The sequence below is a fragment of the Lissotriton helveticus genome, chromosome 12 (assembly GCF_964261635.1).
Source record: "Lissotriton helveticus chromosome 12, aLisHel1.1, whole genome shotgun sequence".
In the NCBI taxonomy this organism is placed as follows: Eukaryota; Metazoa; Chordata; class Amphibia; order Caudata; family Salamandridae; genus Lissotriton; species Lissotriton helveticus.
Window position 1 is genome coordinate 438,466,551 of NC_136073.1, and position 144,179 is coordinate 438,610,729.

Below are 144,179 nucleotides of genomic sequence, written 5' to 3' on the forward strand. Positions count from 1 at the left end.
CAGCGTGATGGCGTTCACGTTGCAGGGAATTCATTGGCTGAGAAAGCCACAGCGGTAGCAACTGAATCGGCTTCCGTAGCTAGAAAAAAGCGTGCAGTAAAATACATTGACGGTGAAACAATGCTGGCGGTGAAAACGTCATCAAAATGCGACTGCTCAGCGTTACCGATCAGTTACCCACTCAAATATACATACATAATCGATGCGAACTCCGTTCCTTTTGCTCGAATCCCTGGAGTGGGGGATAGAGTAATTCCAAACAAGGACAGGAGAACTTTGTTAATAGCAGACGCACATATGGGCGAGGGTCTCAGACACCTCAAACTAAAAGATTCTCTGGAAGAACTACAATCAGTGTACTGGTGGCCAGGCATGAGCCTGCATCATCACATCTTTGTAAAATAATGCCCGGGCTGCAACAGAGATCGCAGCGGCGAGAGGAACGGGGTAATACCATGGCGTTTCACTCAATAAGGGCTAAACAATAATCAGTGAAACAAGTGTAAATAATGCGTCCCATTAACAAATAAAGACTAGTTTCCACTTATAAATGTAGACCCCAGCACTCGGCTGACGTCGGCACTGTTATACAAGATTTGCGAGTCTAAATGGCATATACGCTAGGAGCATGCTACGTTTGACCAATGTGTTCACTTTAGCCCTCAAGCTTGTGGGAAAGCACGGCCAAATGAGCATAGCGAAGCGGGATTCTTCTCACTTCCTTCCTGAGGGATACGGGACGGTGTAAAGAAAAAACAAAGACATAAAGCAATCTATAACAGCAAAGGTATTAGGTTCGGGAGCTGGGTGGGTCAAACATCTAATAAGTGTCCAACGTAGTCTAAACAACTTGCCAAGAAATTCTCTGAGGGGATTCAGTCCGTACGAATTACTGTTTGGAACTAGGATGCTAGTCTTAGATCTTGACAGTCAGACTTCAGTGGTAAAAGAAAAAAGCTTTGATATCAAAGATCGTTTGGCTATTTTACAGGACTTAAACGAAACAAGAAAAGACCTGAGCAACATAAAGTTGAAACAGCAGCCAACAACCACTGACGAACCACCACCTGTCCCAGCAAGACCTGTCTGGATTCCAAAAGTCGGGGATCTAGTCAGAGAAAAGATCGCGGTAAAGAAGGAATTTGGGCCTTCTTACAGAAAAGCAGTTCCTGTCTTGTCCATCAACGGGACAAGATCAGTTGTACTACCGCCGCTTGCTGGTAAAAAGGAGAACCGAGTTGTATCCATCAACCTGGTAAAACCACAATCATGTGGCCGATAACAAACAGTAGGCCAAGTGGACTCCCGGTAAGTAGTAGAACACCAAGGTTTGCTACAAGTACAGAGGTGCTAACTAAAAGGCTAATCACATTCGAAACGCCTACAGAACAACGACAAGGACTATGCAACAATGCAATGGAACTCACACCTCTGAAAACCCAAATAAAAACATTTAGTAGAGACACACCAACCTACAATGAAGTAACAAATGAATATGCTGAAGCTGCAAGAAACAGTAATCCTGAAGCAATTGGAACAATAGACAGAACGGCATCCGGCTACTTCATCAATTTAAAGATTCTTCTGAAGATCTAAGTGAATCAAAGACACAGCCATCAACAAAAACTTTTAAAGATAAAGCTAAGGAACTTTTGAAACAGCTGAAAGAAACCTATCTGATTTCTCCGTGGATTGAATTTTGGGTGTCATTTGGTGTATTTATCCTGATACTTTGGCTCATCATGATACTATGTTTGGGACGCTTCATTGAGGGAAAATATGCTAAAATGGACACAGCAAGCCAGAAAATCAACTTGATCCTCAAGCCACACACGTCTTCACACGTCAAGAAAAGAGAACTTTCTTCAGTCAATTTCACAGCCAATCCTATACCGGGTGGGGTAGCATGGGACAATACTGACTATGAAATTTATGGTCCGGTAGAGATCCTCAAATATCCACACCAAATCAAGATCTCGTTGAGTGACTTTGTAAAACCAAACTCATTTGCTGATGATTGGGACTTTGAAAGTATTAATAACATGATGTCTGATCTAGTGATGTCTGCTAAATTTACCAAACATGATTATTTGCAGGGTTCATCTAATTATGATAGTATGTACTGCTACAACCACTATGGTAACCATTTTTTACATAAATCAGCACAACCTAGAAATGTTTTAAATTATAATCAATGGGAACATTGTGCAACCCCTCCAAAAGGAAGCTCAAGAACCTTTTATGACAAATATTCATACTTTTCAGGGTTCAATACAAGTAATGCTGAAACATTTTATTTCAAATTGTCAAATAAGACAGGAACAAAAACCATGCTTACAAACACGAAATTGATATATTCGGACTCATTTTTTGAACAAATGAATACATTTGGTTTTGATTATTGGGACAAAAATGTTGAAGTAAAAAGTGTTTGGGGTACAAAAGAATGGCAAGTACAAGGTATAGAATCATTGTTTAGAGCCTGCATGATCCCAGAACAAATTATATTCTTGAATGAAACTATTCAACAAACTACCTGTCTTGGATTAGCCAAAATCAAAGACTTGAATAAACCGTCTATTCCAAAACCAACAATGAACAGCAATAACTCTGCAGATGAAGAGATAGACGTAAACTATGTATTAAACCAAAACAGAACAAATCCTGATTGGAAACAATGGTTGATCTGGCCAACAGATACTAATAACTGTCAAGACAGATTCCTGAACAAAACACAGGGGTTCAAATTGACCAGGCCAGACCCTAGATATTCCCAAAGACAACACCCAGGGATAATCACCACCTACAGTGTGGGCAAACTGTGCCTTCAATGGCTAAAAACTTCCACACTGACAGAAATTAAGCAACACCTAACTTTACTTACTGATGGTGCTGACTTGCGTGATTTCATTATGGGACCACGCAAACAGCGTCAAAAACGCTTCATAGCAGCCTCTATATATGCAGCTTACAACGAGGCCTGGAAGATAACTCAAATTGAGACAGCAGAAAGTATACGGGAAATTGACCGTATTAATTTGGAAAAATCGCTTTCTGTAGTGGACAATGGGTTAATGACTCTGTCCTCCAGAATCTTTTCATTGGACAGCATTGTGTCATCAGCAATCGACATAATATCGCAAGACTTACTGTTATTACAACACGGTCAGTCTCAATTGCGTTCTATTGTACAGCTTGGCTGGACGTTACAAAATCTGCGTTCAGGCTATGTGCCTTGGCGTTTAATCAACACAACGTCACTATTCACTATCTTTAACCTTACTGATAAACAGATCAGTATGGCACAAAAGGGTGCTGATTATACAATCCTGAGCATTGAGAAACTCGAGAGATTACCATTGACAATGTCAGAATGACCTGTCATTGAATGGATAATACATGGGATAATTAATATTCCGATATCTACTTTCAGGTTTCAATACTGCCAAAAATATATACAGGCTGGCAGTTACGAAAAATTGGGAAAAGGGTACATTAAGACAACATGGAACTTGCCCTATTCACATGCATGTGTCAGTAATAAAGGACAGAAAGTGTTTCTTAGTGGCAATAATTGTGCGATGTCACTAAGCGGTACACTTCTGTGTAATGGAATTAGTTTGCATGGAGCCTGTGAAGGGAACTCAAATAACCTTTCATGTCAGCAGCTAGGCACACCTGCAACAGAGATAGAACCATTCTTTAAAAGACTCTATAACGGGAGTTACATTCTAATTGTGGATCGCAGATGTTGTAGTCTACTGCCCGGGGTTCCTTATCTCGTTAGTACGACTGCGAAGGTCATGTGCTGTGGACGCTTATTGTTCCCCAGCTCATTTCCAGACAGGGAGGCAAGGGCATGGCCTCACTTGAAAATTACTTCTATTCGAGTTGATACTTTAAGCAGAATGGAAACAGTGCTTCTTCAGACGCCGACCAGGCTCACGCCATCAAAAGAAACGTATGATCTCCTAGTCGCAAGGACGACTGCAGAGATTCACTCATTGTTATCAACTAATTCCCCCATACATTTCGCAGAAATCCTGAATGAAATCTTAAATATTTCTGATACCAGTGGAGTCTCAAATGTATTTAAGACAGTATTTTCAATGGCATTAACACCATTCAAAGCCATACTGGGTATTTTTCCAGACTTCGTCCATTCGATTTTTGGAGGAGTTCCCCTCATTTTGGGACTAATTGCAGGAATCCTATTCTTAGTCCTTATATTTCGTTATGGCAAACCATGTCACAGACAAAACACCTGCGACAAGGGAAGAAACAATCCGAGCCATTGGATACCGGGACCGGATATCAAAAATCCTGGGACTAACCCGGCTTAGAGACCTGAACATGACTTGGTTTCTTTCATTTCGACCGATATGGCAAAGATGTGTTTTACCTGTATTAAGGTGCATGCTGTGCGGAGAAGAATGCGTGTTGGACAGCTGTCTGACGCTACAATCGGATGCGCCAATGGATGCAGAAACATTGTTGGGTCCGGTAAAGGCTCATACATTGTGCTGCCCTCAACGGCTGCCAATCCTGATGACGGCATTCGTGGAAACTTCACCACTACGATTAAGGGGTAGTGAAGATCAAGATGAAAGCAGCATCGATCAGGTACAACCTTCTGTCAGCAATACTAATCAAAACGTCAATGGAGACAATCATGCACATGAATGCATGGTTACATCCTTTTCCGAATTAGTGGAACTATCACAGGAAGCTGTTGACAGCTTTTTCAGCAGTCTCAACGATATGATGTTCTCACCAGAGCAGAAATAATGACTCTTGAACAAGCTAGCACACGGCGTTCCCGACACCTTGAATTTGGCCTTCAACTTTAATAATAAAGTAGCAAGATCGACTTTTCCTCCAGTTCACGGACAGCAATTTTTTAGCAGCCCCAAAATATTTTTGTTAGATTTTACGGGACACTTTTTTTCTGCTTAAAGTAAGAACTATTCTTAGAGAACTAATTTCTATTTTTAGAAACTTCATAGACATTAGCTGCCCGCTGGTATGTTTATAAATATTTTTGAACTGTGATGAAGTGGTCTCAAACTTTTCTTCTGTATTAAGAGCCATTTCATGTGTAATTCTAATATTCAATTACTAATAATGTATACATATGCGTGATTATTTTAGCATTATTCTACTGCTTGAGTGCATATAGTACATATGACTATTTTTTTCCCCGTATGTTACATAATTTCAAAATGCATTATGTGTATTTTGGGGTGGTAAGGTATACACGATACTCTACGGTATGTTTTACTATGCCTAGATTCGTAAATATGGCCATAGTTAGCGTGGAGTGGGTGTGATGTATTCCTATAGGTTCTGTATCGATCCCCCTATTCCTGACCCTATTCTGGTTAACGAGTTAACTAGCATCCATCCCATGATGCAGAAACCGTTATCTGATTACGCCAGACCACGGCACAGGAGCGCGTTATCTGATTAGGTCATAACGCTTGCCATCTAATTAGTCAAGCAATATTCCTCCAGCCCCTGATAAGGCATACGGAGTTCTCAAAACAAATCAAACCTATGACAACCTGGGAAAAACCCTGCGGCCATTGTTTTGATTTCACCGAGAACTTCAGTAAAAGAATGCGCTAACGACCAGCTCGTATGACATCCTTATTGACGTATCTATGTCCATCCTTACGTCAATCTCGGCACCTTACAGGTATAAATATTACCGATATTGCCTTAAGCAAACACACGCGGTGGTGACGAGATCGGAGCAGCGAGACTTCCCGAAGCCCAGCAGAGAGCAAAGCCCACTAGCTGCCCCGCCTTCCTGACGTGCTGAGAACGAGACGCTGCCTTTCTCCTGGCGAGAAATCCAGCTCCGGCGCTTCCGAGCAGCCCTTGCAGGCAGCTTGGAATATCGAGACCTCAGACGAGAGATACCATCCCTCAATCATCCTAGATTCAAGGTACGGAACTGAATAAACCCCTTGCAGAGAATTCTTGAATCAGTCACTTGGCAAAACAAACTTAACTTAAACTACTACTTTCTATCCCCGCCCACGTATTAGGCTTAGGTCAGGTACACCGGGGTAGGCGTGGTTAGAAGCACCAGTTGAGTACGATTAGTTAAATGTATATGTGTATGTATCTATTTTATCCATTTTAAACCACCATATGGCTTAGAAACCATATAAATGTTTTTACAGTATTATTTTATACTTCTGCTTTTATTGTATGCACTTTACTTAACCATAAGTATTGCAATAATATCGATTCATTTCTCTTGTACGAGAAAAGAGACTGATCAATAAATAACATCTTTTATTGAACACGCCCGTCTCTTCCTTTTCTCTACAATCTGGTGAAACTAAGAATGCACGTACTGACTGAGTAAAATAAGTTGTCTTTTGTTTTCACACGACTCTAGAGATACACTCTTGATTAGGGGAGAGCAAAGTTGTCATGTTCTATGGTTGTCAGAAACTAAATCCCTTCTTGTCTATCCAGGGAGGTTCATCTCCTCCTTGTCTATTCGAGAAAGTTTCTAGTGAACTCTGAGCTAGCTGGCAAACCCAAAACTTTAAGTCTAATATCGACAGTAGAAGACCTAGTTAACGTCTGGTCTAGGTCTATACTATTGGAGGTATTATTCCAATGCGCAGAGCCTATTGGGATAATAGGAACTACACTACAAGAACACACATTATTTAAAGCAAGTGCAATTTTTCTTTGGTTAGTGGGTCCCTTAATTGAAGCCCCTGACCATAACTGCACAGGAGGGCCAGAGATAGTAACACCACCCATCAGGCTAACAGATAAGGCACAGTGTGGGCAAGAGATCCCCGTCACTTTGTCTAGATTAAAAGGGTAACACCCCTCAGCAATACCTTCTGAGTGTAGCTCCAATAATTGAACTTGAGAATACAGCAGAGTAAGTTGGGCCATTTTATCTGCCTCCAAATTGGCAACATCCATGGCACCAGGCACTGTTCGGGCACAGCTGGGCAGGGAAGGGAGCGGACGTGCGCAGACGGGATTGCCTTCCAGCAGCGCGTCTTATGCGCGCATCGGCTGCGCAAATATGCATAAACTCCAGCATCTAAAGAGGCAAAGATTAGTCGGGAAGAAACACGGTCATAAAACTGGGGGGGAAAAATTACATGAAGTCCAGCAACTCCTGCCTACTAGTGTAGGCTCCCCTTCATAGTAGGTATACTAGTAAGTCAAATATAAACTAAAGCAACTGTGACAAAAACCAACATATAAACTAATTAAAACAGTCTAAATGTACCCAGCAGGTACAGCTAGTATGGTGCTTTTAGCATAAGGCCAGACAACTCCACAATGCGGAACATCCACAGGACAAGGAAAGCTACGATTAGGGAATGTGTTACCCAAGCGTGGAATTCAGAGAATAGTGAGGGGGAGACCCAACCCCAACAGGGCTGCTCCCAGCAGTAAGTTAAGGTGTATTGATGTTCAAAATAGCGAAGAAAAAATAGACTACAAAAATATCGACTCCCATACCTAAAAAGGTAAGTACAAAGATATTTAATCAAAAATATAGATGTAAGAAATATAAATGTAAAAAAATATTGATTTAAGTATACATAAAATAAAATAATATATATTGAATATATTATATATTAACAAAATACATTACATTTAAACATAATATAACAAGTAAACTTAATATAAAAAGACAAACACAGAAACATAGTTTATATATACATATATTTACTTACAATTATTATTAAACTATTATCTTTAAATTATTTTAAAACTTTAAAATTATATGAAAATAATATATAAATCAGTAATTTAAAATATTTAAAAACATTCTATAATAAACTAAAACATTAAACTAATAAAACATATTTAAACTTAAATTTCTCAATACAATCAGTGCAACAGTATGGAAAGTGTTAGATAGAAAAATAATTAAATTTACTATTCCAACTCCAGTGAGTGCAACAGTAGGGAAAGTGTTGGATAGCAGAGGGGTAAAATTTACTTTTTCCACTCCAGGGAGAGCAACAGTAGGGAAAGTGTTGGATAGCGGAGAGGAAATAATTACTATTCCCACTCCAAAGAATTCAACAGAAGGGAAAGTGTTGGATAGCAGAGGAGTAAAAATTACTATTCCCACTCTAAAGAGTGGAACAGTAGAGAAAGTGTTGGCTAGCGAAGGGGTAAAATTATTATTCTCACTCCAGTAAGTGCAATAGCAGGGAAAGTCCTGGATAACAGAGAGGTCAAAATAAATATTCCCTCTCCAGTGAGTGCAACATTAAGGAAATTGTTGGATAGCGAATAGACAAAAATTACTATTCACACTCAAACAGTTAAAATAAAAAATAAAAAAACAATAAAAATTATAGAAAATCATAAAAATAAATAAACAATATTTAGAAATGAAAAATCAAATACAATAAAAGAAAAAATATTATAATAGTAATTACATACATAAAACCTACAAATAATATACAATATAAAATAATAAATACATTTATAAAAAGAATTCTTTTAAACCAGAAAATATTTACAAACAAATAAATTAATAACACATACATGTATTTATTATTCCCTACCCTATAACACTACACCAATAACAAAACACTTCAACATTTTTGATTGATTTCCCCCAAAATTAACATAATTAATAATCCATTAAAAAAATTACTAATAAAAAAACTAATAAACATTAATTAACTACACACACTTTAACACTATGATATCCACAACACACACCTAAATTAAACTCTAAAATAATAAAACACAATTAAAAGTTATTTATAAATTGAAAACTATTACTATTAACAAATAATAATAAAGTAATTCAAATGTATTTAATACCCACCTTTTACCCATGTAAAAGTAAAACAACAGACAAAAAATAAACAATTACCCAAAATACAATATAAATAATTAATATTAGTTACCAACTATATAATAATTAATTAAATACAAATTACTTCCCACCTCTACTCCTATAAACACACACCTCAATTAATAACACAATTACCATAATGAATTACCAATTCATTCATTAAAATTAACATCCAATTATTACTTCATCAATTAAAAATAAATTACTCCTACCCTTAACACCTATAAACACCACAACACACACCTAAAATTAATTATACTCAATCAATCAATCATTTGTAAAGCGCACTACATACCCGCAAGGGTCTCAAGGCGCTGGAAGGGGCCACAACTGATCGAACAGCCAGGTCTTGAGCATCCTCTTGAAGGTCAGTAGGTCTTGGGTCTGTCGTAGGCTCAGTGGGAGGGTGTTTCATGTCTTGGCGGCGAGGTGGGAGAAGGATCTCCCACCAGTGGTTCTTCAGATGCGCGGGACGGTGGCGAGTGAGAGGTCGGTGGAGCGTAGCTGGCGGTTGGGGATGTAGAAGGAGAGCCGTCTGTTGAGGTAGGCTGAGCCAGTCTTGTGGAGTGCCTTGTGTGCATGGGTGAGGAGCTTGAAGGATATCCCCTTGTTGACGGGGAGCCAGTGCAGGTTTCTCAGGTGGTGGGGTGATGTGGTCGTGGCATGGTACGTTGAGGATCAGTTGTGCCGAGGCGTTTTGGATGCGTTGTAGTCGTTTGATGAGCTTGGTCGGGGCTCCCGCATAGAGGGTGTTTCCGTAGTCGAGTCTGCTGCTGACGAGGGCCTGGGTGACTGTCTTTCTTGTATCTGTCGCGATCCATCTGTAGATCTTGCGGAGCATGCGGAGGGTGTTGAAGCAGGAGGAGGAGACGGCGTTGACTTGCTTGGTCATTGAGAGCGTTGTGTCGAGGATGATTCCCAGGTTGCGTGCATCGTCGGTGGGTGCCGGGGCTGCCCCCAGTGCCGTCGGCCACCAGGAGTTGTCCCAGGCTGAAGGGTTGGAACCGAGGAAGAGGACCTCCGTCTTGTCTGAGTTCAGCTTCCGATGGCTGGTCTTCATCCAGTCGGCGACGGCCTTCATTCCTTCATGGAGGTTGGCTTTGGCTGTGATGGGGTCCTTGGTAAGGGAGAGGATCAGCTGAGTGTTGTCGGCGTAGGAGATTATGTTGAGGTCGTGCTGTTGGGCTACATGTGCAAGCGGGGCCATGTAAATGTTGAACAGCGTCGGGCTGAGGGAGGATCCCTGGGGTACGCCGCAGATTATCTCGGAGGCTTTAGAACTGAATGGTGGGAGACAGACGCAATGGGTTCTGCCGGAGAGGAAGGAGATCCAGAGCCTTGTCTCGGATCCCTGCGGCGTGGAGGCGTGTGTGCGTAGTGTGCAGTGGCAGACGGTGTCAAAGGCGGCAGAGAGGTCTAGGAGGATGAGTGCTGCGGTCTCGCCATTGTCCAGCAGGGTCCTGATGTCGTCGGTGGCGGCAATGAGGGCAGTCTCTGTGCTGTGGTTGCTGAGGAACCCTGACTGGGAAGGGTCCAGGATTCCGTTTTCTTCAAGGTATCGGGTTAGCTGTCTGTTGATGGTTTACTCAGCCTTCCATTATTTGTCCATCCAACATCCTCCTCTTCCATAATAACACAAATGCACAACACATAAACTGCACTGCATTTTAACCATTGCAACAAACCAGTCTAAGACAAACACTCTTACCTCTACTTCATCCCCTCCTACAGACAACATACATTCGACTCATAAACACATCACCACCCCCTGTACCTTACAACTTCCACTCACAAACAATACTATACAAACAAATCCATCTCGTGAAATAAATACAGCAACACCTTTTTCACTACTTCTAAAAAAAACATATCACGCACACCAGCACAACAAAATCTCCCAAGCGCAACACCTCATAATACATATATCACAAAATTTAAGCATACACCCACCTTTCAAACTACACAAGGGAACAAACTCCAATGCCAAGCTTTCTCTTGTCCACCACACCTAACACACATATGGCAGCACAGTAACTCTCTTCCAACCGCCTCTCAACCATTGAACAATTTAAAACTTTACTACATGACCCACATGCTGCACCACCACCCCTGACTCATAGATCTTCTGCCCTAAACACATGCAAACAATATAAGCAACGTGCCACACCTAACAACTTTGCTTCTCCATGTCTACTGCACAACAATGTTACACCACAAAAACAACCCAGCATACCAACTCCCTCTCAAACACCATCTTCACCACCTACACACGCAGACCCATCAAAATGCCTTCTTAGCCTGCTGGACGAGGACCACATTACAGAACAGCTACATGATTGCTATCCTGATACCAGCATTAAAAACACACCTGGACAAACCCACACAATACTGATCACTCTTCTACAAAACAAAGTCTCACTGTCACCAAAGCACATTCTCTAAACTGTCTACTAATAAATTCTTGCTCTCTAAAAACAAAAATCACCTCTATGACCTTCTCACTGATGCAAAATCAGACATTGTACTCATACCTGAATCATGGTTAGGGGATGATATGGCTCCAGTCCTGAATAAAGCCATTCCTCAAGGCTATCAAACGATCACCCAAAATCGTATAGGTAAAAATGGAGGTAGCCTGGCTGTTGTGTTCAGGCAAACATTACATATCACTAAAGTGTTACACAGAGGCACACTACTTGAATAACAACAAATTTAATGTGAAACTTACCATCAATAGCTCCAAACAGGAAATCGCATATCTGGATCTTAGGCTATATATAGTTGGAGACACTATACAAAGCAACATTTTCAGAAAGTCTACATCATGCAACAGTGTGCTCCATGCCACTAGCTGTCATCCTAAATCTACCATCTCAGCAATACCATTTGGCAAAACGGTAAGAGCACGCCGTAATTTTAGTCAAGATCACAATTTCAAGAAAAATGTGGAAAAGATAAGGCGAGACTTTAGTGATAGAGGCTATGACACAAACTGTCTGAAGAAAGCTGAAGGGAAAATATATAAACTAGACAGAAAACTGACTCTTGGCACTAGGAATCATAAAACGGACACCACACATCAAACACAGGTGGCTTTCATAACGGAATACAATGTCTATAGTGGCCACTTTTTAAACATCTTGAGAAAAAAACTGGCATCTACTTTTGTTCAACACTTTACCTTCAGATATTGTTCCCAGAAAACCTAGGATCACGTATCGTAAAGGGAAAAGTATAAAAGACATGCTTTGCCCAAGCTATGTCAGAGAACCAAAGATCAGTCCACAGATGTGGTTACCAGAGAAACCGCAGGGCTTTTTTATCTGTGGAAATTGCTGTGTATGCAGTATAGGTGTTTATAAATTAACCTATTTTCATTATAACAACTCAAGAGAATTAAAATTCACATATTTTATAAACTGCAACACAACATTTACTTTTTATCTGATTAGATGTGCATGTGGGAAAATATACATTGGGAGCAGTGTACGAAGTCTGAAAACCCATATACAAAAGCATGTAAGAGGTATCAGAAATAGAGAGGTATCCTGTCACTCAACATATACACGCCACCCATTCTGATGACACAAGAATTACATTTCATGCTAAAGATCATGTACGAGGCAGTGACAAAGGTGGCGATAAGGTCACCTATTAGAGACAGATGGAGGCGAGATGGATATGTCGCCTCCGAGCTGTATCCCTGGTCTCAACATTAATAATGAATTTCCTCACTTTCTATAAGATATCTCATGTTTAATCTATAAGACTGACCTTTTTGATGTGGGTATGATATGTATTTGATACATGAATATTAATATTAACTCTCTGAGTCAACTTTTGACTCTGACCCTGATTAAGTTTGTTCAACTTTCTGTATTCCCAATGAGGATTCAACACTGATATATGATGCCCTTAGAGATATATCTCCTTGTCTTACCATCAATAATGAACTTTGCCCCTTTCTATAAGACATCTTCATGCCAATTCAAGACTGACATGTCTTGGTGGGAACATGAGATATATTTGATGTGTGATTATCAATAACTATTCTCTAAATCAACCTCTCTCCACTTTGGCTCTGATTGAACTAGTTTAGAATCTGACAATGAGAGCAGGTAATATTTTGAACATCTTGCTCTCCTAGTGAAGCTTTAACTCTGATTTATGACATCATATAGCAAAGAATGGCAATATGGGATATATGTATTGTTATTTACCCTTGTCACTACAATGCTTTTGACTTATGTCTAAGGTTCAAATTTTTCATGAACCTAATGCATCAGCTTCGATATAGCCTTGAAGCAGGGATTTTTCCTGTCCATATTGGAGTTGATTATTTAATATTGTCTTTGACCTTACTTGTGTCTTTGGCCATTGAGTGCGTACATATTATTTTCACGTTCATGATGAAGGCTTGTATTGATTTAATAAAATCATATAATTTTTGCAAGCAGTACCATCGGAAACGGATGCCAAGCCAAGCGGTAATGCATATTTAGGGATACAACTGTCAATGCGACTTCTTTTAATTGAGCGCAACACGTCTGAAACTTTCTGTTTTTTAGTTAACAATTCATTTTGCTTTAAACTTTTCTTTGTGATTGCGATTGCAAAATCCAAACTGCAGTACTATAAGAATTTAATGGCTACATGCTTCTTTACTTGACTTTTTGATATTACAATATTGCACACATTTTTGATATTAGGACTGTTCTGTTTGAAATTGGATGCTGCTCTAGGATGGCGCCCGTTGCTGAGTGATGTTATTTTCTCTGTCATATTGCCTCTAATGCATCCTTTTTCTGTTTTAAGGTCACATTTTGAAGATTAACGCCTTTACAGTTGGCCTAGGACTATGACCTAAAATTCATTTGCGGTCGTTTGTTTATGAAAGTCTCCTTTGTCTTTTCAACCTTAATAATAACCCCTATTCTAAACACTAAAAGATGGTGTGACCTCTTGACATCTTGTCCCGTATGCAATTGGGAGATGTTGAGACCCCCATGTTACAATCCCAACTTGATTCAGTCGTGTGTGATTAGAGACGGTATTTATACCGGGCTTTTAGTGGTGCTCGGTTCTTTCTTCTTGAACCAAACACCAGAACCACACTTTTGGGAAAATATATTTCCTGTCAGTAGTATTTTTCACTTGAGCTCTTTGAGCTTGAATTTTCGAATTATAAACTCAAGAATATCTTTTTGGTGATTTTTCTGACTTTACATAATGAAATGTTAGATGTTATTTTGCAATATTTCCTGGTGCTCTATGAATTAACATGCACGTACTAGCGTTGCCTCAATATGGCGGGCTAAAGGACATAGGGGCAGATTTATGAAGGCCTTGCGCCGCCGGTGCGTCACTTTTTCCCATGTTAAAAATGACGCACCGGCGGCGCAAGGCCTTCATAAATCTGCCCCATAGTACTCAGTATGAGTGCGAGTCGGCTTTATAATGGTGCTTGTGAATGTGTTTCAACAGTTTTCTACATACTGCGCACTAAATTCCATTACATTTCCAGTGTCATCTTGATCGCATAAAAGATGATTTTTCACATTGTTCCCTAAAACACTTTTTACACAGATATTCTTACCTTACATAAAAATATACAACATATGCAAAAGTAGTGTGCCCGAGTTTAAAAACATGGTATTTCTACATAGTCTTTCATTTTTTGCACCTTTCATGGATTGGTATTTAGGAATACTTGGAACTTGATGGTTCAGTGTCCTAACATGTTGTGTGTATCTCTCATGAAATGTCATCAATATAATTGTGTACATAACATTCCCAGTCACTGTAGGGATGTGCAGGCCATACAGTGGGTTTTACTGCTTTTTATAAATTAAGTACCAATAGAATGCTTTTATTTGAAATGACATTGTAGCAAATCTTCTGTCTGACCTTCTTTACAGACTTACTCATCTTACAACCTTCCTCGCTTTTTCAAAGTTAAACATTAAGAACTTGTGGAACAAGTTTTTTACCAGCTAAGGTATGCTAAAATAGTTCAGCATTACAATGCCCTTTAGACTATTCCTCTATCTTGTATTTAGTCTCTTTCCAGATTAGTGTTAGCTTTTCTTCTCAATAGAGTATTTTTCCCAAATGTGTGGGGTCATTGATAATTTATTTGACCGTTGAATTATTCTTTATCAATTCTCCTCATAAAGGGTGCAAATATGTACATAATACGTACTAAGAAGCTTTAACAAGAATCAGTCATCACTGTATAATAGTGTGAACAGGGTATCTCTCTAGAATTTAAATGAATAAGCATGTCAACAAAAAATAGATTTGTTAATAAATTTATGGAGAGTGTTATAAACTATGTCTGGTTCAATGTACACTGTAATATTAGGTTTTTAACATGGGTGTAGATTGTAAATAGGTGTGTTTTTATGTATACTTCAACGCTGAAGAATTCCCAAGAGGGACACAACAGGTCGGCTGTTAGATGTGGATTGTGATTTTAAAGAACTTCCACTGAATAGAAGAATAAAGAATGAAACTAACTTATTTTTCCAGCAAAGATGCCTAACAACGTGAAGATACCACTTTATCCTGATGTGTGATGGACTATGGGCACTAATATCCATTTATAAAGTTTTGGATTTGTTTAGTTGAGTGCAGAGTCTTTTTGTTTAAACATATCACTAAAGTTGACAACATCTCAATTGAGAATTGTGAGGCTCTTCTAACCAGATGCAGTCCTACACTGTCTTCCTCCTGTAACTTCCTGCTCCTTTACAGACCTCCACCTAACAAGGCGATGTTTCCCAGACACACTTCTTGACACAGTTTCAAACCTGATAACAATACACTCAAATCTATGCATTCTGGGTGACCTCAACATTTGGTTTGACAATCCCAGTATGCCCCATCCAAAAACAATAATCACTAGCATAGATGCACTGAACCTGCATCAGATTGTCCACAAACCCACACACATTTCTAGACATATCCTAGATGTCATTGTTTCTAATACCGAACTAGTTAACTTTCAAACTATAACTCCAGTCTCATGTTCAGATCACCATTTGCTTGCTTTCCAACATAAAACAACAATAAGCGACTCACCTAAATCTACCCTAACATGCATCCACATATCGACTGTGGAACAAACTCAATTTGGAACACTTAGAAGCACAACTAACATCCAGTACAGATCTTAAAACAATAAATACTGTTAAACTATATGAGTGGCTACTGGAAACTGTTGACATCCTGATACCACTCAAAACCACACAACAGAACAAAAGAAAAAACACCTTGGAGAAATTTAGATATAAAAGACATAAAACAACAAATAAGAAAGCTGTAACGTACTTGGCTCAAAACAAACACTGAGCAAAACAAATTTCACCTACAGAAAATTAACAGATTATACAAGTCAGCTATCAATAAAGCTAAGAAAAAGGTACTATTCAGGCAGAATTAAAAATGCTAAATGTGCACATAAAGAACTCTATAAAATACTCAATAACTTTGTAAACCAAATTGCCTAGAATGAACTCATTCCGTTACATAAGATTTCACAGACAAACTGGCAAATCATTACATGGACAAAGCAGACACGTTGGACTCATACTTAAAACAGAGGCAAAGCACCAGCACTAACCCTTTTATAAAACAACAATCCAAGAATACTCTAACCCAGCCTCTGTTCCTTCCAACACATCTCACACAATGAATTTATGGACTGGGTCAAAGCAAGCAGGCCTGCTGGCAGCCCTTCTGACCTGTGTCCACCCATAACTTTCAAGACAATTTTTTTACCAACCTCTGCTGCCACTCCAGTAAGAAGAATCGTCCTTGATTCCTTAACTACAGGAATATTTCCAGAAGAACTCATAAAGCCTTCACTGAAGAAAACAAACTTGGACCCTCTGAACCCTGACAACTACAGACGATTGCAAATGGACCTTTCGTGGGCAAACTGATAGAAAGAGCAGCGTTCAACCAGATGTCACAATTCATTGAAGAGAATGTCATACTTTCAGACTTCCAAACAGGATTCTGTCCGGGAAGAGGCACAGAATCTGCCTCCTTGCCATCTGGGATGACGTAAAGAACACAGTTGACCACAACGAGATGACTGCATTACTCCTCTTGGACCTCTCTGCTGCCTTTGACACGGTTGATCATGACACTCTGAAAGAAAAGACTCTATGAAGCCGACATACAGGGAACTGCTCTAGACTGGATTGCGTCCTACCTTCGAAACAGAACTAATGTCATCCATACCCCACCTTTCACATGAAAACCATACTCCACAAAAGCAAGGGTCCCTCAAGGCTCTATCATCTCGCCCATGCTTTTCAACATCTAAATGAAGTCATTACCAGTACTGATCAATAAATTTCACCTCATGTGCTATAACTGTGCAGATGACACACAAATTCTCCTTCCAATGGAATACCCGTGGATCAGTGGGTCAGTGGATGACTTGGCGCCTTCTCAAATTGAATGCTTCCAAAACGGAAACACTCAAGTGTGGTGATTGGAAACATTATGATCCACATGCCACCTGGCCTGATGAACTGGGATCACCACCTAAAGTATCGAAGGAAGTAAGAATCCTCGAAATGACCATGGACTCCAAGCTATCGATGAATGCCCAAGTGGACAAAATGATTCAGAAAAGGGGGTGGTGATGAACAGAGTGTCTGAATTAAGCAGACCACTCTTACCCAGTCCAAAGATCAGGGCTTGATCCATCACCGTTATTTAGCTCACTGCCCCATCCCAGCTCAGAACCTGGCTATATGCAAATTAGTCTGTCCCTGGCCCAGTGCATCATGGGAACATGGCAGACCAAACTACCAAGCCAATTCTTCACCAGAAAGGAGACAAGCTTCCGGGGACCGGTTTCTGCCATTTCAGGCGTCGTCGGCCCGGCTTGCTTGAATCCTGATGGAGCAGTGAGCAAGGGACTCATGTCTGAGTATACCCTTCCACGCTTATGGTGGACAAAATGATTCAGAAAAGGGGGTGGTGATGAACAGAGTGTCTGAATTAAGCAGACCACTCTTACCCAGTCCAAAGATCAGGGCTTGATCCATCACCGTTATTTAGCTCACTGCCCCATCCCAGCTCAGAACCTGGCTATATGCAAATTAGTCTGTCCCTGGCCCAGTGCATCATGGGAACAGGGCAGACCAAACTACCAAGCCAATTCTTCACCAGAAAGGAGACAAGCTTCCGGGGACCGGTTTCTGCCATTTCAGGCGTCGTCGGCCCGGCTTGCTTGAATCCTGATGGAGCAGTGAGCAAGGGACTCATGTCTGAGTATACCCTTCCACGCTTATGGTGGACAAAATGATTCAGAAAAGGGGGTGGTGATGAACAGAGTGTCTGAATTAAGCAGACCACTCTTACCCAGTCCAAAGATCAGGGCTTGATCCATCACCGTTATTTAGCTCACTGCCCCATCCCAGCTCAGAACCTGGCTATATGCAAATTAGTCTGTCCCTGGCCCAGTGCATCATGGGAACAGGGCAGACCAAACTACCAAGCCAATTCTTCACCAGAAAGGAGACAAGCTTCCGGGGACCAGTTTCTGCCATTTCAGGCGTCGTCGGCCCGGCTTGCTTGAATCCTGATGGAGCAGTGAGCAAGGGACTCATGTCTGAGTATACCCTTCCACGCTTATGGTGGACAAAATGATTCAGAAAAGGGGGTGGTGATGAACAGAGTGTCTGAATTAAGCAGACCACTCTTACCCAGTCCAAAGATCAGGGCTTGATCCATCACCGTTATTTAGCTCACTGCCCCATCCCAGCTCAGAACCTGGCTATATGCAAATTAGTCTGTCCCTGGCCCAGTGCATCATGGGAACAGGGCAGACCAAACTACCCAGCCAATTCTTCACCAGAAAGGAGACAAGCTTCCGGGGACCGGTTTCTGCCATTTCAGGCGTCGTCGGCCCGGCTTGCTTGAATCCTGATGGAGCAGTGAGCAAGGGACTCCTGTCTGAGTATACCCTTCCACGCTTATGGTGGACAAAATGATTCAGAAAAGGGGGTGGTGATGAACAGAGTGTCTGAATTAAGCAGACCACTCTTACCCAGTCCAAAGATCAGGGCTTGATCCATCACCGTTATTTAGCTCACTGCCCCATCCCATCTCAGAACCTGGCTATATGCAAATTAGTCTGTCCCTGGCCCAGTGCATCATGGGAACAGGGCAGACCAAACTACCAAGCCAATTCTTCACCAGAAAGGAGACAAGCTTCCGGGGACCGGTTTCTGCCATTTCAGGCATCGTCGGCCCGGCTTGCTTGAATCCTGATGAAGCAGTGAGCAAGGGACTCATGTCTGAGTATACCCTTCCACGCTTATGGTGGACAAAATGATTCAGAAAAGTGGGTGGTGATGAACAGAGTGTCTGAATTAAGCAGACCACTCTTACCCAGTCCAAAGATCAGGGCTTGATCCATCACCGTTATTTAGCTCACTGCCCCATCCCAGCTCAGAACCTGGCTATATGCAAATTAGTCTGTCCCTGGCCCAGTGCATCATGGGAACAGGGCAGACCAAACTACCAAGCCAATTCTTCACCAAAAAGGAGAGAAGCTTCAGGGGACCGGTTTCTGCCATTTCAGGCGTCGTCGGCCCGGCTTGCTTGAATCCTGATGGAGCAGTGAGCAAGGGACTCATGTCTGAGTATACCCTTCCACGCTTATGGTGGACAAAATGATTCAGAAAAGGGGGTGGTGATGAACAGAGTGTCTGAATTAAGCAGACGACTCTTCCAGTCCAAAGATCAGGGCTTGATCCATCACCGGTATTTAGCTCACTGCTCCATCCCAGCTCAGAACCTGGCTATATGCAAATTAGTCTGTCCCTGGCCCAGTGCATCATGGGAACAGGGCAGACCAAACTACCAAGCCAATTCTTCACCAGAAAGGAGACAAGCTTCCGGGGACCGGTTTCTGCCATTTCAGGCTTCGTCGGCCCGGCTTGCTTGAATCCTGATGGAGCAGTGAGCAAGGGACTCATGTCTGAGTATACCCTTCCACGCTTATGGTGGACAAAATGATTCAGAAAAGGGGGTGGTGATGAACAGAGTGTCTGAATTAAGCAGACCACTCTTACCCAGTCCAAAGATCAGGGCTTGATCCATCACCGTTATTTAGCTCACTGCCCCATCCCAGATCAGAACCTGGCTATATGCAAATTAGTCTGTCCCTGGCCCAGTGCATCATGGGAACAGGGCAGAACAAACTACCAAGCCAATTCTTCACCAGAAAGGAGACAAGCTTCCGGGGACCGGTTTCTGCCATTTCAGGCGTCGTCGGCCCGGCTTGCTTGAATCCTGATGGAGCAGTGAGCAAGGGACTCATGTCTGAGTATACCCTTCCACGCTAATGGTGGACAAAATGATTCAAAAAAGGGGGTGGTGATGAACAGAGTGTCTGAATTAAGCAGACCACTCTTACCCAGTCCAAAGATCAGGGCTTGATCCATCACCGTTATTTAGCTCACTGCCCCATCCCAGCTCAGAACCTGGCTATATGCAAATGAGTCTGTCCCTGGCCCAGTGCATCATGGGAACAGGGCAGACCAAACTACCAAGCCAATTCTTCACCAGAAAGGAGACAAGCTTCCGGGGACCGGTTTCTGCCATTTCAGGCGTCGTCGGCCCGGCTTGCTTGAATCCTGATGGAGCAGTGAGCAAGGGACTCATGTCTGAGTATACCCTTCCACGCTTATGGTGGACAAAATGATTCAGAAAAGGGGGTGGTGATGAACAGAGTGTCTGAATTAAGCAGACCACTCTTACCCAGTCCAAAGATCAGGGCTTGATCCATCACCGTTATTTAGCTCACTGCCCCATCCCAGCTCAGAACCTGGCTATATGCAAATTAGTCTGTCCCTGGCCCAGTGCATCATGGGAACAGGGCAGACCAAACTACCAAGCCAATTCTTCACCAGAAAGGAGACAAGCTTCCGGGGACCGGTTTCTGCCATTTCAGGCGTCGTCGGCCCGGCTTGCTTGAATCCTGATGGAGCAGTGAGCAAGGGACTCATGTCTGAGTATACCCTTACACGCTTATGGTGGACAAAATGATTCAGAAAAGGGGGTGGTGATGAACAGAGTGTCTGAATTAAGCAGACCACTCTTACCCAGTCCAAAGATCAGGGCTTGATCCATCACCGTTATTTAGCTCACTGCCCCATCCCAGCTCAGAACCTGGCTATATGCAAATTAGTCTGTCCCTGGCCCAGTGCATCATGGGAACAGGGCAGACCAAACTACCAAGCCAATTCTTCACCAGAAAGGAGAAAAGCTTCCGGGGACCGCTTTCTGCCATTTCAGGCGTCGTCGGCCCAGCTTGCTTGAATCCTGATGGAGCAGTGAGCAAGGGACTCATGTCTGAGTATACCCTTCCACGCTTATGGTGGACAAAATGATTCAGAAAAGGGGGTGGTGATGAACAGAGTGTCTGAATTAAGCAGACCACTCTTACCCAGTCCAAAGATCAGGGCTTGATCCATCACCGTTATTTAGCTCACTGCCCCATCCCAGCTGAGAACCTGGCTATATGCAAATTAGTCTGTCCCTGGCCCAGTGCATCATGGGAACAGGGCAGACCAAACTACCAAGCCAATTCTTCACCAGAAAGGAGACAAGCTTCCGGGGACCGGTTTCTGCCATTTCAGGCGTCGTCGGCCCGGCTTGCTTGAATCCTGATGGAGCAGTGAGCAAGGGGCTCATGTCTGAGTATACCCTTACACGCTTATGGTGGACAAAATGATTCAGAAAAGGGGGTGGTGATGAACAGAGTGTCTGAATTAAGCAGACCACTCTTACCCAGTCCAAAGATCAGGGCTTGATCCATCACCGTTATTTAGCTCACTGCCCCATCCCAGCTCAGAACCTGGCTATATGCAAATTAGTCTGTCCCTGGCCCAGTGCATCATGGGAACAGGGCAGACCAAACTACCAAGCCAATTCTTCACCAGAATGGAGAAAAGCTTCCGGGGACCGGTTTCTGCCATTTCAGGCATCGTCGGCCCGGCTTGCTTGAATCCTGATGGAGCAGTGAGCAAGGGACTCATGTCTGAGTATACCCTTCCACGCTTATGGTGGAAAAAATGATTCAGAAAAGGGGGTGGTGATGAACAGAGTGTCTGAATTAAGCAGACCACTCTTACCCAGTCCAAAGATCAGGGCTTGATCCATCACCGTTATTTAGCTCACTGCCCCATCCCAGCTCAGAACCTGGCTATATGCAAATTAGTCTGTCCCTGCCCCAGTGCATCATGGGAACAGGGCAGACCAAACTACCAAGCCAATTCTTCACCAGAAAGGAGACAAGCTTCCGGGGCCGGGCCGACGACGCCTGAAATGGCAGAAACCGGTCCCCGGAAGCTTGTTTCCTTCCCAGTACAAGAATTGGCTTGGTAGTTTGGTTTGCCCTGTTCCCATCATGCACTGGGACAGGAACAGACTAATTTGCATATAGCCAAGTTCTGAGCTGGGATGGTGCAGTGAGCTAAAAAACGGTGATGGATCAAGCCCTGATCTTTGGACTGGGTAAGAGTGGTCTGCTTAATTCAGGCACTCTGTTCATCACCACCCCCCTTTTCTGAATCATTTTGTCCACCATAAGCGTGGAAGGGTATACTCAGATGTGAGTCCCTTGCTCATTGCACCATCAGGATTCAAGCAAACCGGGCCGACGACGCCTGAAATGGCAGAAACCGGTCCCCGGAAGCTTGTTTCCTTCCCAGTACAAGAATTGGCTTGGTAGTTTGGTTTGCCCTGTACCCATCATGCACTGGGACAGGAACAGACTAATTTGCATATAGCCAAGTTCTGAGCTGGGATGGTGCAGTGAGCTAAAAAACGGTGATGGATCAAGCCCTGATCTTTGGACTGGGTAAGAGTGGTCTGCTTAATTCAGGCACTCTGTTCATCACCACCCCCCTTTTCTGAATCATTTTGTCCACCATAAGCGTGGAAGGGTATACTCAGATGTGAGTCCCTTGCTCATTGCACCATCAGGATTCAAGCAAGCCGGGCCGACGACGCCTGAAATGGCAGAAACTGGTCCCCGGAAGCTTGTTTCCTTCCCAGTACAAGAATTGGCTTGGTAGTTTGGTTTGCCCTGTTCCCATCATGCACTGGGACAGGAACAGACTAATTTGCATATAGCCAAGTTCTGAGCTGGGATGGTGCAGTGAGCTAAAAAACGGTGATGGATCAAGCCCTGATCTTTGGACTGGGTAAGAGTGGTCTGCTTAATTCAGGCACTCTGTTCATCACCACCCCCCTTTTCTGAATCATTTTGTCCACCATAAGCGTGGAAGGGTATACTCAGATGTGAGTCCCTTGCTCATTGCACCATCAGGATTCAAGCAAGCCGGGCCGACGACGCTTGAAATGGCAGAAACCGGTCCCCGGAAGCTTGTTTCCTTCCCAGTACAAGAATTGGCTTGGTAGTTTGGTTTGCCCTGTTCCCATCATGCACTGGGACAGGAACAGACTAATTTGCATATAGCCAAGTTCTGAGCTGGGATGGTGCAGTGAGCTAAAAAACGGTGATGGATCAAGCCCTGATCTTTGGACTGGGTAAGAGTGGTCTGCTTAATTCAGGCACTCTGTTCATCACCACCCCCCTTTTCTGAATCAAGTGGACAAACTAGCAAGATCAAGCTTTGTCACTATAAAAACTCTGTGACAAATCTTCCCCCACTTGGAATTTACACACAAGGTCCAAGCTACCATCTCCCTTGTTCTGTCCAAACTCGATTACGCCAATTGCCTCTACCACGAATCACCTTTAACGACCATAAAAAGACTACAACAGATTCGGAACTCGGCTGCCAGACTACTCTTGCATATTAAACCGCAAGACCAAATATCACCTGCCTTGAAAGCCCTGCATTAGTTAACGGTTGCTAGAAGAGACGCGTTCAAGCTGCTTTGTATCACCCATTTAGCGATACATAGAATGGGACCACTCTTCATCAGGAAAAAATTCACCAAACACATTCAACAAAGGAACCTCTGCTATAGAGTGGCACCTCACCTCACAATTCCAAGTCACAAGAAAACAACCATGGGTGGCACATCCTTCCCTGTTCAAGCAGCCAAACTATGGAACTCTTTACCTCCCAACATAAGATCCATGGACAAGCACCTTATCTTTATAAAACTACTCAAGAATTGACTCTTCCCCAGATAAGCACAATACCTAAACAGAAATATACAGCATAGCCCTCTGTATATAAGCATTTATTTGTACCTATCTTTGTGTATTGGTTTGTATACACATTTATAATAATTGTTGTTAAAAAATAAATCACACTTTTAGGTACAACAACACTTGAAAACCAGAGTTTATCTAATGCATCCTTAATACACATATACTTACTTCCTTTATGCATCTATATACCTTTCATATACTTGGATCTATGTATTTATTACTTTTCTCATAAAAAAGCATATTCAGTGCACTACCCAATTTCTCATCCTATACTTCTATCAATATACTTTCCATGTACTTATGGATCTATATATTTATCACTTTCTTCTAATTCAGCATATCAAATGCACTACCCTATTTCTTACCGTATACCTCTCTCAATATATCTTCTACCCCAAATTTCTGACTCATCTCAAACTTCTTTCTACTATTCTTTCTAATGCACTACCCTATTTCTCACCCTATGCCTTTGTCAATATATCCTGTCATCCACTCTCTCATTTATCCCAAACCCCATACCACTACTAAGATCCCCAAAATAACTCTTTCTAGATTCTCCCCTACTCTACCCCTCTTTGCATCATCTGACATCTCCTTTACTATACCTATCCCCCAAAACAAGCCTATATAAACTCTTCCCTCTGACTCTTCCACTCCACATCCCTTTTTACTCATCCCAAGCCTCCTCCTACTGCTATGACTTCTAAAGCAAAAAAATCAACAAAAAGTCAAAATCCTTCACTCTTCTATCCCTCCACTTTTCGTTTCAAACACAATAACAGAATAACATGTCCACTTCCCAAATTTCATATTTCACTATACTAATTCACCACTAATACTTTATGGGTTCCAGAGTAGCTTCAGTGCCTCATCTGGGGTAGCAAGCACTATATAATTGCAAACCTTTTTCCTTCTTCTATCCCTCTGCTACCCTTCTCTATCTAAATAACTGAATAACATATCCACCACTCAAATTACTTTCATATTTCACTATACTAATTTTCAACACTAATCCTTTATAGGTTCTGGAGTACTGTGCCACTCGCAAAAAAAGAGCTTCAACACCCCATCAGGGGTAACAAGCGCTATATAAATGTAAACCACTTTCCCTCTTTTATACCGCCGCTTCTCTATCCAAATAACTGAATAACATATCCACCACTCAAATTACTTTCATATTTCTCTATACTTTTTTTCAATACTAATCCTTTATGGGTTCTGGAGTAGCGTGCTACTCGCCAAAAAAGCGCTTTAACACCCCATCAGGGGTAACAAGCGGTATATAAATGCAAATCTTTTTCCCTCTTCTATCCCTCACCTATGCTTCACACTCCAAATAACTGACTAATATCCCCCACTCAAATGACTTTCATATTTCATTACAATAATACACCACTAATCCTTTATGGGTTTCTGGAGTAGCGTGCTCCTCGTCAAAAAAGCGCTTTATCACCCCATCAGGGGTAACACACGATATATAAATACAAACGTTTTTTTCCCTCTTCTATCCTTCCGCTATCCTACTGAATCCAAATAACTGACAAACCTATCCACCACTCAAGTTACTTTCATATTTCACTATACTAATTCAACACTAATCCTTTATGGATTCCGGAGTAGAGTGCTACTTGCCAAAAAAGCAATTTAAGGCCTCATTAGGGGTAGTAAGCGCTACATAAATGCAATTACAATACAATACAATACAATAATTAATTACCAATTAATTAATTGAAATTCATTAGCAACCAATTATTAATTAATTAATAATAAATTACTTTACACATTTAACACTATAACATCTCAATTATTAATAAATAAAAAATAATCGATACATTTTATAAAATTAAATTACTTCCCACCCTATTCCCCTATAAACCCACAAACCGCTACAGAACTTAAAACTCGAAATTAAAATTTAAAAAAAAATTAACTACTGGCAATTTAACACATATATTAAAAATAGAAACAATTCTTACACAAAAAACATACAACACATACATATAAAATATATGCTAAAATACATAAAAGAAACAAACAATATTTTTAACAAGGTATATTGTTGCAAATGATATTAAACACCGATATTTTTATAATCAATTTTACTTACCTTAAGTCGATATTCCTGACCACGATGTTCTTGCTGTCGATTTTTCTGACCCACAATATTTGCAACTCGATATCTGTGCAACTCGATATTTGTGATTCGATATTCTGTCTCTGCAGCGTGTCACAGATGGCTAAAGATGAAGTTCAACGTTTGGAAATTTTGAATTGGAAAAAGCTAAAAGATGCCACAGAAAATAAAGCTAAATGTATATGAAGACTATTTATCCTTTGAATCTATCTCCTGAAGAATCCTTCAGATGGGATAATAGGAAAGGTGAGGTTCTCCACTAGTCACATGAGCGAAAAATTAAACGTGTCTATTTTTATGTGTGGCATTATTGAGCACAGGCATGGAAAAGGAGGATGCATTGTAAAATTAGAGTGAGAGATTTAATTCACACATGCTTCCTGAATGAAACATTGTTTCTGGGCTTGCTAGTTTGGTGAATAAAATTCTTAAGGAAAGCAGTATGCAGGAGATGCACTACCTGAGACACTGACTATATGATGGTTAGGGATGCTGTAAAACAGGAACTAAGTAAAGAAAGTAAAATAAGGCAAGATGTTTAAAATCTAAGGACCTCACAGAAATACAACTAATATGAAACTTAAAAGTACAAAAGGACAGTTATATAAAAAAAAGGTGTTGTAATTGAGGCAACTTACGTTTAAAGAAAGAAAAGAGGGTGCAAAGCCAAGTAAGATTGGGAAGGATGTTGGGAAGGGTGGGATTTAACAGAGAGAGGGAATAAGAAGGTAAGGTGAATATGCGAGATCAAACATGGGGGCAAGGGCGCAACAGGGACAAGTGAGAAAGAGGTAGTAAAGTGACAGATATTGGACAGGAAGGGATTAAGTCTGGAGAAGGGACTAAAATGGAAGGAAGGTGAAAGAGGAACTGCTTATACATATCTGCTGCTGTCAACTGGTGGTGGATACTGCTTGCACTCTCAACAACACGAAAATTGCTTGGAAAAACTAGTGACAATGCTCCTACATATATGCCAAACTTAAGTCCAGGAAACAAAAGTAAAAGGTTCAAATAATTCCAATCAGTTTAGTAGTTTACAATAGTTCTATATAGGTCATGCAGCCTTTTTAAAATGCTATCTTGCAACAGTTTATCGAAGTTGATTTTATGAACCATGCATAGGAGAATCATGCACCTGATGTTTTCACTGAGCTACTTACGGTTTGAGGAGCTGTACTGAGTATTCGGCTACACTTATTGTACAAAACACACCAACCAATGACTGGGCCGAAGTCCATTTGGAGAATTTCCAAGATCTGTAGTTTTGGAACACCCAGGGGGATTGCACAAATTCTTCTCTGCTCCAAGTGGCCGTGGAAATAGCAGGAAAGCAGAGAATGAACCGCATCTGCCATGTTGGTATAGGAGGGAGTGACTATTTGTGTCTAGAATATCTCTGGAGTCAAATAAGAACATTTAAAATGGGATGGCACCTGTGTCACATCATACCGGTATTCCATTCTGCATCCCTCTCTTAATACTAAAACATAGCTACTGACATGTATATTCAATTCTACTCTGTGTTTACATAACTACCTTACCTTGTATTCTGACACTTTGAAGCTACTGCTAGATGTTAGATACACACCCACGCTCTTTGCCTGTAGGTCTAATGTGACCTAATGCAGATTCTTCTAACAAAACAACATATATTTTTAATTAATCATTTAGCATCAAACAACCCTTCACTGTGGCAGATTCCTACTGCAACACGTCGGGTTACTTACCCCCTCCCTCGTTTTTCCTGTCATTAAAAATGCTTTTCTAATGTACTACATTTGACAAGCTGAATATCTCATAACAAATACAAAATTACCCGGCATTTGTAAAATACATAATTGAGCATTTTAGAAAGTCTAATACCAGCTAGTAATATAGTAGATTAAAGACATGAAAAATACATAAATCAAATGGAAACATATCAATTATACATCTCTGAAAAAGTGCTCAGACCACAGAGTTAATGAGTTAATCAAGCACATTAAAATTCTAATCAATCACTGACTTTCTGACTTTTAATTAATAATTCAAAGTACTATTTATGCAAACCTTTCTTCCTATATTCTCATAATTGAAGCAATATTCGTGTTATCCATGCAATATTTAAAAAACAGATGCAGTCAAACGTAAAGGTAGGTCTCGTCCAGCCGTACATTTTCTTCTGAAATCTCAAAGGCACGTGTAACGAATTAACATTGATAAAAGAAGTAAACTGAGACAGGAAGAATATGACTTGCAAGTTTAATTAGTAAACCCTATTAAGTAATGGCTTGAAAATTAGACTAACGGTCGGTTTTACAATATGTAGTTAAGGAAAGTCTCCATACTTTTATAGAAAGTGGAATTCTATATTAGAAAACTCTGCGCTGTTGGAGAGTCATCTGAATTTATATATTTATTTTCAATTTTCATATCCCAAAGCTCCAACCCGGTCGTAGTGATATAGTGGAGGAAAATACAGTACAGTTGGGTAAATACAAACTAGTGGGTGATGGCAAAGTCGAAGCACTTTAATCAAAGAAAGATTTTATTGAACATTCAGAAAGGAAAGTTCTAAGCAGTTGCACTAGCATACTTATTGGCACGAAAAACTTAAGGTGTAGATAAGATTGAAACATTATGCTTCCAAGAGCCAATTTAAAATACTAATATACCACTGTCTGTTATACCAGCTGGCATGTAGGGCAGCTTCCACGGACCTCCACTTTTGTTTGTATTGGGCACATCACTGCGATGTGCCCCAGCTATGGTTCAGGTCTCTGCTTACATTCGGACGTAGAACATTTTTTGAAGAAAAACTACAGCGAAAGTAAAGTTGAGCTGAGCATGGCAACTGGCGGTGTCCGAGGAGGAGGAGTCCTCATGGGGGGTCCACTTGACGAAGTTCCAGTAAAGATTTCTACATTCAGACCTAGTCTCTTTTTTGGAAGTTGAAACTCTCCAGTGGCAAACAGCTGCAGGCTGTTGCCAACGAGGGCTCCACAAGGCCAGATACCCCTTCTACAACGAGCCACTGAACAGGATTTGCTGCTTTGAAGAAGAACATAGTGGGAGCTACCTGAAGTCAAGCTGATCAGTGATGCACATTGGGCGGATTGGTGAGAAGTTAGGTCCCCATCTTCTCAGTTCTCAGGGCACTTTTTGGCTGAGAATTGTTGAAGTCCCAAGTTTTGGTTTTAGGCTTTTAGGGCACTTTTAACTCCACTTCCAAGGGTACAGAAGTGGGTGGGCACCACTTGGAGGGTAGTATTCACTTCCTGCAGGTTCCAGGTGCAGGTTTCAAGTTTGTGGAGCTTTGTGTGCCCTTGCAGCTCAGAATAGGAGGCCAGATAATTAGCCCTTGGACTCACTCTGGTAGTACTGTGTATGAGCAACAGTCAGTACTTCAGCAGCAGCAGCAGGGCAGTCCTTTGCAGTACAAAGCAGACCTCTAGCAGCAGGGTAGTCCTCTGGAATGCAGGGTAGGGCTTATGAGTGTCCTTCAGAGGTCCAGGAGTGAAATAAAGAGTGGGTCTGAGGGTCTTATTTTTATACTTGGTGCCAGCTTTGATGTGAAAGAAACTTCTTGAGTTGCCCCCCTACAGATGGCACTTGAAATTCCTTCCTCTCTGCCCAGGCTCCAAGGCGTCTGAGGTGACAAAAGGAAGGCTAGTGGGAAGACTTGCCAACAATTAGCCCCCCCCCTTGTCGTACTGTCTGGGGGAATAGACAGGTCAACTATCATGTTAATCACAATCATGTGACCAAGGACACATGCTGCAGACACCAAATGGTTAGGGCAAAAAAATAACCACTTTCTGAAAGTGGAGTTTTCTGAATTTTGACCTAAAATCTGACTTTCCCATTAAAGAGGGTTGTTAATTACAATTATTTTAAGACCAAGCATGGCATTTCTACCAATTCCAAAACAGTTCATTGCAGTGGTTTTCTCTTCAATCTTGGTTTCTCCATGCACCAACTGGATTGGGGGCTAGATCTTGCTGTGTTGCTGTTTGAGGGGCTCAGGGATTCAGCACAGGAAGTGATCCAATTGTTGAAATTCCTGATAACTTTAGGGGTGCTGTCCCTGTGTTTGGGCTAGTGGATTATAAAAGCGGTGTTCTAGTGCTTGCCAGTGATGTTGTTCCAGTTTTGACAGTCTTGTTTGGTGGTGGTATGTGTGTATTGGGCTGGGAAGAGGATGCTGAACTTGATGAGGGTGTGGTCTGTCCAGGAGACTGGTGGTTGCTTGTCAACACTGATGTTGTTGAAGCTGATGAAAATAGGAGTTTTCTGTTGAAATGGGTAAGTCCATTCAATTCTGGTGGTTGACAAAAAGCGGCATTACCATTCTGTCTACACCGATAACCTCAGAGGAATGTTGCACATTTTCCAGCCACAAAAACCTCACCAACAAGGAAATGCTCACTGTTATACCTGTTAGTCTTAGGATGTTCTGCTCCCAAACGTTTTGCCTACTCCCCTCCTGTTTGCTGAAATTTGTTTTTGTTAGCTTTAGGACTATGTGCACTATACCACTGCTCAGCAGTGTTAAAATACTTATGCTCACTCCTTAAAACATGGTATATTGGTCTACACCCAACTGGCTCATTTTATTTACTTGGATGACCCTAGTAAAATGGTGCTACATGTAGCCAGGGCCTGCAAATTAAATGCTACTAGGGAATCTGCAACGCTTATCAGGCCACCCACTTATGTAGCCTTTTAAACATGGTTCAGACGTGTCATTGCAGCCTGTGCATTCAATTTTAAACTGCCATTTCAACCTGGCAAAATAAACCTTTTGCCAGGCTGAAACCTTCCTTTTTAATGCATATGAGTCTTCCCTAGGGCAGGCCCTAAACATCCCACAGGGCAGGGTGGATTTTATTTACGAAGTTGGCCATGTACATTTAATCTTTACTTGTCCTGGTACTGAAAAACTATTTTAATTTGCTTTTCACTACTGAAAGACCTACCTCTCCCGTAGATAACATTGGGTTACCTTATTACATTTAATAAGTGATAATTTTAAATTGGGAGCAAGTAGGGAAGCTGTGTTTAGTTTCTAAATAATTGTTGGCTAAAACCCCCTTAAAGGTAAAGTTGGCTTTTTAATCACAATTCTGAAATTACAATTTTCATTAAGTTGGTATTTTCTTGTCCCAACCATTTGCTACCTGCAGCCTGTATCCGAGTCACTTGGCTAGGTGTGGCTGGTCGTGGTCTTTCTGTATTATTCCCATACAGTAAGACAAAGGGGACTAGATGTGTCAGGATGGGCCATCTCTGGCACGATGAGGGGGAGAAGCTTCCAGCTACCCCACTTGCATATCACAAAGACTATGCTTCAGCACACTCACAGAAGGTTTCACACTAGTTTTTTTATGTCAACAGAGAAGACGAGGCCATGGCAGGGAGGTAGGAAATTCAAGACACCTCTGTACACGAAGGACTCTAGAAGCTTCGCCCATTTCAAAGCGGGCACCAGGTATATGTAATGGACCCTCAGACCCAAATCTTCAAATCTCTTCTGGACCTGGGGAGCCACATCTTGGGCATCAGGGATGTACACCACCAAAAACCGTCTGGGCTCAGATAGGTCCACTTGCAGGCCCAGGCCGGAACAGTTGCAGGCACAGGCAGGGCCAGATGCAGCAGGTCAGCTGGACAGTTGCAGGAACGCCTCAAAAGCTTCTTGTGCCCCTGCAGCTCAGAGCAGGTGGTGACCCTTTGAGTCATTCTGGTTAGCCTGGGATGAAGGGAGCAGGCCCAACTTTCCATCTCAGAGAGCAGGGTAGACCTCAAGCAGCAGGGCAGTCTTCTGAGGTAAAAGCAGGCCTCAAGAAGCAGGTCATCCTTCTGGGGAATAAGGCATCCCTTATTGTATTGTCCAGAGATCCGGGATTGTACTCAGGAGATCCAATATCTATGCCTGTGCCACCCTTTGAAGTGATGGAAACTTCTAGTCCACCCACCACATCTGGTTCTGGAAATGTCCTTAAGTTCCCTTTCTTCACCTGCCCAGGTTCTAAGATAAGGCAGGCCTCACAGTAGTGAAAAATAATTGGGCATTGTTTCATTACCAGGACAAGTACAACTTAAAACCATATGTCCTATCCTTTGAATGTAATGCAGCCTGCCCTATGGGCTGTTATTGGCCTATCACAGGGGTGACTTATATGTATTACAAAAGGGAGGTTTAGACCTTGTAAAAGTTTTATTTTGCCAGGTCAGATTGGCAGTTTAAAACTGCACATAGGCAGCAATGGCAGGCCTGAGATATGTTTGTAAAGGGCTACTTAAGTGGGTGGCACAATAAGTGCTGGAGGTCCACCAGCAGTATTTACTTTACAGGCCCTGGGTACATGTAGTACTATTTTACTAGGAACGTATAAGTAAGTTATATGTTTCAACTGGGTGGTTAGCAGTGGTAAAGTGCACAAAGTCTTAATGCCAACAAAATGAAATTCAGAAAATAGGAAGAGAGAAGGCAAATAGTTTGGAGGTGACCCTGAAGAGAGGGCCAAATCAAACAATGTCCCAAAGAGGAAAAGTCAGGAAGAAAGATTACATTTTAATTCTACAATCTCAGGGTGGGGACAAGCTAGAGCGATTGTGAAAGCTCTATTTTTTGCACTCATCAAAAGCCCAAACAACTGATGAAATCGAATAGTTACTAAATATTGAGGAAAAATACCTTTTTAGAAAGTTACCTTTTCCCTCCCTGACACTCCTGAGGTTAATTGACAGTCCTTCAATCTTTCACCCAGCTGGTGAATGGCCCAGAATGAGGTTTGAAAATTGCTTCCAGAGCAGACACAAAGGCATGGATGAAGGGAGTTCTGTTGTGAAAACCTAATATACTTCAAAGGGGCCTCCTCATCAAAAGTAGTTGTCAGATGACACATGGACAGGCCCCTTCTTTTGTCTTCCAAGGCAGAAAGGCACCAAACCCAATGGGGAGAGAGCTGCTTCCAGAATTGGTTTTTAGAGACCACAACTCTGGGTGGGCACACCGGCTCCGCACAATGGGAGGGGGATTTCACTATTTTGAATTTAGATATTAGGAGCACTGTGGGATTGTTTCCACTTGGCAGACAGGAACTGCTGCAAAAGTAGTTAGGGTTACCCTTGGGAACATTTACCCCATTGGTTAGGGAGGGTCAGGAATCATCCCCACTCACAAGCACGAATCTGGCATCCGCTTGCATCCTCCTAAGAAAGTGCATAGGAGAACCAGACCTGCTGTCTGTGGAAACCTGTAGGATAGAACCAACTTTCTCTTAGACCCAGGACAAAGATGTGGTACCCATAGTCAGTTGGCTGGTCTCTTGTTTGGCTACAGGGCCAGCAAAAGCTACAGGACGGCCTTCCCTGCAATTCCCAGTAGACCAGTACCAACTTGACTTGACCTGAAACTTGCTATTGACCTCTGTTGGGGTGAATCCTGACAAGCAAGTGTTGACCCTGAGGTTCTGGTACCCTTGACTGAGTCTGGATGGACTTCTTTTACCACCCCTGAAATCCAGGGACCTAAAGACCTCTTCAAGACAGGAACCAACCTGCCAAGACGCCCAAGGTGCATTGTCGCTACGCTGAAGAAACGGGTGTCTTCCACTCAGAGTTTTGCCAAGGCAGCCACTCCAATTCAGCGGGACCATGGAAAGAACATATCTGGCCTTGTGGAGCCCTTGTTGCATAGAACCCACAGCCTTGACCCCCTCGACGATTCCAAAGTTCGAAAAAGAGACTATGTCTAAATGTAGACATTTTGACCTGGTGAAGGTGCCAAAGTATCTGACCGGCAAAAGGACTTTCCTGGGACAGAAATTCAAATTTTGTCATTCAAAGCTTTTTTCTTGTCTCACTCAACGACTTCACCAGGACCTTATCCAACAGCTATGTGATGTCGTGGAGCTCGACTCAGAAACATCATGCTGCCTTGTTCTGCTGAAGGATTCGACTTCCATTTTTTAGACTAAGCCCTAGGGAAACCTTCTAACCTAGTCAGACCCTGTTGGCGTATCTGACCCATGTTGATTGCATTTGCCATGAAATCACGCCTAGGTGCAGAACTACCATAACAAGTTGACCCATTTTGGTGCTTGGTGTTTTTTAGTGCTGTTTTTCACTTTAAACTTAAAAAAAAAAATTTCTCTGGTTTCCCTGTTTGTTATTTTGGTGCCATGTTATTTATAAAAAAATTACTCTGTTTTCTTAATTTGTTTTGGGATTTTTATTTCTTGTTGTTTTGACTTTTTTCTGTTTTTGCAGTGCATAAATACTTTACATATTGCCCTGATTTAAGCCTGTGTACACTTTGTCACAGCTACCAAGGGATTGGAATCAGGTTTATTTAGTGACTATAGAGGTTCACTCTGACAAAGTTTGTGACCATTCCTTGAGGTGATTAGTCAGCCACTCCAAATAATAATCCAGTTTGTCTCATACAGCCATACATTGAAATCCACATTCTACACTGATCACCCCAGTAGAATAAAACCTTACTGGATAAGGACATGGAGATTCCAAACTGTGATAAATAGAGATGTGTGTGTGGTTGAAAGCACATGACAACATGTTCATTAGTATGTCAGCGAGGGGTCCTGTGATGATGTCAGTGTTCAATAACCCTGTTAGTGCTTTTTCAGGTATATATCATTTATATAGGAGGCTTAAATTGATCCATTAATAATGTGTACCCATTTCTACACTTTGCTCTGTGGTGATCACTTCAGGCCCATATTTAAACCCAGTTGTAAGCGCTGCATGACAGATAGCAGCTTCACAGATCTCTCCTTTAAAAGGCAGCAACTTTCTGAAAAATGTCATTACATATTTTCACTTTTTTTCTTTTACTGCAGAAAGCTAACCAGTATTTCATTGTTTTCAAAAACATTTCCCTTTGAAAAAAGAATAGTTTCCTACAAAAATGAATGAAGTCGAGCATATAATATTGAAATATGTAATAATGGTTAACAAAATTGCTATGGTTCAATAAAGTTTCGGAATCATTTACAGATCACTGGGCCTTCGGCTTTTCTAGTTTATTGTGACACACACCTATGCACACAGACACACACTCTTTTGCTGCTACTAGGGTCTCTGGTTCGTATATTCTTTCATATATTTAAAGCCCAGGGCTGGTCAGGCATGTTGGAGTCCCTTACATACTTGTAAATGTAATATTTGCAGCCAAATTTATAGAGCAGATTGATATCTTGTGACCTAAGATTATGGTTTACTTATGTGATTCATATCCCATATCCCTTTCGATATCTGAGACTATTCATAGTATTATGCTTCTCAGCCTTGAAAGTGTGACATTGACAATGTACACATTTTATTACGTCCTCTCCTTTAAGTAAAAAGACATATATATATATATTCACCCAGATGAGGAGTAATGAATTTGCGTCAGCTGAAATAATTCTGCCAAAACTGTGATAGGAAAAGCTCATGTCATTTTTAAATACAGCTATTAACCAGGAGAAACCAAGTACAAATGGACACGTCACTCAGCCTCCTTAGACGTTAAATAAACGAAATTTGTAAATGCTAATTCATTCTAAACTGAAGCCTGAGCCCAAAATCCAATTACAATAATAAACCACTTTCTGATGCAAAATGCTGCATCAAAATGCATTTGTTTCAATGCCACATTTTAATGTGTTGTGTCAGATAGAACATGAAACAATATTAATCTATCCTACATAAATAATTTCCTTCAATTATCAGCAAAGAGCAGCAAGACACATATTTTCAGGTTGATTGAATCTTAATTTCAAAATTCTGAAATTAATAATTTATCAAGGCAAGCCACTTCCTATTTTTCTTGCGAAAGAGTGAATGTTAAAGGCTTTTTTTCTCCTGAGATAAAAAATATATAAAGAAAATTAGAGTCAGAGTCGAGAAACGTTTATGACCGCGGGAATTTTACAATTAAGGAGTCACATAGGGAAAAAAGCTTTGAATGCAATGTGAGATGCCTGGATTCATCAGTGGGCACAGGAGATTGACAATCTATTATGAATGGCTCACATCACAGATAAATATTTCAATGCAAATAAATAAAGGATGCTGAGTGTTTTCTCTTCCGAATGACTTTTCACAGATCACTGACCACACTAGTTGTGGGATTCCTTTGTGTCCTAGACTCCTGTCCAAAGGTAGTGGTCCCCAGTGACCTGGAGTGCGGGAAACAACCAGGTTACACTGTGCTTCAATTTAGTGGTACAAAGAACCAATTAATCAGCTACCTTCTAAGAGAACGTAAAACGACTGTTTGGCTGCTTGTTTCGTCTTCTTTACAGTAATTACTGTAGAACGCACAGTTCTTTCCAAATCTAATGGCTTCTTGTAAAATGAACAAATCCATTATTGTCTATTGCCTACAAGTCTCAGATAAAATAAAATGCTATCTCCATGTATTTTGCTACAGTTATGCTTCCAGCGTCCGAGTATGCTTCTGTATGACATAGGTTTTTATGATTCGCTTTGAAATTTTTCGAAAAGGCCTTATTTATTTTTTTGTTTTAGGAATTTAGCAGACACTCATAAGGGAAATATGTGTTACAAGCTCACACATACAGATAATTGTATTTACCAGACAGCCTTTCAGATGTAAATGAAAAACGTTCATTGAACATGAGCATGGTTTCGCACTCACTGGGCAGATTCACATAAGAGACCACCGGAAGTGGTAACATAGATGAAGAGCCAGCTCAGCAATGTTTTAGCACTCTACACAGTAATTAATGGTTGGTTGTCACTGAAACGTGGAAGGAAAATGCTGCATTTGCCTGGAAATATAGCAGTATTTGTTGAGATCTCCAAAATAAACAACAGAAAACATCAACCTAAAAAAATACACATCACCACTACAACAAATGTCAACATAACAAGTTTGCATAAACATTCTTGTCACACATTACTAGCTCCAGGAATCAGCTTTCAGATTACACTAGTGTGAACAAAACACTACCTTATTTACCACCAAAGTCAGGTAATAGCGCAAGTCTAAAATGCTTTGGATTCCACCCATAGGGCTACATTTAGAGCTTGGTGATAGGAGGCAGTTGTCTCCAGTTCTTGCCTAGCTAAAAAGAATCACTGACTGCGTAAACTCCAGCATGTCATCATGAGGTTCTCATGTTATGTTTGAGAATAGTACATGCTAAGTGATCTTCAAAACAGAAGGCACAGAGTAAAAGAGGTAGAGACGTACTGTTGTGCCCCACCAGGTCTAGATTGGAGGTTACCTGTTGCACCCCAACACCGGGCATCCGAGAGTCTCAAAATTAACATGTAGCAGGCAGGTGAGGCACAAGAATACAAACAAACTCAGGAATGTGTACCAACTAATAAAACTTTGATAATCTGCGGCATTAACCCACCATCATTGCTCCTCTGATATTTGAGGATTCTAGGCATTACCACAGACCTCTTGTTCGTGCTCAAACAAGCTAGACGGATCCGGGGATTCCCATATACGAGAGTGAGCTACGTGGCAACAGTGGTGAAGCAAGGTCAGGTGGTCAGGTGGTACCCGGGGCGGAAAACTTCTTGTCACCCCGCTACAATGAAATTATTAAAATAACGAAAAATATAATACTTAAGGCTTTGCCGTTCAATTTTTTTCTTTGGGCAAGCAAGAGGAAGAAAAAGTGGTTAAATTAATTGGTGCAAACATAAAAAAAACTAATTTTATTCTATCATTCTACAATATTGTTGGTTGAAAGCACAATGTTCTTATCCACTCTAAAGTAATATAGTCAGATCCTAAAGTGTTTATACTCAAGCTAGCACTATAAATGGCACCAGTACTTACTCAGAATAGACTGTGCATAGTGATGTGGCAATTTTCCACTAATGACCACACAGAATAGAACCTAATTTATTCTGAGTGTGTGATCAGTTTGCGTTTACATGCTACTTTGGCTATACATTGCTTACAAATTCATGACCGCTTACTGGTTACATAATTAGAGGACTGCCTGTCAGGATGGAAAACAAAACAAGGGTCAGGGATCACATCTCAGCTGCTGCGCAGATGTGTTGTGTAACTCTACATTCTGCACAGGTACATTCACGTCACCTTATCCTCCTGGCGAAATGGACACTTCAGGTCAAACAACACCTAACACCACCCATTAACAACATGACCTTGTAGAAATGAGATGATCTATTTTTAAGCAATTGAGATAGCGAATTACCGTGTTACTTGCTGCCAGCTCGTGGACAGATTAAATATCGCGACACTTCTGAAAAGTGTACTAAACCTTCTTTACAAGCATGAAATGTTACCTGCTTCTCACATCCATTAAAATCTGGGTGGTTCTTCTATCATATTAATGAGTATTTGAAAAATCCCGATGAGTCATGTGAAATATATAATGAGGCTTAGTAAATATTTCAGAATAATTGTTGTACTTGTGGAAATGCAAATATAATTTGCATTTGTATTTGATACTTTGTGCTACACATACACCAAGCGCTTAGGATTATCAGGTTATCTAGGTCAAGAGCTGAGAGCGCCGTCTATGTATTGATACCACACAATTACTGCAAAAGGCATGAAAAAAGGGAGTTTAGGCATATGAGATGTGTCTAGCCGGCACAATTGTTGTGCTTCCACTCTTGTCTTCCAGTTTTGATATATGATGTATTTTATTAATGTGAACGTCTACTGACTGGATGGAAACATAAAAGAAGTGATGTAATGGGCCAGCATCAAGGGCAAAATGGAAAACAACTCTAGCTTTTGTGAAAAATCTGGTTTAATTCAAGAATGAGCCTAATGCCTGCGCTTCTCTGGAGGCATCGATAACCCCATTGCTGCGGTTCTTAAATCTGTGAAATGATTTTGAGGGCACCGATTACAAATTTCTATTAATTTTTATTGCAACTTCACAACAATTATCTAGTGTGTTCAAATTTATCAACTAAGAGGAGGGTGAGAAACTGGGTTACTGACTACTAGGGTGTGAGCCCTGGTCAAGAAGAAACCACAATCTGTATCCGGGTAAGGCACAAGGAAACCCCAAATGAACCTCTGCTCAACCCCATGGTAGCTTGGCACAGAAGTAGCCAGGCTTACCTTGGAGGCAATTTGTAAAGTATTTACGCAACACAACAAACGGTAATAAAGTCAAAACAACATACAAAAAGGATCCCAAACTAAATTAGAAAAATTGTGTTTTCTTTAATAAATAAAACAACAAAAATTCAATTAGTAGAGCCGGAGATATTCAATTTTAACCCCTTGGGCGCGGCCGCGATTCTGCGCCTGTGCGGTGTTTTTCGAAGTGGGCGGGTTCATGACGGCCCCCAGCCGTCATCAGCACACGCTCAAGGCGGTGCATGACGGACGGGGGCCGTCATCAGCACTGAAGGGGTTAAAGAATTAAGAGAAGTAGAGCCAAAAAGCACACATTGCTAACTGTGGATATCTGTTAGGTCCAAACTGGAAAAGTCACAAGTTCAGGTTGACCACAATAGAGTGCAGGCCAACTACATAGATCCAGTTAGATCCACTAAACAAAGTACCCTAAATCCTATTTTGCGGGTGTTGCTCAGATCTGTGTCGAAGATGCATCCCACAGCTGAAGCGATATGTTGGTTACAGGATGCAGTGAGGCTGCAAGGCGAGGGCCTGCATCATCATCGAGGATCCAGTAGATGGAGCTTGTGACGCAAAGTTCAGAGTCGAGGATGATATATGTAGTCGGGATGATGCATCGGTTCCAAAGAGCTGCGAGGCTGTTATGGGGAGTCCATCATCGAGGCTTCCATCAGCAAGGGATGCAAGGGCCTGTGGCAAGAATGCATCATGCAGTTGGGCAATGCAGCGGTTACGAAGAGCTATTATATGATGTAGCTCTTTGCAATGGTTCCAATCCATGTAGCAGCAGAGACAAGTCAGTTCTGGGTGTGGTTGCACAGCAGATGAGATTTGTCAGTTCTGCCAGATTCACAGATCTGGCAGGGTAACTTAAGCCCACTTGCAGGGTTCATGACAGATATGGCACCCCTTGGCAGGGTAGACTCACAAATGGCAGAGTCCAGGTACACCTGCAAGGTTGCTGGAAGCCTGTTATGTCCCTGAGGCTTCAGATCAGGAGGCCAGCCAACTAGACATTGGAAGCACTCTGGGTTCTGAGTTCAAGAGAGGCAGGTCCAGTACTCCCCACCCTGGAAAGAGTTCAGAAGGGCAGCAGTTCCTTCAGAGCAGCAGTCCAGCAGATCGTCAGGCCTTGTAGCAGCCCAGCAGTCCTTCTTCCTGGCAGAGTCCTACAGGTCCTGAGGTATACTGAAGATTTGGTGTCTGAGGTCCAGAATTTATACTCAGTTGTGCATTTGAAGTGGGGGGGTGCTTCTTGAGACTTGCCATTGAAGTGCACAGTTGGCCCTGCTGCCTGAGCCTGGCTCCATACTAACTACAAGGGGGTGTGTATTGCTTTGTGTGGAGACTGGACACAGCCTCTTCAAGTGTAAGTGGGGCCCGGCCCTACTCCTCTCTCCCATCCTGCCAGTGATGGCCCATCAAGTCACATCTGAACTTTATTTTGTGTGTGGCTGTTTAGGAGGAATACACAAAAGCTAACTATCACCTACACCCAGTCATGTGACCCAGATACAGGCTACAGGCACCATTGGCTAAAGCAAGATAAAGCCAACTTTCTAATAGTTGCATTTTCAGATCTGCAGTGTAAAATCTAATTTCACTATCAGTTCCGATTTTAAATTGCGATTCCAGAGACACCGAACATGAATGGGTTACCAGGTCCCATTGGGAAATTACACTTACAAAATTTGATAAGGTACTTCCAGTGTTATTCTACAGGAGAGGTAGGCCTCTATGAATTTAAGAGTTTTTCACTACCAGGACATGGACAACTTAAAAGTACATGTCCAGCTTTTTAAATACACTGCAGCCTGCACTTAGTGCTCTTTCAGGCCTACCTTAGGGGTGGCTTGTATACATTGAAAAGGAAAACTTGGACCTGGAAAAAGGTTTACTTTTCAGGTCAAAATGGCAGTCTAGAACTCCACACACACTTTGGCAGCCCTGAGACATTTTTAAAGTGCTACTTAAGTGGGTGGCACAATCAGGGCTGCAGACCCACTGGCAGCATTTAATTTACAGGCCTTGGGCACAGCCAGTGCCACTTTACCAAGAACTTACAAGTAAAGAAAATTTGCCAATTGTGTTTGAGCACATCTAACATGTTTGAAAGAGAGAGCACAAACACTTTAGCACTGATAAGCAGTTGTAAAGTGTGCTGAGTGCTAGGCCCAGCAAAACGTAAGTCAGCAAAACAGGAGGTCTAACGGCAAAACATTAGGAGGAAAATATGCCAAGATTTCCAGATCTAATAAGGAGTTAAACCATTCTATCCCATACCAATGGCAACAGTTGTTTCATCAATCTAATCTCTTGTTCAGGGTGTATGCATCCTTAAAGTTGTTAATTCAATATATGTCTCTTAATTGCAAGTTAATATTAGTCAATTCAGGTTTTTTGGCTCATTTGCTGGTATGATAGTCTATTTTTTATCATTGTAAAACACCAAAGTGTAACTTTCCTCTGTTACGTGCTTGAGGGTCCTTCTATTGAGGTTATTGAGTATTTCTGAAGTCATGTCTTGTTGATTTAATTGGTGCAGTTTAAATGATAGTAAAAGCTGAGACTAACTGGTTAAACAGATCTTTAATAGGGTTACCAGAAATTATGATACTTTGCTTTAGCTCATTTAATGACATTGCCTAAAACAGTTGGGGCAGAAATACCCCCACAGAAGGGGTGTTGGTGAGAAAAATTTCACGTTTTCTGATTTTTCATTCAGCAAATAAGTGAAACGTTCTTTGTTTCATTTTGCAATAATTGTGGTGGAATAATTTTTTTTTCGTTTTTTGTGGAATGATACCAAACAAATTGATATTAAAGGTGCGTCCTGTCAAAATCACTCCAAAAACATGAATACCACTTCTCTAATTAGATCAGGTATTTAATTGTGTTGTATTATAATTGCAAGTATATAGCACCTCATACCAATAACAATGATCTGAAGGGTAATAGGTAGCACACTACACAGCTAGGGAGCGTTTTGTACCATGTGTGATTGGCCAGATTGCTCAGAAACGACTTGAGTCACTGCACCTAGGCATATAATGGAGGGAATACTTATGAGGGATACATTAAATTTTTGTTGTGCCTGTTTGAGTGGGTGTCTTCTGAGTCTTCCCAGATAGGGGCATGCACATGTTAAAGAAAGCCATGGTAAATGCTCTAAACTGTTCATCTAAATGGAAATGAAGAGTGACACATGGGCGTACACGGAATCATCATAAATGATCTATAGAGCCAACTGAGATTGATGAGCATTAACCCACAGGCGTGCACAGGAGAAAGATAGCAATAGTAATTGGTCTTCAAAGACTAGCTATGAAGAACAGATGAGTCACACTAACACTCATCGGTAACAGCCAGGGCCCACACTTTCAATGGAGCAAGTAGGTCCAAAAACAAAAGGATACAGACAGAAGAGGCTAACAAATGTGACGAGTCACAAATCATGAATATTGTAGTGCAATATCTAGCTCATACAGTAACATTGAGCCTTTTGTGATCCAAAAATAGCAATGCCCGGCATATTTTAGTCTTTGTTTCCTAGGGTTCAACCAAGAGTGACGGGTTAGTTAACAGAATAAATCATTACAGACAGCTAGGATAACTCTCTGTAGAGTGCACCCAAGAGTCCACCCAAGAGCCATGGAGGAACAGTCAACAGCATACACTGATAATAGGCAGCTAGGGTACATGTTCTACAGGGTTCAACCATGAGCATCAGAGGAGCAGGAAACAGCATGGGCTGATTTCAGGCAGTCAAGGTCTACCTAGGAGTTACATGGTGTGATTGACAGTGTGCAACCGGTGCTCCAAATGAATGTCACTAGTAGTAGGATAATGCAATAAAAGTTATCTCATAAGAAGGTTGAACAAGGAGAAAGAGGGGAGAATTTGGATGTGAAAGGGAAGTGAAGGAACAGAGGTTTTGTTCAGCAAAACCCTAACAGTAGGAAAGTTGCCCCTGGAAGGTCCCCTTAAACCCCCCTGCAGTTTGTCAGGAAGTTCAGTTGGAATGCTTTATGGAAAGAGGTTAAGAGGAGTCTGCAACAGGAAGGAGAAGAGTAACAACCTCCATAGGGGATGAGTATATGGTGGGAGATTCAAAGTCAAGGCCTTGGAAATATGGTCCACTGCTGTAAGTCAGGAATGGAGGATGTGTGGTTTTGAAAAAACAGCTTCATTAACCAGTGCATCAACATACAATAAAACAAAAAAACACTGTGCATAATTTAAGTAATTGCACTGTATATATATCAGCATATATTGGTATTTAAGTGGCGCAGATCTAACTGCGAAGCAACGTAACACTACACATTAGATGGGGGTCGAGACACAAATATATTTTACGCACATTTAGGCACAGGAAGATTTAGTGATATTCCCAGAATCACACAATGCTAAGTCTAGCACTTAGGCCAGGATTTGAAAGACAGCGGCTCAAACAGTTAAGCTACATTTCCTTCTATTCATGTAGAAACCTTGTAGATTAAACCATTCTCTCATTATGGAAAAATCTGGGAGAGTGTTCCGCTCTTGAAGGGATCCTTGATGGTGGCACCTTACTTTGTATCCAGGATTCCCTCCAATTTCCAGTATTCTACAAAACATTAGCATGCAGCTCGTGGTCGGCAGGGTGCGCGGATCCTGCGCGGCCATAGATATATATGTGATTTTAATTGTGATTTTCTCAGAAACTACTGAACGGATTTACACCATGTAGGCAATAGGCATGACTCTGAACTAAGATCTACCTCTTTGCCAAATTTGATGTAATTCCGTTCAGCAGTTTGGGCTGCAGCTGTGACTAAAGATTCCTATGGGAAATTGCATGTGGAAAACACATTTTGGAACCCCCTGCGACCTGTTATATAAGACAGTTCAAGCGATATGACCAAGCCGCACTGGCCAAAGTCCAAGATGAGGAACTATGTGCTTTTCAAGGCACAGGGGAGAGCACATATAGACTGCTCTGGTAGGGCGCCCTGAAATTGAATAATAGTGTGTGCCATTTTTGCCACATTGAGGTGTGAACAAAAGGCAATTATGTGTTTAGAGGAATGGCTGACGTTATCTTGAGAAGGGTGAAGACAAGTTTGTGTTTAAATAGAGGAGTGGCATTACGAAAAAGGAAGAATGGAGGTATGTTATTTTATCATATGTTATGTTGAGGTATGGTGTCATATTGTGTGGTATATTTTAATATATAACAGTATCTTGCATGGTTATATTTAAAGGTCATATTCTATTTAGGATATAATAGTTTATATTATGCTATGTTATCGGATGTTATGTGAGGTGTGGCAAGCTTGTATGGCAAGGCTTTGCATAGAAAGCAAGAGCGAGAAGAACAGATTGGAAGCACAGATAGGATGACACAGATTAGAATGCCCAGGGATGAAGACTGAGATGCAAAGTCACATTAACAAAGCTGCACGAGCGGGGGCACAGGTGTGAAGCGGCAGATGGGAAGGCATAGTAAGAATACACAAATGATACAGTAAAGGCAAAGAAGGAGAATAAATAGGTGATAAGGCAGAGGTAAGAAGGAGCAAAGGCGCAGATGAGATGGTACAGGTAACTCCTACTTCAACTACTGCTGTTACTACTAATACTACTACCATTATTACTAAAAACAACGTGTTTTAAACCCACTACCTTACCTTGCTGTTTTTCCATTAGGCAGTTTTACCACCTGTTATGAGTTCTTCAACTCTGAATGAGGGATAACATTTAATCAGTTGTACTGTACTCAAAATCCATGCATTGTCACTCGTTCTGACCTGCGCTGTTCAGATGAATTCAGGGAGTATTAACATTTTGTACAATTTAGGATGTATATCCAACATCATGTTTCCTTCACCTCTCAGAATGAGGGGCTTCATGTTCAGGAAGTACTTACACGAATACCATTCATTTGTTCAGGATGTACAACTTGTGGAATTCCACAAACAGAAATATGATGCATATGTACATTAGTACTTGTAACCTGTTATAAATTGGGGTTATTGGTGGAGAAGGATGAAACCCTACTCAAGCAACAACCACAATCCTTGTCAGGGTGTACTACAAAAAGTAATTAAATTAACTTGTGCCTAATCCTGTGATAGCTTGGCACTAAAGCAGTCAGGCTTAACTTAGAGACAATGCGTTATGTATTTATGCAACACTCAATCAGTAACAAAGAGAACCACAACGCAAGAAAAATCCCACACCAATCTAGAAGAATAGAGTACATATCAATTAGTATAATTATAGCAGAATGACAAAAACCTGATCAATATAACTGCAGATATGCAATTTCAAAGTCTTAGGTAAAAGTGACCAATGGGGTTATCTGGTCATGTTGGACCCGGACAAAGTCACTAGTTTAAGCTGACTGTGATGGAGCATGGGTGGGGTACAGGACTGAATGTGGCCCACTGGCATTGTTGCTAGTTGTACTTGGACTAAAATGCAAAGTCCTGTGTCGCACTGCGTCAAGTTGCGTCAGTTCCAATGGGGCTGCTGATTAGAAGCTGCAAGATTCTGCAATGATTATGACCCGGTAAAATTACGTCAAGGAGGTTCAAACATTGACACTGTAGTAGTGTACAGTACTGTTTATGAAATGCAGGAGCCTGCAACTCTGTGTTAGAGTTTAGATCAAACAACTGTGCATCCTCCACAGTCACTATTCATGAATAAATTGTATAGCACTTTTTGCTCACTCACTTCACTTTCAATGCACTATTGCATCATTTGGGAACACCTCTCTAATTTTGAATGTATATGTTAACAGAGTTTAAAATTCGTCTTCATAGGATTCTAAATGTTGAGTAATAAAATCAAATATATTTTTTCCAGTAAAACCAATCTGCTGCTGATTATTCACTAGGTTTCGGTGGAAGTTGAGGTCATACTTCTCCCTTCAGGGACCATTGTTTCTTATATTACTGCACTACCCAGGTCCCAGGGTTACTGGATTGCCCTTTGTTCCATGAATATATCAGTTCAGATAAGACTGCCAATCAGGAGCTGCAAGGTGCTACAGTGGGAGGTATTTGGTTGGGTAGCATCAAGTTGCGTCATGCTGCATAGTTTCTGAGGAAACCCACAGTTGGGCCCTGTATCTCAGAACAGGAGGCCAGTCAGCGAGCCCTACAGGAGGCCAGCCAGCTAGTCTTTCTGGATTCAAGGAACAGATTCAGTCTCGCTTCCTCAGGGAGCAGTGCAGTCCGTTTTGCAGCAGGGTAAAGGACAGTCCTTCCAGCAGCAGGGCAGTGGAACGGTCCTTCTTCTGAGTCTGCCACAGTTCCAGAAGTGAGCTGAAGAGTTGGTCTGAGGGTCCAATATTTATACCAGGTGCCAGAATAGAAGTGGGAGAAACTTCTAGATTTCCTCCACATCTGGTTCTGGAATTTCGTTACTTCCCCTGCCCTGGCTCTGAAGAGTATGGGGTGGCATTAGACAACTGTTATAAATGGAGTCTCTTGTTGACAGAGTAATACACCTTGTCCAAGTAGGGACCACCACTCTAGTTAGGGTAAGATAGATACACACTAAAAGATAACCTGTACTTACCCTCTAGTAGCTTGGTATGGGGGTTTCTAGACATAATATCGAATTCAAAATATAGAATAGTCATAATAACGAAATCAAAATATAGAATGGACAAAATATAGTGGTGAAAAATATCGAATTGAAGGTAAGTAATATAATATTGATTTTGTAAAATATAGAAATTCAAAATATCGAAGTATATAATACAGGTATTAAAATATATCATTTTGTTAAAAATATCGATTTTTTTAAAGTGTTTTGTATGTTAGTATATGTGCGAAAAGTGTATATTATTTTTGCAATTTATTTTAAGTAATGAATTTTATGTTATTTAATTTTTGTGTAATTTAATTCTGTAGCGGGTTGTGGGTTTATAGGGGAATAGGGTGGGAAGTAACTTAAATATATTAAATTAAATATAAATTTTTTAGAAATTACTAATTCTTTTTAATTTAATTTTGCGTTTTAGTTCTGTAGCGGGTTGTGGGTTTATAGGGGAATAGGGAGGGAAGTAATTTAATTGTAATTAATTAAATATTTTTATTTATTTATTGGTATTCATTTTGAATTAATTGTTGAATGATTTTTAATTGATAATTCATTTTTATTAATTGATTAATTTATAATTATGTTAATTGTATTAATTTATTTTCCATAGCGGGTTGTAGGTTTATAGGGGAATAGGGTGGGAAGTAATTGTTGATTGGTAATTCATTTTTATTAATTTCTATTAATTCATTAATTGATTATTACGATAATTGTATTAATTTATTTTCTGTAGCGGATTGTGGGTTTATAGGGGAATAGGGTGGGAAGTAATTTAATTGTATTTAATTACATATTAAAAATACTTTTTGTGTAATGATAATTAATTTACTGTTAATTAATTATTAATTGGTATTAATCTTTTCATTATTAATTAGTTTTTGCTATTGAAAATAAATAGTTGTTAATTAATTATGAATAGGTAATTAATTTTAATAACTAATATGTATTTGTATTTCTAATTGATTAATTATTACATAATATTAAATTGGTAATTCATTTTAATACATTTTTTATTGGTATTGATATTTAATTTATTTTTATTAATATATTAAATCATTACTTTCCCTACTGTTAAACTCACTAGAGTAGGAATAGTAATTTTTACTCCTACGCTGTCCAACACTTTCCCTACTGTTGCACTCCCTGTAGTGGGAATAGTAATTTTTACCCCTACGCTATCCAACGCTTTCCCTACTGTTGCACTCACTGGAGTGGGAATAGAAATGTTTACCCTCCCGCTATCCAACGCTTTCCCCACTGCTGCACTCACTGGAGTGGGAATAGTAATTTTTACCTTTCCGCTATCCAACGCTTTCATTACTGTTGCACTCACTGGAGTGGGAATAGTAATTTTTACCCCTCTGCTATCCAACGCTTTCCTTACTGTTGCACTCATTGGAGTGGGAATAGTAATTTTTACCCCTACGCTATCCAACGTTTTCCCTACTGTTGCATTCACTGGAGTGGTAATAGTAAATTTTACCCTCCCACTATTCTACGGTAAAAATATTGTATATGTTTTATTAATATTATGTTAATATATATATATATATATATATAAATATATATATATATATATATATATATATATGTATTAAAAAATAAAATCGTAATTTTTCATATTAAATTAATTATTTAATAATTTTAAGGTTATTTAAGTAATTTTAAGTATGTTTTAGTTAATTATATTTATTATTTCATTATTTTTTATATTACTTTTAAGACATTTAAGAAAATTCGATATTTGGACTCGCTATATTTTTTACAACAATATTTTTGATTCGATATTTTTGTAGATAGGAATTTGATATTTTTGCATTATATATTTTTTCATCAATATTTTGGTAATTCAATATTTTTGTATTCGATATTATGTCAGTGATCCGTATAGAGCAGTTAGGATTATCTAAAGAGGCAATGTGTAAAGTATTTGTGCAACACATACACACACACAAAAACACAATGAAAACACCACAAAAATACTCCAAAGAGGATTAGAAAAATAGATGTTAGCTTTCTGAGTAAATCAAGACAAAACAAAAAAAATCCAATAAGTAGAACCAGAGTTATGACTTTTTAAACATTAAATGAAATTATTGTGCCAAGAGTCATGAAGCACCAACCGGGGACATCTGGATGACCAGGGCAAATCCGAAGATCAAGCTGACCGCAATGGAGTGCCGGCCAGCTACAGGACTCATGCAGGTCCCGATGAAAAAGAACCTTGGATGGAGTAAGCGTCGATGTTAAAGACCCGATGCAAGGAGCAGAGGAGGCAATGTGTTGTTGTCGATCAGGGCTGGACTGGCCATAGCAGGCCTCAGGAGTTTCCCCGGGAGGCTGGAAGGGTTTGTGCCAGTTTTGCAGTGATGGGGGCCAGGTTTGTTACTGCAAGCTGGTTTTGCAAAGTTGCTACAATATCGGCCTCTAGTAACAAAAGCATCAAGAAAGCGTTTCTAGCCTCCAGGGGCCTGGAAGTGCTTCCCCAAAGGCTGGCCCGACAAAATTGCCAGGGCTGCTTAGGGTTCTTAGTCCAGCCCTGTTGTCGATCCCTTGAATGGAGGCGATGCATCGGTTCCGATCTGCGGAGTCTGTAAGGCTTGGTTAACAAACCCCTTTGTAATGCAGGTGATGTGTCAACATTGAATTGCGCAATCTGTTGAAGCGATGTCATCTAGCAGCAACTACACCGGTGTCGAAGGAGATGCGTCATTTCAGATCAGCGCATAGGCGTTGATGCATCAAATCTCCTGGATCAGCACAGAAAAGTCACTTCCATGGGCTCAGGACTGGATTAGCACCACTTGGTGATGCAGGACTCACAGGTGGCAGAGTCCAGGTGCTGTTGCAGGGTTGTAAGAATTCTTTGATGGCCGTGAGACTTCAGAACAAAGGGAAAGCCAGCCAGCCCTTGGAATCACCTTGGGTTCAAGTGAGATGGGTCTTGGCAATTCCTCATCAGGGTAGACGGTATGAAGCAGCAGGAAACGAGCAGTACATCAGAGCAGAAAAACAGTTTTTCCAGAGCAGCAGTCCAGCAGAGTGGCAGTCCTCCTAGCAGCCAAGCAGTCCTTCTTCCTGGCAGAATTCTTCACTGGTCAAGTAGTGTACTGTGTAGGTGGTGCCAGCTATGTATTTAAAGTGGGACTGACTTCAAAGAAGGGTCTTTGAAGTGCCCAGAGGACCTTTCTTGCCAGCCCTGGCTTCAGACTATTAGTAGGGGGCAGTCAGCCCTTTTTGTGGGAACAGGACACTGTCTATCCAGGTGTAAGTGTCATCTCCCCCCTCCCTTCCTGCCCAGGAAGATCCATCAGAATGCAGATGTGTATTCAGACACACCTAACCTTCCTATGTTTGTGGTTGTCTGGAGGGAATGCACAAGATGTAGCTGTCACCTAGCCCAGACATCTATTAAAGACAGGCCACCGGGTCACAGAGCAGTAAGAACAGAGAAATGTCAACATTCTAAAATTGACATTTCTATAATTGTTATGTTAAATCCAACTTCACCAGTAAAGAGGATTTATCATTACCAATCCAAAGATATAAAACATGATGCAGCTACTTCTTTCTAGTCAGGAATTACAGCTTCAAAGGGTATAAAGGAATTCCCAATTTTAACTTATGAGAGGAGTAGGCCTCACAGTAGTGAATAATATATTTAGGTGTTTGTCAGTACCAGGACATGCAAAACTTAAAAGTATATGTCCTACCATTTACTTACATAGCACCCTGCCTTATGGGCTACCTAGGGCCTAGCTTAGGGATGACGTATATGTGATAAGGGGGAGGCAAAGGCTTGACAAAGGGTTTTAAATGCCATTACAGAGTGGCAGTAAACTGCACACAGAGGCCTTGCAGTGGCAGGCCTGGGATAAATGTGGCACAATCAGTGCTTCAGGCACACTAGTATCATTTTATCTACAGGCCTTGAGTATTTGGTATACCACTTTACAAGGTATGCATAAGTAAATTATGTGATTCAATTGTGCATATACCAATGTTACCATGTTTAGGGAAGTAGCACATGCACGTTATCACTTGCCAGGAGTGGTAAAGAGCTCAGAGTCCAAAGGACAACTAAATGAATCAGCAAAAAGAGGTGATAAGCAGGCCAAACCTTTAGAGAAAGACCACCCTATAAATGACAGTTCTGACAACTAGTGTGAAGTCTTTTGTGCGTGTTCTGAGGCAGCCCTTTGAAGTGTAAGTGTGGTAGACGGCAGATCTGCCCCTCCCATTAATTCAGGATAGCCCATCCTGCTAACACCCAGTCACCCTATATGATATCTGGGAGGAATACACCAAGGCCAACTGCCAACTACACCTAACCATGTGACCGAGGATAACGACTGCAAGCACCAAATGGTTAGGACAAGAAAATGCCAACTCTCTAAAAGTGACATTTTCAAATTTGTTATTTAAAATCTGACTTTACCATTACAGAGTGCTTAAAATTACAATTCATTTGAGACCTAAATTGAGATTCCTACCTGCTCCTAACCGAACATTATTACTTATTACATGTAATAAGATAATCCAATGTTATCCAATCGGAGAGGTAGGCCTTGCAGTAGTGAAAAATTATTTTAAGAGTTTTTCACTACCACAGGATGTAAAACTTAAAAGTACACATCCAATTTTTTAAATGCATGCTACCCTTTGGGCTATTTAGGGCCTACCCTAGGAGTGACTTATTTTGATTAAAAAGCAATATCTAGGCCTGGAAAATGGTTTATTTTTGTCAGCTTAAAGCTGCACACAGGCTGCAATGCCAAGCCTGAGGCATGTTTATGAAGGCTAATTTAGTGGGTGGCACAATAAGTGCTGTCGGCCCATTAGTAGCACTCAATTTATAGGTCCTGGGTACAAGTAGTACCATTTTACCGGGGACTTATAAGTTCATTAAATGTGCCAATTATGTGTAAACCAATTGTGCCATGTTTTAGAGTCAGAACACACACGCACTTTAGCACTGATTAGCACTGGTGAAGTGCACAGAATGCTAGGGCCAACATAAATGAATTTAGCAAAACAGAAGTGGCGAAACATTTTGGGGTGACCCTGCATAGAGGGCCAAATCCAACATAACCTTTAAAAAAAATTCTATAGTGAAAATATGTTTTCACTAATGAGTTAACCCTGACCTCTTAATTGATTTAAATATAGGGTTGTAAACATTTTTTCAGACTTCATTTAGAGTCTAGTAGAAGGTCTGCTGCCCCTCCAGGTTATGGCTTTTGTTCCCCATCTGGGAAACCATCTGCTCTATTTAAATATCCCTCATGTGCCTCATGTCCCACTTGTCCCTCATGTCCCTCCTGTCCTCTGAGGATCTCTAAAATTTTTAGCTCAGTCACTGATGCAGAGGTTGAAAACAAAGAAGAAAACTTTGCTGTGCGGGCTGCAATTTATTTTACCCATTCAAAAGAGTTTTTTTAGTTTTTTTAGAACATACTCCTAATGTAAGAGTTTAGTGTAAAACTCCAAATCAATGGCCGCATGAGCAAGATGTTTCTCCAGCACTTGTTGGACATTGATGGATTTCCTTCCCAGGGACTGCCAGGCCTTACAGAAGAGTCCTGGGCAAGAAAATCTAGTGACGGTCACCCAATCTAATAAAGGCAAGGATATTAAGTCTATGAACTGGTAGCCCAGTGCAAACAGGCAGCAAGATTAAGAATTCTCACTGGTGCAATTAGATGAGGCTTCACCAGTAGACACCTTGAGCTTTCCCACCTCTGAAAGAGACACACAATCTACAAGTTAAGGAGGCAGGAGTCCTTAAGATTTATTGTAGGGTTCTCACTTTGCTTTATGCCAAATGAGGTTTCTAGTCCTGCTGTTGATATTAGTATTTTTATGTATATTATATTCATAAACAACCGTTGTTCTGCTCATCTCTAAATTACGTAAGTGTGGTGATGACAATTAAATGCTGGTGCTGAGCAGAGGAAACCAATTAAATGCAGGTACGGAGCACCGGAAACCACATGGCACAAATTAAGCACTGCCTTTGCTGCTGCCTTCATTCCAGATCTACTTTTAAGCTAGTCTACCACATATATAACTCCTAGCTAAAATTGGGTATATTCCCAAAGCAGAATAGCTATGTAAATAATACTATTTAATAATCCCTACTATGAGAAACTATCCAAACCAAGGGACATTTTGAAAATACAAATCATAAATCATATCAAACAATATATCTGAGTAATCTGTGCAGCATCATTTTTATCATCATCCTCATTATTGGAAATTGCCCTTTTTTCTGGGTTATCCCCAAACTTTTTGCTTCTTACTACTATTTATCCTTACCTTTTGTTGTTGGCTTAAGGACTCTGGGCACTATACCACTGCTAATCAGTGCTAAAGAGCATATGCTCTCTGTGTACATTGATATTGTGATTGGTTCTCCATGATTGGCATATTTGTTTCACCAGTAGGTCCCTATTAAAGTGTGCTAAGTGTTCCTGGGTGGGTAAGTCAAATGCTACTAGTGGGCTTGCAGCACGGATTATGCCACCCACGTGAGTAGCCCTGAAAAGAGGTCTCAGGCCTGCCACCACGGTGCCTGTGCGCAGTTTGTTAACTGCCATTGCAACTTGTCAAATGCACCCACTTTCCAGCCCTAACTGTCCCTTTTCTTACATGTACGGCATCCCTATGGTAGGCTCAAGCACCTCCCTGGGCAGGGTGCAGTGTTTGTGAAAGGAAGGAGTGTGTAACATGTCCTGATAGTGAAATACTGCCAAATTCATTTTTCACCATTGAAAGGCTATCTTGCCCCATAGGACAGAATGGGGAATTCTTTGTAACATTTTACAAGTATATCTTCCCATAGGGATAAGATTGAAAAATGGAGTTTAGAACTCAGAATTGGTTTTTAAATTGTGTGTTTGAAAATACCACTTTTAGGAAGGGGCTATTTTCTTGTTCAGCCATCCTGTGTGCCTCTGCCTGTTTGTGGTAGACAGTGTGGCTTTACAGTGACAGAGGATGGGGAGGTGCTGTAGCTCCAGGAGTCTGGATGAGTCAGCACCAGGCTGAATAGGCCTGATCTGCATTTGGAGTGGTAGGAGGAGTAGCACCTGTACCTGAATAGGGCTGTGCCTGCCTTCCACAATGCTGGCTCCGCCCCTATGGTGTTGTCTGGGACCAAGGCCCCCACTAACAAAGGATGTTGTTGTGCATTGGCAGAGTGTCCCCAGAACTGGTTTGAACTTGGCTCAGAGGCCCTTGCACAAAGAGAACAAAGATATTTTGGGGTATATGTATTAGACCCAAATCCCCGGAGTTTAGATCATTCCTGGAATTCAAGAGGAACCTTTGCCAAGGAGAAGAGCTGGGGAGACTAAGGAAATGTGCTGCCCTTGCTGTGTGTCTGGGGTTGGCCTGCAGTTGCTGTTTCTGCTAAGGAAAGGAGAAGGACTTTGCTGTGTGCTGTGTCCCCTGGTTGAAGGAGATCTCCAAGGGCCTGAAGTGAGCTGGCCTACTGTTCAGAAGTCTCAGGGAAACAAAGACTTCACCCCCATCTCCCCTAACTCTGCTGTCGTGAGTTCTGACTTGCCTTGAGGTGCCTAGGCCAGTCTTGGGCCTCTGGAGGTTGTTGCTGCTGTTTGGGAGCTGAAAGAGAGAACAAACTCAAAGAAAAACAGAAACCGATGCATCGCTATTCTTGTGGCTGTTTTTCCAATGCATCTTCATGGCGTGATAAGAATTTCCCTGCATAGCCGCGCCGCTGCAAAAACCGTCACAGCGCCTGTCATCACTACAAGAATCAATGTATCGAGGGATTGCAGCTGAAGAGGACTGACGCAGCGCCGCGTACCGCCCCCGCAATGATCGCCATCGTATCTCGAAGTTCCACGCATCGTACCTGTGTGACACACTTCCCTGACGCATCACCTGCGGACTGAAACCGGCACGAAGAATCGATGCATAACTCCCCACACAGACCGGAATCAGCACAACCCTTCCTCTGCATGCAGCGGGACTGTCGCATCACCTCCTCACAGTCTTAAGAGTGTTGCATCTCTTTGTTTTTCCGACGCTGCGGCTGTTTGTTGAGCTTTGACGCAACTCCAGGTACTTTGGTGAAAAGTCACACATCCATAGATTTCCAAGGTACAAGTTCTTGAAACCTTTTGAAAGGCATATTTTTAACTGTGTATGTTGGATTTTTGTTGTTTTGGTCTTGTTTAGTTTAGATAAAGATTTATTTTTTTTAACTGGTGTGGTGTTCTTTTGTGGTCACTGTGTTACTGTGAGTGTTGGTAAAAATACTTTACACATTGCCTTTGGGATAAGCCAGTCTGCTCATGCCAAGCTACCGAGGGAGTGAGCAGGGGTTATCTAAAGTGTGTATCTCCCTTACCCTGACTAGAAGCAAGGGTCCCTATTTGGACAAAGGTACCTACCTCAGCCAACTAGAGACCCCGATTTCTAACAGTGATGACCTCATAGCATTAAACAAACCCTGGTGGTGCCTCATTGGAACAGTCCAGTCTGAACTGCGAAGCCAGGTCCTCCCTGGACCAGAAAAAAATATCCTAGGACCGGTTTTGGGGTTTCACCCCTCATCAGTTAGAGGAGCTTGAATCCAGTCACACAGTGAGCCCGGGACCCTCTTCTGGGCATAACTGGTGCACTTAGGGTGAGAAAGCAAAAGACACACATTTGTCACCCCACGTGGGTCCCATGCTCATTGCACCACTGGATTCAAGCTAGCCTGGCTGATGAGGGGTGATTCTCCAAAACCGGTCCCAGGATGCTTGTTTTTGGTCCAGGGAGGACCTGGCTTAGCAGTTTAGGGCTGGACTGTTCCAATAAGGAACATGGTCAAGACAGATTTGCATATGGCTGGGTCCAAACTGGGGTAGCGTGGTGAGCAAAAGAACAGCTGATTAAACCCAGATATTTGTGACTGGGGTTGAATGTTTGCATTGTTCAGCATTTCGTCCATCATTTCATCCTTTTGCAATAGTGGGGCAGCGGCCGTTATTGTGCCACCCACAAAAATAGCAAGATGCTCTAGCTTAGTAGCTCTTGTCTCCGCAAGCGCCAAGACACCTATGGGTATACGCGCGCTATAAAAAGTGATATATAACATAACTTACAAATCACCCCTTAGGTGGGCCCTAAAGACTCATTGGTCAGGGTGCATTGCATTTTAAAAGTAGGTCATATGTGCTTAAATTGTACATGCCCTGGCAGTGAAATACTCCTAAAGTTGTTTTCCCCTGTAATAAGGTCTATCACTTCCATTGAATAACCGTGGGTTACCTTATTATATTTAATAAGTGCTACTTTTGGATTGGGAGCAGGTAGAAATATGCTGTTTACAGTTAATTGACTTTTAAAGTAAAACCTTCTTTAATGGTGAAGTCAGATTTTAATTTACAATTCAGAAAATGCCACTTTTAGAAAGTTGGCATTTTCTTTTCCCAACCATTTGGTCCTGCTGCCAGCATCCTGGGTCACCTGACTGTAAATAGCTCTGTTGTTGGAGCTTATGCATTGCTTCCAGACAGTATCCTAAAAGGGGCTTAGGTGCAGACAGGATGGGCCACCCTGGCAGAATGGCTGGGGAGGAACTCAACCCAGCCCCACTCATACTTCAAAGCACTTTGCCACCGCATACACAATGGAACCTGGTGATGGACTTGCCTTGTCTTTTGTCACCCCAAACAGTTTGGAGTCTTGACAGGGGAAGGTGAAGAACTTTCTAGAACCACATTTGCGAGTAGGATATGTAGTTCCCAACAAAAAGGCTGGCACCAGGTATAAATATTGGTCCTCCAGAGCCAATCTTTGGAACACTCTTGGACCTGCAGAAGGTACAGAAGGACTTCCCTGCTGTCAGACGACTGCCCTACTGCCTGAAGGACTGCCTTGTTGTCTGAGAAGGAAGACTGGACCTGCTTGCCTTCATCCCAGGCTAACCAGAATGACTATGAGAGTCAGTTGGCTGACCTCCTGTGTCAGCTAGAGGGACACAACAAGCTTCAAAGGCCTTCCTGCAACTGTTGAGCTGAACTGCTGCACTGCCTGAACCTGCAACCAGATGTGCCTGAGCCCTGCTGCTGGCCTTTGCCTAATCTGAATCCTGATCTTCAAGAGGTGTCCCCAAGGCCAGGAATGCTTGGCTGGCATCAGAGGGCTCTCCTCCCTGACTAACTGTGGTTCCATCAAATCTGATGCAACACGACACAGCTTGACGCAGGCAACACAACACTGCTTGACGCAGAACCTTTTATTGAAGCCCTCATATCGCCTCCTTGCAACTGACTCAGCAGAACGCAACCTGATGCAGGACCTCACATTGCTGCCCCTAGCTGATCCTGGTCCAGCCTCATTGGAACTAACACAGCATGATGCAACTCGACACATGACCTCTCATCACAGCCCTACCAGCTCCTCTTCAGACTCCAAACAGCATGTCTCAGCTCGATGCAGGACTTTGTGTTGCAGCTCTTGCAGCTCCTGATCTAAACTAATGCAAAGTAACACAACTCGACACAAGAGTTCAAATCACAACACTGTGCAGCTTCTGATTAGAAGTGACGCCAGGCCTCGCATCAAGGCTAACCTGGTCCCTGTTTCCAGCCTGCACTTCAATTTGGGTAGCCTGAACTTGTACCTTTGTCCTAGTCTGGCTCAACCGTTGCTACTTTGTGCTTTTGGAACCATTAAAAGCCAGAATATATTTTCCTACTGATTGGGTTTTTGTTGTTCTCATAGCATTTTATGTATTAGAATTCACTCTATTTTTCTAAATTGGTTTGGGATTTTTCTTGTGTTATGTTTTCACATACATCTGTTTGTGTGCTTCATAATTGCCTCTAAATTAAGTCTGACTGCTTTTATGTCAAGCGGCCAGAGGGTTAAACTCAGGCTAATTTAGTTACTTGTTGTGGTTCATTCTGACAAGAATTGTGGTTGTAAATTGAATGTGAGTGACAATTGTTCTTGAGATGTTTGTTGTGACTCACCAGATCTGCTTGTCATTCATTCTTTACTTGACATGTGACTTTTAATGTAGTGCAGACTTGGCCCTTTCAGATTGAATCCACATAGGATGACACCGTTCTTTACCAGTCTAATAACAGACAGAAATGAGAAATAGGAGAGGTGCAGCAGCAATATTAGATTAGAGATCTGATAAACATAGTACAATTAAAATGTTGCAATAGTGCTTTTCATAAGAATAGTACAATCTACAATATTAGTAGTACTGAAGACAGACTTATCACAGCAAAAGAAAACTTGCATTTGAATATGCAGACAAAAGGGGAGGCACAGAAGTAAGATGACGGTCAAAGACGTTGTGAGGTCATGCATTCTTGACCAGTGACGGCTGGCACGGTTCGTGGGTGGGAGTGCGGGCACATGGGGGTGGGGGTAGCGTGGGTGCCTTGAAAAAAAAAAAATAATAATAAAACGTACCTTGCCGCCACCGGCTCCTGCGTCTACTCACCTGTGTCCGACTCCAGGTCGGAACAGGAAGCAGGCAGCCAGGCTCCCACCCCTAAGCCAATCACAACCCTGCAATGCAGCAGTGTGATTGGTCTGAGCACTGTGACCCCGCACTCAGCCAGGGGCTGAAGGGTTGGGCATGTTCTTCATACCGGCTGTGATGCAGCCTGCATGGAGAAGGGGTAAAGTGTGCATAACTATTTTGGGCAGCACGAGAGGGCCGACCAAACAGGCATTGCACACAGGAGTGTTCTATCACTCCACCCGTGCATCTCCACCCCGCCTCCTCATGCACTGCTGCAGCAGGAGGACAAAATAAAATGATAATGACATTCCGGTACTATTTTATATTTTCCTTTCTTTTGCTGCTTTCTTGCCTTAGCAGAGTAGCGGTCACTATTCTTAACCTGTCATCTTGAGTTTAGAAGGTAGCCCTTGTTGTGTAATGCAGGGCAAACAGGGTCCAACGTAATGGCATAGTGCTTTCCAAGTGTATTGGATACGGGCAAAAATTAAAGAGATGTCATACAAAATCACAAAGAGAACAATGTATGTGCGGCAAATAGGAAAATGTGTGTTTAACTAGACAGATCATGAGGACAGCTAATGAAGATACCCAGGTCAATACTGTCATAAGGGCGCACATTCTTGATCAATCTTCCTAAATGTGAAGCATAGTAATTGTCAGGAAGCAGGTAGAGGCCAGGGTTTGGTGATTTGCCTTTTTTCAGGAACAGGTATTTTATTTTTAAATCCACTTTTCAATGTGGAGAACATACGGGTCAACCTTATCGAAGGAGTATGACCAGCGAAGGAAACATTTGGAGTGGTTTTTTTTGTGTGAAAATATGTTGTTTTCAGGTGGACAGTTTTGTTTTTTACAATGTAACATCCACCAGAAAATTAGCATTTCAGTTCTGGTCATGTAGAGCTAGATGGTTAGCATTCGGACTGAAGGTGCACACCAACCAGTCATTTCAGCAGCTGAAATACCAGTGGAGCTCCACTGAAATTACACATTTCACATGCAGGCATGCCATGCAATGTTGTGACTATGGTAAAAGACATAGCAGAGCATTAGACGGACCCTTTTTTCCAGCAACTGATGTGCATTTTCTGTTGTCTGCTATGGAGCTTTGATGAGGCCACTAACAAGGTATAATGTGTCACTCGGCAGAGTACTGCTGTGTGCATCCTTGTTGTACATAAACCAGCCCACAGAGGACTCACTAACATGAAGTAGCGTATGCTAGGATGCAATATGGAATTTTAAGAATTCTGATACATAAAGAAAGGAGCTAGAGTCAGGTTGGGGGTTGATTAGACAGACAAACCAGGCACTTACAAAGAGAACAGTTTCAAGGCATCTCTCTGAAAAATAAAGTAACTTTCTTTTTTTTAGAATGGCTTGTTCCTTAAGTATAGTGTTGCCAGCCGGCTCCGTAACTTTGGGGCATATTATCAAGGGATTTATCTCCGTTTTTTTGGCTTTAAAAGCCAAGAAAGCGGAGATAACATTATCTCCCTATCAGCAACAGGGTGCTAACACACGAAATCGCAATTTTTGCACCCTTTTTCTCTACGCTTCCCCTTGCATCTCTAATGAGATGCAAAGGTGGCGTTCCAGAGAAAAATAATAGGCTAAATGTTGTTTAGCGACATTTCTCCTATTATCAAGGATTTTTCTAGCCCTGTTAGTGATAAAAAAAAAGCAGAGCTAACCGCGGTTAGCATTGCTTTTTGTACACCTGGTATTTTTCTGACTTAGCCATGATAGCCTGTGGAAGGTGGATATCATGGCAAAGTTTGTGAGCCCCTATCATCAAGCTAACGCCAAACTTCGAGATATTATCGTTGGTTTTCCAGTGATAATCTCTCATTTGGCAGGTAGCGCGAGGATTTTTATCACTTCTGAGATAAACCTTGCTAATAGCAAGTTATCGCTGCGATAATTTCCGGTGATGCTTAGCATTATCTCCCTATCAGCAACAGGGTGCTAAAATGCAAATTCGCATGTTAGCACCCTTTTTCTCTACGCTTCCCCTTGCATCTCTAATGAGATGCAAAGGGGGCGTTCCAGAGAAAAATAATAGGAGAAATGTTGTTAAGCGACATTTCTCCTATTATCAAGGATTTTGCTAACCCTGTTAGTGATAAAAAAAAAGCAGCGCTAACCGCGGTTAGCACTGCTTTTTTTACACCTGGTATTTTCCTGACTTAGCCATGATATCCTATGGAAGGTGGATATCATGGCAAAGTTTGTGAGCCCCTATCATCAAGCTAACGCCAAACTTCGAGAGATTATCGTTGGTTTTCCAGCGATAATCTCTCATTTGGCAGCTAGCGCGAGGATTTTTATCACTTCAGAGATAAACCTTGCTAATAGGAAGTTATCTCTGCGATAATTTCCGGCGATGCTTAGCATTAAAAAATTCGTTGCTAAGCATCGTTAGCGATAAATATCACTAATCGTTGGTAATATGCCCCTGAGTTCTTCATTGCCATTACAGGGTGTAGGTTTATAAAAACAAATCTGGGTGCAAGTACCACACAAATGTACCACTCAGTCAAAAGATTGTTTGGCAAAGGTATCTATTTGGAAGTTCAGAACATGGTGTATTTTGTCTCAGGGATCTGACTTTAAAACTAGCACATTCACATAAATAATTTGCCCTGATTCTGAAACTCCGTCAAGTGAGTCATTCACACATAAAACATTTACATGCGCTCCGTTAGTCACAATACCAATGTGTTGTGAAACGCTCACAGGGGAGAGTACTGTCACAAACGTGAAACAGGTACATACCCATTCATTTCTTTGCCAGGGAGCCTCAATAGCATGCGAAGCAAATAGCACAACATTACCTATCAGTGCTATACTGACGATTTGGGGTGTATTAAATGCATGATGATTTGAGCATGGAGCATTTGGGCATTTAGGTGCTTATATATAACACATCAACTCCTTATATGGTGGGGATTTTCTACGATAAGCAGTTTTGAATACTTAAAATGGTGCAGGATGGTAGAACATTGTGTTCTGTGGTTCTTGTCTTTCTCCCCGTGTGTAGTTGGGAGGGCATGAATGACCAAACTCGAAATGGTTACTTCAAGAAGCTCCTTCAAGACACCCCATTAAACTCTTCCAAATGAATCCATATCTTTCATGTCAGGTCCTAACTTGACATTAGCTAATCAGCTGGATGCCGCATCACTGGATGCACCACACCACTGTGCGGAACATCAGGTTTCTACTTACCAGAAGTGGGTTTCTTATGGGTTCAGCTACTTATTGTGAACTCTTATTGCTGCTGAAAACTCTGTGTGAATTCCTTTGGACCAGGTCCCCCATATTACCCTGGAATCACACAGAAATTTGGCCTGTCTTTTTGTGACTGATCCCTAAGGGCGTAGTGTATACAATACTGATTCACCCTTTTTGGGTGTGTCAAATCTCTATTGCTTTTTACCTACTGAGCCAGGCAGCCCTGTGCTAAGCAATGTTCAGTGTGATAGGTTGACGTGGCACTGCCTTCTCTGCACCAGCTAAGAAGGTCAGCAATGTCCTCCCTGTCTGTCAGAACTCAGGACTGAGGCACACGATCCACAGACGTCCCTCCTCTCATTACCAAACCTGCCTTCCACAATATATTTCTGAAATCAATCAAATATATAAAAACAAGATTGAAGCCTTCAATCATTTATTTGCGTTTTATTTATTCATTTATCTATTTATGTATTTATTATATGTATACACCACACTGCTGTCTCCAAGTGAGTTCTGCTCTGAAAAAGCAGAATCCAATTTCTGGAAAAGGCAGGTTATCAATTTATTTTTTAAAAAAGAAGTGGCTTGAAAAGGCTCAGCATTTCATGGTGGTATGTAAAGACAAGGTGCATCACCTTGACGAGTCTGGCGGATCTTAGGGTTGTAGAGTAGTTTGACTGTGGAGGACTGCAGGAATTGAGGAGACTTGTAGACAATAAACATTTTCTGTGTGAACAGGCAGCCTTTAACATCAATGACCGTGTCACACATTCAAGGGCTTATTAATGTAAGAGTGGATGTGAGGGAGTCTCAAATGGTATTTCATTCAACAAAAAATTATCTGATTTAGGTGTGGTTGAGTACTGGTAAAAAAAATTATTTAGAAGGTGGCTGAACAACCCACGACTGTAGAAAGACATGATGTGTGAGAGAAAGTGAAAAGTTCATTGTGGAGAACAGTGAGTATGGAAGGCTCGTATTTGTAAATATAAGTTCCGGTGGTTACTGCTAAAGGAACAGGGTGGGACTTGTCATCAAACTGGATTTCAAATAACATTTTCTAACAGTGAGTAATATGGTATGCTGAGATAAAGGATCTGTAGATGAGATGGGGTTGCAGTATTTACATAGACATGTTTTTTGTGGGAAAGTAGTAAGAAGTCGGAAGAAGACATGAGAAGTAGCAAGCTGGTGGGGAACTATGCAGAGAGAGAGAGGGAGTGAGAGAGAGAGTACGGGATGAGGAGGGTGCTGCGTAGGGAAGCATTTTGAGCCAGAAATTAAATAAAAACAGTAGCCATAGGAGGAAATGGTAAGCACTGCTAAGATTCATAAGTGAGTTTGCAGAAAATGACTGTTGGTAGTGTAGTAGAGGTAGGACTACTGAGGTTTACCACTGTGATCGAAGGGGCTCCTGGACACTCACAGTAATCATAGGCATCTACATCATAAATAGGAACTGGAACATTGATAGCAGTTGCAAGAGAGAATCAACCACTCAAAATGTTGACAGATTGACAGATTGATGACACGTAGCAAAGATGAATACAGCAAGAGTTTCAGTTGAAGCAAACAGGGATACTGGTAATTCAAAATATTCAGAGATATGTACAACATAAGTCCTCAAAGGAAGAGTTACATTAGTTATTGACAATCAAACTGAATAAAATGTTACAGATTTTTGCAGTTTCTTTCTTTCTTTTTTTTGGGAGGGGGTAGCTGGGCACTGATATGTAAATGTTTTATTTACATTTAATTGAAAATGAAAAGTTGATCATACACACAATACTCAACACACCCACCCCTCCTACTTGTTATTAGCACTATTTACGATATTCCATCTTCAACCACTGCACTCAATTGATTTGTTTAGATGTAGTGTGGGTGTAATTTACAAACTGCTGCAGGACGGTGGCCATACAAACAACCTCATCCATCATGTAACCTAATAGGCAGACTGTCCCACAGTACAGTGATGATGACAATGTTAACTTCATCAAGACTCACCGCTGCCCTTTTACATTGCAGATGTTTGGGTTGTGGGGGATAGAAATGGTCATACTCTAAGAGCATACTCCCCCCTCAGGTAGATGAACTGACCCCTTCATGGTAAAAGCAAAACTAGACTTGTTCTTACCTTGCGGGAACACAATTTTATGGGCATTCTTTTGGAAATGTTGCAGTACATACAATAAAAACAAATCCCCAAATAATTTACGTTTATCAAAGGTTGCATGTTATATTCTTCCTATCTCAAAAGTACACATATGTTGTGTTTTGTTAAGTGATATGTACTATGCTAATTAAGGCACACCCAACTCAGTCCATTTGAAGCAATACTTTCTGTGACAAATATGATAGCACAAAATAGTTATCTCAGTGTAAAGATTATAAAATGTTATGCTGAATTTCATCAACTTGAGGGGAATCTGAACATGCTCATGCACGTGAAAGATAGTTTGCTGGATGAGGGTTAAAGTAGGACAATTTGCAAAAACTTGTGCTCTGTGTTGGCAACACAAATGTTACATCCAGGGTGCTCCCCTTCCCCTGGGCCCTAGATTCTCATTTTAGAGCACAATACAAGTCATAGATGCTGTGAAACTGCATCATCTAATGTTTGATGCCATTGTTGTCTTGTGGTTGTTATAGATGGAGGATAAAATAGTATCTCTTGGTCTCTCCAAAACCTTTAGACTGTCCTTCTGTATGCTTCTTAGGACCCAATTCTGATCTCGCTAGGAAGGCCTCCAGACGGTTCTGGAATGAGCAAATCTTATTCAGCGCCTGTTTCCAACCAAATTGTCCCCCGTTCCCTATGACCAAGTATGATGTGAAGATGTCGTCCACATCGACCAATTTGTTTCCAAACACGATCCTGTCTGTCTGACTCGTTTACAGCCAAATCGTGCTGTGCAATGGAGCTAGCTTCTGAAAGAGTAAGTACGATGCACGATTTGGCAAGCTGTATCGACTCGATTTTGCTGAGACGAAACGGCTGTGGGAATCGGACTTCAGGGGGATGTAGCAGGCCCCCTTCACCTGGGGCCCTCCTAATTGGTCCTGTGAGGAACCCCTGGGTTCCCCCTTTCCATGCATGCACAGTATGATGGGCTCCATGGGGTGCCCTCCTCAGGGTGCAATCTTTTCCCCACCCACCCCTTTTTGCTATGGGAGCCTGTGTACACGTTCAGTATACACGCTCGCATAGAGTTCAATGACAGTCTGAATGACCCGGGTCCGCCACTATACGGATGCATCGGAATCGATCGATCGGATTCCCGGAGCACGATTCCCTAGGAAAGCCCTCCTGGTACATGTCGTACAGAGGGCTTTCCTAGCGAGATCAGAATCGGGCCCTTAGTGTAATTTGCTTGGATGCACATAATGAAAGATTGAAGAAGTGATATGCTGGGTGAGTGGTAGAAGTCATTTACAAGTTCTACAATGAGATGAATGGCCTCCTTGTCTTCTTTGGACTTGAAATTCTTGAATCTGTATATCATTGGGAAATTACATGATTCCTGGAATTTGCCTTAACGGACTTAAAACTATTATCTTCATATAACTGTGTTAGAAATAAAAGCTGGCACGGTTCCCCTAATTTATACCCATGGTCATTAAAAATATCCAGAAGTGAGGGATGATGTCACAGAGTTATTCACGAAAGAGGTCGCACACTGCTCGTCTTATCAGTGTGTTACTCCGGAGCATGATGGTCGATGAAGTCAGTATTGGCAGGTGCGCTTCTACTAGAGTCTTGAATCTTGAGTGTAATCACTGTTGTGCTGGCCATCCCTGGACACGTGTTTCGAGGTTGTTACCTCTCATCAGCAGGGAATAGGCGTGTGTAAGGTGTTGCTGCGTAGGCTGCCAAAAATGTTCTTAGGTCCAGATACCTCTCGTGGCGCGCAGGTGCGTAACCTCAAGGTCGTCCCCTCCACCGGCTCAAGGGAGCCTGTATAAATAGTATTCACGAAAGAGGTCGCACACTGCTCGTCCTATCAGCGTGTTACCCCGGAGCATGATGGTCGATGAAGTCAGTATCGGCGGGTGCGCTTCTACTAGAGTCTTGAGTGTAATCACTGTTGTGCTGGCCATCCCTGGACACGTGTTTCGAGGTTGTTACCTCTCATCAGCAGGGAATAGGCGTGTGTAAGGGGTTGCTGCGTAGGCTGCCAAAAATTTTCTTAGGTCCAGATACCTCTCGTGGTGCGCAGGTGCGTAACCTCGATGTCGTCACCTCCACCGGCTCAAGGGAGCCTGTATAAAGGCTGTCACAGAGTTAACCCCCAGACATCGCCCTACTCCATATTATTTCATAATGACTGCCGCAAATCTAACCTTCATCCTTTATTTTCTAAATTGAATTTGTATAAATAAATGTTTACTATTATGTCAATCCATTAAATATTAAAGCCAGAGATGAAGTTATTTTTTTAATGCAGACTACTATTAACACTACTGGTCAGTGTATACAACAGTATTCCATAGATATTCATAAATAAAGAATCATTTTGAGGAATGCACAACCCTAAAGATCCAATCAGATTTCTGAGACATCTCTTTCGTTTATGATGACCCCATATAAATGTGCCTGTCACCAAATCAATCCTCCTAAAGCTCTAACGCAATAAACATGGTAGGATCCTGAATAACTATAAAAATGTGGGCAAAGCCATCAGCATCACCATACTAATTCCAGAATAAGTGACAGAGGCACATTATATCATAGGTTTAAGGGTAAAAGAACTTGTTTTAAAAATACTTCATCTCAGTTCAGCTGAAAAATTAGAGCTGCATCTCTAACCATTATCGCTCCCAGGAATTTGGCATATATGTTAATCACTGGGCTCTCTTACGTCATCCCTTCTGCTATAAACCATGAACATGAACAGGGTTAAGCATTTTACAGGATACTGTGCTAGAATTTCAAAGTCACTTTGATACACCCAAGTTTGGTAGTGCCATCTGCAAACATATTCATTTCCAAATACACGCATTCACACCTAACTTGAGGCATCTCAGTGCTTTTTTAATATTACCATGATAATCATTGTAAAAACAACACGTTAAGACTATTTAAACTTTGTTGTTGCCCTACAACACATTTTTTGTTGATTTACCAGGTGAGGTTGAAGCAACTACATTCGAATCTATCACTTCTAGTAAATAGTTTCAATCCAAACAAGGGTGGTGCACAGATCTGGGAGATCAGCCCCTTAACCCCTTTGCTGCTAGGCCTTTTCCCCTCCTGTGTTGAGCCATTTTTTGGCGATTTGGGGTAGTGCGTGCTTAGGCCCTTGTAACTTTTTGACCACATAAGGTATCCACACCAAATTTACGTGCTTTTCTTCCAACATCATGTGGATTCTAATGGTTCCCAAGGTTTTTTCTAACCTGGTGTGGGAATATTTTTGTATGGTGTTTTCAATGTTTTACTGTTTGAAGTGCTGCAGACATATTTTACAGATTACCTTTAAGTTAAGCCTGACAGTTCTTTGCCAAGCTACCAGAGGGTGAGCATAGGTTCATTTAGGGTTTGCCTACTTCTTACCCAGACTAGGATTGTAGCTGCAACTTGACTAAGGCACATTTCACAGTCAAGCAACAACACAATTTCTAACAAAGACCCTCAGTTAATCCTGTAGCCCTCAGCAAAGCGGCTCTTAGCTATATTCTACTGCTAGTGGTCAGATGCCTAAGGGCAGACCATGGTTTATGGAATGGTTATGGACTTCTGCATTCATAAGGCTTTGAAATCAGTAAAAACTCTCTAGTGTGTCTATCATACAGTAGATGTTTAAGTGGGACTCATTTCTATATATTACCCACTGGTGTGCATCATAAAAACCCTAATGTAAATAAAATAAAATACAATCAGATAACAATTATTCTCCATAAAAAGTATTAACATAATCAGCGGTTATCCCAAAAATGCGTTAAGGATCCACTTTCCTGCCCAAGGTACACACGGTTTACAGCACAATGCAATGACATATCAAAATACATTTTTGTACCATGAAATTCTGAACATACTTGTGATTATAAACCTGTGCTTACTATCAGATTAATACGTATATTTATGGCTTGTCTGGCTAATACAAAGGTAGGTATAACTTAGAAAAGGTTGCTGATTCACACACTACTTTACAAGTGAGTTGGTGCGAGACATGTGAATTATTCACAGCTGCACTATTGATATGTAGGTAGGTATGTAGTTTAGCCTGCATGGCATCACAAGGTGTGTCAGATGTTAAGCCACGAAAACACAAGATTAATGAGGTGAACATCCAAGCAAGAGCAGCAGTGCAGACATTTACAAATATTTTAGAATGTGCTCCCACATTTATCTGCACATTTAGCTTACCCCAAAAGGGTTAAGGGGATAATTTAGAGATTGTTGAAGCAGTTGAACAACATAAATTGGTAGTTCACCAGCCCCATCAATGTTGTGGTTCCTCGTCTCATAGAGAGGTGGGGAAACCACAGGGCTTCCACCCATGGAGCTGCTACTACCTCCACCAGTGGAAACCCTTGGCATGGCATCCATGCCCTATTGAGTTATCATTTTACAGTGACAGTCATTCTATTTATGATGAGACAACCATCACTACATTTTACTATATGGAACGCCCACGAGCGGCATGTGAGTCCTTGGTAAAGAAAAACAAACACTGACCCCGATATGCAGGCAGAAAGTTCCTTCTGCAACAGGGGCATTGTTTGTTTTTCAAAAGAAACTCGTGCTTCTGGAGATTCTTTTTTAAAATTAAAAAAAACCTGTGCAGAGTGCGGAGAAACCAACTCGCTGCCTACTGGCAAAACGTGGCATTCCTTAATTTTAAAACATAGTTGTCAGTTCTCCACCAGGTGAGCAGAGGCCAGAGCTGCCTGAATGGGTAATCTCACGTAATGGACCATTTAAAGAGTTGAAAGGAGAGACTTATCACAAATGAAACGCTTTTATTAAAAAAAGAAAGAAAAGTAAAAGAAAAGAAATACTTATAGTGTCTTAAACGTCCCTATGATATGCATGCATATTCTGTGCTTCATAAACCAACAAGTAGTGTATGAAAAATCAGTATGTGCGAGCAAAACTAAGAATAACTAACATACTTGCAGTTAAATTATACCACCCATATCTTAGACATGTATAGTTGCTGAATTGTTGTGAATACCACCTGTATGTCTTAACTGCAGCCTTGCTACAAAATACAACGTGGCTATTGCTTTGTGATTTTCCCAACTGATTTCAACATGCTGGTATTAATTAGATATTTAGGTTAAACTAAGATGTACAAGCACATGAGATGTCTTAGTGATGTGCGTTGCAGTCTACCCACGCTCGGAGGTATTACGTGAGCACTGGCACGTGTCATCACGCGCTAAGTATAAATAAAGAGGCGTGGCCCGGCTCCAGCAGTTGGGACAGCGAGGTTAACTAAGCACACAGTGTATGGGTCTAATTGCAGCCGCCGCGTTAATTATTCATGCACGCGCGCCGCACTTCACACTGGCGAGGAGGCGGAAATGAGCCCTGATTGCTGACTTTGTTTTGCTGATATCCTTAAGTGGCCTGAGCCTTCGATCCAGGCCTTGCAGCCACCTTGGGAGCCAGTTGAAGTGTGCAGCCCTGCTGTTGCTCAGTGCAAGCCTGCTGCCTCTGGTGAAGGCCCTGCAGCCCTTGGAAGTGCCTGGGTGGACTAGGAGCCCTCTTGAGTTATATTTTTCAGTGTCTGTGCTCTGTCTGAGCCCATGCACGTGAGTGCCCCAGCACCCTAGAGGAGGTGGGTGTGAAAGTGCAAGGGAGAAGCCTGAGTGCACCACTGTCACTCTCAGCCAGGCGGCTGCCGCCACGCCCAGGAGGGAGGCAGTGCACGTGCCCCGAGGTGTGAGCGCATCTGTGTCAGAATGGCGTTGATTCCGGCCATTGAGCCCTTTGTTGTTGACAGTGCCCCCTCATCCCTTGCCCCGCGATGGAGGGACTGGACCGACCGTCTCCAGATCTATTTTGAAGTGGCAGGTATAACCCGGGACAGGCGCAGAGCCCTACTCCTCCACCTAGGGGGCAAGGACATACACCGCATTTACAAAACACTAGTGGAGGCCACACCCAAGACGTATGTGACGCTGCTCAATGCCCTCAATGCGCACTTCGAGCCGATGGCAAACAGAGACTATGACTACGGACAGGCCAAGCAGGAAGCGGAAGAGTCACTGTCAAAGCAAAGATTCGGGTATTTGCCTACAGACAAAAGACACTCATCCCACTCCTAGGATGTTACAAAACTGAGCTTTGGCACCAGGACCTCAAGATCCCCACCATGGTGTATGTGACCAAAGAAGGAAGTGGAATGCTGGTAAGCGGACAGACAGCAGAAGAGCTGAAACTGATCTCCTTTACCCTGGAGGTACAAGAAGAGGAACTAGGGGCCTTCATGGAAGAGTTCGAAGACTTCTTCAAGGGCATTGGATGCCTTAAAGGGAAAGAAGTCCCTCTCCACATTGAACCGTCAGTCCAACCGGTAGCGCTGAGGCACAGGCGCATTGCGTTCCACCTGCGAACGAAGGTCGAAGAAGAGCTGGAAGCACTGGGGAAGCAAGGGATTATATAGTTCAGGGGACCCACCCCGTGGGTATCCCCGATCGTAGTGGCACGGAAGCCATAACAGCCAAGGCAGGTCCGCATCTGTGTCGACATGCGCCTCCCAAATGCCGCAGTAAAAAGGGAATGCCACCTAACCTCTACCATTGACGACATCCTGGGGGAACTGAACGGTGCACTATGGTTTTCAAAGATGGTCCTACGGTCCGGCTATCACCAACTGCCCCTACACCCAGACTCTCGATACATCACTACTTTCTCTACACACGTCGGCCTCCGGAGATACCGATGCCTCAATTTCGGGATCTCAAGTGCCATGGAGGTGTTCCAGAACACCATCCGTGAAGTCCTCAGTGGACTCCCGGGGGGTTTTAACATAAGTGATGACCTGTTGGTATATGCATCGTCAATGGAAGATCACCATCGTTGACTTCACAGTGTTCTCCAAAGGATCAAAGAGTCAGTACTTACCCTGCACAAAGAAAAGTGCCAGTTCTTAAAGAGCAAGATCAGCTTCTCTGGCTACACGTTTTCCGACAAAGGAGTAGCCCCTGACCCCGACAAGGTGCAGAGACGTCCAGGAAGCCCCAGCACCCTCCAACATCTCGGAAGTAAGGAGCTTCCTAGGGATGGTAAACTTCTATGGGCGCTTTGTCCCGGACTTTTGCAACCTCACAAAGCTCCTTAGGGAACTGACAAAGTCCACCACCACATTGCAGTGGGGCCCTGACCAGGAACAAGCTTTTAAGGACACCAAAGCAGCCCTTTCGGCAGACACCATGCTGTCGTACTTCGACCCGGCCCGGCCCAAAAATGTTGACGCCAGTCCCTACGGGCTAGGGGCAGTGCTCACGCAGTTACAAGGCAATGGGGAGTGAGCCGCGATTGCATACGCGAGCCGCTCCCTTACGGACACAGAACAGCGCTACTCGCAGATAGAGCGAGAAGCATTTGCCATCCATTGGGCCTGTCAGCATTTCCATGTCTACGTGTATGGCCATCCATTCACGGTCCCCACCGACCACAAGCCCCTCATCCCCCTGTTTCAAGGGTCAGAATCCAAGCCTCCCCCGAGGATTGAAAAATGGATACTTCAACTGCATGGGTATGACTACCGAGTTGAATACAAGCCAGGCTCATCCAACCCTGCGGACTACCTATCGAGACATCTGAGGGCCACAACTAAAGCAGAAGAAGAGGATGCCGAGGACACTGAAGAATAGCGGAAAGATCCCGACCACTTCCGATGAGCCTTGAAGCTATCGTGGAAGCCACCCGGAATGATGAATGCCTGCAACTGGCCATTGTCACAGTTCAAGCAAATGACTGGTGCCCCATTCAGTCCACCAGGACCCGACGGACGCCCCAAGCAAAGACCATCCTGTAGTCAATCATGTGGATCAAGGACAAACTTTTGGTTGACAGCAGTGGTTGCCTACTCAGAGGTCCGCGACTGGTGATCCCATCAAGCCTAGCTCAACAAGCCGTGGACCTCGCGCACAGAGGGCACCAAGGCATAGTAAAAACAAAGAGTCGGCTGAGAGCCAAGGTGTGGTTCCCAGGGGGTGGACACAATGGTCGAGCAGACAGTCAGAACATGCTCATGGTGCCAGGTATCAGGCCAACCGGATTGTCCTCACCCTGTCATCACTGAGACAACCCCCGATGGCCATGGGAGGGTGTTAGTGTTGACTTTGGGCATCTTCAGGATGGGCGCTACACCTTTGTGATTATTGATTATTACACAAAGTACCCCGAAATTGGAATCGTGGGAAGTCAAACAGCCACAGATGTGATTAAAAAAATGGAGAAACCCATTGCAACTCAGGGAATCTTTGAGGTGGCGAGAACGGATAAAGGTCCACCTTTCCACGGGCAAGAATTTGCAGACTATCTCAAGGCCTGGGGCATTCAACACCAAAAAGTGACCCGCGCTGGCCCCATGCAAACGGGGAAGTAGGGAGATTCATGCACACGCTTAACAAGGTGATACGCATTGCACACGCTGATGGGGCACCCCTAGAGAGAGCCATCTACAGTTTCCTGAGAGAATACCGTCTGACACCACATCTACCGGCCGAGGCAGCCCCGGGACCAGCAAGCATGGGTCGAGTGGTGCGAGACACCATCCCTCATCACCCAAACTGGCCCCATCTCAGATCGACACTGCAAAAGTCCTAGCCAACAGGACCAGTACGAATGAACAAGCCAGCATCGACCATTCATGTGAGGGACAGGGTCTATGTCAAAGACAGGTACCCAGGGAACAAATTCCGGCTTCCCTTTGAATACAGCCATGGACAGTAATCTGCCGAACTGGCACAATGATAACAGCCCAGAGAGGGACCGAAGAACTCATACACAACATATCTTTTTCAAAAAGGTACATGCTGGAACTCCTGTCCAGCTGATATCGGACAGTACGGATGCAAGGCCAAGTCAACAGTCCGTGGAAGAAGAGGTGGATGTGGCCAGGGGATGATCCCCATGGAAGATCTGGACAGATCTGACTGAGGCATCCCATCGCTGTTTGGAACTCCAGACAGAGGACTGCCAGGGACCCCAGTGAGATCTCCAGAAGGCTAGGTATCGCAGGCAGTTGCCCCGTCCTTACCATCCTTACGGGGAGAACATTCCAGATATGGCCTGAGGAGCAATACGACTCCCTCCTCTCGCCTAGCAGGGTTCATGGTGTGATGAACCAAGGACTCGCAGCGAACAGTGACTGGTAACAGATCTATACGTTTGACATTTTGTTTATTGTTTAATAATGGTTGGAAGGAATGTAATGTCCTCCGGTGGTGTAGCGTTGCAGTCTACCCGAGCTCAGAGGTATTATGTGAGCACTGGTGCATGTCGTCATGCGCTAAGTATAAATAAAGAGGCGTGCCCCGGCTCCAGCAGTTGGGACCGCATGGTTAACTAAGCACAAAGTGTCCTGGTCTAATTGCGGTCGCCACACTAATTATTCACGCGCGCGCGGCGCACTTCACACTGTCCTCTCACGTCCCCTGGTCCTTATTTTAAATTCAAATTACAAGCAAAAATTATTTCACATGTGAAATGGGTGAAAAACTAAATTTCTCATTAAGGATGATCACAGGAAGTAAGAGACCAGTTTCCAAAAAGAGGTGTAAATTGAGTCAATCATACATTACGCCTGTGAATAGCCACAATTATTTTACACGTGTGGCTAGTTCACAAAACGTTCGATCTTTGCATGTATATTCTGAAGCATAAAACATCCGATTTTTGCTTGCATAATCTGATGCATTGTTGTATCCTAAACATAAATGTGAACATTCAACACACTTTCCTCAAACGGGCTTGATGTGTGAAACATTCCCGAATTTAACTTTTCTTTTTAACTTTTGTTTTTCAAATAATTTCCCCGTGAATTCTTCATCCGCCCTACACTAGTTTTACTAGGTTGACACTCTTTCACTAGAACAGTTTTTCTTGGGTTCTTCAGAGTAACTTTGTTGAGCTGATGAGGTTGAAAATACTCATGATGACCATAAATGTTAGTCTTGGAAAGTGTTCATCCCACTTACATACAATTCACCTGACCACTCATTTTAGAGGCGTCTGTAAATATCTGTTGTGGTGACAAAAAGTGAAACTCTAGGTCTCCGTAGTTTGCAAGTGAGCTCATAGTTTACACTGTCACACTATATGTCCTTATATCTGTTTTGTGACTCAGGTGTAAATTACACTTGTAAAATAATGATTTGTTTCAGGTGTAAGTCTGACCTTCACCTTCAAAAGTTATAGTAGATTGTAAAGTACTTTTTCAGGGAAAACAAAATGTGAATTTATTCTGGACCAAATTGATTAGAGGCTGTAAACTGTTTCCCAAACCAATGTCAGCAGAAGTGAGGAGTGTAGAGTATGAACCCTGCTGTATACATGCTGTGTACCATGTATGGCATTGATAGCATTACTTTCACTTGTCTGATCGGAATGTATGACGTTACTTAGCATGCTATTACTTAGCATGCCTTTTCTACGCAGATTTTACTTCGCAAATGCCTATACATAGCCGTATTTTACTACGCTACCTTTACTTCGCAAAATCAATTTAAAGCATTAAATTGGCATTACTTAGCAGTACATTACTTTGCAGGATTTTACTACGCATAAATATTTGTTTTTTAAATTCCCTACACACCAACACTACCCTCCACACCCCCTACACTTCCCAAAACCCTAAAACACTACACATACACTACATCACTACCCTAAACCCTAAAACACTTCCCCTACCCTACACATACACTACAACACTACCCTAAACCCTAAAACACTACCCCTACACTACACATACACTACAACACTACCCTAAACCCTAAAACACTACCCCCTACACTACACATACACTACAACACTACCTTAAACCCTAAAACACTACCCCCTACACTACACATACACTACAACACTACCCTAAACCCTAAAACACAACCCTACACTACACATACACTACAACACTACCCTAAACCCTAAAACACTACCCCCAACACTACACATACACTACAACACTACCCTAAACCCTAAAACACTACACCTTACACTACACATACACTACAACACTACCCTAAACCCTAAAACACTACCATACACTACACATACACTACAACACTACCCTAAACCCTAAAACACTACCACATACACTACGCATACACTACAACACTACCCTAAACCCTAAAACACTACCCTACACTACACATACACTACAACACTACCCTAAACCCTAAAACACTACCCCCTACACTACACATACACTACAACGCTACCCTAAACACTACATCCTACACTACACATACACTACTACACTACCCTAACTGCACTGCCCCACTTACCTCTCTCTGCCCGTGATCCACTCTTCTCCTGCGAAGTAACGGCATATGCAAAGTAAAGGCATGCTAAGTAAAATCATGCGAAGTAAAAGACAATGCTAAGTAAAAGATACTAAGTAAAAGAAGTGCGAAGTAAAAGATGCGAAGTAATGGTTGTTCACCGTCTGATCGTTCATCAGTGGAGGTTCCTCCGCTAAGGCAGAGTAGCATCGCCCCCACTGCTGCAAATCAGTGAAAGAAAGAACAAATACAATGATAATAACTCGAAGTTAATATCATTGTATTTGTTCCTGCTGCGCTGCTTCGCGGTGCTGCTCTGCTTTCAGAACAAGGGAGGAGTGGTTTGCCCACTCCAAGTGTGCAATGACTGTTTGACTGGCCCTCTGGGACATCCAAAGCATTCATGCGCACTTTGCATGTTCGCCATGCAGGCTGCATTACAGACTGTGTGGAGAGCATGCCCAGGCCACCATTTCGTGGTTGTGAACTGATCCACAGCGCCCAGACATTCACAATGCTGCATTACAGCATTATGATTGGCTTAGGGGAGGGAGACTGGCTGCTTCCTGTTCCAGCCCCGGAGAGGAGAGACTGAAACAACGTGTGGGAGAGTGGGGAAAAAGTATGTTTTTTCTCCTTTTTTACATCACCCCCTACTCCACCCCCCCCCCCCACCCCCGGCTGCCCAGCTACACCACCCCCGATTTGTGCCAGCTGCCACTGTAGTTCTTACCCATCCTGTGTAAAGAAATGTTTGGGAATATTTGTATTCATTGCACTGCTAGAGTTCATTACACAAAACAGGAGTTCATCCACACATGCTGAAGTGCATCAAGTTTTGAAATTGACTTTCATTAACTAGCTGAAAATAAATGTTTGCAGCAAATTTCAATCTGCATACTTGTCTTTTAATTTTCACTGTACGTGTATTCCATTTATTCTATGCATTTTGCAACCACACTATTTGCATATTAAGAAGGAGCAAGAGACTAGGGGTCTGATTTAAAGTTTGGCCGATGTGGATGTGTTGCCAAAAACTGTCCACCCATCTGCCACTGTGAGGTCCATCTCTCTGATTTAAAGTGCAATGGGTTGACGAATGAAGTCTGTCAAATGTCTTCCACCTCTGGTTTGTTCTCCTTTCTCCGTTGATGGAATTATACCCTAAACATAACAAACTGATCAACTGAGCAAACACAAGGAGATGATGAATGGAGTTCTGAAACCATTTAGACACTCACCCCCAGGCACAGATCTGAGTTGAATCCATCATTGTTCGTTAGCTCACATCGCCACCCCAGTGCAGACCCAGCCATATGCTAATCAGTCTTGACCGTGTTCCTAATGGGAACAGTCCAGTCCAAACTGCCAAGCCAGAGCTACTCTGGACCTGAAACGAGCATCCCGTGACCAGTTCAAGGGTAAGCCCCTTCATCTGCCAGGCTAGCTTGAATCCAGTGGCAAAGTAAGAAAGGGACTGACGTCTGGGCATACCCCGCCAACTTAGTGTGAACAAAGCAAAAAAAAGGAGATGATGGACGGAGCACTGAAACCTTTCAGACACTCACCCAGAGTCATAGATCTGGGTTGAATCCATCATCAGTCTTTAGTGCACTTCACCAAACCAGTGCAGACCCAGCCATAAGTCAATCAGTCTTGACCCTGTTCCTCATGGGAACAGTCCAGCCCTAACTGCCAAGCCAGGTCTTCCCTGGACCAGAAACAAGCACCCCTTGTGGGAGGCAAGGCCAAGTGGTTCTTGCGAGGGGTGGAGAATTATTGACCTGCCTGTCTTTCTTACATTCTAAACATCGCAGCTGGGATGGGAGGTTACAGGACAGAGGTTACAAAAATTTTCTTCACCGAAAATATTACCTTCTGATATTGGTTGCTATTTCTGCTGTGCACTAATTTTATTATACATGCTTTCAGAGGTACACCAAGTTTGTGGCTGCTTCCGTACGTTCTGCAGACTTGGAAGGATGCATAAGGCACTAGTGGGGCTCAATGTGTGTAGCAAACACAACTTCTTCCTTTAAAACTTTCAGTAATTTCTATGGCCAATTACCTCTAGAATCTCTTCAGTCTTCTATATTTTGCATAGCACTAATGCGTAAAAATGCATCAATACACAGAAAAATGGCTACATGGAGATAGGTACTTTAAATAGTGTATTAACAAACTATATTGTTGATTAGTTTAGGTCAATGGTCCTGGTGGCAAAACTCAGCCAGGATCAATGATCTTGCTGTGCTTGATCTCATCCATGGATGGAAGATATCAACTGACTCTACACAGAACATTCAGACCTGGAAAAGTTGGTATATTGCATTATGTATGAAAAGAACAGAAGACAAGCAGACATAGAAAAAGGATCAGATGGTACAACTTGTTTGCATTTAGTTATTTTTGTTCAGGTCAGTACGTCTCACTTCCCAAGTAATTCAATTAAATTAAAGCTAAGTATAAGAGCATTCTTCCACTGACAGGTAATTTGCATATTGTTGCAGTATGGTGGAGACTGTCTTCTTTTTCCAATCATGTTTTCACTTCAAGTTGTTCAGGCAAGTCTTTTTATCAATGAAGCTAGCATTCTATTGGTGAGTGACACTAAAGCACACTGTAGAATGTTACCACAATCACCACATCCTTTTTGTTTTTCACCCTGGAGCAGGTCCAGTACATTGTGATAGGCAGCATGTCACAGACTGCTTTGTATCCAAACCCCAAAATGGCACCTTGTAATCTTCAGCCACTAAAAGGCAGTTCAGCCATGACTATTTCAAATGGATTCAAGCTTTTGCTGCCAAAGGCATGAATTAATGTGCAGTTCTGGGGGTGCTTCATCTATTCTGCAGTTTCCCTTGAAAGATAGTATGTGTTTCCTATCCTATAAAACTTAATCAAAATCACAGCAGAAATCCCAGATCACATGGCCTTCCTTCTTTCTGAGGTTTCCCCCCCCCCACTGAAGTAGCACAATTTCTACCCCTAAGATAAAAGATGAAACTGCCTATGTTATAAGAGTGTGTAGAAGGTAATTGAGAGACCCATCAAAGTGTGCATGTAATTGTGCAACTGGAGTTGGATTAAGCCAACTATATTTAATTTCCATAGTTAAAAAGTATAGGAAGGAGTTCAAAATATGATTACAAATGTTAGCCTATAATCTCAAATTATGTTTAGGCTACACATGATATTTTGATGGAATGTACCAAACTGTGTTCTACATAAACAGTGAATTTGCTTTTTATGAGACAAGATATGAGTTTGCAACCGCTGTCAGAATGTAGCAGGGTACTGGACTGCTGGTTATACCTCATGTTGTACTTTAAAGCTGGAGGGATTACATTATTTTACACCAGAGAACATAACCCCTCCTAAGCAAAGGGGAATGGAATTACATTTATATTGCTGATATGTCAGGAATTAATAATTTTGACAGTCTTCAATATCATCACATGTCCTAGTCGATCAGGTGTGGCCCACAGCACTTAGAGATGCACTGAGGAGACAAAATCATGTCATTTTAACAAATGGAGTGGTCAAGCAGCAGCAGTGCTAAAAACTCTAGAGACAGAAATTTAAACAATCAGGAGACACAGGAAAGAAGATGAAATTGCACACGTTTGGCAATTCCTCCCAATTGGGCATGGCTCAGAAAAAGATGCATGGACCAGATTAAACAATACATCGTAATTCTCTTTGCAATGCAGAAAATATGCTCCTACTTGATTACACAAAAATCATCAAATGACCCTTGAAATGTTGTAGAGCGCATATGCCCCTGCCCTAAGCTAGAATGTGGGTGAAGTCACAGTATGTCTATGCTGGTTTTGGGAATTTGCCTCACTGAATTGACAGTCATGCATGGTCTGAGGGCTCCTCGTCTAATAGATTGAGACCACACAGCATGACTTTGCTCAGAAGGGATCACCCAAAGTTCACCTACTACAAGATTTGCTTCCCCTCACCAAGATGAGGGAGACAGGCAGTAGCATCGATTTTGGAAAAGGGGGGTGGTGATGGACAGAGTTTCTGAATGATGCAGAATACTCTTACCAAGTCAAGAGATCATGGTTTTAATCCATCACCGTTTTTTAGCTCACTGCACCATCCCAGCTCAGAACCTGGCTATATTCAAATTAGTCTGTTCCTGTCCCAGTGCATGATGGGAACAGGGCAAACCAAACTACCAAGCCAATTCTTATACTGGGAAGGAAACAAGCTCCCGGGGACCGGTTTCTGGCATCACAGCCTTCTTCGGCCCGGTTTGCTTGAATCCTGATGGTGCAATGAGCAAGGGACTCACGTCTGAGTATACCCTCCCACACATAGTGTGGATAAAACCGAATCGAATCGGTTTTATCCACACTATGTGTGGGAGGGTATACTCAGACGTGAGTCCCTTGCTCATTGCACCATCAGGATTCAAGCAAACCGGGCCGAAGAAGGCTGTGATGCCAGAAACCGGTCCCCGGGAGCTTGTTTCCTTCCCAGTATAAGAATTGGCTTGGTAGTTTGGTTTGCCCTGTTCCCATCATGCACTGGGACAGGAACAGACTAATTTGAATATAGCCAGGTTCTGAGCTGGGATGGTGCAGTGAGCTAAAAAACGGTGATGGATTAAAACCATGATCTCTTGACTTGGTAAGAGTATTCTGCATCATTCAGAAACTCTGTCCATCACCACCCCCCTTTTTCAAAATCGGACAGGCAGTAGCATCACCATTAATTACAGCAGAGGGTACAATTACTTTATGTCAGTTGCCTTCAAGGTAGATCCAGTTAAAATGTCTGATAATAACCCCCAACTGCGTCCTTCCCTGCATCTATGTGGGCCATGATGAATAACGGTGTAATGCCATGTATGGGTGAGATAGCACAAGTGTGGGGTATCTGTGTGTGTTTGCTTGTTTGGCAGAGGAATCCATGTTGGGCCACCGCAGCCCATTCGTATGGGCAGAGAGGCTACCCTCTCACTTTTTCACCCGACAAGAAGAGTGACTGTCAGGCTTAGCAGAGGTCAGCCTGACAGACACTCTTCTTGTTCAGGTCAGGCACACAGGAGCAATAACTGTGGTAAATGCACAGGTTCCTAACTACTAGAGCTGAACTTTGCCAGGCTGAGAATTTCACAGCACTGTGGGCATGACCTCCTCAGGCTGGCAAAAGTGCCTCGAGGCCCTCGCCATCATGGCAAGATGGAGGGTCACTGATTGCCTCGGACCTGGATGCTTCAGTTTTAAGTCCTGATGTGGCTATCCATGACACCTCATCACAGAGTGGGGTTGGGACAGCAGTCTCACTGACCCCATCCTACTCTGTGGTGAGTGAGGGCCTGCTGACTTCTCTCATTGGCTGACCTAATCCAAGCTTAACCCATTCTTCCTGCTAGAGTTGGGTATTAAAGGATGAGGCTGGGTCAGTCTGGGTTCAATAAACAGACATTAAGGAACTGCCAGGAACAAGCTTTGGGGAGCTCCTCTGGTAGACACCTAGGCCTAACATGATAATTCACTGATCATGCAAGAGGCATGTAGGATCTGATTGGAGGAGTTTGCCAAAATATGAATATTGCTCTGGGCTGATTTTTCACCCTGGGAATAAATACTGGGCAGATAATCCACTCAGGGTGCCTGGGATTTTCAAACCTAGAGGTTAGCAATTACATATTAATGTAAATGCAGATGTGGTGTATTCAATGGGCTCTTTCAATGGCTACTCCTCGGTTCACAAGCTGAGTGAGGTAATCCTTGCCACAGGGGTTGTCATCTCTTGGGGTCCTCTCAGAGCTGGAAGAAGTCCAGTCGCCATTGTGCTACCAGTCCACACATAAACCCTTCTTAGGATGGTAACTCACATTCTGGATGACCAATCTGCACTCTGATGACACTCCCAGGTTCAACTTTGTGCATTAGGCCATTGCCCTTGGTGCTGAACAGTAACAAAGGTGGTGTCTTGAAGATTTGGGCTACTCACTCACCCCAGCAGGCTTCTTCAGCTGTTGTGGTCCTGTGCTGCGAACAGGAGGGCAGCCAATTGACCTTTGGAGTCTCTTGCTTCAGCCGGGCTTTGGAGATGACTTCTTCACAAGCAGGATATAGCAAGCACAGTCCTTCTTCTTTGCTAGCCACCAGATTCAGCAGGTGCAGTTCATGCCAGTGCAACCTCTCTTTGCTGGTACCACGGTGCAGCAGGGCAGTCCTTTTCCCAGTCCAGATGGGATCTGAGTTCAGGGTACCAGGTTTTATGCCCAGAAAATGCCCTCAGTGTATGATGCAGGTGATAGCCAATGGGCTACCAAGTTCCCTTTCAATTGATGACAACTTCCTACTAAGTGTGCCATCAGGCTATCCGAAGATGCACCATTCTCCCCACTTCCAACATGGCAGGAACCCTCTCTTGAAATATGGAGTTCCCTAGCCCAAACCAGTGGTGTGGCTACTAAGGAGGCTGCATGCACCTGCAAAACTGTTAAACAACTCGTTTCCCCTCTCTTTTCCTGGCAATGGCTAGTCTGCATAAACAATGGGCCATTCCCTCTCCCAAGTGTTTTGAAGCTCTCCTTTAGGGCCAACATCTTTGTGGCTTCCTGCAGCAGGCAGGTATCATCTCTCTCTAGTGCAGGCCCCTATTGCATCTTTTCCTGTGAGTTGTTAGCATAACGCAGAAGGCTGTCTGTTGTTTAAGCTCCTTTGCAACAGTTAAGGGCACAGGAGATTGAATGCAATAAAGTGGCAACTTTGTAAAGGTTGCACACTACAACATGTTACTTTAATTTCAACTGGAGAATCCAATCGGGCTTAAAGCCATGAGTTGTTTGATACCTTGAAATGTCCACGTTGGTCACATGGTACAGAAGTTAGCACAGCTCTAGGGGTCAGCGTAGCAGTGTACTGGCCAATGGGGCGACCAAGTCTTTCCACAATAAAAATGTAGGTTTTTGGAATTTACAGTCAGAACATGTAAAATGTATTTTCTACCTGTGTAATATGCAGCACCCTGCCTTACAGCTGGATAGGCCTGTCAAAGGAGTGACTTACACACACTACCAGGGGAGGGTTGGCTTTTCTACTGTTCGCAGTGATAAGGCCTGCTAGCAGTTGAAAAAAGCTTATCCAGTCTGCAATGACATACTTGGAGGTGGGTTTTTACAGAGGTCCCATCCAAGGTTGCACAGCTAGTGCTGCATTCCCTGGGGTGACCCTGTAACTTGCATGCCCTGGGAATCACACACTAGGGATTTACAAGTAAGCATGATCTCTAAATACAACATTAGTCACCCAACAGACACTCCTGCATCACATCTCTGTCAACTCAAAGGACACCATTGTGTTGTGGCATGAGCTCTTCAACTCAATTGGGTGGTAGGTTTGCGTCTTGGCCCGGGGAGGATTTAGGAAAACTGGTGGAGCATATCCAACGAGTTGAACAGGACCCTGACTGGACGAGGACGTGTTAGTGCAGAGTGCAATTTCCTCTCAGCAGTGGAGCATCTCCAGACAGCCTGCAAGCCCCCAGATCCATGCCACTGCAGCCACTTATTCCTTTGCTCTAAAAAGTTTGGACTTCATTTACTTTCAAAATACTAAATAACTATGACTAGATACCTAAAAAGATGGTCAAAATATAAATATAGATAAGTGCAGTTGGAAAAGTGAAAAAATAAATAAATACCAGAAAACAGGGAGCCCTATTTATAAAGAATAGTGTGGTGTTTTGGAGCATCTCTCTCAAAGAAGAAAGAGACTGATGGGCCTACCTTGCGGACAAACATCTAGCTAGGAAAAGGATGACTACAAGAAAGCAAAGTGAATCGCTGTCATCTTCAACAGTCGGGTCTCAGGAATACGTGATGCTGGTAGGAAGCGTTATGACCTGTTGCATAAAAGGTTTAAGTTACATATGGGCAGTCACTTTAAGAAAATATGCATTCAGGAGTTCGGTTGCGACCTATCCAGGGATTGTGACTCAAAGCTAAAAGAGATCAGGGTGCCGTATAAATGTTATAATTACACTTTCAGATCTTATCCAAGCAAAAATTGTGAAGTTGATTTTCCTCGATAAATCAAAGTGTATCTATTTGGTATTTTGTTTTTAAAACAGTTTGTGAAACGTTTAATGATGGTCAAGCGTAATACCAAAAATAATCCATTTAAGATTTACAAATTCATAATTTAAGTCTAAGTATCTTTAAAAGTCCATGGAAATATAATAAAATATTTTTTTAAATAAATGAAGACTGTGGTGATTTCTTCGAAGCAAGAAAATATGTAAAGTTTTTTATTTGGCTTCATATTATCCTCTTCCTGTAACATGTCAATGTTAACTGGCATCTCTTGCCAAAGACATAGAATGGTGGCATAGTTAAAGACTTTTATATGCGAGGACTGTTATGTAGATGGCTCTGATAAAGTTGGCCTTTTTACGAGTTATGCAAAATTCCCAAGCAAATGATACTTTATTACATTCATGCCACAGAATTAAAGCTTCTGTGCATTGAACCAACACTGGCTGCATATTAACAATTTCCTTTAATAGAAACTAGAAAAATATTGATGGATTTGTATACACCAGCTATAAAGTGTAGTGTATCCTCACCCTGAAGTTAGATTTAGAAGAATGGCATACTTCAGAAGACAGAAAATCAGAGATTTCAAAGCAATTTTATAGAGACATTTCCTCTGCTCCCTCCGCCCACCACACGTTCCCACACGTCCTGCAGATACAAATGTAAATGATCTCTTCCTCTAGCTAAAATTCCCATTTGGAGAGTAATTCCCTTATCTTCATAGATAATTCATAGATGTGATAACTCTTGGGTAACAGATTTTCTCTTACTATCCCCAGACACAAGCAGTATTCAATAATTGGGATTTGCTTTATCAACAGTGAAGAGCAAAGGAATGCAGAATCTTCATAGGTCCTCTCATGAGAGAAGCCAAATGGATTGTAAGGCAAGGTGTGCTAAAATATATTGTTTTATTGTTGGTGCCTTTCGAATAAGTTTTATGGAATAAACTTTCTGACTTGGTAGGATAATCTACTCTTAGCATCTTACAAATGTAGATTTATGGGATAAAGGGCACTAAAACGTCATACTTTATACATAGAGATATATATCACATGTTACAGTTTACAGTGTATGAAATTATTTCTGTTTCATGTTGGTTTTGAACTCCTGTATTGTATTGCCTTTTTTGAAAAGCATATTCAAGAAAAAAGGTTCTCTGGATTGTAATTTATTTCTGTGTTAAGCATTCGCATTTTAGAGTAAGCCCAAATGCTGCAGATATTTTCTTAATGTTACTACAAGTGACTCTAGTCTGTAAACATATGACAAACATTAACACAGCACACAGGCACAGAATAGGCCTGTCCGAATGTTGCTAAGAAATAGCACTGGGTATGGACGTAACTTGAAAACTCATAACGATATCTCTGAGTTTAAGTTTACCTTGCCTGCACAAATCGGATTTTTTTGCAAAGATAAAATTGCTTTTGGAAGCGAGAAAGGTTACTTTTCCACTTTTCAAGATTTTTGTGTGCATAACTCTATTCTCATGGATGAGGAGCGGGCATTCCAGGAATAAAATGTTGTGGGGACAAAACATACACCTTTGAGTGTGATTACTAGGGTCTGCATGTACTATCGGACAGGTTGCAAAATGTGCTTGCAAATTGTGCACCCTCTTTTTGTAACCTGACTCTGATTTCACAATGTGATTTATATACTAATAGGGCGCATTGCAAACTTTCCTGTAGCAAGGGGTCGCAGAATTATCTGACTAATGAAACAAGGACTAATAATTAGCTAGGTTGCTATTTTCTTTGCTATATTAGGTAGGTTGCTTATATCAGTGATTGGCTATAAGTAAAGTGATGGTGGCCTTCACTGAAGAGCTACTCACCATCCCTGTGTTCGCTTTGCATATATGTAAAGCAGCCCATGTGGAGCTATTTAAAAAAAAAATCCCTTTTGAAATATATTACATGGTTCATGTATTGGCTACCAAGCATTGCCGGTTCCTCCGAGGTTGTCTGAGAGGATTGACACAAGGGAACAGGGACACTGTCCCCTTTCCGAATTAGTTACCACCTTCTGTGAGGTGTTGGAAATTGATCAAAGGTTTGCAATTGCAATTGCAAACCATTAATATTGAATTACAACTCGCCTTTAGGAGGGGTGCCCCTTTCTAACACTCACCTATTTAAAATGTATAATTTTCCCCCCAAAATATTTTGTGAGGTGAAAAAAGTTTATGACTATCATTATGGGTTTTATAAGAAGAAAAAAAAGCAATTTCGCAGTTGCAAACCTTGTGAATTTGTGAATTACAGGGTTATGACTTCAAAAAGGCTTTGTGCATTTGACCCTACCGTTTTTCTTGAAAGGGTAAGAGATTTATTCCTGCTGACAGAAGGGTTGAATCTCTTTACACAGTGGGAAGGGTACACCCCTAAAATTGGTGGTGTGTAGAGGAAGAAGTTTCTCCATGGGGAAATTATTTTTCCTTAGTAGAAATATAAAATGTATAATAATATGTGAAAACCGCCTTCCAATGCACAAGAACCATATGGGAATTACCATGATTACTCGGGATAGTATTTCCAGTTTTCACACAAGAATAGGGGCTTTAATTAGGGAACTGGCGATAGTGCACTGATTCCCAGTTTTTTTTTGTTCCATTCTTGGCTATTTTGAATTTGAAAGTTCATAATTTTTTTTTACTGTCGTTCAAGAATGGCTCCGGATATCCATAGTCACAGATGGCAAAAGCTACTGCAGTAGTATAAACAATCTAAAGTGTTAATGAGGGTACACCAAGATGGTGTGGGTCGGAAGTATCGAAGACAGAATATCGGAGGGTCACAATATTGTGACCCGATTACAGAGGGACACAATATCGAACAATTAGGTGCACAGTGCTGAATTAGTGGCTCAGTTTGGACCTCTGTTGCCTACTGTCCAATTTTAAGTGCTCAACTCTATTTTCAAGATTCTGCAAAACTTTTAAAAACTACATTTAAGCCTAAGTGAGATGAACATGTTTGCTGTAATCAGTGTATCTCTGTACACTGAGCGATTTATCTCCAGCTTTTTTTTAGTCTAGGGAAACGGGCTGTCAGTAGATTAATGGATGCCACTCTTAAGTGACTGAAAAAGAGGCATGGCCACAAGACTTTGTTTAGATATCCTGGGGGTTAGCCACATTGGAATTTGTAATCTTAGCAAAGGGTCCTACAGTTATTTATCTTTGATGGGGAGAAATTGAAGTGTTCTGGAAGAAGATGTCATCTTGCTGTTGAGTCCCAATCAAATATGGTAAGAGCAGCATTATTTTGGATCTTTTGTATTTTGCCCAGTGTCTTTTTAAGGAGCCTTTTGGGGGTTGCAGCAACTGAGGAGGAACTAGGAGTTGCAAGTGTTAAAATATTTTTGGTAGCTGTGTGAATTCAATTGAAGCATGAAGGCTAAGGTATTTTATGTGAGGGAACCGGGTTTCCATCTTTAAGACCTGTCCTTAAAGGCCTGCCCATAGATTTCAGTAACTGAGTGAAGAAGGGCCCAGAGAGACACACAGCATAATATGTGTCATTCGGACGTTTGCCAGAGCAAGATTTCTTGCATTCATTATTGTCGTTGCTTTATATAAATGGCTGTTTAAAGGTGTTTCCGGAGTCAGCTTTCAGAGTGTGAGTCAATGGGAGCAAAAAGGCATTACATTTGCCCATTGATTTCACTAAACTGAGTGAGTGGAGGCTTGCCCATAGATTTCACTAAACTGAGTGAAAAAAGGCCCACAGGGAAGCCCGGCATAGTCTCTGTCATTCGGACGTTTGTCAGAGTTAGATTTCTTCCTTCATTTTCTTAATTACTACATACAAATGGCTGTTTGAAGATGTTTAACACTTCATCCTAAAAATGACGCAAGCGTCTAACGGAGATTTCTGGAAGGAGAGGCCAGTGAGCATGCAAGGCTCGTGCTCGTCAGATTTTATAGACCTTGGGCCTCATTTATGAGGCTGTGCGTCACTTTTACGCCGCCGGTGTGTCACTTTTTGTGACGAACCAGTGGTGTAAAAAAATGCGCCTTGTTGCGCCACATTTACAAAGTGACGCATCGAGGTAGATGCGTCACTTAGTAAACCCCTGCGCCACTTTATATCTGCTCCAGGTATAATGTATGCAAGGGGGGGCGTTTTGACGCAAGAAAGAGTCATAGAAGTGACACAGTGAAATCTATAAGATTTCACTGCACCATTTCTTGGCTGCACATGCGTCAAAATCTTATGCCTGCCTCATGGCAGGCATAAGACTGACGCAGGCACTTGCATCATGGGACTTGCCCATGTGACAGTACACATTGCTGGAGTTGCGTCACTTTTGTGACACACTCCAGCAATGCGTCACTTTTGCACCTTCAGATACGTCAGAAATACTGACGTATCTATAACTCCTTGTGACATGATGCGTCATACTGTAAATATGACGCATCGTTAGTGTCGCAGGGAGAGTGCAGTGAAAAGTGACGCATCGCTGTTTTCACGCAGCGATGCGTCACTTTTAATAAATGAGGCCCCTTATTTTGAGTGCCCGATGTGCATCTCTTGCGCACCTTAAATGCAGGAGCCTGAAGAACTTGAAACAACATTTCAAGACCTTCAGTTATTATTTGCGCTGAGATACATCAATCCTCCGCTTCTGAGGGAGGCTGTGAAAAAACACACACTGGTGACATATTCCCTCTGTGCACGCCCTCATTACATGCTTGCTTTGTCCATTTTGTGCCGCGGCCGCCCTACAAACTTCCTCAGCTTGCACAATGTGGGCGCAGTGCTAGTTTGACGTGTATAGTTGCCATTAACACACATCTGCAAATTGTGCCTGCTCTAGAAAGTGTCATACTTGTGCTGATACAAATGTGTAGCAACTAATGCACTGCACCAGGAATGCAATTGATGCATTGAGAATGTCCTTTAAAGGTTTCGAGCTTCATTGCCTGCATGGAACTCCTCATATGCTATTTTTCTTTAAAAAACACACGAGCCTAGTACAGTTTGTGATAGAACCCCCGTACAGCCTTGCCGATCTACACATCTTTTCCTTCTGAATTAGCATGCACTCGCAGGATCTGAAGTTGGCCTATTTTCAGCACCGATTATGTTGGAACCACAATGTGCAAACTGACGTCTCATCCAAGCCGCTCTCATCCCGAATCTCTCAGGGCCCAGCCATTTCACACAGGCTTGCTTTAGGCATTTATTAAAAATGCACCTTCCAGTAGGGTTTAAAAAACAACGACTAATCTCATCAGAGGCCAGAGACCTCCAGATATGTAAATGTACATCTGTTCCTCTTCAAAGGGAAGATTCTCCTGGCTTACTCCGGGAGCATCGCATCCCGCCCGGATGTAGCCAATGAACCAGAGAAAGAACTCCCAGGGCAAACGTGGCACCTCCAACTCGCCAAGATCCAACGACAATGAAATTACACTTAATGTAATTCACTGTTAGCTTTAAGAAGCAATTAAGCACAAGGCAGTACAAGGTTTGCCGTAGGCTGCAGGCTCCTACCAAGGGCAGGCTATAAAGGAACATCATTTTAAATCTGGGAACATTAGTAATAACATGTGGGTGAACGGTAGGTGGCTGCATGATTTTAGTGTGAGCAGGACCTTTCCCGTTGGTGTGCCAGGCATGAGAGAATGCTTGCAAGATATTTATTCAAATCGCCACCAGTAAGCTGTTTTTATACAGAATTCCTTTCCATGTTTAAGGCGTTGCTTGACAGCGCAGCTCTCTGCATTACCTAGCGTTGCCAATTCATTAAAATGTACATAGAGTAGGCTCTATCTGCATCAAAAGGAGAAATACTCTTTCACCTCACGCTCTTAGCTGTTTGATGTATCATTACACCTCCTTAGAAGTGCTTGCATTGCAATGCACGAGGAACTATTTTATAGCTCAGAATTACACTGAACATGACTCATTAAATTATTTATCTCGTATATGCATGTTGTTGTGGATGCTAAACATTCACAGCAATTCAAAGATCCTGTGCCGGAAAAGTGAGTAAGGTGAGAACACTCCAAATGCAGTGAGAATGCAAGTGAATGTATTAGGTGCAGAAACGGTGCTTAAAAATGATGCAAAGAATAATTTTAGGTGCAGGACTAGCACATTCTGAAACAGGCTCGCAGATACACAGAATTTTGTGATATTCCAGATTCATAGATGATAATGGATCTTGCTATAAACAAATACATCGGGTGGGTTTGACGGGGCTAATGATGCACATACTGACCAGTGAAGATGTGGGGGATAAAGGAAGAGGTGATTGGGCCCATGGGAGAAATTCCACATGAGATTTGTGGTTCCAAATGGGGTACAGCAGATTCCAAACAAATGTGCCAATTGACTGTGGGGCAAATGATACTCTGTGATTGCCGTATTTTGATTAATGGATCTTGTGTAAAATCCACAGATAAAAAATAAATAAATAAGCATTAGCAATGCCTTTACGTCTAGCCTTTGCAGAACTATTGGCTTTGTCAATTTTAGTTTAAGTGCTGCGTTATTTTTGTTGTCGAACAATATCATAAGATGGCAGATTTTTTTGCTTGTGTCCACAGAGGCATTATTCCCAGGTACTCTTTTCCAGAGAATGGCGGCCCATTGTCTGTCCTCATGGTTTGTGGGGAGCTCCATGCTGCATATATGGCATACAGTATTGGTAAAGTTCCTGTTGCTGATGATGATGACACTTGTCGTTCTATGGGGAACCGTGAGTATTGGTCAATGACTACTAGTAAGTAGCCTCCAGTGTCCAGCGGCCCATAGAAGTCCTCTGCCAGTGTCATCCACACCACTGCATGAGTAGTTGTTCTGGCTTTGCTGGCTTTCCCGTTATCTTGCACAGGTAACAGTTCATAAAATATGTCTTCCACCAAGCGATCATGACCTGGGGACCATCCTTTTTCCTGTAGCATCTTTTTTGTTGCCACTCAGCCTCTGTGGGACTCAAGGGCCAGACTCACGGTCTGCAGCCGTTGCGTTTTTGGTATTACTATCCTTGTTCCTCGAAGTAGAACCCCTCTTTTCATTTTCATCAGCTTCTCCTGTATTGGTTTGAAGGCTAGCATTCCCTCCCTTCATACTCCTTCGCTCATTGGACTGCTGTTGTTTACATGCCTCCACCTCTGTTGCTGTGTTGTGTTTTTGACTGCTTGTAGTGTGGCATCACCCATTGTCACTTGCTTCAGTTCCTCAATTGTTATTGGAGCGGGGGTGTTTTGTCGCTACACAAAGATGAGGTATTCCTCTGCCATGGAGGTGATCTCTAGTGTTCGTGGTAGGGGATGCTGTGACATGTAATCAGCAGGGTTGTGTTCCTATCCTGGTTTGTGCACTGTTTTGAAGTCATAGTCCATGAGGGGTCTTCCCCACCTTTCGATGAGCAGAGGAATTTTTGCATTGGTGCATGGTGGTCTGTCACAATGGTGAATGGCTTCCCATATATGAACATTTAGTAGTGCTCATATGCCCATACCACTGCTAAACATTCCTTCTCTGGTTGCGAGTATGCCCTTTCAATATCTGATGAGCTCTTGCTTGCTTATGCGACAATCTGTCTGGGCAAGTCTCTTCCTGGCATGTGTTCTGTGAGAATGGTTCCTAGCCCCTCCGGGCTAGCATCAACAGTGAGCTCGGAGCATAACGAAGAATTGAAGTAGGCAAGGTGGTCCACTGCTGTGACTGCATATCGGATGGCTTCAAACGGCCTGTCATAATCTGTGGTCCGGAGAAATGACTGGCCCTGTTTTGTTTGTTCACAAAGTGGGGTGCTCACTGTGGAAAAATCCTTGATGTAACAAGTGCAGTAGTTCAACAGTCCCAGGAACGACCTCACGTCTGCTGGAGGCCTTGCTTTCTTCAGGTCTCATTCCTTTCCTTGAGAAGATGTGTCCAAAAAGCATTAGTTCTCCCTACCCCAGCTCACACTTGTCCAGGTTTAGGGTCAGGCCGACGAGTTCCAGCTGGCTGCAGATTTCTCATAGGGCCTTGTCATGTTCCTCATCTGAGTGGCCGAATACCAGGATATCATAGCTGTAGTTCAGGCTGTTCTTTACAGGCCTTATTACCTGCCTCACTGTCTCTTGGAAGATTTCCGCTGGGGATGATATTCCGAAACGGAGCCGCTTGTAGCAAAAGAGACCCATGTGAGTGGAGAACATTGTGATGTAGCGTGATTGAGGATCAAGCTCCAGTTGATGGTACCCTTTGTATAGATCCAACTTTGAAACTATGCATGCTCCAGTGAGATAGCTGTTCATGTCGTTCAAATGAGGGCCTGGTTTTCTTTCTCTTTCAATTGCCATGTTTGGAATGCCCATGTCGACACAGATGCAAATTTTTGATGTCTTCTTCTTAGGTGCCGCCACTATCGGCGATACCCATGAAGTTGGTCCATCTATTGGCTCTATGATGTCTTGCGCCAGTAGACTCTTTAATTCTGCTTCTACTTGTAAGTGTATGGGCACTCTTCTGTGGTGTTGAGCCACAGGCTTGACCGCTTTGTTGATGTGCTGTGTTAATTGCCTGTCTTTCAGCTTCCCTAGTTCTTGTAGTATTGCTGGGTGTTCTCTCTGAATGTTGTGATGTTCTGACATGTGATATGCCGTGGCTAGGAAGCCCATCACCTGTGCAGTGTCATTGCTTAGTAGACACAGTGCAGGGATCTCTCCGCGTAGGACATGCACTTCTTATTTTACTGACCTTTCTTTGTATGTTAATGTCTCTTCAAACTTCCCTTTGTTTATCACTGATTTCCTTTAGCCTCATGTAAAAACATTGACTGTGGAAGGTGACACTGGAGGCTTGGGTCTCATCTCATTTAATAACACGCACATGATGTTGCATGTGTCACCACTAACATTGCACAAAGCTTGTGGTGTGGTTTCCTACCTCAATGTCGATTGTCACTGTTTTTTTCATCTGCTGTTTGTCCATAAGTTGGATGTGCTTGGGATGTCTGACATTAGGTATAGTTGTTCTGTGACCTAGTGTGCATTTGGTCCATCTGAGTCAGCTGATGGGCGATGGTTTTGTGTGTCCATGTGCCGTGTGTACCTGCTTGTCGTTGTTCGTTGTTTTGCTGGCGGCCCTCTCTCCGTTTTGAATTATCAGCTCATGCAGGCACTCGCAAAGTGATTTTCCTGGTTGCATTTTCAACACTTGTGACCCATTGCAGGGGAGGCACCAATATGTGGGAATTTGAATCCACAGAGATAGCATGTTTTATCTTCTTTCTGCTTCCAGGGCGGTGGTGTTTTGTCATGTCTTCTGGTATTCCCAGCCATACGAATAGCTTGCTCCAACGTCTGCGCTCTCCCATTTTCCATTTGTCTGGAATGTGTTGTTGCACTGGCCTCTTTGAAAGCCATTGTCAGAATCTTATCCAGTGTGTATGGTTCTTTTAGTATTCTGATGCAAAAGTCAACTGACTGATAGCCTTCGATGATGCACAGTCTATTGCTGCCTCGTTGCTGAATTTGTCAAATTCGCAGTATGTGACCTGTTTGGGCAATCTGGTCGCAAAGTTGTTAAGGGATTCTTATGCCAGTTGGCATGTTGTGTTGAATGTATATCTTTTGAAATCTACATTTCCCTGGGGATCAAATTTGGCAGGGAGACACTTTATTAGGCCTATATATGTTGTGATTTCTTCTGGTGGGAATGTTACGAGCAGGTCCTCAACCTCATCGCCCATGACATTTAAAAACAGATCTCTGTTTTGCTTTGTCTTTGTTGTCTTTGCATGTGGCGTACATGTAGCATTAAATTGCCTCATCCATCTCTCCCAGCGAACGCCTTTCATGTGACAGTCAGAGATTTGAAAGGCATGGTCTACAGAAAATTGCACTTGGGACAGTGCTTTCGTTTCATTCCACCGTCATTGTGGTAGTTGCACAGGACTTCTCCTCTTTATTGGCTTGCCTTTAATTATTTATTTATTCTATGTGTTTTCTTTTTTCTTTTTTTATTTCACCCTTTTTGTACCTCCCAATTCACCGCCTCACTTAAAACTAGCTGCCGGGGCTTTTCTGTTGCTGATTGGCTCCTCTGCCTGGTCCTTAGATGGCCACAAGGGTCTCGCGAGATTTAGCTTTTTCTTTACTGCCTGACTCTAAGATAGCCGCCGGCACTTGTAGCCTTGCTATTGGCTGGTGCGCTTAACTTTATAATGGCCACAGAGTCTCGCAAGATTTTGGTTTTTACTTGGACGTTTCACTGGAGGCTCAGTGATCTGTGTTTGGTCGACGGGCGGCTGCGGTCACTACGATGTGCAACGCTTGATGGTGGGCGGTCATGGGGGGGTTTCCTTTCTGCCTTCATGCAGTGCGACCTGGGTGGGATCTCGACTTCGCTTCTTCCCTCCTTTGCGATTGTTGGCAGGCAGACAAGGGTGGGCTGCTGGCTCCGCAGTATTTTGTGCGACCGGGGTGGGCTACTAGGTGGTCTTTCCTTGCAGACAAGCCAGGATGGGCTCTTGGCTCCATTTCTTTTCTTTATTGCAAGGGACAGCACACAAGCCTCTGATGGAGGTTTGTTGATCCCACCCTTGTGTCACATGTTGTAGATTCCTATATCGCTCTTGGTCCCCAAGCAGTGTACACGGATGCACTATGCGGAGCTGTGCAAGCGGCAGAGTGTGTTAGATAAAATGCATTTCACGGAGATTTTCATTACCGGGTGTTTGTCTGCTATGCGGAGCAGAGTTTGCAGATCTCCCTGAATTCTGCGTAATGCAGAATGCAGAAAACTCTGCAAAGTCCGTGAGCAGAGCAGAGTTCACAACCTAGGGCTACTTCAGATATAACCTTGCCCCGCTGGAGACTTGTAGGCCTGGGCAAAATGTTAATTACGCTGGAGTAATTGATGTAATTATGGTACATTTGCAAACAACATTTAAACTAATTACCAGGAATATACCATTACTCCATAGCATGTAATTTCGAAAAAAAATGTTACCACAAGATGTGCTGTTACGTTAAAAAAATGATATGCAAACAGCATTTCAGATACATTTTTTCCTCAAGCAGAACATTCAGGAATTTTTTTATTGCAAAACTAGAATTTAGAATGTGAACTGCAGTGTCTTTAATTTGAGTGGACAGTTCCTTTAACATGGGCCGTCAACAAATATTTCATGTACATGTTTTAACCTGAGTGGACAGTACATTTTGAGTACAAAACAAAAATTCTGAACTCATGCAACCAGAAATCAACTCAAAATTACTTATTACTAGCTACATTTGTACTGGAACGGACCGTTTGGTTCATTTTCAGAATGTGAGGAGCATTTCGTAAAATTTTGCTAAACAAAATTGTGTGAATCTTGCCCACACCTAATATTGACTTCTATACAAAAACACTAAGGGCCTGATTACGATTGCGGTTTTCCCGCATCCTCCGGGCCGGCGGAAGCCACCGCCGGCCCGGAGGATGCGGGAGAACCGCTGCGGATTGAAAAAGACCCCCCGCCAGATTAGGATGGCTGGGGGATCGTTTTTCAGTCCGCAGCTTTTCCGCCGCGGGCGCCTTCCGTCCGCGGCAGAAAAGCTTTAACATGGCTGGCGGTGTCTATCAGACACCGCCAGCCATATTAGGATTTCAGCAGAAAGATGCCTTTACACGGCGGCATTTCCGCCATGTAAAGTCATACGGATTTGTGTTTGGGGGCCCATTGCGGGCCCCAAGGGGTGAAGGGGGCGTGGGGGGTGCACATGGGGGTACCTATGGTACCCCCCTGCATTTGCCTGCACAAAGCGGCAGGCACCGCGAGGTGCCTGCCGCTTTGTGCATGCAAATGCACAACATACATTTTTATCATTGCGGCGGGTGCTGCTTCAAGCAGCACCCGCCGCAATGATAAATATACAGGATGTGACCGCCAGGGCGGCGGTCACATCCTAATTAGCACGGAGGGACCGCCGCTGCCCCTGCGGACGGTCCCTCCTTCTCTATGGTGGCGGACGGACTCAGGTCCGTCCGCCATCATAATCGGCCTCATAGTCAGGAGGTAAAAACTGTTCCTGGGCCATTCTGCTTGGTGACCTCCACTTCATTTCGGTCAGCTTAGGCCCTTGTTAACCATGCACTGTGATTTCTGGTTTGTGCTTCAATTTTTCTTGGTGCTTTGTGTCTCAAAATTCAGGTCTCTGCCCCTCATTTGGGTTTTGGTAAATTTTCTCATGTCATTTTTTTATTTTTAGAAATTAGTAGTGGGATTTTTATTGTGTTGTGTTTGACCTTTTTACTCTTTAGTGTTGTTAAATATTTGACACATTTTCCTAAATTAATTCTGTCTGCTTTGTGCCATTGATACTAGGGGTTGAGCCCAGGTTTTCATTATTCAAACTGTGTTTTGACCTGGGAGGATATTTAGACTTATTATGGAAGGATTCATGTCCTCCCTAACTAATAATCATTTTTTCTTACAATTATGTCACATCAAGCTCAAGTTAGAATGCAGGATAAGATATATAATCACATGACTAATCATGGTATTTCCAGTACAAGGCATTATCAAACGATATATATGTTAAGCTAGGTGCAAGTGCTACATTACCATTAGAATTAGGAACCAAGGCAAAGTAGAGTTCTGAGGAATTAAGAATCCAAAGAGTTGTGCTCCCAATAGCAGTTCTGTTGTTAACCCAGATGCTCTAATTTATTTGTCCAAATTGAAGCTCCATCAGGTGAAGTAAAGGGAGAGTCTAATGGATCTTCAGAACTTTATTTATTTATTTATTTTTAACCGTTATACAAATAACATCAGCATTTGTTCCAGTACATGAATTAACATCAGAGCATAATTGTATACAGCATTGACAGGGGTTTACCAGCTGGCAGGAGCTTTTAGAGGCATATAGGTGTGGCACAAAAAAGACATCATGGATACATATTCCACTCGACCACCCTCCCCACACATAAGGGTATATAAACAGTGACAGAGGTCACCTCTTGGGCCTAACATAGCAATAACTTGAGTACATTTTCCCCTAAACAGTTCAAGAATTGATCCATCTATGGAGGCTGTCTGCTTAAGTCCGTCGGGGGATCGAGTGGATGCTCGATAAGATACATAGCGCGGGGGTCCCAAATGTCTCGAGGCCAGGATGGCAGTGGGAGTAGTTCAGAGTAGATGTGTATTTGTGCCTGCCACAGGATCATATCTCCCAGCAGTCCTTAAATTTCGGTGCTCTGCCCCTGCCCCATCTGCAGGCCACCCTACGTCTGGCTAGTAGTATGCTAAATATGACGAATTTACGCTTAGCCGCTGGAATCTCCTCAGTATATCCAAGCAACGCTAGAAAAGGGGCCCGTGTTAGTTCTAGGATAGTCATGAGCTCTTGTGCCACAAACACCTGTTGCCAATATGAATGTACTGCGCTACAATCCCATGCAAGATGAAGAAAGTCAGCGTTGTCTGTCCTGCACCTATCACAACGAGCACTGTCCTCTAGCCCATACCGGTGTAACCTGACAGGAGTGTAATAGAGACACTTCAAAAATTTGAAATGCGTAATGCACAGCCTACTATTTGAGGAGGCAAGTTCAGTCCGCTAACAGCAATATTCCCACTGCTGGTCGGTAAAGTCATGTCCCAGTTCAGTGCTCCAAATGGTGTGCGCAGGGCTAGGAGGGTACTCCAGTACAGTGTGAAGGTTTTGGTACAAGGTAGAAACAAGATGTGAAGCATCTACAGTACGCAGCATGTTGTGCAATGGGGCAACTGTGGGAGGCTCCATGGAGTATGATGGCATGTATTCCCTTACTCCCTGTTGCAATCAAACATATAAAAAATGTCCATGTGTGAGGGCTGGGCTCCTTGAAATAATTGTGACATATCTCGAAATTTACCATGCATGTAGAGGTCACCCCAACAGGTGATTCTAAACTTAGATTTGGTTTTTAGCAAATATGCCCTTCTGAGGAACCGCATGTTTGGTTTATACATGAGTGAGAGCAAGGCGGAATAGAGTACAGGTGCCTTAAGCATGCGGGTAAGGCATTGCCAGGCTTTAACAGTTCATTCTACTGAGGTTGGTCCCACTGGTCGATTCTCAGGTACTGCCAGGATATCTCCTTCTAGCGGGATAGGTTTCGCCAGCCAGTGGTCTGTTGCGGCTTGGGGTGTATATCTAGGGGGATGGTACCAATAGTGTGCAAAGTGAGCCTGTGCACACAAATAGGACAATTCAAAATTGGGCACATCAAACCCTCCCTGGGAGTATGGACTTGTCTATGTGTCCCATTGCAAGCGTGGTTGCTGCCGCCCCAAACCAACCGCATGAGCTCTGAACGTAGCATATTAAAAAAGGGCCTGCCACAATATAGTGGGATATTCAAAAACAAATATAACAGTTTGGGAAGTATTATCATTTTTATAAGGGATATGCACACTACTATGGTGAGGGGGAGGGCTATTCACCTGCTGATACTGCTCGTGATATGGTCCAGCACGCAAACATAATTTATAATTTCAATTCAATAATTCCTCACGATCGTTGGTGACATGTATCCTCAAATATTTTACCTCCTTTGTACACCACTCAATAGGATAGTCTGTAGGGAAGGGTGTTGCTGCTGGAGTGAGCGGGAAAATTTGGGATTTAGCCAAGTTAATATGAATGCTCAACAGTCCGCCAAATCTCACAAATTCCCGAAAGAGCCGATTAAGGGTATGAATCAGGTTTTTGACATATAGCGTGACATGGTCCGCTTATGGAGAAATTAGTATGGGACGGAGGAGGCAGCGGAGGGCTTTCTCTTAGTGATGCTGTCGTAGTCGCGCTGCTAGGGGCTCTATTGCCAGGGCAAACAGAAGCGGGCAGAGGGGACATCCCTGTGAGCTAAATAGGGGAGGCGGTGTGGCCTTTAACTCTCACCCGCGCTGTTGGAGAGGTATGTATAAGGCGAATCCAAGAATCAAGCAGGAAGACCCATACCTTGAAGCATAGTGAAAAGATAATCTCACTCGACTGAATCAAAGGATTTTGGGGCGTTTAAGAAGACCACCACGAGTGCCAGTTGGGGGTCCACATGTGCATAATGGAGAATAGTGTACGCAGGGTGTGGGAGGTTGCTCTCCCTGGGATAAAACCAGCCTGATCAGGCAGCACCAGCTTCTCCATTAAGAGACTAAGGCGATTCACTAGTAGTTTCGCAAGGATTTTTTGTATCCGTATTGATGAGAGGTAAAGGCCTGTACAAATCGCACTGATCCGCAGGTTTGTCGGGCTTCAGGAGTGAAATAATAAGCCCCTCCCTCTTAGTGTCTGGAAGAATTTGGGCCTCCTGAGCTTCCAGATAGACCTCCCTCAGAACTGGAATCAACTTATCTATGTATGACTTAAAAAAGTCAACAGGTAGGCCATCTGAGCCCGGGACTTTCCTGAATTTCATTTTCATAATCGCCCTCTGAAACTCATCAGTCTCAAAGGGAGCAGCCAGAAATTCCCGCTGGCCATCCCCCAGCCAGCCCAGGGTAATATATTTAAGGTAGGGAGCAAAGTCTGGGGGCGCAGCCTGTCGGGTATTATATAGTCCCTAGTAAAAGGAGGCAAATGTGTGAAGGACGTCCTGACTGTCTCTACGGCGTACTCCAGAGGCATCTAAGATGTCCAAAATATAATTAGAAAAACGGGGTTGTCGAACATCCTCTGCGCGAGCTATGCCCGGCCTCTCTCCCTCAACATATCTACGCGCAGTAATATATTTACCACGGAAGCGGATCTCGTGCTTGGTTCTGTCAGTATATTCAGTACGTTTTTCATGTATTGCGCCCTCTGTGTACCTGAATTCTCACGCCACATGTCAGCTTCTAGTTGCCTGAGTTTGCCCTCTAACCGACTTAGACTATGTCTGATTTCACGAAGGACCCCAAAATTTTTTGCAATGCAAAACCCGAGAATCGTGACTGTAAAAGCTTCCCAAAGTGTACTCATTTGGGTGACTGAGCCCCTGTTGAGGCTAAAAAAAAATAGTCGATCTCATCCTCCAGCTCTGTCTGAAAAACTGTATCTAGTAGCACTTCGGGCACTAGAATGGGGATGAAATTGAGTTAGGGGGTGTTATTTGCATGCGCACAGGCGCATGGAACGAAAGCGTTTTGGCCATGTGATCTACGGCTACTATCCATGGCACAACCCCATATGAGACAATCAAGTAATCTAGCCAAGACCAAGCAGCGCGGGCAGTGGTGTGATGAGTGCCTTCTCTACTCCCTGGATGCACGGGTCTCCACGCATCAATGAGCCCATGTTCTGGGAGCAGCAGGGAGAGGGCCCCTTGAGTCTTGGTATAATGGTGAGGATGGGGATGGGAGCGATCTAACGTCGGGCATAGAGCAGTATTGAAATCCCCCCCCCCAAATAACATGAGTAGAACCCACCTTTAAGATTTGCCCCCAGAGAGAAGTGTAATAGTCTGGGTCATCAGTGTTTGGACCACAGCAGCATACCAAGGTGACCAATTTCATTCCCAGGTCTCCACAAATCATGCAATGCCTGCCAGACAGGTCCCAGAGGGATCCACCCAAAACAAATGGAGTGCGCTTCTTAACCAGAATCAGTGTGCCCCGTGAGTACCACAAATAAGAAGAAAATACCCTTTCCGATGCCCATCTACTTAAAAAACAAGGCAACCTACGGAGGTCCGTATGTGTCTCTTGGAGCACTGCTATGTGTATGTGATGTCTGTCAAGGTATGCAAGAGTTTGTCGACATTTCCGGGGATCTCTAAGGCCCCTGAGGTTCCACGTAAGCAGATTTATGCGCAGGGGATCAGTGTTCAATTCCATAATCATGGTGACTGGATTCACCTAATGATGCTGTAAGAGGATGTCGGTGTATACGTAATTCAAAGAGTACAGGTAAGTCTAACAGCTGATGTATTACATCGGAACCACTGGAGTGTAATCTCGAAACCCGTCCCACCCCCACCCACAACAGCACCCCAATTGTGCCGGGATTATACCACCCTCCCAAACCCCAATTAGACCATGACATTGCATACAAACAAGAAATGTAGTTACCCGCTTAACCGCTTGGCAAATTCCGCCACAGTGCAGCGGTTTAATTAAGTGGGCAGGCCATGTCGGCCAACGAACGAGTGCAGCTCTACGGAGGTAGTGTGCGCTACGGCCGTTGGCTGACAGAAGCAGCGAAGGAGTTACATGTCATCACTTATAGCAACAACAAACAATTTGGGGGAATGTGCATACACGGAGTTGCCAGGGCCACCCTCAATCCTGCCCGGTAGAGTCCCAGTGTCTCAGCAGGGAGTGAGCAGGGAAGGGGGGGAGCGTGCTTGGCTTAGTACAGTTCCCAACCAACTGCTATTTATATGAGTAATTGCAAAACAAAGGAATAGAAGAAAATTACAACAAGTCTGTACCGCTGGTATTCGATTATCAGTGTTTGTCCGGTGAAGTCCAGCCCAGGCCCTTTAGTAGAGGGCTTATTGATGTCCATATTGAGTGGACAGTCTCCAGCTGCATTTACAGTATGACAATCAAAGAGTTTACAACCCACCGAGGGGCCACTCATGTCGCAAAATGGCTCACATTCAAATGAAACTCAGCCAGCTTGAGGAGCAGGCGATCTAGATATGTCGTCATACAATGCACCCCTCGGAGATCGAAGTTTGATTGTTTTCAGGAACTCCACCGCCTGATGTGGATTCGTGAAGATGGTGCTTTTTCCCTGTATAGAAGGGCATATTTGATCTGTGCTTTTCGAGCTTTTGCTTAACTCCCATGAATTTACGGCACACCTCCAGCACGCCACAGTGAAATCTGGGAAGATGGTGAATTCAACGCCTTCATAGTGTAGGTTCTTGTGTTCTCTTGCTAGCTTCAGGGCTGCATCTCGGTCCCTATAGTTGAGGAGGCAAGCCACTCTAGGCCCGGGGGTCTGCCGGGAGTGGGACATGGCCCCAGGGAGAGATATGCGTGTTCCACAATGAGATGCACCGAAAACGGATTTTCTTCACTGGCCCCACGCAATAGCCGCTCAACATACTCCTCCATTCAGCCAGTATTGGTGCTTTCCGGTATGCCAATGTTCCTGATGTTATTCCCGCGGCTGCGGGCCTTAAGGTCCTCATCCTTTGCAGCGATCACCTTGAGTAGTTTATCCATGTGTGACACCTGTTGTTGTAGTTGTGAGGTGTTATCTTCGTTTTCCTATATACGCCATTCAGCTTCTTTGATCTGCCCATCGTGTTTGTCGACTTTCTGAACTAGGATGTCCAGGGGATTGTTCATAATGTCCATCTTCCCAGACAGGTCAGACAAGCTATGCTGCAGAGCAAGCAATAGTGTTTTAATTTCATCCCCGATGATGAAATCTGTGTTTGTGATGACTCTCCAGTTGCAAAAATTGATTCCTCCGGGGTTGAGCGCGTAGCCACTTTCTTGGCATCAAATACCGGCTTTGGCTGTCAGCCATCCAGTTTCCCCATGTTGACAGCGAGGCCAGAAGTTCGCCACTGAGGGCAGGAATTCCTGCGCGACGTGGATCAGCGGGGGATGCCTGCGCTGTGCGCCCTTTAATGAAACTAATGTTAGTGGGGGTCCTCAACTCGCCGGATCTTAAGCAGGCTTCTCACACCCGTGTGTGCTGAACACAGTCCCAAGGAGTGCGCGAATGTTAGCAGTAATGTCTTTGCGCCAATGAGCTCACTGTGTTTGGTGGGTCCACTCCTTTGGTACTCTCATGGTGGAGCCACACTGCAGGAAATCACTATAGGTTTTGCAAGCAGGATGTTAGTCCATTACAGTGCACAGTGCCCAAATTTCTTCTGAGTGCGTCCAGCGTTGCGTTATCTGGTAGGTATATGCCGCCCACCCAGCCACCAGGCAGAGACTCGCAGCGCCCCACCAGGACTCTACAGGAGCACTCCAGGAGCAGGAGGTCAATTGACTACCGCTGGCAGTTACCTCGCAGTCAAGATGCAAATGGGACCCACAGGTGAGTCGAGGACCCCTCTCCTCTCCTAGAATCGGGTGTAGCGTGGATGCGGAAATTTGAATTTAGACAGGAGGAGGGGAGGCCCGGTTATCAAAGCAGGGGCTGTACCTTGTTGGTTTGCCCCAGTAGGGTCTCAGAGTATCTGGGCCCACAATCGCTTTGCAAATGAGCACGGGGTGCTCCCTCCAGCCTCACAGTATGCAGTATAAACAGCCGGTGCCTCACGGGAGAGACGGCGGCACCTTCCCAACAGTAGCGGAGCGCGTCAAATTTACAATGGCAACGCACGGTGATGTTGCAATGCCAGGCAGGCAGGGGAGGGCACAAATACATGCAGAAATTCAAATTTAGGCTAAGGGTGGAGAGGCCCAGATATCAATGCGGCGGCTGTACCTTATTTGGCCGCCCCAGCAGTGTCAATAGAGCCCCTGTCCCTGTAAATGCTGTGTGTTGTGGGGCTTGGACATGTTCCCTCCGGCCTCACAGTATGCAGCATAAACAGCGGGTGTCTTGCTGGAGGGAGGGCTGTGTCTGCCCAGCTGTATATGAGCGTGGCGAAGTGCTGATTACAGTGCTTTCTCTCCAACCTCTCAATATGCAGGCTATGCAGCAGGTGTCCTATGAAATGAAGGTCTGTGTCTTCCGATGCGTGCGGTGGTGCTTCAATGTCGGGCAGGCAGGGGGGGAACATGCACCAGTGCGACCGCAGGGGAGCCTTGGCCTGCACCGTGGGTGTCTAACAGCGTGGGGCCCGGTAGCTGTTTAAGCCTCCAGTCTTTTGTCATTCCCCCCACAAATAGTCACTCCTGCCCCCGAGCCAGCGATCGATGCACCCAAATTCAACAGGCTGTGTCAGCGCCTCACTCATGGCCATATCATTTCTTTGAGGTCCGCTGACCACATGAGAGCCACGGCTCTCGATTATCTTCCGTAGCCGATTAGGGATCCGTGCAGGTTTTGGAGCCCCCCTCGCCATTTCTTCACTTTGAGTATAAATGCCATACCAAAGCGCTTTCCGTATATAAGATCAGCACCGAAGATAGCGGGTGCGTTGAGCGACCAGAATCTGCAGCAATCAGGCAAACTTCTCAGCAGTGGAACAGGATAAATGAAGGATTTATATAGCCAAGCAGCCAGAGCCTTACAGGCGTGCGCCCATCTTGGTTGTGTGCCACATAGCGCCCCGCATCTTCAGAACTTTCTTCCTCAAGCCAAATGCAAAAAATTCAGGTAGAGCTTAAATGCCAAAAGAGAGATGAAACTTAGGCTTCTCATAAGAGTTCATTGTCGCCTTATAGGATCTTATGACTGTTAGCTAAAATGTGCGGACCTGAGAGAGGGTCAGGCAGGCAAGGTAGCTGAAATGAACATCAAAGAAAGGAGAGGGTCATACAGGGAAGACAGCTGAAATGAACACCAATGAAACATTACTAGTAAAATGTGCTGCTAGTTTAGCACATAGTGGAGTATCCAGCTGGCCCTTGTTGGCCAGATTATCCTTGACACTGCCATGAAATGGACCAGGTGTGTGAGACACCAGTCACTTCACAGGCCAGACCATGCCCCCACCTCTGACACACATAACATGACAGGCCCTAACAAGAATTAAGGGGATTTAGAAGATGTTGACAGATGGTACAGCTAATTCTCTAAAATGTTCAGGTTTTGTTTGTCAATTAAAGTGTTAAAGTTAACATAATTCAGTAATGTGCAGAATAACAAGATCTTCTCTTCTTGTGGAGTTCATAAAGCAATGAAAACCGTTCTGATATGTAAACATGAGTTGTAAAAGGCCTCAGATCCAACTTTTGTGACTACTTTAAGGAAGAACTAATGCCAGATTTGGTGAGCATTGACAATGAACCTATAACATGCAAACAGTTTCTAATTATGTCTATGAATACCGTCAGTCAATACTGATATATACTAAAATCATCACAAATCCTAAAAGCAATTCATGCAGAGAAACGTGGGTGACTTTACCAAAAAGGGAGAGGATGTGGCCTAATGGCTAAGGCTGTCGACCTTGAAGCTGGCGAACCAGGTTTGAGTCTCGGCAGAGATGCTCATCATCCTGTGATTCCGGGCAAATCAATTAATATATCTGTGCCTAACAAATGAATGTGTCCATCTGTAATGCAACTGGGGCTGATGTAAAGTGCTCTGAAACCTTCAGGTCAAGTCTGTGTTATATTAAACTCCCAAAAGAAAAGAAATGAAGAAGGGGATGAAATAACTTTAGAAATGTTTTGGAAATTGTTTAAGTGACATTTGTGCACTTAAACATTTCCTTAGGTTTTTAAATACATTAAATTAAGTAAAGGATTGAAAATCATCCTGGCATATACTTATAATTATACCAAAGAAATATATAAGCATTTAAACTTATTTCAGAAACAGCCACACAAAGTAAAAAAGGAACAAAATTGGGAGGATCACTGCCCCTTGTAATTTAACATGGCATCACCAGCAATTAATTGACATCAAATTAGATCATAACGAGAGTGAGATAAGGTTAAAAATGTATACAAACTGCTTCTGTTTGTAAACTGTGTAATAATCAAAATCTCTAAAATCATTTTAAAAAGATGAATATTCAACATAATAATTCAGATGTGAACCAGTCAAAACTAAGGATTTGTTAATCAAAATCACCAGGAAGTCTCTTCAAAGAGAATATTTCCGTGTTTAAATCACAAATTAATTTAGATATACTTTTTTTTATCAAAATGTAACCATTGAATTTGGCTGAAAACTAATGTAGTCAACCTAAGCTTACTACGAAAGTTGTTTTGAAATGCTTCAATTATCCGACCATTATTTTTGATCATCATCTTCCTATTATATTTGTAGAACTCTTTAAACCAGATGCATCTAAGGTTCATACATATGGTAGGAAGATAATAATTCTAAAATGCATGAGCTCTTAACATTTTTCAAAAACTGAAATGTTATTTATCACCCTTATGAGCTAACTTACCAAGTTATTGCATTTGCTGCATGCAGTAGATTATTTTGTAATAGGACATTCAGCCACTGTCTTTACTGAATATCTGATAATCACCCTTTTAGCAATTATATATCATTTATGATAATATCTAGAAAGCGACCTACCCCATATTATCTCACTACTACCAAACAAGCAAAATACAACTTACAGTGAACTCTTGTACACAATAAAAGAGAAAACGAACAACTACTCACCTGACAAAATAGAAAACTTGGGATTAACCCAACACCTCACGTAGCCCAGCCATGCTGCCAGATACATCTTGGATCCAATCTTCACATCCTTCAACAACATCACGATTGACACACCCGATCTCAACACCTGGACTGCGTACACCATAGACAGTTTCATAATCAACGTCAATTAACGCTGAGGAACACACACAGCAGTCCAGTGCACCGATAGTGGAACAACATTGCATAGGCAGATTGGATGTCTGCCCTCCTGAGAACAAACTGGAACTCCAGGGGCTCATAGCATGCAACATTGAAAACTTCAACAAGTGGGTCACCAGCTATGCTGACACTCTGGTTCCCACAACAAAATGCCACATGGCAAAAACTAGAACACAAACCAGCTGGTACATGGAAGACCTGAGAATGGCCAAGCGACCCTGCAAACAACTGGAATGGAAATAGAGAACCAGTCACTGGGTAGTGGAAAACTGTCTCAAACTGAACTCGGACAAGACTGAAGTGGTGGTCTTTTGGAAAGATGCCTTAGGATTATAGGATTTCACCTGGTGGCCCACTGACCTCAGACCCACCTCCACACCTAGCTCACACGCAAGATACCTCAGAATCATAATAGACAACAACTGGACATAACCACCCAAGTAAACGCCTTTGCCTCATCCTGCTTCAACCTCTTAAGAATGCTGAAGAAAATGCTCAAGTGGGTGCCAGACAATAACAGGAAAACAGTACCACAAGCCATCATCACCAGCAGGCTAGACTGTGGGAACACCCTGTACTTAGGGATAACCAGCTAGCTCACAGAATAGACTTCACACCATCAAGAAGGCACCTTCAAAGCCATACAGAGATTCTGAAAAACTATAAGTAAGGCCCAAGTCAAATGAATAAATGCCATCTCCAACAGCAGCTAAGAAATATTTGCAATCGTCAAAAATTTAACAACGCCCACAGCTGCTTCTGGCAACATCCACCCAACCCCAGATCTGTGTAATGAAATTTCAACCATCTTTTGCATCAAGAGCACAACTATATACCGCAATATTACCCCGCAATCGAACCTCTAGACCCTCACCAGAAGTCTCCCAGTGAAGAACAAAGAATACTCAATCACCAAATAGGACACCATCAGCACAGAGGAAGCCACAGCAATCATGTAGACCATATACTCCGTGGCCCCAGTGGACCCCTCTCCCCATCACAACTTCATCAAAGGAGCAATCCCTTTCAGTGAGGCCTCACCCCCAACCTCAGTAAGTACAGCACCTCCCTGGAACCATGGAAAAATGCAGCTGTCAATGTCCTCCTAAAGAAAACCTAAGTTGACCCAACCAAACTTGGCAAATACCATCCAGTATCCCTTCTTCCTTACCCTGCCAAGGACCTTGAAAAAAACATCAACAAGTGCCTGACCACCTCACTAATAACCAGCTTCTCAATGCCACACAATCAGGATTTAGACTCAACCACACCATGGCAACGTCCCTCATAGCTGCAATGGACAACAATCGGATGATCCTCGATGGCTGAAAATGCTCTCCTCAGTATCTGAAACCTTTAATCAGTTTTAGAAACTGTCTCCCATCCCATCCTGGTCTGCCAACTCCAAGAACCCAAACTGTCAATATGCCTCCCTACCATTCTGAAGCAAGGTAACTCATCTGCTGAGTTCTGTGGGGATCCTCACTCACCAAGACGTTATTCAACATCTACAAGACTCCTGTGGCTCACATCATCTGGATTCACAACATAAACATCCTCCCATACGCTGATACTGTCTCTCTTTCTAGCAAAACTTAAAACTCCTGTAACAAGTCCACCACATGCATGACCAGAATTTGTCACCTAGATGAAATCAATCTATCTCAAACTGAACAACGACATGACTGGAGTGGTAGTCTTCAGGAAAGATGCCTCAATGTAGGACTCCACCTAGAGGCTCACTGACCTCAGACCCACCCCTATACCTAGCTCACAGGCACAAAACCTAAGAATCTTAATAGACAGCAAACTGGATGTGGTCACCCAAGTCTTGGTTGTGTGCCACATAGCGCCCCGCATCTTCAGAACTTTCTTCCTCAAGCCAAATGCAAAAAATTCAGGTAGAGCTTAAATGCCAAAAGAGAGATGAAACTTAGGCTTCTCATAAGAGTTCATTGTCGCCTTATAGGATCTTATGACTGTTAGCTAAAATCTGCGGACCTGAGAGAGGGTCAGGCAGGCAAGGTAGCTGAAATGAACATCAAAGAAAGGAGAGGGTCATACAGGGAAGACAGCTGAAATGAACACCAATGAAACATTACTAGTAAAATGTGCTGCTAGTTTAGCACATAGTGGAGTATCCAGCTGGCCCTTGTTGGCCAGATTATCCTTGACACTGCCATGAAATGGACCAGGTGTGTGAGACACCAGTCACTTCACAGGCCAGACCATGCCCCCACCTCTGACACACATAACATGACAGGCCCTAACAAGAATTAAGGGGATTTAGAAGATGTTGACAGATGGTACAGCTAATTCTCTAAAATGTTCAGGTTTTGTTTGTCAATTAAAGTGTTAAAGTTAACATAATTCAGTAATGTGCAGAATAACAAGATCTTCTCTTCTTGTGGAGTTCATAAAGCAATGAAAACCGTTCTGATATGTAAACATGAGTTGTAAAAGGCCTCAGATCCAACTTTTGTGACTACTTTAAGGAAGAACTAATGCCAGATTTGGTGAGCATTGACAATGAACCTATAACATGCAAACAGTTTCTAATTATGTCTATGAATACCGTCAGTCAATACTGATATATACTAAAATCATCACAAATCCTAAAAGCAATTCATGCAGAGAAACGTGGGTGACTTTACCAAAAAGGGAGAGGATGTGGCCTAATGGCTAAGGCTGTCGACCTTGAAGCTGGCGAACCAGGTTTGAGTCTCGGCAGAGATGCTCATCATCCTGTGATTCCGGGCAAATCAATTAATATATCTGTGCCTAACAAATGAATGTGTCCATCTGTAATGCAACTGGGGCTGATGTAAAGTGCTCTGAAACCTTCAGGTCAAGTCTGTGTTATATTAAACTCCCAAAAGAAAAGAAATGAAGAAGGGGATGAAATAACTTTAGAAATGTTTAAGTGACATTTGTGCACTTAAACATTTCCTTAGGTTTTTAAATACATTAAATTAAGTAAAGGATTGAAAATCATCCTGGCATATACTTATAATTATACCAAAGAAATATATAAGCATTTAAACTTATTTCAGAAACAGCCACACAAAGTAAAAAAGGAACAAAATTGGGAGGATCACTGCCCCTTGTAATTTAACATGGCATCACCAGCAATTAATTGACATCAAATTAGATCATAACGAGAGTGAGATAAGGTTAAAAATGTATACAAACTGCTTCTGTTTGTAAACTGTGTAATAATCAAAATCTCTAAAATCATTTTAAAAAGATGAATATTCAACATAATAATTCAGATGTGAACCAGTCAAAACTAAGGATTTGTTAATCAAAATCACCAGGAAGTCTCTTCAAAGAGAATATTTCTGTGTTTAAATCACAAATTAATTTAGATATACTTTTTTTATCAAAATGTAACCATTGAATTTGGCTGAAAACTAATGTAGTCAACCTAAGCTTACTACGAAAGTTGTTTTGAAATGCTTCAATTATCCGACCATTATTTTTGATCATCATCTTCCTATTATATTTGTAGAACTATTTAAACCAGATGCATCTAAGGTTCATACATATGGTAGGAAGATAATAATTCTAAAATGCATGAGCTCTTAACATTTTTCAAAAACTGAAATGTTATTTATCACCCTTATGAGCTAACTTACCAAGTTATTGCATTTGCTGCATGCAGTAGAATATTTTGTAATAGGACATTCAGCCACTGTCTTCACTGAATATCTGATAATCACCTTTTTAGCAATTATATATCATTTATGATAATATCTAGAAAGCGACCTACCCCATATTATCTCACTACTACCAAACAAGCAAAATACAACTTACAGTGAACTCTTGTACACAATAAAAGAGAAAACGAACAACTACTCACCTGACAAAATAGAAAACTTGGGATTAACCCAACACCTCACGTAGCCCAGCCATGCTGCCAGATACATCTTGGATCCAATCTTCACATCCTTCAACAACATCACGATTGACACACCCGATCTCAACACCTGGACTGCGTACACCATAGACAGTTTCATAATCAACGTCAATTAACGCTGAGGAACACACACAGCAGTCCAGTGCACCGATAGTGGAACAACATTGCATAGGCAGATTGGATGTCTGCCCTCCTGAGAACAAACTGGAACTCCAGGGGCTCATAGCATGCAACATTGAAAACTTCAACAAGTGGGTCACCAGCTATGCTGACACTCTGGTTCCCACAACAAAATGCCACATGGCAAAAACTAGAACACAAACCAGCTGGTACATGGAAGACCTGAGAATGGCCAAGCGACCCTGCAAACAACTGGAATGGAAATAGAGAACCAGTCACTGGGTAGTGGAAAACTGTCTCAAACTGAACTCGGACAAGACTGAAGTGGTGGTCTTTTGGAAAGATGCCTTAGGATTATAGGATTTCACCTGGTGGCCCACTGACCTCAGACCCACCTCCACACCTAGCTCACACGCAAGATACCTCAGAATCATAATAGACAACAACTGGACATAACCACCCAAGTAAACGCCTTTGCCTCATCCTGCTTCAACCTCTTAAGAATGCTGAAGAAAATGCTCAAGTGGGTGCCAGACAATAACAGGAAAACAGTACCACAAGCCATCATCACCAGCAGGCTAGACTGTGGGAACACCCTGTACTTAGGGATAACCAGCTAGCTCACAGAATAGACTTCACACCATCAAGAAGGCACCTTCAAAGCCATACAGAGATTCTGAAAAACTATAAGTAAGGCCCAAGTCAAATGAATAAATGCCATCTCCAACAGCAGCTAAGAAATATTTGCAATCGTCAAAAATTTAACAACGCCCACAGCTGCTTCTGGCAACATCCACCCAACCCCAGATCTGTGTAATGAAATTTCAACCATCTTTTGCATCAAGAGCACAACTATATACCGCAATATTACCCCACAATCGAACCTCTAGACCCTCACCAGAAGTCTCCCAGTGAAGAACAAAGAATACTCAATCACCAAATAGGACACCATCAGCACAGAGGAAGCCACAGCAATCATGTAGACCATATACTCCGTGGCCCCAGTGGACCCCTCTCCCCATCACAACTTCATCAAAGGAGCAATCCCTTTCAGTGAGGCCTCACCCCCAACCTCAGTAAGTACAGCACCTCCCTGGAACCATGGAAAAATGCAGCTGTCAATGTCCTCCTAAAGAAAACCTAAGTTGACCCAACCAAACTTGGCAAATACCACCCAGTATCCCTTCTTCCTTACCCTGCCAAGGACCTTGAAAAAAACATCAACAAGTGCCTGACCACCTCACTAATAACCAGCTTCTCAATGCCACACAATCAGGATTTAGACTCAACCACACCATGGCAACGTCCCTCATAGCTGCAATGGACAACAATCGGATGATCCTCGATGGCTGAAAATGCTCTCCTCAGTATCTGAAACCTTTAATCAGTTTTAGAAACTGTCTCCCATCCCATCCTGGTCTGCCAACTCCAAGAACCCAAACTGTCAATATGCCTCCCTACCATTCTGAAGCAAGGTAACTCATCTGCTGAGTTCTGTGGGGATCCTCACTCACCAAGACGTTATTCAACATCTACAAGACTCCTGTGGCTCACATCATCTGGATTCACAACATAAACATCCTCCCATACGCTGATACTGTCTCTCTTTCTAGCAAAACTTAAAACTCCTGTAACAAGTCCACCACATGCATGACCAGAATTTGTCACCTAGATGAAATCCAACTATCTCAAACTGAACAACGACATGACTGGAGTGGTAGTCTTCAGGAAAGATGCCTCAATGTAGGACTCCACCTAGAGGCTCACTAACCTCAGACCCACCCCTATACCTAGCTCACAGGCACAAAACCTAAGAATCTTAATAGACAGCAAACTGGATGTGGTCACCCAAGTCAATGCAGTTTCTTTGTCCTGCTTCAAGCCCTTAGGGTTGCTGAAGCGAATCTGAAGTAGCTACCAGACAATACCAGAAAAACAATCACCCAAGCCATCATCACCAGCAGACTAGGCTATGGGAACACCCTGTGCACAGGGATAACCAGCCAGCTCACTAAAAGACTTCAGATCATCCAGAACGCAGCAGCCAGACTAGTCCTCAATACCCCATGCCAAGCCCACATCACAACACACCTTAGGGAACTCCACTGATTTCCAATACACAAGTGCACACACTTTAAACTCCTCGCCCACACTTACAAAGCAGTCCAAAACACAGGTCCTGCCTACCTGGACAGCCACATTAATTTCTACCATCATTCCAGACAACTTCACTCCGCCAAACTCTCAGTAGCACACACCAGACTGGAACAGCCTCCCACAAAACACTAGAGCTTTCTCCTCACTTTTGGGCTTCTACAAGAAGCTGAAGCCCTGGCACTTTGAATAAGCTCTCTGTGGCTAGCCTCACACATGACTACCAGCAAAGTAGTACCAAACACCGACAATGATGGATGTAAAATTCATTCCAACACATTCATCTTGCACTACCTAAAAAAATCTTCTTTGAGTATATAATACTAACTCAACAGCAACTTCCAAGTCCAAGTTCTAAAAGTCTTTGCCCTTGTCTTCATCCTGCCATTCAAAGTCACTAGTATTCTAAGATGTATTAATAGAATCTTCATTTTACAAAGACAATGAAGAGAAACTATTCCCAAACCTCAACTACATGTAAGACTGGGTTTGTGGGCTGCACCGCTCAGGATAAGGAAGTTTCCTTATAGAGTGCTGGAAAGTTTGGTGTTGGGACAAAATATCAAGTCAGAGAAATCAAGTTACAGAAATATTGGAAAAATAATATTGTGATACAAAAATATCATAATGCAGAAATATTGTTGTCAAGAATATTGATTATTCAGGTAAGTAATATCATTTTCAATATTATCGTTGTGGTTAATATTGTTTTCAAAAATATAGTTGTAAAAATATTGTTTATTCATTTTCTTTATGTGTGTTAGTGTATATAATATTTTATGTGTTATGACTGTCTGAATAATTGTTAATAATACTTTTCAATATAGTTTGCATTTTTAAGTGATTTATAAGATTTGAATTTAATTGCTAATAGTAATATATGGTCACAGTGGGCTGCTAGGTTTTTAGGGGGTAGAATGGGAGGATAAATATTGATTATTAATAATTAATTTATGTATTATTAGTTATTTAATTGATTATTTTTTTTGTCCTCATAGCCCGGGTAAGCAGAAAAAAGAGTCTGCCTCAGATCACTTCTCCCCTGGGTGCCTCAAGTGATATTACTGAGAGCCAGGTATGGTACACTATATACCTTGCACTCTTACTCAACCATAGGTGGCAATTCCGCCCTGAGACCGTCGGCTACCACCACAAACCGATATAGAGGCCTAATCATTGGACTCATTTATAAATGTCTGTACCCACATCTCATAGTGGAGCCAGAAAGCATTTTGCCTACATTTGTGTGCTCTGTCTAAGGTGTTTTTATACCTTATTGAAGCCAACCATTCCAATTTACTGGGAGGAGTAACCTTAACCCAGTTCTTACATATTTCCCTTCTTGTAAGTAATAATAAATAAAAAAACGATTTTTTTACATTGTTTGACATAGCTTCGTTATTATTGGTGAGTCCAAAGAATATCAACAGTTCGTTCACCTGGAGTGGTGAACAACCGTTACAACGAAACTTTTACAACGCACTGCCATTACAACGCGGTCATTACAACGCAAACCATTACAACTTATTGCGCTGGGGGGGCGCTATAGGATAGGGAATAAGTTTAATTTACTATCCAACACCTTCCCTAGTGTACACGGGGACTGGTGTTGGAATAGTAAATTAAACTTTTCACTATCCAACACCCCAAAGCGCTATGCGTTGTAATGGATTGCGATGTAAAAACCACGTTGTAAAGGCAGGTGTTGTAATAGCCTGCGTTGTAACGTCATACATCCACCTGGAGTGCTTCGCCCAAAATGGAAAAGATTATGTTACTCACATCCAGCCAGAAGGATTGAAGTACCGGACAGGACATAAACATATGTGGATCATCACCTTTCTCCTTATTGCATTTAGGGCATTTGGGGACTACTCCACTCCCCATTTTAGATAGCTTGTATGGAGTCCAGTACACCCTGTGGAGACAAAAATGGTGGTTCCGCCTGAAATTTGCGGGTCGGACTGTGGAATAAATAATGTCGCAGGATACTTGCCATAAATCTTGCATCTGTTCTCCTGGCAAGCTCCTCTCCCACAGCTCCATCGGAAGGTTGAAGTCTCCATCAGCCAGTTCCATTAATGACCAATAATAATTCGCCACCTCCTTCTTATGAGTTGTTCCAGCTACCAAGCTCTCTTCCAGCGTATTTACTAGTCCCGCTCCAAGCCCATCAATCCGACTCCAACTAAGCATTTGTAAATACTTAAATCTCGAAAGTTGGCCTCCACACATGTTTTGGCACTCTTCCCATGATATTAAATTACCTTCCGATATCAACTGTTTCCAGGAGTTAATTCCTGCATCCTTCAGTGGACGCACCAGAGAGTCCTTCGACCATTCTGGGGATCCTGGAGAGTCAAAGATAGGTGCCATCCCACTAAAGTAGTTAATTTTTACCTCTTTCCTAACTTTGTGCCAAGTTGTCGTGAGGCTGAGTAAGATCTTTAGACGTATTTTTTTTAAAAAAATCTCGGGTCTCCACATTTGTAAATGAAACCGTATTCTCCCCCTATTATGTCTTTTAACATTGCTATATGCATCTTCCCTGTCTCAGAGTCATCTGGGGCCCGATGTAGGTAGGCAAATACCGGTCGGAAACGGGCGAAAATACCGATTTTCGGCCGTTTCCGACCGGTATTTGTATATTGAGATGTAGGGGCATGTCAAATTACAGAATCGGTAATTTTACAGATTCTGTAAAATACCGAATTGGTAAAATTACCGATTCTGTAATTTAACATGTAGGTAGCAATGTAATCAGTGCTTCAAGGGTTTAAGAATTCGTTATTTACCACCAACTAGAAGTTGATGGTAAATAATTAAAACCCTTCCAAAAGCATTTTTTTTGCTTTAAAATTTGTACCATGTTGCAGACATACATGCCCTAAGGGCATGTATGTCAGCAACATGTGCACCCATGCACAATTGTGGGGTGCAACAGGGTGTCAAAGTGACACCCTGTCCCCCTTGTAAATTCGGTAATTTTACCGAATCGGTATTTATTGATTCCTATGGGCCTCACGGCCCATAGGATTCAATGGCAATTACCGAATCGGCAAATACAGATTCGATAATTACCGAATTTTACAGATTCAGTAATTTAAAAATAGAAATTACCTACATCCCATTTACCTACTCTTAAATACCGAATCGGTATGATTCGGTATTTAAGAGTAGGTAAATCGAGATTACGTACATCGGGCCCCTGGTGTTTTAAATAACCCTTTCCTACCTTCTAACAAAAACACCCAGGCGTAATAAGATAGGTCTTGCAGCCTTAGCCCCCCTTTTTCGTACCGTCGTCTAAGTTTTTTCCACCATACTCGCACCCCTTTGGAGGCCCAAATAAAACTAGATATTTTAGACTGTATTTTTTTTTTAGCCATTCATCCTTGAAAGTCAACGGAATATTCTGAGATGAGAACGTGAGTTTTGGGAGGACTGTCATTTTAATGCTGTTAACTCTCCCATAGATGGATAGGGGCAGGTGAGACCATCCTAACAATAGTTTCCGTATCTCCTTATATATCTTTTGATAATTGGTTTCAGGAATTTGTTCGATTTTCTGGGTAATTCTAATACCCAAATATCTCATTTCTAATTTGACACAGCTCTCTTTTGTCATCACATTCCAGGCCATAGTAACTGTTTTCCCTTGATTAATTTCATATCCCGAAATCCTCCTCAACCCTGCGGCCAAGTGATAAACATTAGGTAGTGCTGTGCTGAGATTTGAGGTATATACTACCAAGTCGTCCGCGTATAAACCCACTTTCTTCTCCCAAACCCTGGACTGAAAAGGGAGTATCTGTAAGTAACAGGTATCCCCTGCAGATGGATCAGAAATCCTGGGTCAGGGAAAAACAAATTATGTAAATAAACAAGCCCAGGTAAAACTAGAGAAAGGCAATGAGTGCAAATGAAACAATCGGGGCACTAGAAAATTATAAAGATATTGAATTTAATATATTGATAAAAAGATTGATAAAGTGCGAATTCAATACATATTTATAAAACATACATTGATTTAAAACATTTTCAGGCATTCATGACATATGTATAAAAATAAAAATAAAACAGCAGTTTAGTCGGTGACCCAAAGAATGTGGGAAAGCCAGACGATTTCTTCTTTTTTTTTTTTTTTTTTTTCTTTTCTGAAAGTATTTATTCTTGAAAAACATTTTCTGTCCTGTGTTACACATGGTGTCGTGTGGTATCTTTATTACCTAACAAAAGACAAACTGGCCATCATGGTGTCAACTAGACAAAATAAAATATATTGTTAAAGAGTAACTTATTACATCAGTTGATACTTTTTTAGACAGCACAGATACATTTGGTTATAAGAGTTGAAGGACACCCACAACTATACTCATAGCAGATACATTTGGTTATAAGAGTTGAAGGACACCCACAACTATACTCTTAGGGTGCAGCCATTATTTAAAACCTTACAATGTTAAAGCCATTATGTATAGTCTGTTCCCAGAACATCACCACCAGGAGCTTTTTTGTGTCCTACCGTTAATTGCCAGGATGCACTAACCTTGTGCACAGGATGCAGTGGCAGCAATGATTTTTCCGACTTTCATCAGCACCACCATTGACAACATACACAGGAATTCGAGGGTCATTGGTAGAATTGGGGAAAGTGGAATGGGACAAGAGGAAAAACAGAGACAGAGGACTCCACCACTTTGTTTTATCACACCTGTATGTCATGGATGTGTACAGGATGTAGTAGATATCTACAACACATGAGATATATTTGAATATCTTGCCATTTAGGTTTATGTGCCTAATTGTAACTGCAAATGGATATGCAAAAATCTCAGAATTGAGCTGAAACTGATATTTCTTAAAACAAATAAGGAAAACTATGGCAGTAGGCATTCCTAAATTACCATCAAAATGCAGTATCTTTGAATTACACAAATAATTAATGCATTATATATAAAAACATTTTATTTATGTCTTATTTTCTATATTATACAATAAACAAGATCCACAAATTTGAAACAAAAATTCAACACAGTTTATATTCAAAATTCAAAATTCATCAATGAGCTATATTAAATGATAACGCTTCCAACAGTGAGGTAGCCCAAACTATATAGAGATAACCACCCACCAGCCAACAATGTGCTTCACGGCCCCTGTTTCTTTTTCAAGATGCAGTGGAATGCACCAATCCCATCCACGTGCATACTATCCCTTGTCCACTTGGTTCAACCTATTCCACAGAGTTTCAACCAAAGAACTCTGGTTCCCATTAACAACTTAGTTTATACTTATCTGTTTGTTGCCGTGATAGCGGGCAACTATCACTTTGGAGTGCACCTATACATTGGACAGATTATCCTGTTTATTTGTCCCACATTTTTTTTATTTCCTAAAACCTAAACATAGAAAGAATGAGTACCTCAAACATTCACTTTTTTTTTTTTTTTTTTTTGTTCCATATGAAAAAATCAGTTTATAGCTATGTACATATATACCCTTGTTTAAAGTGGTTGACAAAGTTCAAACTAAATAGTAATAAGTTACATAAAAGCACCGTTAGCAGACGTACCCTCCCTCCATAACTTCACTGGTGCCCACATTTCAAGGCCAAAATCCCGCAATTTTTTACCTTTATGAGAATACAGAGAGGATTCTATGTTATGTATAGTGAGGAATCTGGCCAGCCACATAGAGAAAGTGGGGGGAGAGGAGTCCTTCCAAGCAGCTGATATCAAGATTCGTAAAACGGCTGCTGCTAGGAAAATTAAGGCCTCTGCCTCTCTCCTTCCACTCAACCCTAGTTTGCCATCAATCCCGAGTATCATAACTGTTGGGGATAGGCTGATCTTCAAACCTAGCAGCCCCTCCAGAAATTTCTCGATCTCAGTTTTAATTGTGGCAAGTTTGTCGCAGAGAGAAAACATATGGACCAGATCGGCCGAATCTTGTTGACATCTAGGACATTTGCTGTCTTCTCTCATCCCCCAGTCATGTAGCTTAGCGGGGGTATAGTAAAGGTTGAAAACAGTCATGAAATGTTGAGCCTTCAAATTAGAGGACCTAAGTACCTGCTTGTCTAAAGATAGGGCTTTATCAAGGTCTGCATCTGGGTCCTGTAATTTCATTGCCCAAGCTGCCTCATGCTTCTCAAGATCATTAGGCAGCCTGCCCAGCAGCTCCTGATAAACTACCCTTATCCTATCACCATCGTTTGCTACATAGTCGAGGATAGGGCTAGAAGCAAGAGAGCAAGTGGTGATTACGTCTGCTCCAAGAGTTCGTTCAATTTGGATATACTTAAAGCTGTGGCCTATAGATAGATCGTATTTCTGTTGGATAGCTTCAAATGACATCAACTTGCCATCGCACATAATATCACATATCGTCTGGATGCCATGTTGCTCCCAACATTTCCATGCCCCGTCCATACTAAGGTTCGGAAAAAAACCTGATTTCCATAAAGGTGAGTGTCTATTAATTCTGGAAATCTGCAGGTATTTCTGAATTATTTTCCATAAGTCCCAAGCTCCCAATATAATCTTAAGCCTTGTTTTCTTAAAAAATCTGCGACCATTTTTTCTCAATAAGGCACCCACGGCTTCCTGCCCCATAAGAAGCTCGTATATTGAAGGAGGAATATAAAGATTAGAGGCTGGATCCCTAATATGACTCTCGCCACCTCCAGCTTGGAATAAAATAGACATCTGAGTTATTAAGCATGCCCAGTGGTAGAATCTTATATTTGGGGCACCCAAACCTCCTAGTTCCTGGGGAAGAGACATATATTTGGCTGCCCTTCTAATCTTGCCATATTGCCACAAAAAGCTGTTAAAGATAGATTCCGTTTTTTTTAACATTTGTTCCTCGATCAAAAAGGGTATAGATCTATATAGATACAGAAGTTTGGGCAACATTGTCATTTTCAAAACATTTGTTCTGCCAATGATAGATAGATATAATGCATCCATACGTTTTAAGTCTGTTTCTATTTTTTTGAGGAGTGGGTTGAAATTATCCTGTATAATTAACCCAGTCTCTGCTCTAATAATAACCCCCAGATATGTAGCAGAATTGACATACCGTTGATCCGTTTTTATTATATTCTTTGAGCAGATCACCAGTGTTTTTTCCTCATTTAACCTATATCCAGAACAATATCCGAATTGTTTGGTAATCTCTACTAATGTTCGCATAGTCTCTACCGGGTCAGGTGTTAAAACCGCTAGATCGTCGGCGTATGCGAGGATTTTGCTCTCAAACCCATTGGTTATAACTGGTTTCATGCTGTTGCTCATCAATATCTGCCTAATCAATGGATCGATATACAGGGCAAATAAGATTGGCGAACAGGGACATCCCTGGCGGGTGCCCCTTTCTATCCTGATCACAGCCGAACTCAGACCCATCATCTGTATGCAAGCCAACGGGTCGCGATACATGGCCCTAATAGCTATCAATATTTTAGGGCCGAAGCCTCTCCCCTGTAGTACATCCCAGAGATACTGCCATCTAACACGGTCGAATGCCTTCTCGGCATCGAGGAGGATCATGGCGACCCCCTCCCCCCCAGCATGAGCCTCAAATATAGATATAGCTCTTCTCACATGGTCCGTTGTGCCACGACCAGGGATGAACCCATGCTGCCAAGGGGAGACGAGGCCACCAATGACCCTCCCCAGCCTTGTGGCTTTGATTTTTGCATATAGTTTGTTATCGGAATTTATAAGAGAAATTGGTCTATACGAGCCAGTACTTTCTTTTGGCTTACCTTTTTTATGGAATACCACAATGTTGGTATCTCCCCACGTTTCTGGTATTATACCAGTACATATAATTCCGTTAAAAAGGTCTAGCAGGTATGGTGTTATCTCGCTCTTCAAGCATTTATAGATCTCTAAGGGTATACTGTCAGAGCCAGCAGCTTTACCTGCGGCTAACTGAGACAATGCTTCTAGTATTTCTTCCATGGTTATATCGCACTCGAGACTTGCCAATTCGTCTTGGTTTAGCTTGGGGCCTAAATCTGGGTAGTGCCTACATGCGGTATCTGGGGAGGTATCCCCTGCATCTTCCTTATATAAATTCTCATAGAATTTTTCAAATATAGATACAATATCTTGGGGTTCAGTATAGTCTCGTCCCCCATCCTGTATGCATGTTATGGCATTTTTAACACTATCTTGCCTAATTCTTAAGGATAGTGCCCTCCCGGCCTGCTCCCCTGTCTCATACATTTTCTTCCTATAGGTCCAGTAATCTAGAGATGCCTTATCAGCCAGTTGCTTCTGTATCTCGGCTTTAATCAGGCAAATTTTAGTTTGGCTCTGAGCACTCTCCTTCCCCAAAGTTAATACCAGACAATGCTGTTCCTCTGCTTTAACCAAGTCACACAGAAGTCTATTCTTGTCCTCCTGTTGTTTTTTCCTTAGCTGGGCTGTGTAGCTAATTACTTCCCCTCTTAGTGCTGCTTTAAATGAATCCCAGACCGAGTTTCTCGAGGCACTGTATTGATTTGCGTCGAAAAACTCGCGTGTCCAGTTTCGCAGATGTTCTATAAATGCGGCATCAGCTAATAGTTTACGGTTAAATGTCCAAGATCTTCTTTTCCTAGTTGGACCTAAACCATTGTGGCTAATCACTAACGGGTTGTGATCCGATAGGATTTTGGGGAGCTTTTTGATGTTAACTTTCCCAATCTCTCCTGAGGAGATTAAAGCATAGTCAAGTTTGCGGTACTTCTGGTGGGGGCAGGAAAAATACGTAAAGCCTGGGTCATCAGGGTGTTTTGAGCTCCATATATCAACCAGACCATGTGATGTCATCATGGATAGGAGTGCTCTTGACACTCTAGGTTTCCTTCCACTATAGGGAGCATTACTGGAGAGGTCGATTGAAATGTTAAAATCACCACATACCAAGATTGGTACGGGCCAACTTGACAGCTCGCTTTCCAGTACTTCAAAAACTGTGGGATCATCATGGTTTGACCCATAGATTCCACAGACCGTTAACCCACATCCTAATTCTGCTATAGCCCATCTCCCTGCTGGATCTGATTTAGCCCGTTTCACCCCTCCCAAAGTTGATTTTCCCAGGATTACCACACCTCTTATTGTTGAGGTCTGAGAAGAACATGAAAGCATCTCAAAGCCACCAAATTTTAACAACTTTCTTTTCGCCCATGAGAGATGCGTTTCCTGCATACACAGGATATCTATGGGTTCAGATTTAACAAACTCTGTGAGTCTGGCTCTTTTTCGCCAATCGTTCAGCCCCCCTATATTAATCGTGTAGATAGTAAGGCTAAGCATTATCGGTTTTTATGCATCTCCTTCTTTTTAAATCCGGGGTTTGATTACTGACATTAGCCATTCTGTACAAATAAAGCCGAACAAGTCTGATTTCTATAGCGTCAATTCTCAGTTTTTTCTTTTTTTTTTTCCTTACTTTCCCCACCCCCTCCCTCCGCCCCCCTTGAGTGCATGGCCCTCCCTTGGGTCACCCTTCCCCCCCCTTCCATCCCACCCTTTCCCCCTGGAAGCACTCAGACCGAGGTCTGTGTGTTGATGGATGGATGCAGCAGTGTGGTGTGTGGGTGCACTTGTGAATCACCAAAATCATACGTTAAACAAAACATATCCTACCCCTAGATACCCCCCCTCCTAGCTCCCTATCCCCTTGAAAAAAGGGGAGATTAAGCACAACACCCTAAGGAAGCATCAACATTTGTTTGTTTGTTTGGCCTGCCGTATATCTTTATCTAGGCTCATTTAATATCACTTCCCCCTGAGTTATAATGAGTCCAGAAACTCCTTAGCCTTCACCTCAGATGAAAAAAATTGAGTTTTGCCCTCTCTTACAACTTTAAGTTGTGCTGGATTTACCAGATAGACCTGCATATGTTTTTCCTGAAGGGGCTTGATCAGTTGTCGAAGTCTCCAACGCCTCTCGACCGTTGCGTGGCAGAAATCTGGTCTTCCAAAGAAAGATATGCCCTCACTTGTTCTCTTGGCATCGGGTCTGGCTTTATCAGATATGATTTGTCTGAGGATAAAGTTTCCTAAAAATATCAGGACTGCCCTTGGTCTGTCAGAAGTAGCCCCGGCTCGGATTTTAAATGGAGTTCGGTGGGCTCTCTGGATTTCAGAAGACCAGTTCCAGTCTGCCAATTCAGGAAATGCACTCTTAAATAGGGTAATGATAAAAGCCCTCATGTCCGACCCCTCGATCCCCTCCGGAACCCCAAGGACGCGCAGGTTGTTGCGTCTCAATCTGTTCTCCATATCCTCCAGCTTCCACTGGATATCAACAACCTGCGCCGCCTGAGAGTCAACCTTAAGCGATGCAGAGGCAGCCTCCGACTCGGTCGCTACAATCCGCTCTTCTAGATTCGTGACTCTATCCCCCACATTAGCATGTGCTTTTGATAGCTTTCTGACAACAGTTTGTAACTTACGCATTGCTGATTGCGACTTCTTCGTGTCCTGTCTGGCTTCTTCTCTGTGCGTAAGCATTGTCTGGTAAATAACATCCAAAAGGGGGGGGTGAGGGGCCTCGGTCTCCTGGATTCCCTGTAGTGGTGTAGTTGAGGAATGATCCCAACTCAGCTGTGCTTGACTATGAGACTTAGCGTTACCATCTGGTCTTTTAGCTGTACTAGGAGGAGTAAGATCGGGGTCGCTATCCGTCTCTATATTGCTTTCCTCTTGAGAAGAGCTCCTTTCGTCATCGGACCACTCTGCCTCTTCGGTCACTGAGTAGAAGCATTCACTGCTGTCCTTCTCCTTCTCTTGTTCGCTTTCCACTCCTTCTGCCAAAATCGCTACAACCGGGGAGAGACACGATGCATTGTCCTTTTTCCTGCAGTCAGGTTCTTTTAGAGTATCTTTCCGTATGTCCTGAGTGGCAGCGGTATTCATGAGTTCAACAGCCATCAAATTCTCCATGTGTGGGGGTAAAACTGGAGCATCGTTGGTTACATCCCCATTTATATCTTCCCCTGTTGCTACCCCATCGCTTGATTGATGCTCCTGATCGAGTAGCTCTATGGGGGCTGGTCCTGGAGTCAGCTGGATTACTCCTTCCAACTCTCCTTCTCCTCCTCCCTCTCCCCTCATATCGGCTGCAGCTGCATTGATTTCTGTTACAGATTCCACTGTAGGTGTTTGTATCATGCTCGTATTAGCCACCATTGAAGCAGCATTTACATCTGGGCCAGACTCAGATATCCCTTCCTTAGCTGATATGAGAGGGATTGTATTTGCTGTCTTTTTTACATTTTGGCCGCTACGAGCGAAAAGCTCAGGGATTAACGTAGTCTGCTTCAATTTCAGCCTCGACGCCGTTTGATTGTCTGATTTGGACAGATCATAGACCTCTGGCCGCTCTTGTGCTGCCCCTGCCACTTCCTTACAGATTCAGCTGGAGCAGCAGCAGCAGCTGCCATATGAGAGGCAGCCCGCGCAGCCTGAGCTTTTTTCTTTGCAGCCGCCGCTGCCGCCGCCTTGGTTGCTGTACCAGAGGCTACCTTCGGGGCCATCCTCAAGTTCGGATACCCTCGCAGCAGCCCACACCCACAGGAGTTGCTCCAAAGCCTCACCCTCCGCCGAGTCGCAGAAGCTGCCGGGAATCGGGAGACAGGCTCAGTGATCCGAGCGCTCCGTAACCAGGAAGCGAGTACCGCTGTAACCAGCCAGAGCGCACCTGTGACCGCGGTTTCAGCTCTCAGCTGTTGATTCTTTCGGGCTGCTGCTGCTGCCGCCGCGGCGGGGCTCACTCTCGCGCGGCCAAACACATCGCCTTGCATCAGGAGTCGAGTCGGGAAGTACAGGCTCTACAGCGGTATGTAAGCAGTCCTTAGTTTACTATCATACGGTAGGAGTTCAGAGTATCCAGGGGTCTGTTGCACCACCACCACACATTACTGCTCCGCGGCTCCTCTCACACAGCCGCCATCTTGCTCCGTGACCTAGCCGAACCAGACGATTTCTTCTCAACGCGTTTCGACACAAGCGTGTCTTCATCAGGAAAAAAATCGTCTCTAAGTAATTATCTAAAAATAAACGAACAAGCTTTAGAACCATGTTTTAGCGTCATTGAGTGCATTATTAATTGTTTCAATAGAATACAGTATTGCTTACAACATTGCCTTAAGGTATGATCAGAATACATGATAAACCGCTCTTAAAGTCATAGGACACATCTCCACTATGTAGTGGGCTGAACCTTCTAATACGAAACTATGCATATTGTGAATAATCATAATCATTCTATCATGGGCTGAGCCTTCTAATACGAGACTTTACATGTTTTGCATAATGATAAACAAATACTTTTTTTTAAAATAAAAAATGGAATGTGTGAAGCATCCTAGATTGGAGTATGTGATAACCTGAACAGAAAAGTGGAAAGCAAGAATTAGGGATGGACATATAGATGGAAAAAAGATAGAGTAGGGAAAATGTAGAATGGTGGGAACGTGCAAATTACTTATATAGAGGTGGGTTTTTTGGATTTTTTCCCTTGGCACCTTCCATCATGGCCTTAATAATGATTTGCCATGGGAGAACGCTATAATATAGCTGCAGTTCCCCCAATACACCTCTCATTCTATTTTTGTCCCCACAAGTTCAGTCCCAGATAGCAACACCCAGATAGTACTGAACTTACTTTCCACTCATTTAGGCTATCGATCTATATAAGTATTTTGCACGTTCCCACCATTCTACATTATTATGTATGACGGCTTCATCAGGTACCTGGCACTTTAAATCGCACAAGGTCCAATTAACATAGCCCGTATATAAGCCTACCAGCAGCCTTGTTATACTTTTTGCTGCCGGTTTGCAGAAAGAAGAAAGCAGTCCACAGAACTCGGTTACAGCATTACAAGGTACTTTCTTTGTATCGCGGTACTTTACTTACTTACCATAGGCTCTCCTTATCTAACATCGATCTTCAGTGCGGTTGTATTCTAACGCGCACTTTAATTCTTTAGGTCCAACAGTTATGACCCGGCTACCCAACCCACGTGTATCTTGCCGAAACCTGCAATTCTAAGTATTTCGGCTTGTTCATCGCGCACAATTACCAGTGCAGGTATAAATGCTGATTCTTACTGTGTTTTTCAGACACTCTGTCGGTATATAAAAAACAAATGCCCAACGTGACTTATATTTCATTTTTTCTGACTATTTCATCGATTTTCACATTTTAGATTTTAAACATTCACTGAAAATGAATACCCTGATGAAATACATAACACAAGCCAGTTACCATTATCTCGAACCACCATTTATAGAAAGGTAACTTTACTTTTAGCCTTCTCTTACTTTTGCCCTACTTAAACACATTAAGTAATGCAGTAAAATCTTGCCATACTCTTCCTTAATAATAGTAACACGCATGTTTACATGCGTTTTACATCTAATTTCTTATGCCATCTCCCATATAGAATTGAAGTAGTGTGGCTCACTGGTTAGAGGCGGCAGACCCGAGAGCAGAGGACGGCCCGGGACCAGGGTTCGATTCCCGGCGCGGCAGGTTTCTGGACCAGGGTCAGCGGACTCGATAATTCTCTCGCCTCGGTGCCCACTCTGATCAGCGTTCACACTCGGCAACTCTGGGCATTAGCTTGCCTCATCTTCACTAACGGCCCCACCAGACCGCCGGGGATGCCTGGTCTCACCCTGGAGATACCCATTAAGGGACCATCTCTCAGGGAAGCCAGGAAGGGTTTCGCAGCGGTCGAAGCGCCTTGGGACCCTACGGGTAAGTAGTGCGCTATATAAATGCCTATACATACATACACAGAATTATTCATGCTGCTAGAATTTAAATATTCTTTTTTGTACCACAGAGGTTGTCTTGCTGGACCGACTAAAACTTACCTCCTCGCAGCTATCTACGGCCATTGTGCCTTCTTGGCTGCCGACTAATAACTAGTAAGGTAAATGGCATCCTCAGTATCAGCTCATTAATTAGATGAGTCACTGTAGTCACTGTAGTCTTGAGCTTACAAATCGTTTTATGTTATCTTAAATTACAGCTTTCTTAACAATCTACACATTTGGATCGACTGCACCTAACAGACTGGTAGCCCTAACCGACTAAAACTATCCAGTCCCAGCAGGTAACAGCCTCCGTCTTCATTTTCAGCTTATAGAGACTGAAGACCCTGCTAGAAGCCTTTTGGTAGTTGAGCTATTTTCTAAATCCACCTAATCTTTTCCCTACTCTATCTTTTTCCATCTATATGTCCATCCCTAATTCTTGCTTTCCACTTTTCTGTTCAGGTTATCACATGCTCCAATCTAGGATGCTTCACACATTCCATTTTTTATTTTAAAAAAAGTATTTGTTTATCATTATGCAAAACATGTAAAGTCTCGTATTAGAAGGCTCATCCCATGATAGAATGATTATGATTATTCACAATATGCATAGTTTCGTATTAGAAGGTTCAGCCCACTACATAGTGGAGATGTGTCCAATGACTTTAAGAGCGGTTTATCATGTATTCTGATCATACCTTAAGGCAATGTTGTAAGCAATACTGTATTCTATTGAAACAATTAATAATGCACTCAATGACGCTAAAACATGGTTCTAAAGCTTGTTCGTTTATTTTTAGATAATTACTTAGAGACGATTTTTTTCCTGATGAAGACACGCTTGTGTCGAAACGCACTGTAGACTTACCTTGTCCTGCCGCGTCCCCGGGGCTCCCGCTCGTCATTGCGCCGCCGACGCGTGCGTCCTGGATGCTAATGCGCATGCGCGGGCGGCCGCGCATGCGCATTTCTCGCATGCGCATTAGCATCCAGGACGCGCGCGCCGGCGGCGCCATGACGAGCGGGAGCCCCGGGGACGCGGCAGGACAAGGTAAGTGGTTTTATAGTTATTTCATAAATTATTGTAAGCATTTAGGGAGGGCGGGAGGGAGGCGGGTGGCGGGCAACTTCGCTACGCCCACAAAGTGGGCGTAGTGTTGCCTGCTTCGCCTACTTTGCAAAGGGCGAAGTAGGCAACACTACGCCCACTTCGTGGTCGTAGCAAAGTTGCCCGCCCACCCTTAGTCACTATGGCATCATTCCAAGAAGGGGGTATCTCTTCACCTGCACTGAAGATAGCTACAAAAAGTAGCTATCAGGGCGGGCACCAAATACTGACTTAATTTTTTAAAGACTTCTAAGGGCAGACCGTTAGGTCCAGCTGCCTTGCTGGATTTTCCCGATTTTATGGCAGTTTCCATTTCTTGCTCGATTATTAAATTGTTAAGACCAGCTTTCTGAGGATCGGATACTTTTTGTGGTAATTCCTAATCTAACCACTCTGGGACTTCTGACCTAGTTGTACATAAATCTTCTTTATAAACCTCTTCATAATATTTGAACATGGTATCTTCAATGCTAGTCCCTGCTATAATAGGACTTCCAGCCATCCCAAAATTAAGTTCTTTTATAAAGTTCTTTGCCTGATCACTCTTTGCCTTCCAGGCAAGTAATTTACCACAACCTTCACCATAATTGAAATGGGCCAACTTACTAGCTTGCAACCTTTCTTGAAGCCCCCTTTCTATAACTGACGACAGATCTATTTTAAGGGTTTGATTCAAAGCCTTTCCAGCATCCTCTCCCACTTCATTTTGCTGAATTTTGTGTTCCAAGCTCTGAATTTTCTTCTCAATATTAAAAATTCCCGCCCTGCGCTGCTTATTTTTTTAGGACTGGATTGATGTGATCCTGCCCCTCAAAAAGGCTTTGTACGAATCCCAAACAATTCCTATTGGAGCACTTCCCCGGTTATTAAGAAAAAACTCCTGGGACTCCAAACCAAGTTTCTTTATTACCTCATCGTCAGTAAGTATGGACCGATTCATGGTCCACCTGCGTTGTTTTACTGCCGTTGAGGGGACCAGTGTCAGTGATACTGTGGAGTGGTCGGACATATGCGCTCCTACGTGGTTTACATTCTGAACCTGATCTTTTATATTGTGGTCCACTAAAAACAAGTCTATTCTGGACTGATGTCCATATTTTTTATTGATGAAGGTGAAGCTTTTTAAGGCTCTCTTCTTTTTTCGCCATATATCGCACCATCCGAAATTTCTTATTGTGTTTTTTATCAGAGCCCTGGATTTATTATGCATTATATTTCTACTTTTGGTCGAGTGATCAAGATTAACATCTAAAACCACATTAAAATATCCTGCCAAAATAACCGGGTCAGGGAAATCCAGCAATTCAGATAGTAATTTACTAAAAGGCATAGCGTCATCCAAGTTGGACCCATAATAGCTCACTACAGTATAAGTTTGCTCCCCGAATTGGACTTTTGCAATTGCCCGTCTTCCATTTTTATCCACCCTAGTTTCGAAAACCACCAGCAGAGGGTTAATCTTTATCAGGATTGCCACCCCCCTTATAGAGAGTTGTTGTTCTGAACATATCAAGTTCTGGACCCATTTCTTACTTTTGAACAGCTCCCTCATCTCATCCCCCATTAGATGTGTCTCCTGTAATAAAAATGACGTGGGTCGAAGAATCTTTTAAGTATTGTAAGACCCTCTCACGCCTATGACATCCCCTTAATTGGTTAACATTCGACAATAGGAATTCTATTGATGGCTTCTGATTCACTGTCATTCCTTTTCTATTTTGTCTTCAATATCCATATTGCTACCGGGGACTAGATCTTTTGCGAGGACATTTCTTTGTTTTTTCTCCCCTTGCTCCCACACCCATCCTCTAAAGACTACCCGTGAACCCCTCCCTATCCCACCCCTTGGGAAACCCTCCTTTTTTTCCCTAATGGCCTAGGCTAAGGCCTAGAGAGGCCTGGTTTTTGGGGAAATTGTGAGAAACACCTGCCTAATTAACAGCTAACATAGTAGAAAACTTGCCGCTAAGGAGCCTATATCTTATCAGGAAAGAAAGAATCCTGTGTGCATGTGTACCTTATCAAGCTCGACAATCACATCTATCCACCTCTAACCAACTCCAGCTCCTGAAATGGACCCTAAGAACCCTTCCGCCTCCTCAACCCTACGAAAGGTATGCATCTTGTTATTATGAATTACCCGTAAAATAGCTGCAAACTCAAGCTGTGCAGTAGCACCTAAGCTCTTGAAGGACTCAATCAAATTCCCCATTTCCCATTGTTTATTTTCTGTCATTTGCGAGATGTCTGATCGGTTCTTAAAATTGATACCATCAACTGTCAGGGATCTCTGTTTCAACACTTTAAGAAGTATTTCTTCTTTAAAACAGTAGGTATGAAATTTCACCAAAATATTTCTTGGTTTAACTTTATTAAGCTTCCTTCTGAAAGGGTCTCTATGGACCCTCTGAATATCCATACTGAGTTCTTCCTCTGACCATTTGAGTTGTAACCCTAAGCTGGGAGATTTCTTTGCTTATGTTTATATCCTGAATACTTGTAGAGCGGAGTGCAGTGGTTCTTGCTTCCCACGCACTGCCGTTTCTATGAAACAAGGAACCAGTACTGATATGATTTCATTTCCAGTGGAACTTTATTCGTTTGTGCATAAGACCAGCTAGGAGCTGAATGTTTCCCAGAACCCAGTTTTTCTGCCTCTCTTGCTTTCTGTCATGGTATGCTATACAGTGGTGTGATCCATGTGGTCTGAATGTGTAAGATAGTGTGCCTTTTTCCTGACATTTGTTTGTGTTCCTATAGGACTTCTAGTGTGGCAGAAGGTGATTGAGAAGTTATTGCCAAGGCGGTGTATTTCCATACCAAAAGGTACTGAGGCTTGTTTAGTGAGACCATACGAGAGTAGACTGTTTACACTAGAACATTTCTGAATATATGTTTTGTCGTTTCAGGTATATCCCTTCCCAGCTGACCCTTCCCTTTCCCTTCCCTGTTCTTTTTTCCCTCGCCTGATGGTTCAAAGCCTCTGTGTTTTTATACAAGAGGGTTTGTGACATTGGGAGGTGGACCCTTATGAGCATCAGTCGGATTCCGTGGAGCAGTTTCGGACAGAATAACACGCCCACGATATATTGCTCTACCCGATCCGGTTGTGTTTATAATGGCTACCATGGAAGACGTACTTGCAGCCTTAGTGTTGGTTCAACAGGAGTTAGCGGCTTCCAAGACTGAAGCAGCTAACTTGAGGGATAAGGTAGATAGACTGAGTAGAAACCCTTTTGATGCATCCTCTTCGCAAGTACAGGTCACTGTTCCCCCACCCATTCCTTTGGCTAGTCCAGAGCGCTATTCTGGCGATCCAACCAAAACGCAAGTGTTTTTGACGCAGATCATGCTCCATTTCTCTTGCAAGCCGGCCTCCTTTCCTAACCATCATTCGAGGGTAGCTTTTGCCATTTCCTATCTTATCGGGGATGCCGCGAATTGGGCGGTTCCACTTGTGAGAAACAATGACGCTATACTATCCGATTGGGCCGCCTTTCGTGCGGAATTTGAGAGAGTTTTTGACAGACGCGCTACCACTTTTAGCGCAGACAGGGAATTGCTCACCCTTAGACAAGGAAGGAGGGATTTAGTGTCGTATTTGACTGACTTCAACAGATTAGTAGCAGAGACATCATGGCCAGAGGAAAAGAGGATGTCGCTTTTCTATCAAGGATTAAGAGATGGACTAAAAGACATCATTGCACAGATAGATCCCCAACCAGTCACCTGCACTGACATGATCAATCTAACCTTGCGGTTGGATGGCAGACAAAGCGAAAGGGGAGGAGAAAGGAGAAGGTGGGACAGGGTTTCCGTTGGGTCCGAATCTACCCCTCGCAGATCTTTGCCTTCTTCTGAGGCAGGCTCGGAGCCCATGGAGATTGGAGCAGTGAGAGCACCGTTGTCTAGGGAAGAAAAAGAAAGCAGTAGAGCCCTGGGGTTGTGTCTATATTGTGGTAAGAAGTGGCATTATGTTAAAGAATGCCCCACCAAACGAAAGACGTCTGGAGGGTGGAACAAAAACAAAAGAATATCTGTCTCTGTGGTAGGGGCGTCCGAGATAGCGACAGATAACCCTCAGGAAAAACATAGGGAGACCCAACCCATGAAGATACCTTCATTAACAGTCCTGGCTTTGCAGGAAACGGAGACACATATTGTTCTACCAATGAGCCTGGAAAGCCAGCAGCGAATACATCAGGTCAAGGTCATGATAGATTCAGGGGCCACGGGGAATTTCATTGATAGCAGTTTAGTAAACTCTTTGTTCCTGGACAGAGTAGCTAGAGAGACCCCCGAGGAGGTGTTGGCCGTGGACGGGAAACCTCTGATATCTGGCCTTATTACTGAGCAGACGGACGTGGTGGAATTGTCCTTTAAGGGACCTGAGGGATGGCATAGAGAGGATATAACCCTTAACATCATAGAAGACCCTCAATATGAGGTCATTTTAGGAATGCCATGGCTGAGCTTTCACAATCCGGTGATTGATTGGAAAAAGGAGGAGGTACGGTTCTTGTCGGAGGATTGCAAGGAGCATGTGAGCGCTTTCAAGACACAACCAGCTGCAGCCTTTTTTCTTCCTATAGTCGTGGCTACTGCAGCGGAGAAACAGATTATCCTACCCTCTGAATACAAGTGTTTTGAGGATGTCTTTAGTGAAAGCCAGGCAGAACAACTACCTCCACACCGGATATACGATTGTCGTATAGATCTTGTGGAGGGAGCCACACTACCATCATGCCGTGTTTACGCACTTTCAGTTCCTGAGACTACGCACCTAAAAGAATACCTTGATCACTACGTTGAGTTAGGATTCATCAGACCCTCTAGATCCCCAGCGGCCTCTCCTTTGTTTTTTATTAAAAAGGCAAACGGAGAATTGAGAGCCTGTGTGGACTACCGTGTACTAAATAAGAACACGGTAAGAAACCGATACCCTCTGCCCCTCATTTCGATACTTTTAGAGCAGGTGAGGGATGCCCAGATATACACCCGTTTGGACTTAAGGGGTGCGTACCATTTGGTGCGTGTGAAAGAAGGAGACAAGTGGAAAACTGCCTTCAAGACTCGCTACGGACTTTATGAATATGCTGTAATGCCGTTTGGGCTGTGTAACGCCCCGGCGGCCTTTCAGTATTTCCTTAACGACGTCTTGAGGGAGTTTGTGGATGTCTGTGCGGTCGTCTACATAGACGACATTCACATTTATTCAGACAAAACCGAAAACCACAGGCACCATGTTTCTCAGGTCTTACAGAGGTTAGGGGAAAACAAGCTCTTTTGTAAACTGAGTAAATGCGAATTCAGTGTGACTGAGGTAGAATTCCTGGGAGTGATTCTGAGTCCTACGGGGTTGCATATGTCAGAGAGAAAAGTGAAGGCGGTCCATGACTGGCCGATTCCATCCAGTGCAAAAGACGTCCAGAGGTTTCTGGGATTCGCGAACTACTATCGTAGGTTTATAGTGCAGTTTTCTCTGATAGCCTTACCTCTGACTAAACTGCTCAGAAAAGGAGTAGTTTTCCTCTGGTCTACAGAAGCGAATAACGCATTTGAAACTCTGAAAGAAGCTTTTACCTCTGCTCCGATATTGGCCCATCCCAAACCAGAACTACCATTTATAGTGGAAGCGGACGCTTCAGACACAGCAATAGGTGCCATTCTGTCACAGCGGAATCAGACCACAGGGCAACTGCATCCCGTAGCCTACATGTCCAAAAAGTTGTGCCCAGCAGAGACAAACTATACAATAGCCGAGAAAGAGTTACTGGCTATAAAGAAAGCCTTCCAGGAATGGCGCCAGCATTTGTGGGGAGGCCCTTTCCCGGTCACCGTGTTTTCTGACCATAGAAATCTTCAGTATATGAAAACAGCAAGGAACCTCACTCAGAGACAGATGAGGTGGATGTTGTTTTTCTCGGAATACGACTTTGTCATCACCTATAGACCTGGGGTGGAGAACAGGAAAGCCGATACCCTGTCCAGGCAGAATCAGACTGGCAATGCTTCTAGTGTAAAATCCATGGAAGCGATAGTGGATCCGGGAAAGGTGGTTTGTGCAGTACAAGCAAACACTTTTTTGGACCTGATCCGCCAATCTAGAAATCATGATGCATGGGTAGCGTGGGCTACTATGGGGAGTGGTCGCTCATTGAAGCAAGGTTTACCTTTTCAAGATGGCAGACTGTTTCTACCTAGTGTGGTTTTAAGAAAGAAGGCTTTTGAATGGTGTCATGACTCCTTGTTGGCGGGTCACTCAGGTGTGAACAAGACAGTCCAGTTGTTGCAACGTCGTTTTTGGTGGGAGACCATCAAGAAAGACGTGACCACATGGGTAGGGAGTTGTGAGGAGTGTGCCCGAGCCAAAAACGAGACAGGTAAACGAAAGGGTCTGTTGATGCCTCTATCCACGCCAAAAAGGCCTTGGCAGACCATCAGCGTCGACTTTGTGACAGGACTACCCCCAGACCAAGACAAGACAGCTATATTGGTGGTTATCGATAGTCTCACAAAAATGGGACACTTCATTCCCTGTGTAAACCTCCCCACCGCCAGTCAAACAGCGCAGCTACTCTTAAGCAACGTTGTTCGATTGCATGGGATACCTGAGGTGATTATTTCGGATAGAGGCCCGCAGTTCGTCGCCAGGTTCTGGAAGGCCTGGTGCAATGCTATGCAGATCCAGTCTTCGCTCTCCACCAGCTTTCACCCTCAGACCGACGGGCAAACGGAGAGGCTGAACCAAATCCTGAAAAAGTACCTTAGATGCTATGCTGCTGAGGCACAGGATTCTTGGGTCTCGCTGTTGTGGATGGCTGAAGTGGCGTACAACAACGCCTGGCACAGTTCACTGGGGGTGTCTCCCTTTTGCGCCACCTATGGTTTCGACGCCCGTGTTCTCCCCATCAGCATCCCAGAAGGGGTAGCAGATCAACCTATTGTGTTAGGGCACAAGCGTCAAATACATAAGGTGCAAGAGAAGATCAGTGTTCATCTGCAGAAGCTGAATACAAAAAAGGAGAGGATAAGCATCGGAGGGCTGGTCCATCCTATGCTGTAGGGGATAAGATGTGGCTTTCCACCAGGAACATCCGTTTCAAATTGCGCAGCATCTTTCACCCCAGATACATTGGCCCTTATGTCATCCTGAAACAGATCAACCCAGTGGCATATAAATTGAAGTTGCCAGGCACGCTCAGGATCCATCCCGTTTTTCATTGCAACTTGTTGAAGCCGGCATTTGGTGCCCGGAGGCATGCACCTCCTCCTGTTTCTTGTGCTGACGGCTTTGAGTATGTGGTGAGGTGCATCAAGAACTCTAAGTATCGGAGGGGTGTGTTGTGGTATCTGGTGTCTTGGAAGGGGTACTCGGCTGAGGACGATTCTTGGGAACCAGTACAGAACATCCACGCTCCTGAGGCGGTCCGTTCTTATCATCGTAGGTTCCCTCTGCGACCTGGCCCTAGAAGGCGCTAGAGGGGAGGACATACTGTCAGGAATTCTCATGTTGCGCCTGCATCGCGGAACACTTTAGGTGCGCGCGAGAGACAAAAAACTACATTACCCAGACTCCCCGGCAAAAGGGGAGTATATGTTCCATTCAGACACGCTTCCTGTTGCGTGTTATTCGTGTTGGTTCCGGATTCTGGGAACCGCTGTGAGACGCCGTGCAGCCGTCCTCTGGCTGTCTTGGACTGAACCTTGGTCTGAATCCTCATGTCCTCGATCCAGGTAGGATCTGAACAGTTGGAAGCCTCGGAGCTCTTACCGGCGGGTTTTCATAGACGCAGTGTTCTGTTAGTGTCCTGTGTGAGCGGAGCGCGGCGGTTAACAGCCGCGCGTTGCCGTTCTAGCCTTGGGAGTGAAGTTTAACTTCCAGGAGAACTGAAAGAGTCCTACCCTTTGTTTTGTTCTTAACCTGGTTTCTATTTTCAGTCCGCGTAGCGCGGTGGAGGTCGCATCTACGCGCTACCGTGCCCTGTTATCTGTTACTCTTTCTACTCTAAGCTGGGAGATTTCTTTGCTTATGTTTATATCCTGAATACTTGTAGAGCGGAGTGCAGTGGTTCTTGCTTCCCACGCACTGCCGTTTCTATGAAACAAGGAACCAGTACTGATATGATTTCATTTCCAGTGGAACTTTATTCGTTTGTGCATAAGACCAGCTAGGAGCTGAATGTTTCCCAGAACCCAGTTTTTCTGCCTCTCTTGCTTTCTGTCATGGTATGCTATACAGTGGTGTGATCCATGTGGTCTGAATGTGTAAGAGAGTGTGCCTTTTTCCTGACATTTGTTTGTGTTCCTATAGGACTTCTAGTGTGGCAGAAGGTGATTGAGAAGTTATCGCCAAGGCGGTGTATTTCCATACCAAAAGGTACTGAGGCTTGTTTAGTGAGACCATACGAGAGTAGACTGTTTACACTAGAACATTTCTGAATATATGTTTTGTCGTTTCAGGCATATCCCTTCGCAGCTGACCCTTCCCTTTCCCTTCCCTGTTCTTTTTTCCCTCGCCTGATGGTTCAAAGCCTCTGTGTTTTTATACAAGAGGGTTTGTGACATTGGGAGGTGGACCCTTATGAGCATCAGTCGGATTCCGTGGAGCAGTTTTGGACAGTTCTGTCAGCTACATCATCCAGTTTTTCCCCAGGCTCTCACAGACAGAGCGGATTTCTCTCTGATTCAATTCATAAGTCTCAAATCTATTTTTTACCTCTACCGTCAATAAATGTATCAGCTCCGATACTGATTGCACCTGAGATTGGGGTTGGAGCTGTACGGATAGTAAAGGTGGTGGCGATAGCATCTGAACCTGGACTGTCGGCTGGGGATGTATTTGTGCTAGAGCTTCATTCTGATTCTCTTCTTGAACAGTCTTAGTTGCACCTTGCTCTCCGCTCTCCCCCCTTTTAGCAGTTTCATCAAGGGGTGGACCAATAGAGCTTCCGGGCGGGGTCGCCTGGAGGGCCGGGGTCGCTTGTAGCTGACCTTGTAAATGAGGTTGTGCAGGTTGAATTTGAGATTGAGGATGGCCTTCCATTTTGTCACCACCAGAATATTGAGGTTCCATAGAGTCTGTGAGTCCTACCAGTACCTGAAACCTAGTTCTACTCTCTGGACTCACTGTTTCTACCCCGATCATTGTAACTGTCTTCAAAGGACCCATGGTGGGGTTTTTTAGTAGCAATGTTTTAGGAGCGACCTTAAACAAGGTCCTCAAGTAAGGGGTCATTTTCCGATTCAAAGCTTCTGGCTCGCTATTCACCTTGGTTTTCCTCCTTCTCGTCGGTGTTACCCACTCTCCTGAAATGATACTGTCTTGTTTTTGCGGAGGTGCGATTTTTATTTCTAAATTTGGGGTAGCAGAGCCCTGCCCTCCGTTCATTCAGTTTTTTCCCAAGCCACTTCTCAAAAGATATCGATTCTGTTTAGATTTTTCACCAGGTTTCTCCACTTTCCTTCGCTTTTTCTCAGCTGTCCCTAAAGCCCCACCTCCACCTCTTATTTCCTTCTTTTTTTAATTGATTAATAAATATGTACATTGTGTAATAATTATATTTTTTAACTTATATATTGGGTGTGGGCTGTTGAATTTGTTCGGGTATAGGGTGGGAAGTTAATTATATATTAATTAACAATGGGTTAACAAATTATTATCAATTATTTAAGTGATATTACTTATGTAAATTGTGTAATAATTGTATATATTAGGTAAGGGCTGCTGGGTTTGTGGGGCCATAGGGTTACTGGAGTGCGAATAGTACATTTTACCTCTCCGGATTTAACGATTTTCCTACTGTTGCACAGACTGGAGCAGAAGTAGTACATTTTACCCCTCCGGAGTCCAATGCTTTCTCTACTCTTTTGAAGACTGGAAAGGAGAACAAAAGACAAAACGGGGCTTTTAAGGCAAAAGCTGCAGTTTTCTGTAGTTTTACAAATGCACAGAAATTGCTGAGGGGGGAGAAAGCCCCAGTTTGCTCGGAATCGGCTTTAATCGGCTTCCTTGCATTGCAAGGAAGCCGATTAAAGCTGACTGAACCGGCACTTCCTCAATACCGCGCTTTGACCCTCGAGTCGACGCGTGTTTAACTACTTCCCGATTCTGGGCAGCTCATCCTCCAACTCCACCTGACCGCCTTACCAAGGCAAACAACCCACTTCTACCCTCTGCTCTGATTCCGAGCAAACCGGGGCTTTCTCCCCCCTCGGCAATAGAGGCTTTCAACCAAATAGGCATTAACTAAATGTCCTGATGATGGCCCCCATGATTAAGTAGTGGGACCAAAAGGCCATCGACCTTTTGTGCACCTTATGCAAAAAGGTGAATTATATGCTATATATATGTGAAGGCGTCAGCTTGAAATTTCTGTGCATTTGTAAAACTACAGAAAACTGCCGCTTTTGCCTTAAAAGCCCTGTTTTGTCTTTTATTCTCCTCACTGTATTGATCTGTATGTGTCTGGGTACAGGCTTGTGCCCCACTACGTTGATCTGTTGAATGAATCCTTTTCGGTGCATTTTTTCATTAAGTAAAGATTGAGACCTCTATCCGGCTGGACTTGTCATTTTGAATATAGAATCATTGTGTCTATATGTATTGCTTTAAATACATTACTTTTTCATGGGACCACTGTTGTTTTGAAATAGTATGCTCCCTGAGGTCCTATGCTGACTCGCTTTGGGTCCCCTTGTTGACCTTAACACAATTCATTACTGTCATGAAAAGCAAAGAGGGATAAACATTTCGCCTGTATTCCATTGCTACTACGGGGGCTATCTTAACATGCGTATTTTGATCATTCTTTTCAATCCATTGACACCCCTATTTCATCCTTATATACAGATATTTACACCATGTACATAGAGCAAAGCTTGTAACGCTCTGTGTGTAGTTATACTAGGTATATACAGTTTGCCATATTAACAGATTATTCTCTCTCTTCTTTTTGCACATATTTACACTGTATGCTGAGACATTTCAGAATATATTATCACGTAGGTGTTTTTCAACTATCTAGCCCTGAATGGGCACATAATCCTAATGAATATATTCCATTCTCCTATCTAATCAACAACCAAGGCCCCTCAAAGAAGAACCGGGCACACACTCAGGATCGCTTGGCAGGCAGAAGACACCCGGTGTTCTTGGCAGGGATTCGAGAAACGGTAAGTACCTTCCCCCATGTGGGTGGTGCTCTTATTCCCACCAGTCACACCTTCATCACAGGCATATCTGCTGCTTCCACAATCCATCACCCTGCCGCCTCCAAACTCCTTCGAAGTCCTGAAATGGAGCATTAAATCACAGGAAAGCAGCGGCGCTGCAGTGTTTCATGTCCATTAAAAAAACAACATTTTTTGCCACTTTCGCTGCAGCGCTGTTTGTAGGATAGGGCGCCCAGATGCATAGTGGCCACGCACTGAAGTATAAACAACCAAGGCCCCTCAAAGAAGTACCAGGCAAACACTCATGATCGAGAAACGGTAAGTACCTTCCCCCATGTGGGTGGTGCTCTTATTCCCACTAGTCACACCTTCGTCACAGGCATATTTGCGGCTCTCCTGTTTTGGAGTTTCTCCTTCAGATACAATGTTTCACCGGCGTTCACCTGCACTGACTAATTAAACAATCCTCTGCCGTGGGGAACAGGTGAACGCCAGTGAAACATTGTCTCGGAAGGAGAAACTCCAAAACAGGAGAGCGTGTTCCCGGAACCGGAGGGCAGAAAGGAACCGCGGAATCCAGTTGGAGGTAAGAAGTTACAGGTTGAAGCGATGACCCGTGAGATTTACAAATAAAGAAAAGCACTGTGAAAGTGCCCATGAGTGCGTCTCCATTCTTTTTGGAAAAGAGGGTTTGAAGAATAGTGTACGGTTTGGCTCCGCCGTGGGGAACTGCACAGCATATGAAGCGCCAAAGCTCCGGTGCCATTGAGCCACAACAAGAGGATTGTTTATTTAGTTGGAGCAGGTGAACGCCGGTGAAACATTGTATCAGAAGGAGAAACTCCAAAATAGGAGAGCGTGTTCCCGGAACCGGAGGGCAGAAAGGAACTGCGGAATCCAGTTGGAGGTAAGAAGATACAGGTTGAAGCAATGACCCGTAAGATTTACAAATAAAGAAAAACACTGCGAAAGTGCTCGTGAGTGCGTCTCCATTCTTCTTGGAAAATAGGGTTTGAAGCATATTGTTCGGCTTGGCTCCGCCGTGGGGAACTGCACCGCATATGAAGTTCCAAATCTCCGGTGCCATTGAGCCACAACGAGAGGATATATATATATATTACCTACTGGCGGTCGCCAGTAGGTAGTTATAGTTAGGATTGTTTTGCATAGGAAATCCGCAACATTCTTTTGGGAATAACTTTGGCGCCGGTGGACGAATCTTCGCGAATTTCTCAAAGAAGATGGCCCGCTCCCCTCCGCTCCTTCCCTGACAGTTTGGGGGGGATTCGTCAAGCGGGGCCCGAGATATTTGGGGGGTCCCAAAACGTGTTTTTCCCATGTTAATTTCCATAGGGCGGTTGGACTCACTTTTAGCCCGAACGGCTGAATGGATTTCCACCAAACTTGGCAAAATTGTAGGGACTGGTAGCCCGATGTGCCTTTGCTATGTCTCAAGATATGTGCTCCAGTGGATTTTGAGTAATTTAGGTTAAAAAAATATATATATATCTATATGCGCGCCCCGGTACGCGCACCCGGGCGCGTACCAGCACGCTACGCGAGTTCGCGAGCGGAAAGCTGATTGGCTCTCGGGTGTCTGTCAACATTCCAAACAGTCCAGAGTGGCTGCCATCTTGTGTCTCGGTAGGATCGAGACACAAGAGGTGGCAAAACAAAGTGGGAAATGACTAAAAGGGGGCAGGGTAGACCCCCCCGGACCCCCTAGGTTCGATGTGGGGGCCATAAAAAAGCTTCGCGGGGCAAAAAAAGGGGGAGCGCCCGGTACACGCACCGGGGAGCGTACCGGGGAGCGTACCATGGGGAAAGCCAGTGAAACAGTAAAATAATAATTTAAAGTGCTTAGAGGTAGGGTAGCTCTGAATAGAGTTGTTGTGTTGTGTGGGTGATTTAAGTACCAACATGTAGGTATCAATGCAGTCTTAAATTCAATGTACAAACACAACAGTGATGGACAGCGCTGACCCTGTGCCCCATGGGAACAGTCCAGTCCGAACTACAAAAGCCATGTCCTTCCCAGAACGGAAACAAGCATCCGAGGACCGGCCCGGTTTCGAGGTAACACCTCTCATCAGCCCGGCTAGCACAGGTTCAGCGCTGATTTGCATATCGCCATTGTCTAACCCAGGGTGGTGTGGAGTGGAAAAAGGATGGATTTGGGCCCAGATCTTTGGATTGGGGTGAATGTGTGACATTGATCCACATTCTGTCCATCATTGTTGTGTTTGCAGATACCGCTCTAAGTGTACTGGGGATGCTCAGACGTGAGTCCCAGGCACTCCACACCACTGGAATCAAGCTAGCCGGGCTGATGAGAGGTGTTACCTCGAAACCGGGCCGGTCCTCGGATGCTTGTTTCCGTTCTGGGAAGGACATGGCTTTTGTAGTTCGGACTGGACTGTTCCCATGGGGCACAGGGTCAGCGCTGATTTGCATATCGCCATTGTCTAACCCAGGGTGGTGTGGAGTGGAAAAACAATGGATTTGGGCCCAGATCTTTGGACTGGGGTGAATGTGTGACATTGATCCACATTCTGTCCATCATTGTTGTGTTTGCAGATACCGCTCTAAGTGTACTGGGGATGCTCAGACGTGAGTCCCAGGCACTCCACACCACTGGAATCAAGCTAGCCGGGCTGATGAGAGGTGTTACCTCGAAACCGGGCCGGTCCTCGGATGCTTGTTTCCGTTCTGGGAAGGACATGGCTTTTGTAGTTCGGACTGGACTGTTCCCATGGGGCACAGGGTCAGCGCTGATTTGCATATCGCCATTGTCTAACCCAGGGTGGTGTGGAGTGGAAAAACGATGGATTTGGACCCAGATCTTTGGACTGGGGTGAATGTGTGACATTGATCCACATTCTGTCCATCATTGTTGTGTTTGCAGATACCGCTCTAAGTGTACTGGGGATGCTCAGACCTGAGTCCCAGGCACTCCACACCACTGGAATCAAGCTAGCCGGGCTGATGAGAGGTGTTACCTCGAAACCGGGCCGGTCCTCGGATGCTTGTTTCCGTTCTGGGAAGGACATGGCTTTTGTAGTTCGGACTGGACTGTTCCCATGGGGCACAGGGTCAGCGCTGATTTGCATATCGCCATTGTCTAACCCAGGGTGGTGTGGAGTGGAAAAACGATGGATTTGGGCCCAGATCTTTGGACTGGGGTGAATGTGTGACATTGATCCACATTCTGTCCATCATTGTTGTGTTTGCAGATACCGCTCTAAGTGTACTGGGGATGCTCAGACGTGAGTCCCAGGCACTCCACACCACTGGAATCAAGCTAGCCGGGCTGATGAGAGGTGTTACCTCGAAACCGGGCCGGTCCTCGGATGCTTGTTTCCGTTCTGGGAAGGACATGGCTTTTGTAGTTCGGACTGGACTGTTCCCATGGGGCACAGGGTCAGCGCTGATTTGCATATCGCCATTGTCTAACCCAGGGTGGTGTGGAGTGGAAAAACAATGGATTTGGGCCCAGATCTTTGGACTGGGGTGAATGTGTGACATTGATCCACATTCTGTCCATCATTGTTGTGTTTGCAGATACCGCTCTAAGTGTACTGGGGATGCTCAGACGTGAGTCCCAGGCACTCCACACCACTGGAATCAAGCTAGCCGGGCTGATGAGAGGTGTTACCTCGAAACCGGTCCGGTCCTCGGATGCTTGTTTCCGTTCTGGGAAGGACATGGCTTTTGTAGTTCGGACTGGACTGTTCCCATGGGGCACAGGGTCAGCGCTGATTTGCATATCGCCATTGTCTAACCCAGGGTGGTGTGGAGTGGAAAAAGGATGGATTTGGGCCCAGATCTTTGGACTGGGGTGAATGTGTGACATTGATCCACATTCTGTCCATCATTGTTGTGTTTGCAGATACCGCTCTAAGTGTACTGGGGATGCTCAGACGTGAGTCCCAGGCACTCCACACCACTGGAATCAAGCTAGCCGGGCTGATGAGAGGTGTTACCTCGAAACCGGGCCGGTTCGCGGATGCTTGTTTCCGTTCTGGGAAGGACATGGCTTTTGTAGTTCGGACTGGACTGTTCCCATGGGGCACAGGGTCAGCGCTGATTTGCATATCGCCATTGTCTAACCCAGGGTGGTGTGGAGTGGAAAAACGATGGATTTGGGCCCAGATCTTTGGACTGGGGTGAATGTGTGACATTGATCCACATTCTGTCCATCATTGTTGTGTTTGCAGATACCGCTCTAAGTGTACTGGGGATGCTCAGACGTGAGTCCCAGGCACTCCACACCACTGGAATCAAGCTAGCCGGGCTGATGAGAGGTGTTACCTCGAAACCGGGCCGGTCCTCGGATGCTTGTTTCCGTTCTGGGAAGGACATGGCTTTTGTAGTTCGGACTGGACTGTTCCCATGGGGCACAGGGTCAGCGCTGATTTGCATATCGCCATTGTCTAACCCAGGGTGGTGTGGAGTGGAAAAACGATGGATTTGGGCCCAGATCTTTGGACTGGGGTGAATGTGTGACATTGATCCACATTCTGTCCATCATTGTTGTGTTTGCAGATACCGCTCTAAGTGTACTGGGGATGCTCAGACGTGAGTCCCAGGCACTCCACACCACTGGAATCAAGCTAGCCGGGCTGATGAGAGGTGTTACCTCGAAACCGGGCCGGTCCTCGGATGCTTGTTTCCGTTCTGGGAAGAACATGGCTTTTGTAGTTCGGACTGGACTGTTCCCATGGGGCACAGGGTCAGCGCTGATTTGCATATCGCCATTGTCTAACCCAGGGTGGTGTGGAGTGGAAAAACGATGGATTTGGGCCCAGATCTTTGGACTGGGGTGAATGTGTGACATTGATCCACATTCTGTCCATCATTGTTGTGTTTGCAGATACCGCTCTAAGTGTACTTGGGATGCTCAGACATGAGTCCCAGGCACTCCACACCACTGGAATCAAGCTAGCCGGGCTGATGAGAGGTGTTACCTCGAAAACGGTCCGGTCCTCGGATGCTTGTTTCCGTTCTGGGAAGGACATGGGTTTTGTAGTTCGGACTGGACTGTTCCCATGGAGCACAGGGTCAGCGCTGATTTGCATATCGCCATTGTCTAACCCAGGGTGGTGTGGAGTGGAAAAACGATGGATTTGGGCCCAGATCTTTGGACTGGGGTGAATGTGTGACATTGATCCACATTCTGTCCATCATTGTTGTGTTTGCAGATACCGCTCTAAGTGTACTGGGGATGCTCAGACGTGAGTCCCAGGCACTCCACACCACTGGAATCAAGCTAGCCGGGCTGATGAGAGGTGTTACCTCGAAACCGGGCCGGTCCTCGGATGCTTGTTTCCGTTCTGGGAAGGACATGGCTTTTGTAGTTCGGACTGGACTGTTCCCATGGGGCACAGGGTCAGCGCTGATTTGCATATCGCCATTGTCTAACCCAGGGTGGTGTGGAGTGGAAAAACGATGGATTTGGGCCCAGATCTTTGGACTGGGGTGAATGTGTGACATTGATCCACATTCTGTCCATCATTGTTGTGTTTGCAGATACCGCTCTAAGTGTACTGGGGATGCTCAGACGTGAGTCCCAGGCACTCCACACCACTGGAATCAAGCTAGCCGGGCTGATGAGAGGTGTTACCTCGAAACCGGGCCGGTCCTCGGATGCTTGTTTCCGTTCTGGGAAGGACATGGCTTTTGTAGTTCGGACTGGACTGTTCCCATGGGGCACAGGGTCAGCGCTGATTTGCATATCGCCATTGTCTAACCCAGGGTGGTGTGGAGTGGAAAAACGATGGATTTGGGCCCAGATCTTTGGACATGGGGTGAATGTGTGACATTGATCCACATTCTGTCCATCATTGTTGTGTTTGCAGATACCGCTCTAAGTGTACTGGGGATGCTCAGACGTGAGTCCCAGGCACTCCACACCACTGGAATCAAGCTAGCCGGGCTGATGAGAGGTGTTACCTCGAAACCGGGCCGGTCCTCGGATGCTTGTTTCCGTTCTGGGAAGGACATGGCTTTTGTAGTTCGGACTGGACTGTTCCCATGGGGCACAGGGTCAGCGCTGATTTGCATATCGCCATTGTCTAACCCAGGGTGGTGTGGAGTGGAAAAACGATGGATTTGGGCCCAGATCTTTGGACTGGGGTGAATGTGTGACATTGATCCACATTCTGTCCATCATTGTTGTGTTTGCTTAAATTCAATGTACACCATCTCCTCTGTAGATAATTTGCATGTTGTTACAGAAGTTATTGTGGTATATGGAATCTATACCAT